The 121,896-nt window shown below is 37.8% G+C and overlaps 1 protein-coding gene across 1 annotated transcript; it reads right to left on the bottom strand.

Moving 5' to 3' along the window:
• Positions 1-1,318: 1,318 nt before the first annotated feature.
• LOC136875501 (chromosome partition protein Smc) lies at positions 1,319-98,633 on the bottom strand. The gene is made up of 9 exons (XM_067149050.2): positions 98,494-98,633; positions 79,027-79,136; positions 74,819-74,934; positions 74,439-74,691; positions 59,471-59,593; positions 56,034-56,153; positions 39,856-39,963; positions 23,330-23,503; positions 1,319-1,477 (listed from the first exon to the last, which is right to left on the bottom strand). The coding sequence occupies exons 2-9, from the start codon at positions 79,084-79,086 to the stop codon at positions 1,430-1,432; spliced, it is 1,002 nt and encodes a 333-aa protein (XP_067005151.1). The 5' UTR covers positions 79,087-79,136; positions 98,494-98,633; the 3' UTR covers positions 1,319-1,429.
• Positions 98,634-121,896: the final 23,263 nt, after the last annotated feature.

Raw genomic sequence — 121,896 nt, 5'->3', positions numbered from 1 at the left:
AGAGGAACAGTTAAAGTGACAGAAGTATCTAAGAAAGTACAGGAGAGAAGACTGCTATGGTATGGACACATTATGCGAAGAGATGAAAGCTATGTAGGGAGGAGAGTGATGGATATGGCTGTGGATGGAACTAGAAATACCGGGCGAGTTGGCCGTGCGGTTAGGGGCGCGCGGCTGTGAGCTTGCATCCGGGAGATAGTGGGTTCGAATCCCACTGTTGGCAGCCCTGAAGATGGTTTTCTGTGGTTTTCCATTTTCACACCAGGCAAATGCTGGGGCTGTACCTTAATTAAGGCCACGGCCGCTTCCTTCCAACTCCTAGGCTTTTCCTATCCCATCGTCGCTGTAAGACCTATCTGTGTCAGTGTGACGTAAAGCCACTAGCAAAAAAAGGAACTAGAAATAGGGGGAGAAGAAGGAGGTGGACAGACAATGTAGAAGATGATCTGAAGGAGAAGAAATTAGGGAAAGATGATGTGTGGGATAGGATAAAGTGAAAAAGACTTGCCAGAAACATCGACCCCACTTGAAGCAGGATAAGACGATGAAGAAGAAGAATTTTACATTGTATTAACCCTATGTAGCACATTCTTTAGTACTCTCTCCATAGTCACAATACAGGCATCTGACCTTCTGTTGCATGCTGTTTGCATGACTGAACAGTACAAGGTCTCTGCTGTGCCAATACTTTTTTGACGATTCTAATACAGCATTTTCATTTCTTAACAGCTAGTTTATTGTATCTGTTGGACAATTTTGAACATAACATTGTGTACCTACTGCATCTCTCCCCACATATAATTATAACCTTGCGTGTTAAGTTGACTTACACTAAGAGAGTTGGCCATGCAGTTAGGGGGCACGCAGCTGTGAGCTTGCATTTGGGAGATAGTGGGTTTAAACCCCACTATCAGCAGCCCTGAAGATAGTTTCCATGGTTTCCCGTTTTCAAACAAGGAAAATGCTGGGTTGTACCTTAATTAAGACCTTGGCTGCTTTCTTATCACTCCTGGCCCTTCCCTATCCCATCATCGCCATAAGATGTATCTGTGTCAGTCCGACGCAAAGCAAATTGTACAATGTTGACTTCCAGTACATTGAACCCAGCACTAGTACAGAATAGGGTTTACTAATCATTTTTGGAGCTTGTGATACAGTATTTCCATTGGTTCAGGTAAGAAATGTTTTATCTTTTTCTCTCATTAAATAGCTTGTTATCAGTTCTAAATCACATGAACTTACGGGATGTGATTGTTTATACACATTTTATTTTTAAAAAACAGAAAGAAATGTTTTATTCTACATTAAGGAGACCATTTATTATGTACAACTTAACCTTTGTCATAACATGACTCATACATTTCATTCACAAAGGACTCAATGGCAATAAACATACACAACACACAAATGTCGTCAACTTCCAATTGCTTCATTTTTTCTTGAGTACACGAAGTTCATTCTCTAACTCAGTTATCCTCTGCAGAAAAGAAACAACATATTACTGATTTGGAAAATTAAGAACATATATGCAGTAGCAAGCAAATTAATCCAAACACAGTCATTTCCAAGAGTTTTTATAACTAATGTTGACAGATAAGTAATGAACTTCATAACTGCCGGGCTGAGTGGCTCAGACAGTTGAGGTACTGGTCTTCTGACACCAACGTGGTAGGCTAAATTCTGGCTCAGTCCAGTGGTCAGCCTCATGTCAGGAGATTTACTGGCATGTAAAAGAACTCCTGCTGGACTAAATTCTGGTACCTCTGCATCTCCAAAAACTGTAAAAGTAGTTAGTGGAACGTAAAGCCAATAATATTATTATTATTAACTCCATAACTGTTCTGTCTTGACTAACAAAATTGTTGTACAGAATTTTCTTTGTAGAAAATATGTTCATCACAGATGCTCAATTCTTCATGGTATTTGACGTTTGAACAAATCCATTCTTCAACCACAACATCTAATACATTCTAGTCAATTCTGCAGCATCCTTTCAACTGATCATCAAGAAAATGTTAATTTATGAACTTTTAATGGCAATAACAGACCATTTATATTGAAATTAAGAATACTTGCTATTATCAGCCATTTAAAGTTAATTAAAATGTTTTTATAAGGCCACTTGTTTAAGGAATTGTGATTATGTATTATTATGCATTATGTAACTTTTTACAGCTGAAGAAGTCTCAATAACAGCCAGAACAAGTTCCATTCTTTACTTCCAATCATGACAACATTTTTTTTTAGGGTACAAAATTGTAATATTATAGTGTGGAAAATTCTGTCTATTACCTTAAAAAAAAAAAAAAAAAAAAAATGTACAACAGTGTTGGCAGAATCGTGCATTCCTGCTTTCAAAGGAATTCCATTGTAGGTGTATGATGGCATTATGATGATGGTGGTAGTGGTGGTGGTTACTGTTTTAACCCCTCAGCGCCGACCTCTATACATGGTATAGACCCTGTTTTCTTCCGTAGCCGCCGACCTCTATACGTGGTATAGACCCATACATGGTTTCACATTTACGGCTATAGCGCGAAGAGTTTTGGAGTTACTGATATGCAAATTGTTTTGTTTCCAAGAAGACATTTTCGGGTTTATCAGTGTTGTAAATAAGAATTGAAAAATCGTTAAAATGTAGTTGTTTTTGCAAGGATAATTATTTGTCAAATAAGTCTGAGCACTAATCTCTTGCTTTTTGTAAAGTCTGTTAGCTTCATTCTTTCCCACAGAATAAAATAAAGAAATGATGATCTGAGAAGTTTGTCTTTTCGTGTGATGTTCTTTGCTCCATTTGTACATTGGAAGTACGGTTTATTTATTATATTTGTCTTTATTTCTCAGCTTGTAATATTTTCGTAACTCTCCACGAGCGCTCTGTGTAGGCATCAGTTAGTGCTGCTTTCTGTCATATGATATGAGAACCAATTGTTCATGGTATATATCTCGTTTGAAGGACGTTATCTCGACCTTTTATTTGAAATATGTATCGAGTTGGTTTGTTTCGTCATAAATGTTATTCCCCTCATTCAGTTTCGTCCTGTTGCTTTCGGTCTCGCTGCAGCTTCACCAGTCCGTGTGACGCGCCACGCTCAGCCGTGGTATGACTGACAGTAACGTGCTTGAAATATTGTATAATTCAGATGAAAGTTTAGTCGGAAGTAGTAGTGACAGTATAAGCAGCAGTGATAATGAAATAGATGATGTAGCAGTGGAAAATGATGAGAGTGACGATGAGGAGGAAACAGTACTTGGAAATTTCGTGTAAGAGACTATAGATAATTATACAAGTCAAAGAGAAGTTTTCAGCGGTGAATTCTGATTGCTAAATTCCCTAATAATACTCACACAGGTCACAGAGACAAATATTGAGCAGTTACCTTATCGGGTTCAGCTGGTGAAAGGTTTGTTTACAAAATACGCTCGGGAGGGAGGGGAACGAAATATTCAAGGCCGGCGCGCATCAGATAATACAGTTCCAAGGTTGGAGGAAAGACATTTTATCAGGAAATTAGCACCCAAGAGTTGAAAATCCAAACCTCAGAGACATTGTATCCTGTGTTCAAAACACGGCGAAAAGAAGACGTCAGTGTACTGCTGCCAGGAGTGTGACTTGAGCCCCTGTCTCAGAGAGTGCTTCGAACTCTATCACACGGAACTAAATTACTAAGGAAATGTGAAACAATTATGTAATTATCTGCATGTACATAGTTCTGTCATAAGGAATTCCAAATTTCGTGAAAATCGGGCTACTCTTATACTTGTAGTATCGCTTTAAGTGAATCGATGTATTTCAGTCGCACGTAGTTGAAATCTCATCCGGCCGCGGGGTAGGAAGCTATTTAAATGGCTGCGACGCTGAGGGGTTAAGAGGAAGTACAACTGGGCGACCATCCTCAGTTAACACTAATCACAGGGAAAAAATGGAAGGAAGGAAGACAAGGATCGTGAAGGGCATGAAAAAGAAAAACTCCCCAGGCCTTGTTAAACTAATACTGTCATTATCAGAAAAGAACAACAGTTGATCACGGGAGGTGGATAGGATAGATGAAAGTGAGGAGCCTGGTACAAATAAGTGTAAGAAATGCCAGGACTCAGCTAGGGCCCTGTGGCTGCCAACCCACGCTCTGAAGTTAGAGAGACTCTGGGCCCCTTTCACTTGCCTGAACATAATTGGATGTTTTCTTAACACAGTCATTAGTTGAATGTCTCCGAGTAAGGCTGTATACATTTTTAGTATTATGTTGTGTTACTATGCTGAAAATTGATCATGGATACCATCTTATGGAAGCATTTGAGAAGTGTGACATCTGAGAATACCTCTATAGCAAAAAAACAAATTTCTTCACAATATGGTCTTGGTATGGGTGTGGTGCATTCAATTTTAAAGCAATACCGAGACATGATCTTTTATCAGTGAAGGAAGAAAACTATCATCAGAAGCACAAAATTATAGCAGAATAAGACTTTAGTCATTCATCATCATCAGTTGTATTACTCATTAGTGAGTGTCATGATCCGTAGTTTTGTCTCTGGAGAGTTACATGCTTCACAAAGTGTCGCCATCGACCTCGATCTTCAGCTTTTCTTAGGACATTCTGAAGAGGAAGGCCAGTTATCTTCCTAGCCTTATCTAGCCACCTGCTTGCTGTCCTTCCACATGATCTTCTGCCTTCTATTTCAGTCATTAGGAGGAGTAAAATAAGCCCCTAGTTCTCAGCTGTTGACCTAAACAAAGATATACTGTAAGTCAGACTAAGTGAAATGTTCACGTTACAACAGTTCACTGCAGACTGTTGGAAGTAGGAAAAAGTGTGTGCAGAACAACAAAGCAGCAGCTTCTGACAGTTGTAATGCGCAAAAAGGCAATTGATATGGGCTAAACTCCATACAGACTTGACTGTGGACGATTGGAAGAAATTCATATTTTCAGATGAAAGCCATTTCGAAGTTTGTGGTCAGCACGTTCTTTATGTGCATAAAGAAACATCAGAGAAAATGTCACTGGCCCATATTCAATAAGTATCTAAACAACTCTAAGAGTTATGTTCTAGTCGATGGCAAGAGTATGATGAACAGTGACCAGTACATAGAAATCCATCAAAGGAGGGTAGTGTCAGAGTCACAAAAATTATCTCCAGATGGTGGTAGTGTTTTTCAATAAGATCTTGCACTGTGTCACACATCCAAAAAGATGAACAAATTCTTTGAAAACAAATACATTCAAGATCTCCCTTGACCCAGCAACTCACCTGATATCAACCCATCAAAAGTGTATAAACCAAGTGTAAAAAGAGAATGGTGAAACTGGATAGATCATTGAAAGTGAGGATATGTTCACTTATCAGGATGTGGTTTCATGATGAAGAAATTGCACAAAATTGGTGAAATCCATGCTAAAATGTGTTGCTGTTGTTCTGTATTCAGGTATGATTTTCAGTAATTGCTGAACTGATTTTCAGTAGTTTTTGCGACTATATTATGATAACATTTTTCTGTATCTTGTTTGGATTAGTTTGCAATGCTACTGTAGGTACAGTATAAAACAGTACAACCAGTCTAACCTAGTCGACGGTCGGACGCAGACGTGCTGAGTTGAGTGTGCCGGTAGAGTGGGAGTGGAGTGTGAGCGGCGAGTGGAAAAAGAAAGACGGGAGGGAAGAGGAAGATGATTGGTGTGGATCAATATTGGGTAGTTATTGGAAGATGGCAGGAGAGATGGAAGAAGGAAACAGCCAGGAGTGAAGGAGGTAAAGTGGAAACAAGAATGATGGGTGAGATGATACTGGTGGCAGCGGTGATTATGGTACTGCTAGTTATAGGGGGTGTGGAAGTAAACCTCGGCCCGACTTCCAGTGGCAACATGAGCTGGGAAGACGTGGAGGTCATAAGAAGAGTGGTTAAAGAAGTTGTGGAAGAAGTATGCCCATTTGAGCAGATTAAAAATATGATGAAGGAACAAGTGAAAGAATTTGAAAATATGAGGCGTTGGATACAGGGTAAAACAGATGAAACAATGACCAAAGTGGAAACCAATGAGAGAGAAATTATACCACTCAAGGTGAAAATAAGGGAGTTGGAGGAAGAGATGGTGAAGCTGAAGGCAGAAATAGAAGACAGTAGCCTAGAATGCAGGAAGAAATGCTTATTTATATATGGAGTACCGGAAGAAAAAGGAGAGGACAAAGTGCTGACTATCTACAAAGTTGTGGAAGTCATCCAAAAAATGATGAAAATTAACTTTAGTGAAGCTGATATTGACGATGTGGAAAGGATAGGTAAAGCACGGGGTAATAGGTCGATAAAAGTGAAGTTGTTTTCCACCCTGATGGCGGAAATAGTGATAAGAGGTGTGGAGAATATACAGAGGGCAAAATTTTGGATTAAAAGAGACATGGGAAGAGAAGGGATTAAGAATATAAACACGCTGAAAAAACATTTGGTCAGGGCTAGATTGCAAGGGTTAAGAGCCTACATTAAGGGTCAATTATTAGTGGTGGACAATGGACCAGATTTTGGACAGTAACGAAATTATCTGAAATGGAGGAGAATATGAAGAACGATGTGGTAATGGGGAAGAAAGTGGAAGAAAGACTAATTAGAGACAGTAAAGTTGGTGAAGACGGGCATGGGGATAAAGAAAAAACCAAGGAAAATAGGGCATTGGAACAGAGCTTGCAGCAAGAAGAAAGTAACAGGACAGCAGGAGGTTGCGCATGCTGTCTTCGAATCGATCATAGAAGGAGCCAGGGAAGCAGCAACTGAGATGAGGAGGGAGACCAGGGCAATATTTAAGGAGATCAGTGCGAGAGGAGAAAAGAAGATACATGGAGTGAATGGGCGGGGGAGGAGCACAAGATGGGTGATAAGGGCACATAAATGAAGTGAAAGTATGGCTTGGAGGGAGAAAGCAGAAACACGAGGTGCCTTGATGAAAGGGAGAAGCTTGAGCTTAAAAGAAATGTGGGATAAGATGAGTAAATTGGACGTAGGCGTAATGACAAGTAAAAAAAAAAAAATAAAGCAACAGCAGTAAATAAATTGGTTAAGCATATGAGAATAGTGGAGGGTGTGTGTTACTTGTAACTGAGACGAGCGATTAAGTAGTTAAATTAGTAGGTGGTGAAATGTGTATTTAATATAGTGAGATGGTAAAATGTAGTGGTATAAGTTAATATGGTGAGAGGCTTGTGTGGATATAGTTGAGATACTTTGGTTGGTGAATACAAGTAGGTGGCAGGATGAGTGCGATTCAAAGTTGTGGTGGCTTAGTAAATAATCATGAGGTTTCGTGATTAAGTTAATGTGTGGAGTTGGATGGTGTAAAGTAGTTGAGTGGATGTAAAATATATGTGATGAGTCAAGGCTGGCAGATGAATAGGGAGATAGTGATTTTTGGCTGGTAAAGTATGGAATGGCAAGTGAGATGGGCTCATTTAATGTCGAGAGTTGCCTGAAATTGTAAAAGAAAATAAGTGTAGCGAGATAATGGAGTTTAACAGCGGATAATAGTAATGAAACGTAAGGAGAATAATTGCACACCAGCATGTCAGTGGATGTAACACGAAAGCTGGGTTTGCAACTTAAGTAGAACAACAGAGAGGTCAGTGTTCAGAAAGTATTGCGCTGAGTTGCGAACCAGGCCGGAAGTGATATGCTGTTTGTTTAAGTTACAGATGCCGTCTGCTGACACTATTGTACTCTACACAGCAATATGTTATTGTTTTAGTTTCTTATTATTATACTGCCATACTGCCTTTTGCCATGGCCACCAGACCACCAATAAGGGTTGATCTCGGGCAGGCGACAGTGATTATCCTGCCTCATTGCCATTATTATTATTATTATTATTATTATTATTATTATTATTATTATTATTATTATTATTATTATTATTATTATTATTATTAATATTATTATTATTATTATTATTATTATTATTATTTATGGTTTTGTTCATGTGTCTGTCTATCTGGTGGCATTCTTTTCCTTTTCTTTTTGTGAGCTGGTTTAGGTAAGACTTGTTATTTTTTCTCCACATTAATGGATCATATACATATTATGTAGATCTGGAGAAAGAATAAAGAATCAATATTTGAAAACAGTACAATATAATTGTCAAAGTAGAACATTAGACATGTTAATTGTAACAATGATATAGCTATCTTAAGGTGGTAATTAGTACCTAAAAGTTGATTCAATATTCTTAAAAATGATTTTATAAATACCACGAGAATGAGAACAGTGTTTGACAATCTCAGCCTAAGAATTACTGTTATCATAATATGTTTCCCATACAAAACTCAGCTACAAATACTGGTTGCCTTTAGGATCAGTCTTTCTAGTTTCTATAAGGATGCTAAAGTAGATCAGTTGGGCATAGCTTACAGGTTCCTCCAGTCTCTGAGTCTTATCCTCATAAACAATTCCTGAGTTGAGCAAACATTTAAAAATTGAAGTTGGGGAAAGTTGGGCACTGTGGCACTGGAATGAAATATATGATGAATGCTCAGCCATATCTAGGAAAAAGAACAGAATAAAAATAACTTTATTGTTCTTTCCAGTGCAAGGAAACAATCTTAGTAAATCAATACTGCTAATATCTACCTTGATATGAACTGATTGAATGTGTTATTGTATATTGATCTTCCTTCAACTACCCTCTATCTAAATAAGATTGTCTCCTTCCACGATGTCTAAAGAGAGAACCACTGTACTCTCTCCCTCTTCTCCAATCACTTTACTGCTAGAGTTAACTACTTGGAGATATGTGTGGTAATCACAGGACCCCAAATATGCTAATTTTCTCTTCTTTATCATTCCTATCCAATCTCCTATGATAAATTTCTTTCTTCTTTTTTTTTTTAACCTGGTTGCTTGTAAAGCATGGGGAGTTTTTAAATTTTTCAACCTTTATAGCCCTAAGTTTCCTTTCACCAATATCTTCATTTCTTGAAGAACCAGAACTCTTTTTCTTTAATAAGGAACTGGAAATCTTGTCACTTTGTCCATTAAATCAGTGATCTTCCCAACCTCCTTGACCACTTTAAGTTTGCTAGGCACTTTGTCAGGAAGCCACAACGATTCCCAAAATGCCAATATCATACAGACAAATGATTGTCACGAGTATAACTCCTTTGGCAGTCACAGAAATATGTACAACCAGTAAATAGACTATACAGAAAATGTAGCTAGAGATTTTGTGAGAAATACAAATCCAGAGATTGCAATAAATCAAAGATTTGATATAGTCAAGGAAATGGCATTAAACATTCTATCCCTAAGAAGAAAACTATAGACAACTATTTCAAATTGCAGCTTATGACTTGCAATGTGTTTGGAAGATTAAGATGAAAGGTAACTGATGAACTCAGTTTGACCACATGAATAATCCAAATCCAACTGAATGTTCCTCAAAAATATTTATGGTTTTGCTTTGAAATGGAAAATGTTCTGCAACCATAACATTCAGAAAGTGAGTCAATATTTTGTTGTTCTACCTTAAATTTAAATTCAAATATTTTGATTCAGCTGTAGAAGTTGATGTTTCAAAATCTGGAACTCATGAAAAATAAACTTAGGGCAGGTTAAACAATGATTACATGAGTTATGGCTCCTGTGCTCTTTAACATCTATACCAATGACCAATCTTGCACCCTGAGTTCAAGGTAACTCTCTTGAACAGACTGAATAAAACTCAGGCACCTTGGGACCTTGAACTATAGTATCAAGAGAGCCATCTCAAACCAAATACCAGTAAAACTTAGGTTTGCTACTTCTACCTCAGGGACAAACAGGCACAGAGGAAGCTTCAGGTCTCGTGGAGATGAGTTCAGCAGACACATTGCAGACCCAAAATACCTAGGTGTCACTCTGGAAGGACGCTATCTTTCAAGCAACACTGCTTCAATACAAAACATTTTTTTGTTGTTGTTGCTAGTTGCTTTACGTCGCACCGACACAGATAGGTCTTATGGCGACGATGGGATAGGGAAGGGCTAGGAGTGGGAAGGAAGCGGCCGTGGCCTTATTTAAGGTACAGCCCCAGCATTTGCTTAGTGTGAAAATGGGAAACCATGGAAACCCATCTTCAGTGGGGTTCGAACCTACTGTCTCTCGAATACTGGATACTGGCCAACCGACTGCAGCTACTGAGCTTGGTCAATACAAAACAGAAAGTGTTTGCCAGGAATAATATCTTATGCAAAATAACTGGAACAATTTAAGGGACCATACAGAAAACCGTTATGACTATGGTCTTATTGGTTTGCTTTTCAGCTGGAAAATACGCAAGCCCTGTGTGATACAATTTGCCGCATTTCAAACATGTTGATGTTGGACTAAATGAGGCATATAGTATGAAAATTGGGTGTTTGAAACCAACTTCTCGTGACAGACTTTACCATCTAGCCGACATTACTCCACCCAATATTTGGCAAGAAGCAGTGGTTTTGAAGGAGCGACTTAAGATGGTGACGTCTGAAGTCCAGGCAGAGTTTCATGGCTCCTCACTTTCATCCTTCCTATCCAACCTCCCTTGGTGAACTCTTGCTTTCTTCTGGCCCCGATGGTGTTAGGTTTGCAAGGCATAGAAGTCTTTCATTGTCACATCTTCATGGCCCTTTCCTTTCTATTAATGATACCTTCACTTTTTGAAGTGATGGACCTCTTCCATTTTTCCCCCTCTGATTAATTTGTTGAAGTGGAAGCCATTTTCTTTTCAGTTTCTACTTAGTTAACATATAATCTTTAAGTTTTCCAGTTTGTTGAAGATAATGCAAGATTAGGAAAATATTAGCAACTACCTGGAAAAGAAAACATTTAATTAATAACACAATGGCTTGTTTTGTTCCTGAAAGAACACCATCTGGTTCTATCAAATTACTTTTATTAAGTGTATAAAAATTGTTTTTGGTAAATTTTATTGATTAAGAATGGGTGATTATTCACTATTCACTCTGCTAAATTAAGTCCATATATCGATAAAGCACAATGTTTCATATTTCGTTAAAACTTAAGCTTTCATTAATTCACTGATGCATCATCGCCATAAGACCTATCAGTGTCAGTGCGACATAAAGCCAATAGCAAAAAAAAAAAAATTATTAATTCACTGATGCACAATAAGACATTCCAAAATTGTTTTTCCATAAACAATTTCCCAGTACTAACAAAAAACAAACAGTCAAACTATAAGTACATTCCATTGAAAACCAGTGATGTTACTGGCGAGAACGCAGTTCTTTCTTTGCTCTCATTCATTAATCAGTTAATGGGGCTCTTTTCCAGATATTGTTTCTGGTTTCAAATACAAGATCTATTGACAACCTGCCTCAGCAGCTTTATTGGTCTGTAAGGAACTATTTTACAGATGTCCTCCCCCCTCATTCATGGTCACACACCTCAGTTTTAATGAATATCACAAGTTACAAGCTTCATTCAAGGACTGGTGTTATATGCACCGATGTTAAATCAGGACTGTTACAGTTGGCAAATGTCAATCTGATCATCACTGTCAAGATCACTACACAGACATTTTTGGAGTGTTCTTAAAGTGTTTTTATGTGTATTTATATTTTTAGACGGATTTAGGTATTTAATGTTTTTGTGTACCAAAGATTTTGACGGCTGATGACCAAAAGAGGTCGAAACTAGTACCAAGATGTAATGTAATGTAATGTAATGTAATGTTTTATTTTACCTGGCAAGATTAAGGCCTTCAGGCCTTCTCTTCCATCTAACCAGGCGCTGAAATATACATATATTACATTGTATCACTTTACAGTAATATATTTAATACTAATTAAATTAATAGTAATATGAGAATGATAAGTGATAAGGTTAAATGAAGATGAAATAAATTAGGTATAATAAAAGGATAAATTCTTAAAACTAATATCCTACGTGTAAAAAGAGGTAGTGCATAAAATTTAGTAAAAATTGAAAAACAGATCGGGTAAGAATTTTAGACTAATCTTCTACCAGAACATCCGTGACAATAGAATGGTAATAAGTAGCAGCATCAAGTTTAAAGATGAACCTTACTGATGCATAAAATGTCTCCAAAGAGCTTCCTTGAAAGTGCGAATAGCGCTTAACCCTCTGATACTTTCGGGAAGGAGGTTCCACTCCCGGCAGGCAATTGCCGTGAATGATTTATCGTAGATGGCAGATCTATGGGTAGGTAAAGCAAGGATGGAATTATTAATAGATCTGGTGTTAAGATTGTGATAAGAAGATAGGTATTTGAAATATGAAGTAAGGTAAAATGGCTGTGAAGAATGAAGGATATTATGAAAAAGGCATAGGGTATGAACATTGCGACGGATTTCTAGTCGGGGCCAAGATAGGTGGTTATATGAAGGAGTTACATGGTCATAGTACCGTAGGTTATAGACGTATCTTACACATGCATTTTGACCACGTTGTAATCTGCTCAATAACTTGCACCCAGCATCTCTATAAATCACGTCACAATAGTCGAAATGAGGGAAAACCAGAGCTTCTACCAACATTTTTTTTAGTTTTTCAGGAAATAAGTATTTGCAGCATGTGCAATGCAGAGACTGTTTTCTGAGTGATGTTCGTAATATGCATTTTCCATGACATGTCATCATCGAAAGTAACGCGTAGGACTTTTACCGGTAACGTGAATGGTATATTAGTATTACACAACCTTATAGATGCAATCTCTGGTCGATTGACCTTCGCAAGTAGTTTTGGGTATCCAAGGATGATGGCTTGCGTTTTTGCTGGGCTTAACATAAGACCACATCTCAAAGACCAAGAAGAGAATGATGTCAGATCCTGATTGATTTTGTCTATGACCAAAAATATTCGATCTGGAGATGTATGGAGGTACATTTGTACATCTTCAGCGTAAATATGGTATTTGCAATGCGTTAGGGTTTGGGAGACATCATTAATGTAAATAGAAAAGAGAAGGGGTCCTAACACTGACCCTTGGGGCACACCACACTGCACGGACCGCCAAGTTGATTTGTTTAACCTATCTGTAACACACTGCCGACGGCCATGCAGGTAGGAATGCACGCAAAGGAGGGCACTGTCCGAGAAATGGAGGGAATACAATTTTGAGAGCAAAATGTCAATGTCAACAGAGTCAAGAGCTTTGCTCAAGTCTAGTAGTATTAAAACTGTCACTTCTTTGTTGTCCATTGCATCTCAAATGTCTTCTGTGACTTTCAGTAGTGCCGTTGTAGTACTGTGTGCCTGACGAAAACCAGATTGTAGTGGGTCAAGTAAGTTGTAAGCCGTCATGTAGTCTGTTATTTGCCTATGAGTGATGAACTCTAGCGCTTTGGATAAAGCAGGAAGTATGCAGATGGCTCTATACTCAGATGGTTCAGAAGGTGAAGCTACTCTTTTTAGAGGACGTATAATGCCCACTTTCCATGCTTCAGGAAATGTGCTGTCTACAAGGGAAGAGTTAATTATGTTAACTAGTGCAGGTAATATCACATCCAGAATAATTTTTATCATCTCTATTCCTATATTGTCATTTCCTTTCACCGTTGATGTTATCCGATTTATAGCAAACCTGACTTGTGAGTGGGTTGCTGGACGGAAGTAGAAGTTTTCTCTATCTGTTTGTGACTTTGCATAATTCCCGTCAAGAGCTTCCTGTTTCAAGGCTACATTTAATGTGCAGTTGGATGAAAAATGATCGTTCAATTTTTCCAAGGGTATATTTATTTCGTCATTGTCTCGTCCTTTGGTAATGCCAAAGCTCTTTATGGATTTCCACAACACAGCTGTTGAAACATTTAGTTGAATTAAGCTATGAGCGTGTTGTAATTTTGCGTTTCTAATCTGTTGGGTTGTCGCATTTCTCAGTCTAGAATAGATTGTCGGGAGTGCAATGTTTTCTGACTCGTCTGTAAGCAGCATCACGGTCAGCCATTAGTGCTCTAATCTCATCTGAGAGCCAGGGAGCTGGCTTCCGCGAAACTCGAGCCGTCTTCTCAGGGGCATGTCTATCATACTGCTCAGTCATATGCTGATTGAAACATGCCACTTTGTCATTATTTTATGTTTTAAAGATTAAATATGTCATGCCATGGCACTGCAACTGCGTCTTGTAAAAGTTTATTCTTATCAATTCGTCGTAGATCTCGATATGAAATTATTTTCGGCTTGAACTTGGGACTTTTAATAGAATAAGCCAGAAATATAGCATCATGTCGCGATATACCTGGGACACTAATTTGACCGTGGTGAAGAACGAATTCAGGTTGGTTTGTGGCAATGAGATCAATTAAGGTGTGTGATGTGTCTGTGTGATGTGTGGCAATGAGAGGGAGAAACGTTAAGTTGCAAGCTTTAAAAGAAGTTAAAAGTTGGGTAGTCTGAGGAGAGTTAGGCTCAAGAAGGTTTATGTTGAAATCGCCCATAATAATTATATTTGAATAATCAGTGACTAAATCTTGTATTTGAGTTTCTAGATTGCATAAAAAGCCCGCATTTGGTGGCTTATATACTACACCCAGGAGACATTTTACTTCACTCACAATTATTTCCAGGAACATGAACTCAGGTTTTCGCTCGTACGGACCTGGAGACCTACAGATTATTTTAGGACGTAGACTGGTCATAACATATGCAGCGGTACCCCCGGAGGGCTTATTTAATCTGTCGGATCTAAGCAATGTATAACCCGCCAGCTGCAGTCTTTCTATTGCGTGGTGTGGTTTTAACCAAGATTCGGATATTAATATTGCGTGGAAACTGGGAGGCATAAATAGAGCTTTAATTTCGTCCATTCGCGTCTCAGCAAGGAGGCTTTGAGCGTTTATATGGCATACCTTTAAAGCATTTCTGTAAGGAGAAAGCTCGTGGTTAATAATGTCCCTTGTCGACTGGGAATGGCAAGAGAGCTCAGACGACAATAGGTGTGTGTTGCCTGCACAACTGTTTCTCGGGACATTGAGGGAGGGTGGTGTAAGTGAAAGTTTGCGAGGAATGTTTGTAAGGAAGAGGGGAGCCTGTTCGCTTGTCTCAAGGTCGTTATCAGAGGGGCTAAGCGCAGTCGACTCTAGTTTTTCCACTTTCAATCTATATTTTATGTAACTGACGATGTTCTCAGTTGTCGTATATTGGAGATGATTTTGACAATAATGGGAATGTAACTAACAATTTACAGCAATCAGTACGATAATGGCAAAATAGCAATAATGTACATGGAAATAAATACGATAAAAATAAGGCACTGTACCCAGTCTACTGCTACTAACACCAATCTATCACTACGGCAAGCAGAAGTAAACTATATTACTAATTACGTTCTAATAGAGAGTTAACGTAAAATTATTATATACTACAAGGATAACTCTAAACTTAAACTACAATAGAAAGTTACAAAAATGTTGTGACCCTTTCTCCCGCATATCACTTTAGTTCATTTAACTGTTCCATAGTGCACACTTTATACTTATTTGATCCAATTTTTATGTTAATCACTCCATCAATGCTCCATACCTGGCGTACTCCAAACCTCGAAATTGCCTCCTTAAGGACTGCGAGCCTTGTTGCAGTCAGATCTTCTCTTATTGTGTCCGCCGTTCCCTTGAGTCCTCTTTTCTTGTGGAAGATTTCACTCCAGTTCTGGTAGAAAACTAATTTCACTATTAGAGGTCGTGGCTTCGCGCCCAGTCATCTTCCAACACAATGGCTCCTGTCAATGTCCCGAAGGTCAAGGTCGACACCAAGATCCCTTGCGATGCGATGACATCAGAATCTTCCCCTTCCTTTTCCGGAATGCCGAAAATACGGATACATTGACGCCGCTGATATTGCTCTAGTTCATCTTGCTTGTTTTAAAATTCACTTTTGATTTTCACAAGTTCCCTGTCCTTTGCCTGAAGCTGGTCTTGTAATAGTTTGACAGTTTCCTTGTACTCCGCTCTTAGTTCCTGGAGCTGTGACATTAGGGGCTGTAACTGTTCGGCTACGGCCTGCCTGACGAGCTCTTGTATGCTGGCGCCATGAGGCGGACTGGCTTGGGGAAGCTTCTTGGGAGCCATTATGAAAACTTACTGGTAGAACACTGACTGTTTACTTTAGTTAACTGCACACGCTTAACTTCAGCATGAATCTAATAACGTCTTTATCACTTCAAGCATGTTTAACTTCAGCACGAATCTTATAACGTATTTCTCACTTCCAGCACTATGTCACCTGCGATTTACAATTTTTGCAAGAGAAAGTTTGCGTGCGACTAGCAGCTAGCAGCCATGAATTTTAAAATGAAGATATAACTGATACTATCATATAGTTTTATTCACATGTGTTTGTAATGAATAGGTGGATCATTTAAACCAAATCATATGTAATTGGTGTCAATATGAATCAAAAATGAAACTTACAGCTTATGCTGTCCAGGGTATATGCAAAATTCTTCTCTAAAACCATAGCTCAGATGCATCAATATGCTTTCCAGCATGCTTTTTCATGGTCTGGCTTTTATATCCTTATGTTTCTATAGAAAATAGTAATGCCTTAACCATTCTGACCTTAGTATGCATAGATGGGCCTACATCTGATGACCTGAAATCTTATGTAGGTCTTGGAATGCTGCTCTGCCAAGTGCAAATCGTCAGCGGATCTCTGAACTGCTAGAGCTATTATTATTTATGGTTGAACCCAGGAAACAAAAATTATCTACCACTTTGATGACTTCATCATGTATCTTGATAGCTGAAGGTGAACTTGTACGAATCTTTGTATGACCAATATTTAGATGAAATCCCATCTTCTCACTTTGCTCTTTCAGTATAAGAGCCTCCAGGTCATCCTTACTTTCAGCTATCAAAGTGGTGTCGTCTGCGTAACGTAGGTTGTTTATATTCAGACCACCAATCCTAAAGCCACAAAAGGTTTCATATATTCCAGCTTCTCTCATGAGGATGTACCATACTCAGTATATACTGTAAGTTGAACAGATAAGGGCACAATATGCACCCCTGCCTTCCCCCCTTACCAACTGAAAACCAGTCTGTATCACCATGCTCAGTTCTGTAGCTTCTTGGTGCAGATAGAGATTAGGAATCAGGACAATGAGATGTACAGAGTATCTCATATACTGTAAGTTCAGACCAAGCACACTGTGTTTGTACTCTGCACTACGGCAGTTGCCTCAGCCAAACTTGTGTCGTGCGCCTTAAGCATGTATACAATCTTAGATGAAATCTTACCATATAAAAATTGCTGGAAGTGTCATCCTTCCTGGGTTATGTAGGCTTTGTATCTGGTAACCACATTTTGGCTGATATGAGTTCTGCCACTTTATTGTTTCTGATTTCATTCGTAATGTTTTCTTTCAGTTCCTCCAATGTGTGAAGATTTGTTCGATACACTTTTTCTTTCAGTTTACCCCACAAGTAAAAATCACACACTGCATTTACTGTCATCTTGAAAAAAGTAGACCCAATTACTCCTCTTGCACTAACAGCACACCAAACACTGATCGTCCTTTCATAATGAGGGACTTCATAAACACCATTAGGATTTTCTGCACACCATAAGCAAGAGTTATGACTGTTCACACAACCATTAAGATGAAACCAGGCCTCATCCGATAAGAACACAAGCCGTGGGTCAAATAAACGATCATTCAATGATACAAGATACCACTCGCAATATGTCACTCTTGTGGCTGGATTAGCAGGTTTTAAACAATGTTAAAACTGTTCGTGTGTGCGCACTTAGCCAATAGTTTCAAATTCATTTACAATTTATTTATTTATAATTATGTGAATCTATGCTCATGAAGGTGGCACTTCACCAGGAAATTGCTGAACAAATGCATTGCATACCCACTGAGCCGACTCATACTTAAAATAACTTTTACATATGAAAATAACTGTCACTCCATGTTAACAGCTGAGATTTAGACTGACGACTGCTAGGTTGAACTCGAGCACACACTTTGCAAGTTCAAGAACTATGCACGCGCCTAGGGGAGTAAAAACGCCACTGGACAGTCTGAGTTTATATGAGAGACCCTGTACAGGCATACCCATCCATCTAAGGATTATCCCACATCTTCCTTTGATTTATACTCAAAGAGTTTCTTATAATCGGTAATAAAGCACACATAGAGCACTTCCTGATATTTCTTTGCTCTGTCTTCCATCCAACACCTATCACTAAAGATATATCTGGTTCCTCTGCCTCTCCTGAAACCAGCTTGAGTTTTGGACAGTTCATGCTCCATGTAAGGTTCTAATCTTTATTGTATGATATTTAACACCACCTTACTAGCATGTGATATTAACATGATTGTGTGGTTGTTTGTGCAGTTTAACAGATTTTTTTTTTATTTTTTTATTTTTTTTTAAAGGAATGTATATGGGCTGCTTCCAGTCATTGGGCCATGTGTTGCAATTTTTTCAAATCTGCTGGCATAATGCTGTTAAAACTTTGACAAAACCTTCTTCTGTAGCTTGCCATATTTCAGCTGGAATTCCATCAATCCCAGAGGTCCTTCGGTTTGCTAATGACTTAGGAACAGATCTTACTTCATCTTCCAACATAAGAGGTTCCAAATCAAATTTAACTTCTTCCACTGTGCTATTATCATGTACATCTTGTTTATACAAGTCCTTATTATACTCTTTTCATTTCTGTTTTATCCCTGATTCATCATTTATTAACTGACAATTGACATTCTTTGACCATTCCTACCTTTGGTTGAAACTTTTTTTTTTTTTTCAAACTGAATGTATACTGAAATACCTTTCTCATATTGCCTTTTTTTTCTCCGATTCTAAATCAGTAGATATTGTTATAGTACTCTTCTTTACCTAGTTGAACATTTCTCTGTTCAACATTGACTTGAGTTCTCTGTTCTTCTGAATTTTAGCTATCTGTATTGTTCCATATGACATTCATTTTGATTTCTTCTTCACTGTAACCCTTGGTAAATTATGGTCGCACTCTTCTTTGATGAAGTCCTTAATTTCACACCACAATTCATCTGGTTCCCAGTGGAGAAGGTTTAAGGCTTCAAAATGATTTGTAAGTGATATTGTAAAACTTGTTGGAATGTTTTCTAGGTCGTATCTTGGAGTTCTTTTACATGCCAGTAAATCTGCTGACCCAAGGCTGATGTATTTGAGCATATTCAAATATCACTTGACTAAGCCAGGATCGAATTCGCGCTCAGATGGCCAGTGCTCTACTGCCTGAGCTACTAAGCCTGGCAGATTTTATCTTATCTTAATTTGAATATTTTCAATCTTGCATTGCATTTGACAGACTGAGAAACTTAAAAGATTTATATCCCATGATTAGTGTTAATAGAGGATGCTTGCCCAGTTGTACCTCCTCTTAACATAATAATCACCTCAACCACAAATGAAACTTTATCTTAATTAACAATGGTATTGAAATGGCATATGGCTTTTAGTGCCGGGAGTGTCCAAGGACATGTTCGGCTTGCCAGATGCAGGTCTTTTGATTTGACGCCCATAGGCGACCTGCACAACGCGATGAGGATGAAAATATGATGAAGACGTCACATACACCCAGCTCCCATGCCAGCGGAATTAACCAGTTATATTGGGTCGATGCATAAGTTCGAGCAGTATTATTTTTGGGTTGGCAACAATGCGGTGTAAAGGGATTGCTTATTGTTATTCCAATGTTTTAAGTGAGTTTGGAGTTTGTGTGTTGTGAAACACAGGTTTTCTTGATTGTGAACGTAATATTTGTGTATATTTCAGACAAACAGATATGGAATGTCAAGTTGAGAAAAGTGAGCATTTCAGACACATTTTACTCCTTGAGTTTAACCGTGGATCCAGTGTAGCAGAAACTGCAGGAACAATTTGTGAAGTGTATGAGAATAAAGCAATTGCTGAAAGAACAGCACAAAAACGGTTTTCCCGCTTTTGAGCAGGACGGTTTGACTTGTCTGATGATCCACGTTCTGGAAGACCTTCAGAATTTGACAAAAATCGCTTGAATGAGTTGCTTCATGAGAATTCTTGCCAAAGAACACGGGAAATGGCGCAAGTTTTTGAATGTGATCAGTCAACTATTGTATGCCATTTGCATTCGATGGGTATGGTACAGAAGTTGGGTATATGGGTACCACATGTGCTAAGTGACAATAACAAAAATCAACGAGTAAACGTCTGTTCGTCATTGCTTTCCCGGCACCAGTTGGCTTGTGATAGGCACGAAGCATTCCTTTCGAACATTGTCACCGGTGACGAGAAATGGTGCCTGTATGTCAACATGAAGAAGAGGAAAGAGTGGCTCAGCCCATCAAAAAAAGCAACTCCCCGTGCCAAGGATACTGCCCATCCACAGAAAATCATGTTGTGTGTTTGGTGGAAAACAGATGACATTCTTCACCATAAACTTCTTCCAAAAAGCGTAATGATTACCTCTACTGTTGATAGTGACCAGCCAAGACGGCTTGCCATTGCTATTGACAACAAAAGACAAAGACAACCAGCCTTATTGCTCCATGATAACGCTCATCTGCATACAATGCAATTGACCAAAGGTGAGACTGCTGAACTTGGCTGAGAACCTCTTCCTCATCCTCCATATTACCCTGACCTTGCCCCTTCAGATTTCCATCTTTTCTGCTCTCTTTTTTACCACATTCAGGGGCAAGTGTTTCCTGACAAAGCTTCTCTTGACCAATGGCTAACAGATTTCTTCCAGTCAAAACCAAAACAGTTCTACAGACGAGGCATTCAACTGCTGCCTGAACGTTGGTAGAAGGTCATAGAGAGTGGAGGTGAATACATCATTGAGTGATTGTGATTGAGAGTTACATTGCATGATAATGACAGTAAAATAAAATAATACAAGAACTGCACAAACTTATGCATCGACCCAACAGTTAAAGTTCCCGACCCTGCTGGGAATAGAACCTGGGACCCCAGTAACGAAAGGCCAGCATGGTAACCATTTAGCCATGGTACTGGACAGCACTGGTATCGAAAAATGTTCAGTTATCCCAACCATATGTTTCCAACAGTTTGAAAATTCCCTTCATATCTGACTCATCACTGGTATTCACTCAATAGTTCGTATAACAGTCATCTTCCAAGTGCGTCAGTGTTGCCAATTATGGTCTCTTAGATGGCTGAAGAAGCCAATTCACGCTCAGCTGCAATGCTGGAACATCAAATCTATCAAAACCTTTTGCTGTTGCTGAGTCTGGTGGTTATTTCCTTTATTATATTTTCATTCTTCTCAACAGTCTCTTTTTTGGATCTGTGCATTTTCCTGTGTAGTTCAAAAGGTTGTCGGCCCTTGTGGACAGTATGTCTCCACATTGCTCGATCAAACACTGTGCTCTCCCAGTAGCCAATGTCAATTTGACAATTTTTTCATATTAAACTTTAGAAGGAATGAGGTGGTGTTGGAGATGGTTGGTGAAAACTGTAATATGCCATCACAATGAGGAAAAGAAACTGGCTTGGGCACTGGCAGCAATGCAATGAGAAGGTTTGTTGGTGGATGCAAGAACAGTGAATGGAAGGAGAGGAGGAGGACAGAGAAAATACCAGGTGGTTGACAATGTCAAGGTAACAGGAAGCCACCAGAAAATGGAACAAGGATGGCAGAAGGAAGGACTGTATGGAAAGCTGTTGTATGAAGATCTGCCTTGAAGAACTTAACCCATCCCTTACCTCTAAAAGCCCTCCATCAATTACATATCAAGCACCTTTATTAAACCTTTGATGATGCATTTTCCACTCCCATCCCAAAAGTAATGTCAATTGAATTTGTTCTACAAATTGATATATTTTAATTATTATTCTTGGATATTTAATTACTTCCGGAAAAAAAGAAGACACTATAGCATGGATTAAGGAAATGCAGAAAGGTATGGAAAGGTTATAAACATCTCGGAGATCCAAATATCAGAAAAAATAAATTCAGGAACACAGTGAAAAGTTTGGAAGGGTTTCAGGCTGAAAGAAGAACTAAGCAGACTGGAAGAGCCTGGACAGAAGAATAATGGAAGTAGGCCAGCGAATGCATAAAGGAGTATTAGACACTGAGGAAACTGCATACAAAGAGAAAGGAGGTTGATCATAAGTGGTCAGTTTGGTACAAAAAAAAAAATAATAATATTCTAAAGATTCAGTTTATAGTAGAGCTAAGTAAGAGATAAGAATGTGTGTTGGTATTGTTCAGCAAGTTTTATTGGAACTAAACATTTTTTCAGATCATGCTTCCTGATACTAGAAACATCACTATTATGTTGCTTTCTGTGATTGGTTTGGCAGTTTCATGTAAGTTACTTAATGAACCATGTGTGTGGACAGGAACAGTGGTGGTGATAATTGTTTCAAGAAGAAGTCATTTTGGTAACCATCCTCTCTTAACAAACTAAATGTAAACAAAATAAGCATAAAATATATATTTATGAATTAATTCTGAAAATTAAGGAAACAACAATACCTACATACACAGTGTTTTCAAACTGAATTGGATGCTATCAAAATGGAATGCAAGTTCCCTGAGTAACAGAACACTTCAAATTTGTGTCCACTGTCACACATAAAGTGAATGATGAGACGAGAAGTACTGGCTGTCCGCCTCCATAGCGTAATGGTTAGTGTTATTAGCTGCCATCCTCGGGGGCCCGGGTTCGATTCCCGGTACTACCAGAAATTTAAGAATGACAGGAGGGCTGGTATGTGCTTGAAATGGTACATGCAGCTCACCTCCAATGGGGGTGTGCCTGAAAAGAGCTGCACCACCTCGGGATGAGGACACGAGATTACTTTACTTACTATCACCGACTAGTATGAGTTTGAGTATTTCTGGCAGGCCGAGGTTCTGTCTTAGGCCAGAGAGTTTCCAGGTTCCCGACGGGAATCAAGATCTACATCATTTGGCCAGAGAGATTGATGCACTTAGCGAGGAAGTGGGCTACCAGGAAGGTGTCCAACCCAGACTGAGTGAAGGAAAATACGAATAAAACCCATTCACACTGATGCTGAACTCTTTCATAGCTGTGGTTTTAGCCTATTAGCTCAGCATATGCTCGTTCAGTTGCAACACTGCTGGTTAGATGTTTGTATCCTGTATTAAACGTTATGGAAGTGAATCCCAGCATGGTCAAAAGGAATTTAAATGCACGAGACGCATGAGTTTTACTGCCAAGTTAAAGAACCTCCTTCTGACTTCTCATAAACCCAACAGTAGTCAAAAAGAGGTTTGCCATTTGAATGATAATACATCTTCTTTCTGGAGGGAACTGTTCTGAATGACAACATTTATGAAGGACTGCATGCATTTATTAAAAAATGATCAATAATTTAATGTTCACCTTTTGATCTTCTTCCTGCTTCTGTAAATATTTCTTTTCTGACTCATCTAATAGCAGCCTGTATCGCTCCTCAAGATTTTGCACTAGTCCTTCAAATTGTTTCTGTTTGTCCTGAGCAAAACATGCTGTGATCTCTGCCTTCTGTGTCTGCAGCTGTAACTGAAGGCCCTTCACCTGTGCTGCGAATAAACAATAGAATTCAGAAATAAATCTCTATATAGAAGAAATTCTCTCATGGCACAATAATGTACTGTATTTCTCAAACAGTATCACAAGGATGAAGAAAGCAACAAATTATGAAGGGAAGAACATCTCAAAATTTTTAAGTAATTTACATAAACAGAAAGGCAGGAAAGAGAAGAAACGGAGTTACTAAGCAAGTTAGAGACCGGGCGAGTTGGCCGTGCACGTAGAGGCACGCGGCTGTGAGCTTGCATCCGGGAGATAGTAGGTTCGAATCCCACTATCGGCAGCCCTGAAGATGGTTTTCCGTGGTTTCCCATTTTCACACCAGGCAAATGCTGGGGCTGTACCTTAATTAAGGCCATGGCCACTTCCTTCCAACTCCTAGGCCTTTCCTATCCCATTGTCGCTATAAGACCTATCTGTGTCGGTGCGACGTAAAGCCCCTAGCAAAAAAAAAAAAAAAAAAGCAAGTTAGATGAAATTCAGAGTATAATTTGTAATTAATTTTAGTCTGTAACCTGTTCGTATTGCCATATGTCTCTTACCTACAGAGCCCTGTGTAATAATTTACTAATGTCCCCATGATCCCTCAGTATGACCCAATATATTTTCTCTTTGTGCTCTGCTGTATGCCTTCTCTGCAGCAACAACAACAGTAACAATATTAAATTATTATAATACATGTTTTATATATATATATTTATTTATTTATTTATTTATTTATTGGAGCCTCTGTGGCTCAGGCGGCAGTGTGCTGGCCTCACACTGCAGGGTTCTGAGGTTCAAATCCTGGTCACTCCATGTGAGATTTATGCTGGACAAAGCAGAGGTGGGACGTTTTTCTTTTCGGATGCTCTGGTTTTCCCTGTCTTCTTTCATTCCAGTGACACACTCCAATATAATTTCATTTCATCTGTCAGTCGTTTATTCATTCCATTCCTGATCCGGTCAAATGCCTGAAAACAAGCCGAGGATTTTTCATATTATATTATTATTAGGCTGCCTGTTGGCCATGATCGTTAAGGCATCAAGTCTATATGGTATGACACCTTTGTTAGCCAGTTCGAGTTCCGTTGGTTGAAAAACTTTTCATCATCAGAATGTTGGCCAGCAAGGTAGGAGAGGGGGTGGTATACAATTATTTCTAATTGCTAGATTGCGTGCCGGAAACCTGGATTCAATTCCAAACATCTCCACAGTAACCATATGAAGTGAGGGCATATGGCGCTGTTGATGGTGATTCATCCGTTGGATGGAGACATTAAGCCTTGAGCAGACCCGTTGGTGCTATTCGACAAGGATAGGCTATGTGCTGCTACTGGGTTTCACCTTCTCCCTTCCTACTATCATATATCACGGCGTTCATTTCGTCTCATTGATGTGAGGAAGGGCATCCAGTAATTATTATTATTATTATTATTATTATTATTATTATTATTATTATTATTATTATTATTATTATTATTATTATTATCCTTGAGATTTGCTTGGTATCATAGAAGGATAGCTGCCGTACAACGGAGAGCGGCTTTACGTATTGCATGTGCATACCGCACGGTTTCCGAACCTGCAATCCTCATGGTGGCAGCAATAGCCCCAATAGACCTACTCGCATTGGAGCGGCATGAAATCTGGCGTACCAAAGGAGAGCTGGGAAAGAAATGTGCAAAGAAGCGTGCCTTCAATCAACTGATGAGGTGATGGCAACTCAGATGGGAAAGTGACCCTCAAGGCAAATAGACCAAGCAACTGATACCACGCTTGGATATCTGGGTTGAAAGGGCCCATGGTGAAGTAAATTACTACCTCACGCAACTTCTAACAGGACACGGATATTTCCAGAAATTCCTGCATAAATTGGGCAGAGCGAGTGACGCAGCATGCATATACTGTGATGAGATTGACGATGTATTTCACACCTTTTTTGTATGCGGCCATTGGATGATTCAGAAAAGATTTGTGGAAACTGAACTAGGAGAATTGACAACAGATAATATTATTTCGGTGATGTTGCGAAATCAGGAATCCTGGGATCGCATGGCAGTGCATGTGGAGGACATCCTTCGTCAGAAGAAGAAGGATTTGGAAGCATACGAACGTTCGTAAAGGAGAAATGAAGAAAGAAGATGTCTGAAAGACAAAGCACGATATCACCCTGAAGTAATGCGAGAGCGGTTCCGGGGTGATGACACACATCGTGGGAAAAGGGTGTGTGGTTTTTAGTGGGTAAGAATCCCACACACTTGTGGAGTGCGGACCCTTCACAAGTGTCTTTTGAAGATTTTCCATAATCCCTCGTAAAAATAAATTATTATTATTATTATTATTATTATTATTATTATTATTATTATTATTATTATTATTATTATTATTATTATTATTATTCCATCTGAAACTCTTCCAGCCGGTTATGAAGAGTTGTGGTCTGCATGGAAGAGTCTGAACAAGCTGCAGTCTGGGGTCGGTCGATCTAAGATAATAAGAAGAAGTGGGGTCTGTCTGAAGAGTCAACCTTCTGTGCCTGCAAAGAAGAACAATCCATGGCTCACCTCCTTCACTGCATCTTCTGCCCTCTCATTTGCACCATGCAAGATTTAGTGAAGGCCACATCAAATGGTCGAGATCTCGCCAAATTCTGGTCCAAAATGATATAATTGTTACTTTGAATGTGCCTCTAGTGTGTTGTTACCAGTTATCTAATTATTGTTCCTCATTCTTAACCAATAATTTATATGATATATTGCTTCTGATATGAATAAATAAATAAAATTATTAATAATAAGAATAATCTCCATAGCAACACTCTTTACAGTCAGCGTATTTAGTTACCAGCTATTGGACTTAAAATTTCACTCAACTGCCACTGATATTTCCCCTACAGTAGACTCCCTCTAGTTCGGCCACCTCAGGACCAGACCCTAGGCTGGACTAACTGACAATATGTGTAATATGTGGTGAGACGGAGAACAACAACTATGGGAAATGTAATTTTAAAGTTTTTTATTTAACATGTCTGAAGGATTTCATTTTTGGTTGGAACTCTGGACTCTACTGGAATTATTTTATGTAACGGCAAGCAATATTAATTTAAATATGTCTGTAATAATTTTTCTTTTAGGTAAAGGGAAGATGTATTGAACAGTATGAACATTGCAAGATGCAAACAGTGATTTTTTTGTATGTAAATTTTATGTAATTGATCATTTGAGTTAATGTCAACAAGCATGAGGAAAAGACACTTGGGACATTTTAACTTGAAGAATTTCTTGAAGAATTATTTGAAAATTAATTTTTGTAATTCTGTCTGTCAAAATTGTAATCTGATGAAAATGTAAAGGTGCTTTAGTTGTGAAACATCCTATATTGCATGTGCAGTTATTGCTGTTGAAATAGGTGTCACAATAGGAAATCTCGAGAAGTTGCTACCTATCTTAATATGACCATATATGGTCATGCAATTTCATTCGCTAGAATAACAAGATTTCCTATTGGCGAAAAGATAGGGAATCTAGTGGAATTTGTATCCCATTGGTGGATTGTGATGTGTCAATTTCCGGCCTTAGGCCACTTTGCGTGCGGGATGCGATTTGGCCGCGTCTATTCCATCTTCCTCAAGTGCGGTTGTGCTCGAGGGTTTCCCCTCCGGGGATCCTACCTTCTTATTGGTAAGTGTTATTTCAATGTTATTCTCAATGTTTTCTGGTTTTGTTTAATTTAATTTAATTACTTTGGTATTTCCTTGCTTAATGCCGTTTTTAAAGTTTTAAATTTAACGTGTCTGTGTTTGCCCTAGATTTCCGTTGCCGTAATTTCAGTTCTATCACTTTCTTTCGTTTAATACTATACATTGTAATGTAGCATCACCTTTCTATTGTTAAATCAAATTTTCTCTAAGTTACTTAAGTATGTCTTGATTCTGTGTCGTGGAATTGTATTTTGTTAAAATCAAATTTTCTCTAAGTTACTTAAGTATGTCTTGATTCTGTGTCGTGGAATTGTATTTTGTTAAAGTCTTTTAAACGACCTTCATTTGTGTATAAGTATCAGTTGCTAATGTCATGATCTTGTTTCTTTTTTGCTAGTTGCTTTACGTCGCACCGACACAGGTAGGTCTTATGGTGACGATGGGACGGGAAAGGGCTAGGAGTGGGAAGGAAGCGGCCGTGGCCTTAATTAAGGTACAGCCTCAGCACTTGCCTGGTGTGTAAATGGGAAACCACGGAAAACCATTTTCAAGGCTGCCGACAGTGGGCTTCAAACCTACTATCTCCCGAATACTGGATACTGGCCGCGACTGCAGCTATCGAGTTCGGTGATCTTGTTTCTTGTAATGTTGGTTTTGATTATGTTAATATGATGAGTTTTGAGGTGATGGTTGTAAGTCTTTTCTCCCCCATAACGCCATACCTTCTCATGGACCTCATAGGGTCCAGCACCTTCCACTCTCCTTTCTTAGTTGTCATTTTTAGGCCTGTAAGTGTTCGCTTGTATTTGATTTAATTTTTGAGTATTGATAGTTATCCGTCATGTTTTCATGCTCTGATGTGAATTCACCGCCACTGCGTTATTTTACTATTTCCTTATTCATATTATTAAGCGTCAATATTATTTACAACTATTTCTTTATTCACATTTTATGTCAATATTTATTATTTTATTATTATCATTATTATTTTTGCATTATTATTATTATTATTATTACTATTATTATTGTTGTTGTTGTTGTTGTTTTTGTTGTTGTTGTGTATGCATAGGCTCAAAACCAATGCTACAATATGCTATAAATACCAATATTTAGCTTAAGTGGAATACAGTAGTCAAATAAAGAACCAATTATAAGACAAGTAGTATTAATGTATCTTTACCAAGAGTACTCACTCGAAATGAGTTGTTGTCTTTATGATGTCTCCATACACAAGTTCCACTTCTGATGAGAGACGAATAATCATAGTGGAAAATGAAATGCAGAAAACATATTACAAAAACTCAGAATTTAATTTGTAAAGTACACTAACACTTCGTATAAACATCAAAGACTGTTGTAAACAAAAGGAACTCGCATTGCAGTATAGTACTGTGTCATAAACTCTGCAAAATTCAAAAATGAAAATAAATCAGTTATCCTTTTCTGGTTTTTTTTTGTCGATTACTTTTTTTCTTTAGAAGCAAAATCACGCCACTTCTTTGCAAACATTACTTCAACTGCTCTTGCTTCTGTCTGCTGTTCGATATAAGTCGCTGCCGATTGTAAAGCTGTACTTCCCTCAGTGTGACTCATTTTTCACTCTTCATTCAGGACAGGTGCCAGCCATACTTTCCGGCGGCTAAACTGACTGAAGCCAAAGTAGAGGGAGTCTACTGTACTTGTGACTATATCAGAAAAAAAAGTTGCCGTGAGTTATTTTTGTTTAAAACCAACTGTAAGAGAGATACGTAGAGTTTTATTTTATGCTTTATCCCCCTTCTAATGCACCCCCTCCTACTGAAATTTTTTGAACATTCTAAACTGAAATACCAAGTTTCATTAAAATCCACTCATCCATCTTCCCGTAACAGACACAAACATTAAATTGAAATGAACATAGGTCATCACAATTACGTCAGTATTCTTGTCAGACTTTTCACGAACAGTGATGTGCTGACTGTGAAGTTCCAGAGCTGGAATAACCCGACCACAGACAGCAGTGAACATTGCTCTGCCGTTTTCCGTTAAGTGTGCACACTTCTCATTCCTGTTTCTTCCAATTCTGTGATGTTGGGGCATCCCATGTGAATAAAGTCCTCCTTTCTCCTTTCATAACATTCCTTCATAAATTTTTTTCTCATTTTGTTAGTCATCTTTACCATTTTCCTTACTGATACAGGCTGATTGACCATGCTGTTTAGCACCTTAGGCAATCAATACTGATCTGCATTTAGGGCAGTCGCCCAGGTAGCAGATTCCCTATCTGTTGTTTCCCTAGATGTTTCTTAAGTGATTTCAATGACATTGGAAATTTATTGAACATCTCTCTTGGTAAGTTATTCCAATCCCTAACTCCCCTTCCTATAAATGAATATTTGCCCCAATTTGTCCTCTTGTATTCCAACTTTATCTTCATATTGTGTTCTTTCCTACTTTTAAAGACGCCACTCAAACTTATTCGTCTACTAATTTCATTCCACGCCATTTCTCCGCTGACAGCTCGGAACATACCACTCATCTCACTTAGTTTACAAAAGGGGTACACTTATTGTTCCACCTATTCAATACAATCAGTACCACGTTATGTGGTCAATTAGACATAGAAAATCTAAATATTATGGGGACATGTTTCGCCCTTCTTATTGGGCATCATCAGCTATATTAATTTAATCTTAAAACAAACATTGTTTAGAGGACAATGACACTTTATAATTTGTAAAAATTGAACTATGATTTCCTATGATATTATCTTTACAGAATAGTGGTTATAAAATCTGCTGTTGGGACATGACATGTACAACACATGCTAAAATCATTGTAAACTAATTTAAAATCTTGTCTAAAAGAAAGTTTGAGTCAATATAAAGTTCTAAAAACAGCACATGTCTGGTACTGAAGTGGATCCTCTTTGTTACAAAAGTCAGCATATATTTTCTGGGGCAGTTGTCAGCATAAGTTTTCAAAAGAGTAAAATGGTTGAAAACTTGAGGGTGAATCTTGTTTATATTCCGACATTAAAAGATTGGCTAAGAGAAAGGGCGAATGTTATCCTCATTAAGTTGATTAGTCTAAAATATTATCTGATATAACCGTTGCAAACAGACGTTAGTGTGCTGATTGAAGCTGCTTTGAGACAAGTTTTTTCCAAGTATTAGACAGGTTATGTTCGATTTTCACATGATAATGTAGTCCTTCTTGAAGATGTGGAACATCGATGAATAGAATGTGGTTATACTGCAAAAGAACAAAAAAGATGTGTTTGACATGTGTTTTTAAATCGTATGCTAGTGTCCAAGAATTGTGTATTATGTAAAGTGGGTACTTACTCATATGCCATATGTATATCTGTCTTACTGTATTAACAGCGTTGGTCTGTCTGGAGTTCCTGCTTTGCGTGTTGTAATGATGTGATAGCATATGTTATACATGTCATGTCCCAACAGCATATTTTATAACCATTATACTGTAAAGTTAATATCATAGGAAATCATAGTTCAATTTTTACAAATTATAAAGTGTCATTGTCCTCTAAACAATGTTTGTTTTAAGATTAAATTAAAATGGGTGATAATGCCCAATAGAAGGGCGAAACATGTCCCCATAATATTTAGATTTTCTATAATCTAATTGACCACATAACGTGGTACTGATTGTATTGAATAGGTGGAACAATAAATGTACCCCTTTTATAAACTAAGTGAGATCGCTGTTTTCAATACGGATCAAACATGAGAGTGATGGTTTGTAACATACCACTCAGTTGAGCAGCTCGTCTCCTTTCTCCCAGTTCTTCCCAGCCCAAACTTTGCAACATTTTTGTAATGCTACTCTTTTGTCGGAAATCACCCAGAGCAAATTGAGCTGCTTTTCTTTGGATTTTTTCCAGTTCTTGAATCAAGTAATCCTGGTGAGCGTCCCATACACTGGAACCATACTCTAGTTGGGGTCTTACCAGAAACTTATAAGCCCTCTCCTTTACATCCTTACTACAACCTCTAAACACCCTCATAACCATGTGCAGAGATCTGTATCCTTTATTTACAATCCCATTTATGTGATTACCCCAATAAAGGTCTTTCCTTATATTAACACCCAGATACTTACAATGATCCCCAAAAGAACTTTCACCCCATCAATGCAGTAATTAAAACTCAGAGGACTTTTCCTATTTGTGAAACTCACAACTTGACTTTTAACCCCGTTTATCAACATATCATTGTCCGACTCGTTGGATGAATGGTCAGCGTACTGGCCTTCGGTTCAGAGGGTCCCGGGTTCGATTCCCGGCCGGGTCGGGGATTTTAACCTTAATTGGTTAATTCCAATGGCACGGGGGCTGGGTGTATGTGTTGTCTTCATCATAATTTCATCCTCATCACGACGCGCAGGTCGCCTACAGGTGTCAAATAGAAAGACCTGCACCTGGCGAGCCGAACCCGTCCTGGGATATCCCGGCACTAAAAGCCATACAACATTTCATTTCAACATATCATTGCTTGCTGTCCATTTAACAACATTATTGAAGTCATTTTGCAGTTGCTCACAATCTTGTAACTTATTTATTACTCTATACAGAATAACATAATCCGCAAAAAGCCTTACCTCTGATTCCACTCCTTTACTCATATCATTTATATATATAAGAAAACATAAAGATCCAATAATACTGCCTTGAGGAATTCCCCTCTAAATTATTACAGGGTCAGATAAATCTTTGCCTACTCTAATTGTCTGAGATCTATTTTCTAGAAATAAAGCCACCCATTCAGTCACTCTTTCGTCTGGTCCAATTGCACTCATTTTTGCCAGTAGTCTCCCATGATCCACCCTATGAAATGCTTTAGACAGGTCAATCGTGATACAGTCCATTTGAGCTTCAGTGGAATAACCTTTCCTAAAAACGAATTGCCTTCTATTGAACCAATTATTAATTTTGCAAACATGTCTAATATAATCAAAAAGAATGCCTTCCCAAAGCTTACATGCAACGCTTGTCAAACTTACTGGCCTGTAATTTTCAGCTTTATGTCTATCACCCTTTCCTTTATACACAGGGGCTATTATAACAACTCTCCATTCATTTGGTATAGCTCCTTCAACCAAACAATAATCAAATAAGTACTTCAGATATGGTACTATATAACAACCCTCTATCTTTAGTATATCCACCATCATCGCCAGTTAGCATGATTGAACAATACTTCCATATCAGCGATGCTCGGCGTTGACAAGGACTAAGCAACAACTAAATTATTAATTTCTCTGTTATCATAGTCAGTACGATAAAACTGTATTAAACATAAATGATCCAAAATGTATCCTTTATAACTTTTGTAGTGTTGTATTTATCAACAGGATCACTAATAAGATAGATATTTGAGAATCAAATGTTAGGCCTTCCCCTAAACAACCATTCACCCAATGCGAATAACATTATTTATAGCCTAGACTGTAAGGCCATATTTGCCTACATCATATAACAATTTTCATTAAATTGTGTTCAGCTATTTTCTCATGATGTGTGTATGTACGAAATATACATACAGATAGACAGAGATGATGGAAAATTAAAAATCACATTTCCTTCTTACTGTGGACAAAACTGATGCAGAAATACCATTCTTTTTTAATTCTGAGCAATGTACAGACAAAACTCTTTCTTTTTTTACAGGAAAATAAGAGAAATAAGTTTCATAATGATAGATCCGTATTGAACTGTGATTACAATAGAGTAAAATAATATATTATTATTGGTCCACCTTTTCAATACAAAATGAAAATTACATAGGGACTAGTTTCGACCTAGTAATAGGTCATCATCAGCCTGAAGAAAGTCAAAGATCGAAGAAAACATAAACAATGTAAACACAAGTACAGTCTCTTTAAAGGTACATACCAAGTGGGAAGTTGAGTAGAGATATATTAAAAATAATAACTCATCCAAATTGACGAAGCACTGAGCGGAATTTATGTAAAGTTCGGTGCGCCGTATATTATAAAAGACCACTGTGCACTAAATGATGCAATAAAGAAGAATAGTAGGTTGAATGCTGGCTTCTTTACGTTTCACGGAGAACTTTGCTCCGCGTCTTCAGAAGAAAATCTCGACTGTTCATGAGGAAGACTTCTCCAGTAATAAGTATTGTTGTATCTCTTGTGAATAGGGGTTTAAGTTGGAAGCATGGATGTCCCCTCAAATCCTGGTGGGCTTGTTTCCAGTGGCTTTGCTGTGCAATAGATACAGCATTGACAATCTCCAATTCACTATTCTACAAGTCACAAACAACCATTATAATGACTTAGGATGTTTCCCCTTAATCAAGCCTTATAAAACTACAATAACACCTAGCAAGTGGGTTATCAAATACAACATTATTCTATGTATTATCCAACACAGCATACTTTATTTTTTACATGCAGATATAGTTGAACTTGAGTTATACGTATATCAAGGGGAATGGAAAAAACTACTTGGAACTCAGAATTACTTAGAAATCTGACTTACACAATACAGCACATATTTACTGAAAAACCAATGGAATAGACCTACATGTGTAAATCCTTGCAAATAATAAATACATTAAGACAGAAAATATTGTTTTGAACTTGGTCCAGCCTTAAAGAAATCAGATAGTTTGGCTTGTTTCACTTTTTTTGCATTAAGAGTATAAACCTTCTTTTGCAAACTTAGTAATGAATTCAAAGCATTTTCACTACAATTTTTCGCACTGATGTAACGCCTACACACATCGATTGCACTTAACACTCACTCAGTTCAGGTGTTTCAAGATTCAAGTCGTTATCTCCATCTCCATCACTGTCACTATCGCTTGTAGCTGGTCCATTACCAACGCGTTGTTGGCATACATCAGCAATAATCTCTTCAATCTGGTAGTTCTCCACATACAGCCATATCATCGAAATGCAGAAAAGTATCGAATTATATACCCTCCAGTAGCGTTAGCTCATTGCCAGACAAAACTTCATCCCCATAATCATTATTAGAGGCAGCCTCTTCTAGTAAGACACCAGCTTTGCGAAAACAGTTGCTGACTGTGGAGGATGACACCTGCTTCCAGGCAGCCGAAATAAAGTTCATGGCTTGTAGCAAATTAATGGAGAGAGGTTCATTTCCTGCATCACTCAGTGTTATTAAATGTTGAACCAGCATTTTTCAATAATGCACTTTGAAATTTGCAATGATGCCTAAATCAAGCAGTTGTAGAACACTGGTACAGTTTGGAGGGGAAAATTCTACTCGGACATTCTCCAGAATGATTTTTTTTTTTTTTTTTTGCTAGGGGCTTTACGTCGCACCGACGCAGATAGGTCTTATGGCGACGATGGGATGGGAAAGGCCTAGGAGTTGGAAGGAAGCGGCCGTGGCCTTAATTAAGGTACAGCCCCAGCATTTGCCTGGTGTGAAAATGGGAAACCACGGAAAACCATCTTCAGGGCTGCCGATAGTGGGATTCGAACCTACTACCTCCCGGATGCAAGCTCACAGCCGCGCGCCTCTACGCGCACGGCCAACTCGCCCGGTCCAGAATGATTTGAGGTGGATGTGTTGCACATCGATCCATAAGAAGGATCTTTTCTGTTTCATTTTCATTTTAATGTCCAGTTTTTTCAACCACTATTCCATTACAAGCATAGTCACCCAAGAATTTCTGTGGGATTCATATTCCGTAGGTTTTGTTTATGCACCTTTAAAACACCTCGGATTCTTCGATTTTCCTATCACAAGTGGATGGAGTTTGTCAGATCCATCTGCATTGGTGGCGAGAAGTACTGTTACACGAATTTTACTTTTCTTCCCTCCATGGCATGAATCACCTTTTTCAGCTAATGTTTTATTAGGAAGGAAATTGTAGAATAGGCCAGTCACATCACAACTGTAGATGTTTGGAGGCTGATAATCGCTTATGATACTTGGCAGAACCTCTTCTTTCCAGTGTTGCAACGTGACGTCTTCCACAGCTTTTGAGTCATCACAAATTCTTTTTCCTGTGATTCCATGATGATCTTTAAATCCTTGCAACCATCCTCATGAAACCTTAAAATCAGCAGTGATACTCATCATTTTAACTAAATCTATTGCTTTTGCCTTCAGCATGTCACCACTAATTGGTAGAACTGCAGCCCGCTTTTGCTGGAACCATGTGAAAAGTGCTTTCTCCAAATCTATGTACCTTCCTTCTTGCTGACAGCTGCGCTCTGCTGATTTTGAACCCAGTTTTAAGAACTAATCCAAAATAGTGTTTCTTTTACTAATGTCTGTACATAGCATGGTATAAGCAATCCCTAAGTCTGAAGCAATTTCAGTTTTTGTTTTGTATGGATTAGCGTCCACTTCTCATATAAATTTTACTTTTTATATCTAGGGTATAACTTTTCCTTTTTCTGTTTTCCATGGCTAATCAAAAGCAACTGAATGACAAAACTACTGTTCAACAGTAAACACCAGATACCGGCACTGTGGACATTTTACTTCTTTGTTGTTCTCACGAAAGAAATTCTCATATTCAAACAAATTTACTGTATTTTCTTTTGCTTCCACACCGAAACTGCCCACTTTGCTTGTAATGTATCTTAATCTTTGGCGGTATTGTGAAGGTGAAAAACTATGAAGATAGAGGAGGAGCGAGATAGAGAGTGAAGGCGACTCTCTCGGTTGGCCTTTGTTAAGCTGCCAGTAAGTAAGGGTCAACAATGTCACTCAGCAAAACTCTTTGTGTTCTGTTTTAGCACCAAAACCCGACCGCTCTACTTCTGCCTATGCCGACAAAGAGGAAAAGTTCATAAATACAGTAGTTTCTTTTAAGAAAGCACGTGCTCATTACAATTACGCAAAACTCAGTTATATTTCAGTGACACTTAATACGTATAGCAGCGAATCACATATAAATGGATTACGTATAAATAAGGTATAATTAACAAGCTTTTAAATTACATTTTGCCGGGACCTAAAGGAAATTACGTACAAATACGTATTACACAGAACAGAGTTACGTATAAAGCAGGTTCAACTGTAACTGGTGCACAGCAAGTCTTTTAAACAACCTCACTTTACTTTGAAGAAAATATTTTAAGACACTGTTAATGAAATTAATCAACAAGTGAACTGTGCTATTTTAGAATTTAGGATTATAATTATATCCAGCTGAAGATGACCTATAAAAGGCCGAAACTAGTACTGTGACTTGAAATATGAATGCTTTTTTATATGTGTAATGTGTTGATTAGATGGTGACATCCCACATTACATTTTGTGAAGTGGCTTAATTTCTTTTTTCTTTTGTAATATTTGAAGCCAACTCTTTTCACTTTTGATTCAGTTAATTTATAACTGTCAGGTGCTTCAGTCTGCCAAAACTAACTTTTTGTACATAAATGTATAAAATCATTGACAGTGTTTCCATTAACATGTTTGTATAATGTATCATTTTTAACATTTTTATGTACTGAATTTTAGTAACTGGCTAAATTTTTAGCTTCCATATTAATATAAGGTGTACTCTTGAAGATTGTTTTTAGGCTGAAGATGCCCTAAATTGAGGGCAAAACATGTCCCATATAACTGATAGTCTGTTTATGTAACCACTATAAGTGGAAATTAAAGTATTGAATAAGTGGATTAAAGAACACATTTATTATTTTGAACTGTAAATTTTCAATATGGACCAAAAATGAGATTTATAACATGTAATAAGTGGTATATTCCGAGCTGTCAGCGTAGAGATGGCGTGGAATGACATTAGTAGACGAATAAGTTTGAGTGGTGTCTTTAAAAGTAGGAAAGATCACAATATGAAGGTAAGGTTGGAATTCAAGAGGACAAACTGGGGCAAATATCCATTTATAGGAAGTGGAGTTAAGGGTTGAAATAACTTACCAAGGGAGATGTTCATTAAATATCCAATCTCATTGAAATCATTTAAGAAAAGGCTAGGAAAACAACAGATAGTGAATCTGCCACCTGGGCAATTGCCCTAAATGCAGATCAGTATTGACTGATTGAAAAAAAAAAAAAAGAAGTTATGAGAAAACATGTTGTGTCATACTTTTCTAGAAGCCTGTCGAGGCAATATATATAAAGAGGCAGTCTTGGGAGTTGGAGTTGAATTGCTAGCGAGAATTACTAGTGAAAGTCTTCAGTCAAGTATATGAACTTATGTTGTGATTTTGTTGTGTTGGTAGTTGGTGGACATGCGAATGTTGCAGTCTTCTTCTTCGTAGCAGTGTTTTGTTCAAGATGGCAGTTTATTAGTGCAAGTATCATGTGTGTATAATGTGTATATAATTTGTAAATAAAACAGTGTACATAATTGACAGCATCGCGTGCGTGCATGTGTGTATTGACCCTTGTTAGTGAACATCACAGAAGATGCTGGAGATGGCTTCATCAGAAGAAACGAAAAATTCAGGATCCAAAAGTCCTGACTCCACTTCACTCAGAAACAGATGCAGGTCCTTACTGATAACATTTCGACACGGCGATCTCTTATTTGCAGTTGCACAGATAAACCGCATTGAGATTGCATTGGACTTCATTCCAGGCTTTCCTTCACTTGAGCAATGTTTTCTGATGTTCAAACTCTTTTCTGATCGTATGGTTTTTATTCGCTACTGAGCCCATTTCATGCCATTTTGCTACTAAGGTTTTGCTAAAACACTTCTGATCTTAAACTCTTGCGCAAACAGTTCCGCACAGGTTTTGCCATGAATCGTGCTTCGTATAACACTTGACAATGAACACGCTGTTTTATCGTGAGCACAATTTTGTGTTGCATTCAACTAGTCACTAAACATGTCTGCTCCTCTCACTCACTCACTCACTCACTCACTCACTCACACGTAATAACATAGCAATGTAGTCGGAAGGTGCCCATGTGCAGAAATGTGACAGCAACCAATTGGTGCATCAAAATCATGGTTTCCAGTAATTCCTGTGATGGGCAGTTCTCTTGTTCATTAACATGGGTCAATTCCATGCCAGTCTTATAAATATTTGCTGATCCAGTTTTATTTTGCCCATCCTGTATAAAGATATCGAGATTGTCCTTGAACTTTTCTGCTTTCTTTCCATCTCTCCCTCTTCCCAAATTGACCTGTCACTCTATTTTTCCTGTTAGATTCCTTTCTATATGTGATTTGATTTCCACTTGTTTGTTCCTTTCCGTTACTCAAATTACTTCTGAAAATGTAAACTTGTGTCCTCATCTTGAGGTAGGCAGACCCTCAATGAAGGTCAGCTGTATGTACCATTTTAACCGCATACCAGGCCTCCTGCCATTCTTAAATCTCTGGCAGTACCGGGAACTGAACCCAGCCCTCTGAGAATGGCAGCTATTAGTGCTAACCATTACACTACAGAGGCGGACAATAATTTATTGTGAAAATAAAAGATCACTGCATGCTGTGGGAGATTTTGAGGAAATGCATCTGTAATCTACTACATTTGTGGGCAGATAGTTTGAACATTAAATTATTTTATTCCTCAGCTTAATCCTTCCATGTGCTCATTATCCTTTCTTTCCACCTCATTGGTGTGGTGGTGGTTATAATTGTTGTAATGCTGTGAAATATTTATGGTCATCTTCATAAGTAATTGGTCCTATGACTGGTCAGCTGCCATGATGTTCCTCCATGATTGGTTGTCCTTTGCAGTCATCTTCATTACATTAAATCAATAAATTGCAAATTTGTCTTCATTCTCTCTCCTATGGCATTCACTATTTGTTTCCCTGTCATCCATGTGGTGTTTTCCCTTCACCGAAACCTTCTGTTTTTGTCTATATAAATTCTGAATAGTGTGTCTCATGTTCCCACCATGACAAATGTTGCTTGTGTATGAGGTGAACTACAGGTATTTATGGTAGCAGTGATTTATGCTTATGACGATAAGAAAATAAGTCCCCTGTAGGAAGAAGGAAGTGATTTTTAATTCCATGGTGTTGGTAATAATTGTTTTAAGAGGAAGTACTGTACAACTGGCAACTATCCTCTATTAACACTAATCAGAGGAGAGAAAAGAAGGAATTCTGCTCCTCTGAAGAATGAAGGTATCAGCAAAAGAAAGGCAAGGACCACAAAGAGCGTGAAAATGAAAGACTCCCCAGGCCTTGAAAACTTAATACATTCGTGGTCAGAAGGGAACTAGAGCTAACCAGATAGGTAAGATTAAAGTGAGGAGACTGGCACAAGTGGAAGCAAAACCAAACTCAGCTAGGCGTCCCGTGGTCACTAATCCACGCGCCAAAGTTAAGAGCCCTTACAGTCACCTCTCACGACAGGTAGGAAATACAGTGGATATATTTCACTAACTCCATCCACAGGGCTTCTTGAAGAATGACCATATTCATTTAAAAGAAGGGAAAGATTTCTTCTACCTTGAGAAACTAATCCCATCAGAATCAGAAAGGAGCAAAAGTTGGCCAAGGAAGGTCAGATAGGAAAGATAAGGACAGGAGCCTCACACACACATAAAGAAAAATAATGCCAAGTTCAGCCAGATCCACTTGAGTGTCATACATCAGCAAAGATCTTTTCTGGTGTTAGTTATTCATGTTCTTACCTGGTAAATTGCTGCTTTCTATCTCCTTATTTCTTAACTATCATCTAAGTTTTCCTCTGACTTGACCTTGATACTTGCCTCAATATTCTTCTCTTTCTGCAGCTGGAAAAGTTTGTGGTCATAATCTTTAATAATCTTAGCTTTGGTACGATCATGTTTATTTATAGCTCTTTGTAATGCCCATACCTGAAATCCACAGAACACAATACATTTCTATATAAAAAATTATACAAAGAATATTTTAATTAATGAGATACATTCAACTTAAAGTGACAACACATAGAGTCATAAATAAAGCAAAGACTGTTGATTAACCATTGTGGGCGGGGGAATTCATGGCCGTAGGTGGTAAAATATTGAAAAATTTAAAAATGCATCCAAAATTTTTGAAAATTTACTAAGACGATGAAAATATACCCAAATTAACCACATACCTTGTTTAAGAGTGGAAACCCAACTATGAAGTGGTCTGAAGACAAAATAAATATCATCTTGTCACTTTTTCACTGGAAGAATGGCACAAGGGACAGTCCATGATAATTATGATCTGACAATGATTAACATTAAGTACACATTATTCCTCTATATGTCTACCTCTTAGTCCCATTTCCTGAAACAGCATGAGGGATGAGCTGAAATGAATTTATATTGGATGTTTATACAGCCGGATGTCCTTCCCAATGTCAACCTCAGTTGAGGAGCTAATGAAGATGAAATAGGTAGATATTTTTATTGGCATAGTTAAGGCTGTTAGGCCTTCTCTTACACTAAAATGAAATGAATGATGGTGAATGAAATTGGGTAAATAGCTGGAAAGAAACAGCTCTGGCCTATGAATAGGAGTCGTCCAGGCCTGGAAGTGAAAATAGGAAATCACGGAAAATCATTCTCAGGAAAGCCGACGGTGGGGATCGAACTTGCATGTCTCCCAAATGCAGAGCCGTAGCACACCTACTCTGCTCGGCACACATTAGTTCACTTCTTTGCCTTAAGTTGTTCATGAGGGGTCGATGTTTCTGACAAGTCGTTTCCATTTCCTTTGGTCCCAAACGGCATTTTTGCTTAACTTCTTTTCCCTGAGATACTTCTGCACACAATCCATTCATCTTCTTCTGGGTCTATCTCTCTCCATCCTACCTTCCACCTTCATGTCAAGCATTCTCCTTCCCACATAATTTTCATCCCTGTGCTTAATATGGGTATACCAGAGCAATCGTCTTTCTTGGACCTTTCTAGATATTTCAGGGGCCGATGACCTTCGATGTTAGGCCCCTTAAAACAACAAGCATCATCATCATCATCATCATCATCTAGATATTTCAGTCACTTTAACATTGCCTTGTTCTTGATGTCGTCTTTCCTCATAACCCCCACATATTCATCTCAGTATCTTCATTTCAGATACTTCCAGCTGCTTACACTATGACTGCACTGTTGTCCAAGTTTCTGCATCATATAGCATTGCAGGTCTACTGCACATTTATAGGCTTTCCCCTTTGTTCGGATATTTTGTCTACTGTCACAGAGGACACCAGACAGCCTTTTCCAGTTAGACCAGGCAGCCTGAATTTGGAGGGTAATTTCTATATCTAGATTACCATCAGCAGACATAGTGGAACCTAAGTATTTGAAACTGTTCCTTGCCTGGAACTGGTTTCCATCCATCCACTTTCATTCCCAGTTCCTCCCAGGTACATGTATTCAGTCTAATTCTGGCTGATTTTAAGCCCTCTTTCCTTTGGAGCTCTTCTCCAGCATTCTAGTTTATGTTCAAGCTGTTCTCTGTTTGTGCTACATAGTACAATATTATCTGCAAATGGCATACACCAAGGAGCTGATTCTCTTAGATTTTCAGAGAGAACATCCATTATCAGATCAAAAATATAGGGACTCGGTGCAGAACCTTGATGAAGACCAACTTGGACGGCTATGGCCTCCGTCAATCCTACACTGCTTATAACTTGCGTCTTTGCTCCTTGGTACATGTCCTGAACAAGGTGCACATACTTCTCTGGTACTCCTTTGCATCTCTTGCACCTCCATACTTCCTGATGGGGCACCGTGTGTAGTTCTTCCTGCTCTTCTCTGTGCTTTTCCATAACATACCTACTATGAAATATACGTACAGAAAGATACTTTCAATAGCATTTTGGTTCCATTTTGTGTCTTTGTCAAAAAGTGGAAAAATTAGTCAAAGAATAGTCACAGAAGTTGAACCCACACAAATAACATAAATAAATATTCTATAGTGTGTGTTTCAGTATCAAAGTTTGATAGCAACATTGGCACTTTATCAGTATTACAAACGGGAATAATGGTCATACTTCCTCGACTGTTAGTACTTATGTCGGATACATTCTGTCGCTGCCAGTGTCACTTGTGTGGTTGTTGCTCTCAGATGAGCTGGAGAAAGAATGTTCGACTTCACCGTCACAAAATCTGACACTTTTTTCCTGTATCATCCAATATCGACACTATTTTGGTATCGCTAATCTGTTTTTGCGACACCATTTCACCAGAAAACTGTGAAAAAACTGCGTCATGCAACATGTGTATTATGCAACTCTCACTAACAGAAAAAAAAAATTGCAAGATACTGAGGGGATTCCCCTCTTCAGTAGAGTTGAAGGAGCAACTTCTGCCATCTATGAGCATATTTGTGCACCTCCTCGGCAAGTAAAGCCACGTAATTTGAAGTTTCTGCCCAGAGAAAAAGAAATGTAGAGTATATATTTATATATATTTTTTTTTTTTTTTCTGCTGGAGAAGAGTTAAAAAGGCTGGGGTATTTATTTTACTGCTTAGTATAGCATTCATGTACAGGCTGTTCTGAAAAGAAGTTCCAGTATTTAGAGAGGAGGTAGTGTGTATCAAAACAAAAAATTAAATTGCTACAAGCAAATATGGATCCCAAAATTAATATCTTCTAAGAAAGGAGGAAATATTTAATGTAAAAGTCTGCTCACACCAACAAAGCAGGAGTGAACCTGTCATGAATTATTACGAGTATAGTGAGATATGCATCCACTCATGCTGCAGCATCACAGTCTCATCTACACGGTGACATTTTCAGTTCGTTGCATGCAGCATTTTCCCTTGCGATAATGCCAAATGAACTACTGATAGAGCGTGAAAGGATCTATTTAATGTTACAGTTTCTGTAATGATTGCTAGTGTGGTGTGCCATGTGTGTATGAAGTTCCTGAGTCAAACTAATTTACCAGATGTGATTAAAATCCTCGAATTGGCTGATAATCCAATTCAGGACCCTATGAAATGTAGGCCTCACCACTGACCATTCAGCCAAGGATCTGGAAATGTTTCTAATGCAAATTCTGCAGCAACAGCTGGATTGTAGGTTTTTCTATTGCTCCCGCATCCTGCATTGGTGTGAGCAGACCTTAAGAATAGCACATCCTCTACTGTGAGATCTTTGGCAAGAAATACATATAGAATGCAGACATTTGTCACTGTGTATTACGCAGCATATTGTACCTTTGTTTGTGTTTGTATCAAGTGGATGCTTGAACATATGGTAATATGTAGAGTTCAAAGTGTATAAACTTATTCCATACTGTGGTATTAGCATACCAGTTGGGTAAATAATGCTTGTATCTGTTAAATCAGAGTGTGGTTTGTTATAACAGAATATTGAATTTTTTTCCTTTCTGCATACCAGTTTCACAATAGAAGATATGATGCTCTCACAGTGATGGTAAACATTTGCTCATTTTACAGAAGACATTAAATTTAGAAACTTGTTTGTAGGACTTTTATTTCTCTTTTTTTTGGGGGGGTGGGGGGTGGGGGTGGGGTGGGGTGGGGGGGTATATACTACCTCCTTATTAAACATTGGAACCTTCTTTTCAGAACATGTTGTACGAGTTGTATGTTGGGTATTAATCCCGAAGGCTGGTTTGATCTTCTACAACTCCACCAACAGCTGTCATAGACAGCTTAGGTGTCACTAAAGAGGCATACTAGGGAAACGAGGAGTAAGGTAGTTTCCCGTTGCTTTCCTCACTGAGCCAGAAGTTGCTATTACATATCAGTCTGCCAAGCCCACTGAAATGCATCCCCAAACTGACCCTATGAGTGATATTTTCTCACCATTCATAACAGGGACTGGCTGCATAAGGAACAATATTACTAGAATCGCTCATACCTCAGTCACTTTCATATTGTCAAAGCCAAGGATGAGACTGAGACAGGTCAAAAAAAGTAACAAATTTATTCTAGCCCATACCAGAACACATAGTGCACTGTAAACACTACATCCCAGATCATCCAAAAGTGTGCAACTGTTACATTGTACATTTTAATACAGTGAGTTGCCAAAAGTCACGGGAAGGGGTGTCCCATTAGAAAATGTGCCGTGTATGACCCCTGAGCGTTGCGGCCAGCTACAGTGTAGCTGAGCAGTCTGTCACAGACACCAGTGTCATGAAGATGATAACACGCCGCAAGTTAACCGACTGTGAACGTGGGATGATCATTGGTGCACGGCGCATTGGCGATAGCATTGCGAAGAAAACATATGAATTTGGGTTTCTGAGGTCAACAGTGTCGAGGGTGGATCTTCAATATCGCAGAGAGGATGTTACCACCCGCATAAACTGCCGCATGAGAAGACCACAGGTGGAAACATCACGTCTCCTCCGCAGAAACATATTGAGCACTTGACGGGCTACTGTGAGTCAGATCACCGCCCTGTTGAATGTTGGCAGTTAGGAACCCATTTCTACCAGGACTGTAAGGAGGCAACTGCACTGCATAGGCTTAATCATCTATTAAAGAAACTATTTAAAATAGTTTCTTTAATAGATTTAGACAAGTCAATACAGGATCAAATAAAATACCTATTATGGTTAAGTTTATCAACAGTAGGCTTCACCAGCTGACGATCAACTCATGTCCCTTTGCTAACACCTCAACACAGAGCTCAACGACGTGCACGGGCCCGCGAACATCGGCAATGGACCATGGAACAGTGGTGGCATGTGGTATGGTCCGGTGAATGCCGGTTCCAGTTGTATCAAGCTGATAGGCGCATGAGAGTGTGGCATATGCCCCATGAAGCTATGGATCCTGCATGTCAACAAGGTTGTGTCCAGGCGGGATGTAGCTCAGTTCTGGTATGGGTGGCATTCTCGTGGTCACAAGTAGGCCCCATTGTCCAGCAGCAGGGAGTGCTGACAGGTGCACATTATGTGGACATTCTTTCAGATCATGTGCATTCCTTTCTGACCCTAGAGTACCCTGATGAAGATGCCATGTTTCAACGCAGGTGGTTGGAGGAGAACTCCTGCGAAGTTATGACCATGGATTGGCCCTCCAGATCCCCCAATCTTAATGCAATCGAACATTTATGGAATGCTGTCGATGCTGGTGTATGCTCCATGAACACCACACACACTATACAAGACCAACTGTGGGTAGCAGTGCAAGATGCATGGGTCCAGATCCCTTCAGAATGATTCCAACACTTTGTAGAGTCGATGTCTTGCCCTATTGCTGCTGTTTTGAGGGCTCACAGAGGAGCAAGTCATTAATTATTAACACCATGTTCAGTGTCATTCCATGACTTTTTGGCTACTCATTGTATGTTCTTTACACATGAACTCTCATAAAATATTGCATTCTTGATTACTGCAACTTTGTTTTTAAATGTTTATTAGGATACAAAAAAGTTTATATTTCTCCTTCTTCTGCAAGGCATGGTCTAAAATTTTGGAACCTTGGTGAATAGTTTCTTGTTGTAAATACTTGAAAATAACCTTCTGGAAGGTTTACTGGCAGCCATGTTTTGTAACTTTGAAAAATGCCTCCTGTGATACTACTTTTATCTGATTCCTGAGGCAAAATGATATCCTTTCAGATATTTTTTTATCCTTCAAAGGAGGTAAAAGTCAGAGGAAGGTAAGTTGGATAAAAAGACAGAATGTTCCATGTTCGGTGACAAACTCTTAGACCAGTATAGACATGAGTTCATGTATGCACTGCATGCAGATCCTTAGTCAAAATATGCTGGTAGGTGTCCACCAATACCCAAGTACTGTCAAAGGTATCTTCAATGGTTTAACGACAATTCCTGCTATCACACTGTGTGACACAATTAATGATTTCATCATATGTGCAGTCAAAAGTTGGCCAGGGTACTCACTGTCGCCACTGGATCCTTGACCCTCTTTAACCCATTTACTTCCGATGATGAGGCAGGCCCACCATATCTCCAAGTATAATCCGATAGATTTCTGCTTTTCTGCTTGTAGACTGACTACCTCTGCAAGTACCTCTCATGTTTTACATTCTATGAATAGCTAAGGAATGTTGCTGCCCCACCCTTATAATTTTACTACCTGTATCATTATCTCTTGTTTTCTTTAATTCTTAGAATTAGCAGCAATATTCCTTTAGTTCCCATGCCTTTCAGTTCACTATGACTTGTAATAAAGAATATTGCAGCATTAAGGGTGTGCTTGCAAGTGTTTAAGATAGTGGATCAGAAGTTAGCAAAAGTGATAAGGAAGAGAGTGCACATTAAAATAATTTAAGTTAGGTTGTCGGCTAATCTTCCGAAAGTAATAGTTAAATTACAGTTGATTTAGTGCAGCCACAACAGAGATGTGTAAGAAAGGGCGAGGGTGACTTGATTTAGGTCACAGGGAAAATACAGTCCAATTGTCTATTCATTCACTGCTGGGCTGAGTGTCTCAGATGGTCGAGGCTCTGGCCTTCTGACCCCAACATGGCAGGTTTGATTCCGGCTCAGTTCAGTGGTATTTGAAGGTGCTCAAATATGTCAGCCTCGTGTCGGTACATTTACTGGAATATAAAAGACCTCCTGCGGGACGAAATTCCAGCACCTTGGCATCTCCGAAAACTGAAAATGTAGTTAGTGGGACATAAAGCCAATAGCATTATTATTATCATTCATTCGTTAGATACTGTAAAGTGTCTGAAATGCTTCCGGATAAGTACCAGGATCATTCTCCATCAGAGCTTTTGGTATTTTTATCATGTCTTTGTAGTTATTGTGTGCAAAACAAATGATTATGCTAGGAAACAGTTGTCCAACCCCAACTGAAAAACAACCTGTTTTGATGAAGATAAAAGGTTTGACACTAATTAGAATGATCTCTGCATTACCAAGCAAGTGGCTGCGCACTTTGGGTCCTGTAGCTTTCACCTTGTATTCGGGAGATAGTGGCTTCGAGCCCCACTGTTGTTGGCACTGATGATTTTCTGTCGTTTCCCATTTTCATACCAAGCAAATGCTGGGGCTGTACCTTAATTAAGGCCACGGTCACTTCCTTCACACTCCTAGCCCTTTTCTATCCTATCATCGCCATAAGACCTATCCGTGCCAGTGTGACATAAAGCAAATTTTTTAAAAAATAAAAAGAGATCTCTGCATTCTAATGCCATAAGTTAAAAAGCCCCATATTCAATCGTGCTGGAGCATAGATAAGTGTCTCTTCATATCTTGGAGTGTTTCAAAGTCTATAACACCTAATTCTCAATAATAATATCAATAAATCAACACTGATCTACATTTAGGGCAGTCGCCCAGGTGGCAGATTCCCTATCTGTTGTTTTCCTAGACTTTTCCTAAATGATTTCAAAGAAATTGGAAATTTATTGAACATATCCCTTGGTAAGTTATTCCAATCCCTAACTCACCTTCCTATAAATGAATATTTGCCCCAGTTTGTCCTCTTGAATTCCAACTTTATCTTCATATTGTGATCTTTCCTACTTTTATAAATGCCACTCAAACTTATTCGTCTACTAATGTCATTCCACGCCATCTCTCCGCTGACAGCTAGGAACATACCACTTAAAGTCAAATAAATATGAAAGTTTATGTGTTCCACCTTTTCAATACATAAAAAGAATTTTAAAAAAGAACTAAAACTGTAGGGACATAATTGTAGTCCTCCAAAAGTCCGAGAGAAGAAGGGTGCTTGATGGTAAGTGGCTTGTCAAATGGTAGTTGGAAGGAGTAATTTGTGTAGAATTGAAAGAGAAATTAGGATTGAAGTCTGAAACAAAAGGAGAATTGTGTGTTAAAGAAAGGATTTTAAAGAAAGGAGAGTTTAAAGAGAAAATGAAGTGTGTAAATCACTTACCTTTTTAGTAATGTTGAAATAGGTTGGCTTAATGAAGATTTGAAGAGAAAATGTTGTTTGTAATTTCATTTATTTTCACTTGTAATAGTATTAAATGGTTGCCACTTACCATCAAGCACCCTTGCTCTCTCGGACTTCTGGAGGACTACAATTATGTCCCTACAGTTTTAATTCTTCTTTAAATTCTTTTTATGTATTGAAAAGGTGGAACAAATAAACTTTCATATTTATTTGACTTTATTGTACATTTCAATACGGCCCAAAATATGAGAATCATAACATGTAACATACCACTTAGTCGGGCAGCTCTTCTTCTTTCTCTCAATTCTTCCCAGCCCAAACTTTGCAACATTTTTGTAACGCTACTCTTTTGTCGGAAATCACCCAGAACAAATCGGGTTGCTTTTCTTTGGATTTTTTCCAGTTCTTGAATCAGGTAATCCTGGTGAGGGTCCCATACACTGGAACCATACTCTAGTTGGGGTCTTTCCAGAGACTTATATGCCCTCTCCTTTACATCCTTACTACAACCCCTAAACACCCTCATAACCATGTGCAGAGATCTGTACCCTTTATCTACAATCCCATTTATGTCATTACTCCAATGAAGATCTTTCCTTATATTAACACCTAGATACTTACAATGATCCCCAAAAGGAACTTTCACCCCAACAACGCAGTAATTAAAACTGAGAGGACTTTTCCTATTTGTGAAACTCACAACCTGACTTTTAATCCCGTTTATCAACATACCGTTGCCTGCTGTCCATCTCACAACATTTTCGAGGTCATGTTGCAGTTGCTCACAATCTTGTAACTTATTTATTACATTACAAATCCTCAGCATGCTAAATTAAAAAAACAGAATGAAAATATTCCTACTGTGTGATCTGTGAAAGGTTTTGTTTTATTGAGTGCTGTGCTGCAGTGCAGAGCTTTAAAGTCATGGGTCATGATGAATGAGCCTAAGTAAATAAACCCCTTCACCCATTGGAATTCCACCAGCCTGCCATCGAACTGAGGTTGCTTTCCACAATTGACCACCATCAGCTCTGACTTTGCAGGTTAATCTACAATCCAAGAGTATGACTTCTGTCATGACTAGATCTAGCACGATCACCAGTTCTTCCTCATACTGGCGAATAATGTAGTAACGTGAGCAAATCAAAGATTACTTATCCTACCTACTGCAATAAATTCACCAAGTTCCCATTCATTCAGAGCATTTCTCTATTCTCCACATATGTTGAAAGATTGGAGGGATAGAATGTACCCTTGTCTGTCACCTTTGGAGGCTTGAAATATTTGGGACATCTTGCTGTCACTTTTAACATTCACAGTATTGTTGTCATCCAGCTCCTTGATCAGTTGCATGAGATAAGGTGTAATGCCCATAGCTGATAGAACCTTCCACAGGTATCCCCAAATTTCTCACTCAAGAGCCTTGGAATAGACTAGGAACCATAGCAACATTAGAATGTTAAAATTGTCACGCCTTTTCAGTGAGCTGCTGTCTGATATTGAGAATCTGTTCATGAGTTCCTGTCACTGAATGAATGGTTTTAGATGTTGGTAAATGATGTGGAGAAAAACCTTACTGGCATATGTGTACTACTGTACATTTCAATAATTCTGTCTTCTACCACCATTAAAAAGTTTTTTCTGTTTTTTCTTCTTCTTCTTAATACATGTTTGTTCAGCCTTTTTTCCTTATCCTTCACTTCCCACAATAAGTCTCTCAAGAATGAATGGTCCTCTCATTGATAGTATCACCAGAGATGTTTGACATACTTACATCATATGATCGAGTACAAATGGACCTTTTTCTGCCCTTCAAAATTCCTACCAACTCTAGTGAGTTTGAACCTATGATTTCAATTTCAATATCCAGAGGCTGAAATTCTACCACTGTTCCTCAGAAAAAGCTATCCTGACTGACTGATTAATCATCGCCGAGCCAAAACTACTAGACATAAAGAAATTAAATTTTGAGGACACATTTATATTACAATGTAGGTGCTCACTAAGGGAGGACTTTTGAATATTCCGTCACTAAAGGGTTGAAAAGGGGGGTGAATTTTAAAAATGGGTGTATCTATATCTTAAAAAAACTAACAGTTTAAAGACATAAAAATTGGTATTTGGAATCTCCTTTAAATTTAAGGAAACATTTTTTGTTTGTTTTCAGAAGATCCTCTTAGGGGGGTGAAAAAAGAAGGTGAAAAATTGGTCGAATACCTTTTATGAGGATACTTAAACCTCAAAAACTGAAGATGTTACAGTCATGAAAACTGGTATTTGGAATCTCCTTTAAAATTAAAGAAATGCATATTTTTTTGTTTTTGGAATATCTACTCAAGAGGGGGAAAACAGGAGTGACAAAGGGGGTGAATTTTTTTTTTTTTGCTATTTGTTTTACATCGCACCAACACAGATAGGTCTTATGGCGATGATGGAATAGGAAAGGTCTATGAATGGGAAGGAAGCGGCCATGGCCTTAATTGCCTGGTGTGAAAATGGGAAACCATGGAAAACCATCTTCAGGGCTGCCGACAGTGGGGTTTGAACCCACTATCTCCCGGATGCAAGCTCACAGCTGCGTGCTCCTTACTGCATGGCCAACTCGCCCAGTGGGGTGAATTTTTAAAATGAGTTTATCTGCAATATATCTCAAAAACATAACATATTACAGACGTGAAAATTGGTATTTTTAATCTCTTTTAAAAAGACTTAACGCATATCTCTTCAATTTCAGGAAAAACAATTAAGGGTGGTAAAAATTACTGAAAAAAGGGGTTGAACTTTTTAAATTGGGATACTGGTATCTCCAAAACTGAATATATTACAGATGTGAAAATTGGTATTTGGAATCTCCTTTATAAATAAAGAAGCACATTTTTTCATCTTCAGAAAATTCACTTGAGGGGGTAAAATAAAGTAAAATGACTGAAAAAGGGGTTGAATTCATTTTGTGAGGATACTTATCTCAGTATTTGGAATCTTCTTTAAAAATAAAGAAATATGTACTTTTTCTTTTCGGAAAATCCACTTAAGATGGTGGAGTAGGTGAAAAGAAGTGAATAAAGTGTTGAATTATTTTTAAAGGATGCTTATATATCAAATACTGAAGATGGTACAGGCATGAAAATTGGTATTTGGAATCTCCTGTAAAAGTAAAGGAACATCCATAAATTGCTTTTTGAAAATCCACTTAAGGGGTAATGTTAAAGGGCGGGGGGGGTGAATTTTTAAAATGAGCATATTTACAGTATATCTAAAAACTTAACATATTATAGATGTGAAAAATGGTATTTTTAATATCTTTTAAATATACTAACACTTCTTTTTTGTTTTGGAAAAAACACTTAAGTGGTGGGGTTTGTAAAAACAGAGGTGCCAACCTTTGAAGTGGATTATCAGTAATCGCCCCCCACCCCCAAAATTTTTTTGAGTCAAGTCCAAGCATGCTCCTTCCTTCTTGATAATGGCACCCCTTTTGCCCTTCCCTCTAGCAATCTATTCGGAATTACTGTATATCATATTACACAATAACATTTGCACAACCTGTTAGTTTGATAAAACATTCCTTGTAGCTTATTTCTCACGCAGCAGCAGCTGCTTTTCACTGTAGTTTTTCTTGAAGCATCCTTCCCACTGTGATGACATTTTCGTCTTCTGAACCATACATGATTCCAGTGCACATGTGCTTAATTTAGGCCTCACTTCTTTCTCTATCTTTCTGCCAACTGTCAGGTACACTTAACACAGCAAATACAACATTACTGAAGGATTTATAGTGGAGAAGAGCAGTACCTGAGCTCCTTCATTCACAATGAATTTTACAACGCGTATGGGTAGCAAAAGGAAGTCACGATCGAATAAGTATCATTGCCAACTCACAAGCATTGAAACGAAGACGATTTAGGAGAAAGGCTCGGAAGGATTGAACATTTTTCCTTCTTTTCTTTTTTTCCATAGAAAATTATCTTTTAGTGATAATGTCAGCTTTTCTGTGATAATTTCCCCTCTCTCCATAATTCCGTAATTGTAAGGTGAAATCCGTAATAATTATGGACAATCCGTAATAGATGGCACCGCTGTATAAAGGACAGAAAAAGAGGTTGAATTCTTTTTATGAGGATACTTATATGTCAAAAACTAAAGATGTTACAGACATGAAAATTTGTATTTGGAATCTGCTTTAAAAATAAACACGTTTTCTTTTGTTTTCAGAAAATCCAATTAAGGGGAGGGGGGATAAATGAACTGAAAAAGAGGTGAATTAATTGTTTGAGGATACTTATATCTCAAAAACGAAGGATGTTACAGACACGAATATTAGTATTTAGGATCTCCTTTAAAAAAAAAGACGTGTATTTTGTGGCAGGGGCAGGAGGGAGTGGGGGGGGGGGGATAAACTTAAAGGGGTGTGAAAGGAGTTGAGGATACAAATAAGAAGTGGACTTAACCCTCTTGGAGCCAGGAGCCGATCTGGTCGGCCGCTCACCATCAGCAGGAAGAGGCCAGAGCTCCGCCTCCACTCTACTACTGTAAAGTGCCAGGCCGGTTTTAGTGGAAATACATGTATTTTAAAATTCGCGTATATCTAGCAGTGTATAGCAAATACCAGCATGAAAGTTTCTACATATCGACTACATAGAAAAAGCAACTGGTTTAGAGTGATATAAAGATACAAAAACGTTTTATTGTTGATTTATAGTTGTTGATATTGTTTATTTTTAGGAAGAGAAAAACATTTTCGCACTTTCTCTCTCAATATCTACTTTGGAAAAACCATTTACAATACAAAAGCATGTACGTCATTATGTATAATGTATTTCTAAATACAATTCTATAGAATAACAATTTGAACGAGAAAAATAAAAACATAAAAAATAAAAATTCAGACGTGTCACTAGTAAAAAGAAGAAAATTTTACTCACCGATAATATTCGCGTATATGCATCGATGTATGGCAAATACTGACAAGAGATTTTCTACGTGCGGACAACATAGTATGAAAATAATTCTGAATTGATAAAAAATAATAGTTGATATTATAGTTTATGTTTTCAGCATAATATATTTCTCGTTTTCGATTCTAGTATCTATTTGAAAAAGAATTTTACAATACAACAGAATATACGTAATCAAGAAATCTATGGCGCTAAAGCCCTGATTTACTTTGGGCTACCAAGTGACTGCTGCTCAGTTCGGAGACCTGCAGTTTACGAGGTGAGACATGGTCAGTGAGACGAATCCTCTCGGTCATTATTCTTGGTTTTCTAGACTGGGATCGCCCTTTCACCCTCAGATATCTCCTCAATTGCAATCACATAGGGTCACTTAGATTGAGTAAACCTCGAACCAACCCTCATGACCAGGCAAAAATTCTTGACCTGGGCGGGAATAGAACCCATGACATCCGGGTGAGAGGCAGGCCCGCTAAACTTGACCCGCGGGGACTAGTATTTACGTAATGATAGAGGATTATATGTGACTATAATGTTTAGCAGAGAGAAAGTGAAAATAAATTTAAGTATGATATGGGTGGAGAATCGGACGAAGGGGCATGTTTAGGTCCAAGAAGTTCCTTGAAGGAGACAGGAGGTTGAGGAATGTTTTCGGGTTCATTGGGACAAATTTCCACAAAATGTACTCCAGAGACATCATCATCTTCATTATCACTAGTTTCATCTACCACCATATTCAGAGGAGCTTTAGTGCCGTTAGAAACATTTAAACATATCTTCTTTAGCTGCAGTGATTCCGCGGGCGTGTCCGGTAAAATTTTGTCGCTACTCTCTGAACTAAATTCACTATTGCTATCCGATAAATAATCCGCGTTAACTTCGCATTGTTCCAAATATTGCATTAATTTATAGTCATCAATACCTGCTGAAAAAATATCACGTGAACTACTTGCAATTTTCCTGTCACAAATCCACTCATTGCAAGGAGCAATCTCCTACTGACCAGTTAGCAGTATTTGTAAAAACAGGAAACGACTTGTGAAAGCTATAACACCCTCTTAGAACTGCTAAAGCAAGGTCAGGCACACAATGACATTAGCCCCTTTACTACAGGTTGTAACAAAAGTATGCACGTCACTATAGGCTGCCTCAAAATTATGTGTATAACAGAATTTTAGGCCGGCCGATGTTATCGGCTCTGGCAACTTCCGACTGGATTTTAAAAGGCCGACCTGATCGGCTTTGGCAATTTAAAGGGCACATGCTCGCACTACTGCCTGGTACCAAGAGAGTTAAAACGATGGGCCCCTATGGGGGTTTTGACTGAGGGGTGAGGAATGATGACAAAAATATGCATTTATATGAAACCATTTGAATTATGAAGTTAAAATTTCAAAAAATATCCTAGGTGTTGAATAACAGAAGGTTTGAAACAAATTTGACTGCTCAGAGAGTAAAATGGGGAGGTTAAGATCCAAAAACAAATATATTCACTACTTCCTCCAAAACGGTTTAACGTATGAAAACAAAATTCCAAATAGTGATATATATTTTAAATCCTATGTGTGAAAGGTGGTGGTGGTGATTATTGTTTTAAGAGGAAGTACAACTAGGCAACCATCCTCTACATAACACTAATCAGAGAGCAAAATGGAAGGGATCCGACACTTCGAAAAATGAAGGTATCAGCCAAAGAAAGACAAGGGCCACGAAAGGCGTGAAAACGAAAGACTCCCTAGCCCTCGCAAACCTAATAGCGTTGGGGTCGGAAAAGAACAAGAGTTGACCAAGAGAGGTCGGATAGGATAGGTGAAAGTGAGGAGCCTGGCACATGTAAGTGGAAGCAATGCCAGGACTCAGCTAAGGGCCCCGTGGTCGCCAACCCACGCTCCAAAGTTCAGAGCCCTTGGGGCCCCTTTTAGTCGCCTCTTACGACAGGCAGGGGATACCGTGGGTGTTATTCTACCGCCCCCACCCACAGGGGGACTATGTGTGAAATATAAAATATTTTTTAATGTTCCACCCCCTAAAGTGTTAAATGAGGTTAGCTCTGTAAATGAAATTATTCATCCCTCCAAAACCGTTTGACATACAAAGTTGCAATTTTACGAGTAGGGTCTTCTTTTATGTCCTAGGTGTAAAATATAGTATACTTCAAAATATTTCTCCCCTAAGGGGTTTAAGTGGTGGCTGACTCTCAGAAACACAATATCTACTCTTTCAAAACCGTTTCAGGTATGAACTAATTCTTTTTAGATGTTAATATACAGTATAAAAACATTCACCCCTTAAAAAAGTATTCATTCCTCCATTACTCTTCGACGTACTGAATCAAAATTTCACCGGTTGGTTGCTTTTACATCCTAGAAGTTAAATAAGATAGGGTTTAAAACATTCAAATTCTTCCGTATGGGGTTCAAATGAGTGTTAGATCAGAAAATAAATATAATCATTCCCCCAAAACCATTTGACATATGAACTGAGGGCGTATTTTACAGATTCAGCTGACAGTGGACTCTCCAAAATGTAGAACTTTGAATAATAACTTTCAGTTTAAAACTGTAGCAAAGCACAGGTATCTTGCTAGTTTTCTATAAAAGTGCTACATCCAACATAATATACAGTATGGTAAAAATAAGAGAATGAAAGGAAGAAAACTGACTTTTATGCAGTCATACCCTAATGCAGGGGTGGCAAACCTTTTCCAGCTAGCATGTCAGTTAAGGTCTTTAGTGTCTAGTGTACCATAAGTTATTTTCCTTTAAAATCATCATGAAACCCCCTCATTTGACTTTGTTTAGGTATTAGATTCCATCAAATATAAATACATTGGACTGTTTCATGGTTTTATTTTGCAAAATTCACTGAAAATTACATTTTTAAAAGTAAGTTTTAGGAATAAGGTATATTTTTTCTCAAACCTAATTTTTAAAAAAATGCCCAAAGAATTGTGTCATACTTCTTCATTTAAGTGTAATGTTGAAATATGCTATGTTGCAAGATTTTGACCTATTTATTATATGCTAAAAACGTTTAAATTCCTTAGTATGTTGTGCAGTGTGTCACAGAAGTCATGTTCATGTGTCATCTAGTGGCACACGTGTCATAGGTTCGTCATCCCTGCCCTAATGTCTCAAAATTATATACAAACCTTAGCTTTAAGTTTTTGCTCATTTTTCTCTGAAGAATGTTGTAATTCTTTTTTTATATTCTTCACGTACTCCTGCATATTTGAACTTTCTTCCTTTAACACTTCTTCTATGCTAGTCACCTAAAAGATATTAAAAAATATATCACTTGCTTTTGCTTTACCACTGAGGGAATTATCCCATGTTCATGTATATGTAAATAATCAATGGTTACATGTTTGACTGGTGGAACATTATAATTCAAAACAAAATGCAGTAAATGCTGAATACAGCCATTCTTTAACTATACAGCAATGCTTCACCATGTTTAGTTGCTATATTAAAGCCTAACTATCTGCTTAGGAAGGAAACAACAGGATCACTAAAATACAGCCCATTTATGTTGTTAAGCAGCTTTAAAATCTTCCTCCACCTGAATAAATTTATAATAAGTTTCAAATGTATCAACTGAAAAGTGGCCAATACCACAAATACCTACATTCTGTAAAAGAGGATGTACAAAAATTTGAGAACAGCTACAATGAAAAATGCAATAACGTTTGAGGAACCCATCTTACTTCAAGTTGAAAAAGCACAGTGTTATTCAGTAGCAGCGACTGGGAAGTAAAAGTGGAGGGGGCACAAAAATGTAAAAAAAATGTACCCGAGTCCAAGGGATGTAGCTGGGGAGGGGGACACCAAAATTTAAAAAAATTGTATAAGAACTTTTTGATGCTCTCTGAGCAAATTTTGATAGAGACATAAAGGTTGACTTTCTACCAACTTAAGTCAGTAATAATAATACGATACAATAAAACTTTAACCAAAGGAACAATAATTATGCATGTGAAAAAATGAATGAAAACCTACAACCTGTTTTCCAGTCATTGACCAGGTCAGGGATGAAATGAATGAAGCATATATAGGCTGTTAGTACGAGGGGGTCGCCACTCCCAAAGTGATATATTAATGACTGATAGATGCTATGAAATGAGAATGGAGAGTGTTGCTGGAATGAAAGATGACAGGGAAAACCGGAGTACCCGGAGAAAAACGTGTCCCGCCTCCGCTTTGTCCAGCACAAATCTCACATGGAGTGACCGGGATTTGAACCACGGTATCCAGCGGTGAGAGGCCGACGCGCTGCCGTCTGAGCCACGGAGGCCTAATTATGCATGTATTACAATTAAATAGAAGTATGGTGTGAGTATACAATTAAGAAGTAATTTAGTATTTGGCTACACACTAGATTTATATAGAACTACACAGACACATTGAGCGAGTGAGACTACTAAACCTATGAATGCGGGTAACCTTGGTAAAAATATACTCCTGCTACCCTTCATCGTAGAACATGCTACACATTACTGCACGGGTCTCCACTACTTGCTGCAGTGCTGTGCAGTTCGGTTAGCCGTGACGAACGACATTTTGTGTCTGTTTCTGCTAAATATTTTTCTTAATAATAACAGAAAATAAAGGAAAGAATTAGCTGAAAAGACAACAGGGTTTGCATATTTTAAAAAAAATCCCTGTTTTAGGCAGCTAAAATTGAATAATAATTTAATTTTTGCTCCACAAAGTGGTGGTGATGGTGGGGGGCAATTATCCCCACTCCCCCCCCCCCAAATTGCCGCTACTGGTGTTGTTGGTATTGTTGAAATCATCACATAATGTCTAGTTCACATGCATGATATTATGTGCCAATTGAAAACCCTGTCTGCAGGATAATTATGGAAAGTTTACCTTTGGTGGTGTGAAAGGAGACTGGTGGTACAGTTCACAAAGTGGTCATTGTCAGAGTTTTTTGTTGCGTGTTATCAGAAGCCATCTGTTTTCAGTTTCAATTCAGTTAATTTATAACTGTTCAGCTCTTCAGTCTGCCAAGACTAATTTCGATAAATAAATCAATTTACAAAGTACCTGAAAAAAAAAACACATGGTAATAGAATAATACCTGAAAAAGAAATAACTTAAATAAAATAGAATGACATATTTTTTTCTTGAAAGAACATCATCATATTCTATCAAATCACACTCAGAAAAGCAAAGTTACCTCCGTACAGGCCATGAAGGCCCTTGGTGTGGTGGAAGGTAAAGGCTTCCACTATCCTTAACCTCTGCACTTGGTGGGGTAGAGTGGTTAGCTCTACGTCCAGCCTCCTTTGCCCCCAGGAATTAACCTGGTACTCATTTTTGGTGTAGGCTGAGTGAACCTCAAGGCCATATGAACCTCCGGAAGTGGAAATCTTGTTTCTTAAATTTTTTGACTTCCTGACGGGGAATCAAATCCACGTCCTTTTGGGTGAAAAATCACACACAATATTTAAAAATGTATTACAATTTATGTTTATTTCTGTTTAAATCTTCCAATAGGTACCAAACTTGGAATTTTTAAGTTTTAAATCTTCATTAAGATAAGTTCCTTTTTTTTTTTTTTTTTAAGGATTTAAACAGAAATGAACATAAATGTTTATACATTTCTAAATATTTTGAGTGTGATTTGATAGAATTTGATGATGTTCTTTCAAGGACAAAATATGTCATTCTATTTTAAGTTGTTTCTGTTTTCAGGTATAATGTGGTTACCAAATGTTTTCTTTTTCAGACAGCCAGGCTGAGTGGCTCAGATGGTTGAGGCGCTGGTCTTCTGACCCCAATTTGGCAGGTTCAATCCTGACTCAGTCCGGTGGTATTTAAAGGTGCTCAAATACGTCAGCCTTGTGTTTGTATATTTACTGGCATGTAAAAGAACTCCTGCTGGACTAAATTCCGGCACCTTGGCATCCCCGGAAACCGTAAAAGTAGTTAGTGGGACGTAAAGCAAATAACACTACTTTCTCAGGTGGTTGATAAATTTAATTTTTCAAGATTAGTTCCTTATTTATTTAAGATTAGTTCCTGCAGACTGAAGAACTTAACAGTTATAAATCATTGTCAGAGTTCACATAGTGATCAAAGCAGACGTTTTACTTGCACCATGCACGGCAAATAAAAACTGATGCACTGCACTGACTACCAAAGTTCTCTTTATCTAAACTCCATCATTTAGGATGCTTTGTTTGTATAGAATGATTACACATCTAATCACCCTGAATAGTTTACCATGTCAAAAGATTGCATAGTTTGGTGATTCAGTATACATTCTGCTTTTGTAAATGTACATTCAGATTAAATTATTACAAAAATGTAATTGTGGAAAAGTTGTTAAAAGCCAGATGATACTAACCTTATACTATCTGCCTTGAGTAAAATGTTTGATTTGTAAATTATCTTATTAAATATCATTTTATCAAAATTTGTATGAGAAACAGAGAGAAGAGAAATAGGAAAACAAATGACTATAGTCTGCCAGTAGTTCCAAGCTGCTTCTGGAACTTTCTACCTACTGTAATTGTTCAATACAACTTATATTACCTATTAGAATGTTAAGAAACTGGTTGGAAATAAATACCAGTACCTCCTTTTCTTTGATTGCCAGTTTTGCTTTCAGTTCATCAATAGTAGCTCGAACTTCACTAATTTCTTGTATATGCTTGTGTTGAAGTTCTGCAACCTTTTTCTGATGAACACAGACTTGATTCTGAGAAAAGAAGGAAAATAACAGTATGAAGGACATTGACACTGAAATTAAAAATAAATAAAAGGAAAAGGTACCACATAAATTATTTTTGATGATAAACAGCTAAATTCATATCTTTATACAGTACAATGTTGTTTTACCCATTCCCATTATTAGTATAAAATAAATCACATTATGATGATGGAACCTATTCCTGTCATAGATATTAAAGAGTTGATCTTCACACAGTCGGTGACTTTAATTATGGGTTGTAGAATTTGAATCAGTAAGGCAATGATCAAATAAGGAATAAAGCATACCTTAATTGGAACAGGAATATTAATAGGTAACTGATATGAATGTATGAAAAAGTAGTTGAACAGAAAGATGAGAAGATTTTGTTCAAGTGAACAGTCCCCTGAGCATTTTAGAATTTTTTAATAATAGGTTTATCCTGCATTACAAGTCTTTAAGCACCTATAATGTTCCCCTCATAGCATAATTGTTAACACTATTAACTGTTGTTTTCAGGAACTCAGATTTGATTCCCATTACTGCCAAAAATTAAGAATGGCAGGAGGGCTGGTATGTAGTTAAAATGATACAAGCAGCTCAATTCCAGTGGGGGCACGCCTGTTAAGGGCTGCACCACCTCAGGATGAGGACAAGAGTTTACTTCACCTCCTATATTCATCTGCATCTTCTTTTGTGTCTTTCCTTTCTCCTGTGTTTTTTTGGCTTTCTTCCAATTGTACATTTCTACATTTCCCACTTCAGGAGCGAAATCTGTCAAGATGACCCCTCAATGAGTGGTATGCCCTCTTTCCTGATGATGCTGAGAATCAGCTATGAAGAATTGGATGTAGAACTGATGAGGAAAGGACATCTCTAGGTGAAGACAGCAGTGTATGAAGATGGTCCTTGTTGTTCTGTATTTTCATGTTTGACCTTGTCTCCAATTTTTTTGTATATTTTGGCAGAATCTACTTACAACTCTTCAGTATAGTCTCCCTGCTTCTCACTATATCATCCAGAGCATCTCTAAAGTTCATGTGTTGAATGGGTTGATTAACAGCAGCAAAGAGCTCTTTCAGAAAAGAAACATGACATCCACACAAGGGATTTTTCAACATCAAAGTTTGGTGGACCCACGTCCAGGCTCTAGCGCTTGAAGTAATACTTTCCATCTGTATTCATGCAGCTTAGTGGTTACAACATTCCTAATGTGCAGATGAGTGTTCTCACGAAGGATGAGTGGCCCAGCCTTGAGCAACAGAGGTCAGTTTTTGTGCATTTTTCTGTGCAGATGTTGTATGAAGCCACAATAATACACTGCTGTGACACCTCTTCCACATGGAACTTGATGGTTCCTTGATGATCATCAGCAAAGACAATAATTTGCTTAACCTTTAATTGTGCTCATCAAAATTTCTTGGTTGTAGGGAAGAAGAAGCTCTACACTCCTTAAACTATGCTTTCAACTCCTGTTCTAAGTCTCTCATCCATGTTTCATTAATAGCAGCAATTTGACAAAAGAATGCTTGACCTTCAATGTCTCATATTTTTTTTCAGCAACTTTGCAATGTCCATACATTTCTGCTTCTGTTCAATAGTCAAGCAGCGAGGGACCCATCACAAACAAATTTTTCTGTTCTTTAAATAATTTGTCAAAATACAGAATACTGACACTTATGAAATCTCCATGACTTCTGAAAGTTCCTCACATGTCATATGGTGATCTCTGTAAAAAACATCCACCACAAGTTTCCACACTTCATTCATCTGTTGATGTTTTTGGCCTTCCAGGTCTTATGAAATTGTCTAACCTGGTATGGCCAACTCAAAAATAAGTAGTCCTGTGTATCACTGTAAACTCACTACAAACTTCACCTAATGCACAGTGGATATCTGTGAGGAGTTTTATGATGTAAAGTTTTGATCTTAATGTACAACCTTTGATCATCGATAATCACAGTACCCGACACATCTGTAGGCTACATTTCTAGTTCTAGTTATTTATACACAAGTAATACTATGGACAAAATGAACACATGTGCTTCTTGCTCAACCCTTGAACTGCAAATGGTGTGACTTTCACTAGTGCTGGGTCATCCAGTCCCCAGTACTACCAACCTGTACAGTATTTATGGAATCAACTCTATAATTAAGATTTTTTTTAAAAAAATAAGAATTTAGCCAATTGTAAACTGCTTGGAATCTAACACTATGGTTCAGTATTTTTCTTTTCTACCCAGAACTTTTTCATATGTTGGCTGATTGCCTGCCTGTGTTCCTCTGATAATACTCTCCGAGGTTGGCGTCAAAATTGCAAAAATGAAAATTCCACAGAAGTGATCTGGTGCCGGAATTTCACCCTGTTGGTTATGATGTCATCTGTGATCTTCAGTCTTTGTAGATCCCATTGTACGTTTCTCTTCCAGCCATTTTACTTATGGAGCTTTGCCTGACAGCGACCAAGCATCACATCTGGTTACGGGTGACACAAGTAGCTTCCAATTAAAGATATGAAGTTCAGAATTTTCTTTGTGTCTGAAAAATTCACAAGTGAATAGTTTCATTATTTATGACTCTTCTGCTTTCTCCAACTCACTTCTGCATCCTAAACAGAGTTCCCACATACACTTAACATCTCCTAGTTAATTCATTATCTTCATATGTTAACACTTTCTCCTCTATGCTCAAACATCGCTTGGGTCAGCTAACACTCCCATGCGAAAGAAGCCCGAGCGCCGTTCATATTCACATTCAACCATTTGTATTACAGGTTTTTAGTTTAAACAACCGCCACTCATTCATTGTTTGGGTTTCAAGTATTTATGAAAAAAACACTAGGTCACAGCACATATTGGAAACTACTTGTATCAGGTAGTGGTGGTGGTATTATTGTTTTAAGGGGAAATACAACTGGATAACCATCTTCTATTAACACTGATCAAAGGGAAAAAAGGAAGGGGGCTGACATTTTGAAAAATGAAGGTATCGGCCAAAGAAAGACGAGGGCCACAAAGGGCGTTAAAATGAAAGACTTCCTAGACTTTGAATGTTCTAATACCGTCAGCATTGGTAAAGAACAAGAGCTGACCAAAAGAGGTCGGATAGGATAGATGAAAGTGAGGAGCCTGGCAAAAGTAAGCGTAAGCAATGCCAGGACTCAGCTAAGGGCCTCATAGTCACCAACCCACACTCTCAAGCTAGGAGCCTTTGGGGCCCCTTTTAGTCGCCTCTTACAACAGCCAGGGGTTACGGTGGTTGTTATTTTACCCCTACCCACCCCCGGGGGGCCTGCTTGAGTCACCCGTAATCATACGATACTTGGTCGCCATCAGGCAGAGCTCCGTGAGTAAAATGGCTGGCAGAAAGTTTTCCATGGCTGAGATTTTGATCAATTCTGGATCAGACATAGAAGATAGTGATTCCAGAAGCAGAAAATTATAATTTAAAATGGAATTCAGGTATGTGCAGACTTCACAAAGGAGATGTCAATTTCTCTTGCAAACAGTGCAGCTGTGGAACGAGAGAATACTTCGCGGCAACAATCTTTTGTCACAAGGGTGACAACGAAGCACTTCTCATCCAAGATACCAAGCACAGAGAAGAATAAAAGGTGAACTAGAGTGCATAGGGTCTGTTCAGATGCAGGAGAAAAGAACACCAGTCTTAGGGTATGAAAAGAAAGCAGGTGGAAGTGTGAGGTGTGTGATGTTGGTCTGCATCTTCCTGGGTACTCCCAAAAATTCCATTCTAGACAGAATTACTCAAAAGCTAGGAATGGCACTGTACTTGAATTTTTCTGACCCTGTTAAGGGCTATAATATATTGTAACTGTGTTATATAATACAGTATATACTTTCCTATTTCTCATCTGTGTTATCAGTTTTCCTATGCAAGTAATAAAAGAAGTTTTTTTTTTTTTTTTTTTTTTACTTTTTCAAAAAGTTCACTCTCTTCAAAAATTATTTTTATAAGGTTCTTAATGTTATATTTTAAAATAAAATACCTCATTGGAAAGAGGAAATATAGTTTATTAACATAAACAGGAGCACATGGTAGTGATTAATTCCAAAATATTTCAGTAAAAACCTGAATATAACCAAAAACACTCCATTATCCTCATATGAAGCACAACTAAATAAGCTGTGTGGAGAGTGTTAACTGAGGATGCTGTACAATCTAATATTGATAAGAACTGTTCTAACTCATAATCCTCTTTATTAACTAGTAGTTTCTAGTTAAAAACTACAAGAGCTCATTAAAATAAATACTTGAACCATGCCTATTCAGAAAAAGCTGTTCTTTAGTCTTGACTGGAAAAAAGCAGGGAAAACATAAGGAAAGAAAACATAAATGTGGTACAAGAGAAGGAATACAGAGAGTTTAACATATATGATGAGTTCTTTGAACACCTCGTTGTCGGACTCATTGGCTGAATGGTCAGCGTACTGGCCTTCGATTCAGAGGGTCCCGGGTTCGATTCCCGGCTGGGTCGGGGATTTTAACCTTCATTGGTTAATTCCAATGGCACGGGGGCTGGGTGTATGTGTTGTCTTCATCATCATTTCATCCCCATCACGACACGCAGGTCGCCTATGGGCGTCAAATAGAAAGACCTGCACCTGGCGAGCCGAATCCGTCCTGGGATATCCCGGCACTAAAAGCCATACGACATTTCATTTGAACACCTCGTTGACACAACCTTACCTGCAGTGGAATAGGAAACTTAAGACTTTTTCCTCAGCCAAGGCATATATTTTCTTTTCTTCCCATTATAGTTTAGACTATTAGCATGATTGATGAGAAGAATTTGTTGGTTCTATTTTTAGATAAGGTAGTAAAAGAAACAGATGTATTTGGGGTCAAAAAATATCACAGAGAGATATCTGTGCTACCTACCAGAAGAAAACCCTGACAACCTCAAGTTCTTCCTTGAAGATTAAAGAACATATCTATGTGAAGACAGCAGTGCAACTTCATAAGTCTAGCATCCACTGACAGATGAGCAACCTGTGAGTTATTTTGCTCTCCTTCTGTCTCAACCTTCTTGGAAGATATATACTTTTGCTATCTTAAATTCACTTCTTCCTTCTCTGAAAACATTGACTCCCAAGATTGGATCAGGGTCCAATTTTTTATCAAGATGCTTTGGCAACAGTGTTGACAGATCGAGAAAAAGAACAGATCATTGAACTTTTATGCGATACTTCCCAAACAAATATATTTTCTAATTATCCTCTTTCTGAATTTTGGATGAAAGTATGATGTGACTATCCCATGCTCACCAAGAGGGTAATCAATTTCTTGGAGCCCTACAAATTTATGAGTGCAAGGATTTTCAAGACTTTCATCAAATACAATAAGATACAATATCATAACAGAGTGAAGGCCAACTTAAGGCTAATACTGAGTTAAATTCAGCCTGATACAAAATGAACTGCAAGCTTCAATATCTCATTAGTATTACTCTCTGTTATATCTATTTTACTCACTTTTTGATACAGTATTACAAAAAGCAAGGTTGGCTGATTTAAACCATGGTTTAACAACAGAGTTTAAAAAAACTACTTTGTTTCATTAATTTTTTCATTCCTACTATTTTGAATGACTTTCAAATTCTATTGCAGGAATAACTAAGACTGTTTATATTTTAACAGTTTATTGAGAGGCTTTTGTCCATTGTTAGATCAGTATCCATCTAGTGTCAGATGTACTAGTTCATATCCTTGTTGCTTGTGCTGTGATCTGGTTTTGAACCAACATAGTAAGATGAGTGGTAAGAAAAGAAAAAATGTTTGGCTTTCATTTGATGATATACAAAATGAACAAGTGAGACAAAATTATAAATGTCACCTTAGTAACTTCGAGACAGTTTTCTGCACTTAATTTAAGCTGCTAACTGCCCATTACATCTAGCGACTACGTTTGGACTGAGGCCAGTGAACTTGTTCCAGTTAAGATTTGCTATGCAGGGGGTTGAGGGGAAGTCAGTAGGTAATAACTTTGTTCTGCAGAGAGGGGAGGGTAAGTGGTACTTGGTTATAGTATGTATTATGTGTATGAATGAGTAAATGGATGATAGTATTGAAAAACATAAATAAATGCAATATCTTGTAAGACATTATATTTAGTGATAAACAAAAACCTACTAAAACATCTTGAGTGGCAGAAACACTGCCTACATTCAAGGAATTTAGTATAGATAAAAATAACCCAACCCACATGTAAAATGCAAAGAAGCCAACAGTGATGATGAAAGCAAAGCCATCGCCGTACAAGCCACGAAGGTTCAACTTTCTGTAACCGCAGCACTAAATGGGATAGAGTGGTCAGCTCTATGTCTGGCTGCATTTGCCCCTAGGAAGCCTCCAAGAAGCTCATTTCTGCTATCCAACCTTATCATGGGCATTCTCACTGTATTAGGGGGGCCATTGTTAAGAATTCTTCTTTCTACCCTTGGAAGTGCACGTTGAGAGAAACTTGGATAAACACAAGGAAAGACAGGAAGGAAGCAAAGAGAAATTCATAAGAATGGTCCCTTCAGTGAATGTGCATGTCCAACCCACTGATTAAATTAAATGGCATGTTGCCTCTGGAAAGGACTGTTAAAAGTTAAAATCCCCAACCCCACCAGGGTTCGAATCTGGGACCCCTTGCACCAAAGGCCATAATGCTAACCATTTAGCCATAGAGTGGACAAAAGTAAACTCGTGTCCTCATCCTGAGGTGGTGCAGTTCTTTTCAGGCATACTCCCAATAGAGATGAGCTGCATGTACCATTTCATCCACATATCAGCCCTCCTGCCAGTCTTAAATTTCTGGCAGTACTGGGAATCAAACCTGGGCCCCTGAGGACAGCAGCTAATAACACTAATTATTATGCTACAGAGGCGGACAACCTGCTGATGAAGCTGGATAGCAGAAATGAGCTGAGAAGAACTGGGACTGAATGGAGAGCCAATCTATGAACACATCAATAAGTGAAAATGTAGAGTTTATCTTTGTCCTTTTATATTTTAATGTTTTTCTTCATCTCTCCTTCCTATTGTTCCCTAAGTTCCCTAAGTTCTTCTTTACTGCACAAGTGGCTTTGTGGCTTGGGTGATGTAGCTATCAGCTTGCATTTGGGAGATAGTGGATTCAAACTCCACTGTTGTCAGCACTGAATAGGTTTTCCACGGTTTCTCATTTTGAATGTTGGGCTGAGTGGCTCAGATGGTTGAGGCGCTGGCCTTCTGACCCCAACTTGGCTGGTTTGATCCTGGCTCAGTCCGGTGGTATTTGGAGGTGCTCGAATACGTCAGCCTCATGTCGGTACATTTATTGGCACGTGAAAGAACTTCTGTGGGACTAAATTCCGGCGGCACCCTCATGTCTCCGAAAACTGTATAAGTAGTTAGTAGGACGTAAAACCAATAACATCATTATTATTTTCACACAAGGCAAATGCTGGGGCTGTACCTTAATTAAGGCCACAGTCTATTCATTCCTACTCCTAGCCCTTTCCTATCCCATCGTCACCATAATACCTATCTGTGTTGATGCAATATTAAATAAGTTAAATGTGTTCTTCCTTCTCCTTCTCCTTCCTAGCTTTTGGTCTTTGATGCTTAATTCTAGGAATGCTTGGAGAGATGACCAGGTCGAATCAAATGATGATGATGATGATGACGATGATGATGATGATGATGATGATGATGATGATGATGTTGATGATGATACAGTTTAATTTACATAAGCTGAACTTCTATATGTTGAATTTTCGAAACCTTGATGTAATTTTAATTTCCTGGTGGCAACGTATCTATTTCGTACATTATATTTGTTCAGTAATTCAAAGTTCTATTTCTTGAATATTTCAATAACTCTAGGAATATTTCATTTCTCAGACATAAAATATTTATCTTTATCTCAAAGCTGGGAAATAAAGACAAGATTTCTAGCGCTATGCATGGGACTTGAGACTAGGAGACTGAAATATGAGTTTTGTGTTCACCTTGGGTACGGTACCTGGAGAAATTATTTCTGCCAGTATTGTGTGGTCTGATACATTCCAGAGCAACCTGGGGGAAAGGAGTTGGGTTGGGGTCAATGTGTTCCTCAGACAATAACAGTAAGAGGAAAACTCCAGCTAATTATGTTATTACATGTTACAAACTTCATAATTATTCTGAAGTGTGGACGTTTCAAATTTACCTTTACCATTGATTCCCGTTGGTGTCCCAATAAAGGGATCAAAAATTGCTGATGTAAAAAGGCTGCTGGAACTTCGTTTTGGTGATCGGTGGGAGGAAAATCCTGATTTGCAGTTCTACAGTGCGCTAATTAATCGAGATACAAGTGATAAAATGTCAGAGGATGAGTTGGAGGGTTGTATGATGGAGGATGCTGATGAGTTGTAAGGATTGAAAACTCGCTTTCTAAGTGTGAAACAAGTGTTATTTAATTTAGCCTGAACTTTATTCTGAGAGTACCACACAAACATAAATATTTGACTTTTGTATGCTTATTCGTTAATAAAAGCTGTTTTCAGTACTATATCCTTCAAATTAATTTTCAACTCAATTATTACTTTTATTGCAATCGTATTACTTACTAACCATGCTTAATATTGTGCAATTCTGTTTCTATCCTCATTTTAGAATCAAAGAGTCTCTTGTCCAATGTATTTGTTTTCAAATTGTCTCTTGTCCATACTTTAGTTTCAAAATGACCTTTGTCCAAATTAATTTCTCACATTATAGCAGAACTGATGAGTCTGTACAGACAATATTGAGAAAAAATATAACTGATGATACAAAGAATATCAAGAAAATATTTCCAAGGAGTCTGGTAGAGATTTTAGGTCTGGAAACATTTTTTGTTATTTACTACAAATTTAGGAAAGTGGACAATAGTCATTTTGAAAATAAGCTACTCTTTATCTCAAAGCTGGGAAATAAAGACAAGATTTCTAGCGCTATGCATGGGACTTGACACTAGGAGACTGGAATATGAGTTTTGTGTTCACCTTGGGTACGGTACCTGGAGAAATTATTTCTTCCAGTATTGTGTGGTCTGATACATTCCAGAGCAACCTGGGGGAAAGGAGTTAGGTTGGGGCCAATGTGTTCCTCAGACAATAACAGTAAGAGGAAAACTCCAGCTAATTATGTTATTACATGTTACAAACTTCATAATTATTCCGTATTGAAAGTTGTTATAACTTAAAATCCAATAAAGGTATTTTATTAGTCCATCTATTCAATACTGTCCACTTGTAAGTGATTACAAATATATACGATTACAGACACCTTCGGGACGTGTTTTGCCCTTTCTATAGGGCATCTTCAGCCTTGAATCAATCTTAAAATATTAACCTTAAATATTAAAATAAGAAGCTAGATAATTAGCCTTGTGACCTTATATGCTTAAAATTCTGGTATATTAAGTGTGACATATGGACTACACTAAATAAAAACTGTGATAAAATGTCAATGGAAAACTATTACTTAGTCATACCAATATAATGGTCCGTTATTGGACATTATAAATTTTCCAGCTAACTCATTCTTGGTTGCCTGCGTTTCGCCCTCGTGTGCCAAGTTAGGCTCATCAGTTGGGACTTAGCACACCACCCCTATGGGAATCAACATCTACATCATATTACTTAGTCATTCTAAAACCATGTGTTCCGAGACTAAACCTTGATCTTCAATTTATATGAACTTGTGAAGTCCTTATATAACGTCTCTTTGAATTGTCTCCTATTTCTCCAAATTCAATGATAAAAACATTTGTTCTAACAAAGGAAAAGTGACACCATAAGCACAGGAACTATGTCTTGCATAAGACGTGGTAATGCAGCTACTGTTGTCATTAGATGTGAAAATACCTTAAACCCTCTTAGGGTAGTTGGAAAATGAAGTGCGAACTGGAACCACTGTACTGTACAAGATCGTGAAGCTAAAATGCACAATACCATGTAGCTCACATAGCATGTAGGGCTTCTTGTAGAGAACATTTGATAGTCTACTGGATCATTTGTTCTCTGTAAGAAGAAGGAAAGTAAAATCAAAAAGAGAGAGGTCTTCTATTTGACTAAATTAGAGCGGGTACTTACATGTTTGCCGTGAAATGTTACACACGACCTTCCACTACAGCAGTATTCAGTTGTGTGTTAGCACTGTTCCTGGTGTTGTATCTATGCGGCAGAGGCGGTGGGGAACGTGGGTGGGAAAGGGTTAAGGAGAGTGGAAGGGAGTAGGGCATAGGCGGGACTATCTGCATCAAGGCTGTTGAAAGAGGGGAGTTACTATGATTGGCAGGAGCAGGCCTGATACTTGGAGAGATGGAAGGAGCCTTTGAGCATAAATAATTAATATATGAGGGGTCTTTACTCTACCTGAACTCACCATATTTAATAATCCAGGTGTTAATTCATGTAAAGAGCTTTTAATGTCAGTGACATCATTAAGATTCTGATCTTTATTATATGTCTGATCTAAATAGATATTCTAGCTCATTTAACATTCTCCCTTTTTCCATATTCCTAATTATTGTCAGATCTTTCTCTATAGATTCGAACGGGTGTTCAGTCTCCCTCATATGTAAATTAATGATCCAGCAGGCTATCAAATGTTCTCTACGCAGAGCCCTACATGCTATGTGACTACATGGTATTCTGCATTTTAGCTTCTCGATCTTGTACAACAGTTCCAGGTTTCACTTCATTTTACAACTACCTCAAGAGGGTTTAAGATGCTTTCTCATCTAATGACAACAGTAGCTGCATTAGCACATCTTATGCAAGACATAGTTCCTTTGCTTATGATGTTACGTTTCCTTTGTTAGAACATATGTTTTTACCATTGCATTTGGAGAAATAGGAGACAATTCAAAGAGACGTTATATAAGGACTTCACAAGTTCATATAAATTGAAGATCAAGTTTTAGTCTCGGAACACATGGTTTTAGAATGACTAAGTAATAGTGTTCCAATTACATTTTATCACAGTTTTTATTTAGTGTAGTCCATATGTCACACTTAATGTACCAGAATTTTAAGCATATAAGGTCACAAGGCTAATTATCTAGCTAGCTTCTTATTTGAATATTTAAGGTTAATATTTTAAGATTGATTTAAGGCTGAAGATGCCCTACAGAAAGGGCGCAACATGTCCCAAAGGTGTCTGTAATCGTAAGTATTTGTAACCACTTACAAGTGGACAGTATTGAATAGGTGGACTAATAAAATACTGTTATTGGATTTTAAGTTATAATTATGTTATGCCCGCACCAAGTAACAGTACTTCGTGACCTTGGCTGAAAACCTTGTAAAAGGTGTACTGTAGTTTCTGACTGACTGTGTAAGTCAGTAATGGAAACACCATGAAGAAGAAACATGTACTGAAATGTTTAAGTTCAAGTGAAAAATTAAAATTGATTCAGTAAGTGGAAAGAGGTGTGAGACAGAAAAAGGATATTGTGGTGGAATTTGGTGTTCCAGCTAATATGTTGTCAATGATTATGGAAAATAATGACAAGATTTCTAGTGCTATGCAAGGAGTCATGCTTTTCATTGGAAAGGAAACATATTAAGAGCTCAAATTACCCTCAGTTGGAGGAAACTACTTTTTTAGTGGTGAAGTGTACGAGGGACAAAAACATTACACTTCAAGGCATCAAACTTCGTGGAAAATCACATAAATCTGCTGAGGAGTTAGGCAGTGAATCATTCCAGGCTAGTACAGGATGGCTAAACAGATTTAAACATCACAACAGAATCGTGGAGAAAGTTATTTCAGGTTAAAGTGGTAGTGTGTCTGAGGCTGATTATGAAGACTATCGACAAGATGTTCTACCAGCTCTCCTGGTTGATTATGATCCTTGTGATGTTTTTGATGCTGATGAAGCTGGTCTGTTTTTGAGATGTTTGCCAGAAAAGACCCTGGCATTTAAAGATTAAAAAAATATCTTGGCAGAAAAGGAAGCAAGGAAAGAAAGACAGTAATAGTTGTGACAAACATGACTGGTACTGAAAAGCTAAAGCTCTTGGTAATTGGTAAATTTGCAAAACCAAGGTGTTTTTCAAGAGTAAAAATCATTACCTGCGGACTATGAAAACAATAAGAAAGCATGGATGACAAGGGAAATAATTTATGAAGCCTGGTTAAGCAAACTTGATAAGAAGTGTTTATGCAAAGCAAGGAAAATGCTTCTGTTTACTATCAAAGAGTAGAGAAAGGTCCACCTGTTCAATACCATTAGCTTAATATAGTGTCCTATATGATTGATATTAGTTTCGACCCTACATACATTGGGTCATGTTTAGCCATGATCTAATTGGAAACATATGTTTGCATACAACCAACAATAAAGAATACAATTCTGTATGTCTTAATTTCTCTACCATTTGCTAGTGATCAATTGTCAATATGGACCATAATGAACTTCATAACTTATGAGATGCTTCTGTTTATATTACTAAGTTTACACAAGGAGTAATTTATAATACCATCTATTCAATACAATATTCCACTATTGTGTGGTCAAATGCACATAGAAATTACCAGAATTTTAAAAGTACATGTTTTGCCCACTTTTTATTGGGCATCATCAGTCTCGTTCAATCTTAAAACAAACATTGGTCTGAGGAATCTTATCAAATTACATAAATCGTACTGATGAACTATTAATGGTATTGATATTGTGGTTGCATAATAATTACAGCATAAAAATATTTAATAAAATATGTACACATACTAAAATAACTTTGAAAAATTAAAACGTTCATCTAAAAGTAATTGTGTCACATTGTATTTTAAAAATAATCCATGTCTGACACTGAAAATGATCTTCTTGATAAAAAGCTTGAACAATATATATCACGCCTGGAGAACAGATTATCAAACCCAAGGCTTCACTGGATAGGAATAGTACGAATAAAAGATACGGTATATGATGAGGTTGAAGTCTATTATTTAAAATTGGGATGAAAATACGTAGTTGAATTGGAGGCGATATGGATGAAGACATCTTGGAATGTTGGATAAAAATCGTAGTAAATTGAGAAGCACTAGTAAACATTGGTGCATTGGTAGAAATCACTGCTAAAGTTACTCATAAGAGAGGGTGGTAGGTCTAAATGACAATCTCGTGTAACCAGAAATGCCCCTTGTAGATGTGGTTGTCCGTAGTAACGCTGCAGACACATTAGGATATACGTTACATCTGGAGAATGAAATGACTACATTTTTTACTATGGATAACCACATACCCAGGACCCCTGTGACCAAAGGCCAGCACGCTAACTATTTAGCCATGGAATCGGGACAGTCGTGGGAAGATATAAAGGAAGAAAACATTTGCTAACTACTTCTGCAAGGCGATTTTTTTTCTTTTGTCAAAAACAAATTGAAGAACAAGGAGATCTGGATGAACCTCTTTCTGAAGAATGGTTGAATTATCAAAACGTTCTTTCTTGTGAAGAAGATTACAACTCTTTCATCAATGTATATGTTTTAATAACTGAGCACCCCACAGACAGGGAAATCTTAGAAGCAGTGACAGTGCAACAGATGAGGAGATATTCTGGCCAGTTTTTGTTGCTGCGTACAGACAATTTTCAGCTGCTAACTTGTTAGAAAACTTCATGGAGAACCAGGCACTGCAGAAAAGGAGGTCAAAGAAACTGACAGACTTCTTTTCAAAGATTTTAATTTATAACTACAGTACTGTAAAATGTACTAGCAATATAACAGCATAGTAGTTTAATAAAATAGACAATATGCAGTAAAATCGATTGAAACTTGTACAGTATAAGTACAGTAGCATTAAAACCCCAAATGGTAGGCCCACAGTAGTTCTAGTAACAATAATAGTAGGAAGCAGCAACAGTTGACTATTTTATAATACTGCACTGTAATGGTAACCCTCCTCTTTTTCATTTTTGTGTATCTCAAATTTTCAGTATCTTGAAGGCCTTTCAAGAATTCAAAGTTCGACTGTAATAATACCACTGAATTTCTCAATAACAAACATGGAAAAATCAGACATTGCATTCATATTAAGCATCTTGGAGAGATCATTGTCTTTAATGCATCAGAGAAAGAAGTTCTGAAATATCGAGGTAAATGCATGGAAATAGATTTTCACCTTTGCAAACCCACTTATCAGCCCAGATGGATCTCATGGCAGACCAAATATCGCCACTACACCACAATAGTATATCTTGAAACTTTATATGCTGCTGAATGCTTGGCTCTCACTCATCACCGTGAGACAAAGATGATCAAAATGAAAGAGAGGTAATTCCTAAGAAAGATTCTCAGTCCACATCAAAATTCAAGGGCGAATATTACCTGAGGACAAATGCAGAGCTGTACTCAAAATTTCAGAAGCTCTCAGTTGTTATGAGGAAGCACTGCTGTTTTATGATCATCTGTCTTGAATCTCAAACACCAGAATATCTCAAAGCATTCTTGATCTTCTCATGATGTGGAAATGTACCACTCAATGGGTAACTGCAATGAAGGAGGATCTGGCCAGTGTCTCTGAGAAACTGGTTCTAGAAAGAAGTGACTTAAGGACTGGGTACATGGGTTGAAGGCTCTTCCAGTAAGAGTGAGAAGACAGCCTGGTGCAAAGTGGTCCAAAGAGTGAAGAACTATATTTTCCATCAAGATGAAAGAGTACTGGAAATCCAGAAAGACTGACAACAAGTGTTGACTGTGTTCCTAAGAGGCCACAATGATATGTAAAAAAAAAAAAAGAAATATTGAGTTAAAAGGGAGAATATTTTCACAGTACATCTGTAGAAATGTAGATAAATTTTAATGATGAGGATATCTTATCATATACATTAAGTTATTACCTGCAATTGTTGTTTCAACTGCTGAGTAAGTAACTGTTCACTAGCTATATGTTGCTGGTGATGCTGCTCCAGCAGTTCTAATCGTTTTGTTACTGACTCTAAAGCAAGTTCAAGGTTATCATTTTTTAATTGTGCATGATGCAGTCTTCGGGACAGCTGGCCAATAGTTGCTCCCATCTCATGCTGATACTGTGTTATTACTTCTTTGTGGCTGACTTCCAAGGCTGATTTTATTCTTTGAAGATCAGTAAGTCTACATAACATTTGAATTGTCATAAGTCAGTACAGTAGCATACACTTATAAAAAAGCACTTATATAATATCACATAATCATTAATAACACTATATTAAATCCTCTAAAGCCATTGTATATATCGTACTTTGTTTTAAGTGACGTCACCTCATCAGCAAGAGATGCAATGCTGGGACTCCCATTGTTCACAGTAAGAGATGCCTGATAACGATCCAGTTCTTGATTCAGCTTATTGTTTTGACTCTGAAATGGGAGTAAAGGTTTATTTCTAAGAGAATTATTTAACAAATTCTTTTTTTTTTTTCCCCCCTCTCTCATTGAACATGTTTGTCCATGAGGCCATCACTTTAATACCCATACATAGACAAAGATGAGCAAATACCCATGAAAACAAAAATGACATTGTACAAGTCCTATTATACACCAATTCTTACATAGTCTCGAAACCACAACACTGACCAATAGAGATAATTCCAAACTTCAGGCAGCTGAAATGAAATTCCTACGCACTATGATCCAGAAAACCAGGAAAGACAAGATTAGGAATGAGAAAATTAGAGAAGAAGTAGGAATAGACAATTCTCTCCTAAATAAGATTCAGATATCAAGACTGAAGTGGTTTGGTCACATGAAGAGGATGCCAGTAAACAGAACTGCAAGGAAGGAATTTGACAGAAAGGTAGAAGGAAGACGACCCGTGGGAAGGCCACGAAGGAAATGGATAGATTTAGTTAAGAGCGATGTAACGCTGAGAGGTCATGATTGGGACAAGTTGGTGGAGGAAGAATGGTACAAGGACAGGATGAGATGGAGGAGGCTCATATACCACACCCGGGAAACTGGAGATGGTTTAGGATGATGATGATGATGATGACATAGACAAAGAATCACAGAATACTTGAAGACGATTCTGTATCAGAAATCAGAGCATGAAAGATGATTTCTGTGAAACTGAACAATTGTCTTATTACTACACTCATTAACAAGCTGCCCTCTCTCTGGTAAACTAACGAAAGTGCAAATTGTCAATTTGTCAGGAGAACTGAAAAAATTGTGAATGTTCCTGTAAAATCCATTTTTATATTTTTTTGTGGTTGGTTTTACGTGTTAGCCATGCAGAATGAGCTAAATATATGAGACTTCACCAGAGAATAGATCTTAAATAAATAGTAATTCACTGTGAATTTTTGGAAGAAATTTAATTCAGACGTTCCAGAACTACAAACTATATCTTTGTTAGCTTTATGAGGTTCAATTTCATTACTGAAAAATCACCGTTACACTAGTGTCCAAAAGTTAAGCACAAGTTACGAGTAAGCAGGGCAACAGGAAATCGCACAACATATGCACCTACCAACCTTACATGTTCGCTCTGTATAGGAAAGGAGTGTTCCCTGCTTTGACTAGCGGCGTAACCGCAAGGTAAACACAGCCAGTGCTTGCGCCCCATATTCCCTCAGTCGTATTTGCCCTGTTATAATGTGTAGAGTGTAGCCTCGTGGTGAACGTGACAACATAATGGTACAACGATGCCATCTGGACCCCGTTTTGCAGGGTAGAATATTCGGCTGCCTGGAAGCAGGCCAGACACAGACCGAAGTCGCCGTATCCTTGAATGTGCCACAAAGTGTCATTTCCAGGTTTTGGTGACCATTTCAAGACAAAGGAGATGTTAGTCGTAGGCCACTACCAGGTCAACCAAGGGTAACCACTCCACAGCAAAACCGATATCTGGCCATAACTGCCCGACGAAATCGGAGTGCACCTGCAAGACAATTGTCAGCGGAGCTTGCAGCTGTCTCGGGGGTTGCCGTTTCCCAGCAAACTGTGTATTGGAGGCTCAGAACAACAGGGCTGTTTGCCCGACGTCCAGCGGTGTGCGTCCTGCTCACTCCAGCACAGAGACGAGACGGGCCCGTTTACTGTGGAGCCGTCAACATCGAAACTGGATCATGATTGAATGGAGGCATGTGCTCTTCATAGATGAATACTGCTTCAGTTTGCAGAATGATTCCCGTCGCACATTAATCTGGAGAGAACCAGGTAACTGATACAACCATAGGAACATCGTGGAACAGGACCAGTATGGTGGTGGTGGCGTCGTGGTGTGGGGCGGCATCATGATTAATGGCCTATGGACCTGCACATCTTCATGGGTGGTCCGAGGAACACTGTTAACGCTTGGAGATACAGGGATGAGATACTGAGACCACATGTTCGACTCTTCAGAGGTGCCGTTGGTTCAGACTTCCTCTTAATGGATGATAATGGATGATAATGCCCGACTGCACTGCACTGCTCTGGTGGATGAATTTTTGGCTGGGGAAGACATTCATTGCATGGACTGCCCAGTGAGGTCTGCAGGTCTGAATCCTATAAAACATGCCTAGGATGCATTGGGGTGGCGAATTACATCCCGTCAGCCTCCACCAAGGACCCTCCAAGACCTTTGCATTGCCCTTTCGGAGGATGGGATCGACTGCCACAAGAGCTCTTGGACCATCTGATAGAGAGCATGCGACGACGCTGCAAAGCATGTGTGGCCATTAGGGGTAACCATACACCCTGTTCACAGCATATTTGGTTGTGGAAGACATTGCCAAGTTTTGTTAGTTGTTGTCAAAGGTGTACCTTAGCTACCTTAGCTGTCACCTTTCTGACACTGGTTTTTTTTTTGGACAAGTTGTGTGATATATGGTGTGTGAGTCAGCTTCCGTTTGTTCAGCAATCCGTCTGACATTCCTATTAGGCGGTATGGCCTCGTTTAGTAATTATGCTTAACTTTTGGACACTAGTGTAGATGGTATAACTCTTATAGTTAAAAGACATTATGAAAATATTGCAATCAACAATATTATAAATCAAAATTATAATTAAATTTTTTTCACTATGCTGTGTCCATTGTGGCAACCTTCAACTGAGGGAAGTTTTGTAAATAAACTAGACCTTAAAATTGCCAATTTGATAGTTTGTTACATTTGCTAGTTTGCCAGGGGAAGGGGGTGACCAGTGTCAACATAGAATATGGTAGTACTAAGTATAACAGGATACTTATAATTAGAATGGTGCAAAGTGCAAAATTTATCAATAGTAAGTTAAAATTTATCTCTGACAAACAAGTTAATAGACTTATTTTTGTGAGTTAAATCAAAGAAAGAAATTTAAACATTTTATCATTTTATCATTTTGTTTGTGCGGTCTCCAAAGTTCTTACAACTCACACACAACATTATCCTCCACCACAATAACTTGCACTATTCCATACATAGCAGATGCTGTCCACCCTCATCTGAGGGTCTGCCTTACAAGGGCTGCACCAGCCACATAAAATTATTATTTTAACCCACGAGGGGTCACATCAAAAGAGTTACGTGATGGGTCGCATACAGTTGATTTGACCGGGGAGTGTAAAATACCAGTTCTTGTAGCAAAATGCATTGTATCTTTAAGGAAAAACATGTCCACAAAGTGAAGTTTTTCTTGCAAATCACATTGTATTGTGGAAGAAAATTACCGTATATCCATGAAACAAGATACTAGCTTTTATAGCAAAACATGCTGTATTATTAAAGGAAAGCATATCCAAGAAACAAAATACCAGTTTTTGTAGCAAATACATTGTATAATTAATGACAAATATATCCATGAAACAAAATACCTGTTTTTGTGGAAAACACATTGTATTATTAAAGAAAAATATATCATGAAACTAAATATCGGTTTTTGTGGCAAAACGCATCATATTATTAAAGAAAAATATATCTGTGAAACTACCATAAATACCTGTTTTTGTAGCCAAACATATTGTATTATTAAAAATATATATATCTGGGAAACTAAATACCAGTTTTTGTATCAAAACACATTGTATTATTGAAGAGAAACATATCAATGAAACTCACCAAACACTTCTATACCAACAACAAAGACCGCGGATGACAAACGTCGGGAGTCGCGTACAGTGTAAACGACCAGGCTTACAGAAAATGCTTTCCACTCACTAAGTGGTGATAAAAGTGGGGAACAGCAAATGTAAGCATGTGTAGTGGACAAGTCCATTGAAAGGTACAGGGAGGGGTGAAGCTTTATACTGTGAAACCATTTTAAAAGAATCAAAAATGTATGCACTCGGTCTAAAAGACTGTGACGCGACCTTTTGCAGATTAAAGACTTCTGTCATAGCAGAAAGAGATTGGTAGAAAGCTGTTCATCTGTAAAAATTGTCTTAAATCCTGAAACTCTAAATATAATATCACTCTACAAAACTACAAGATGAATTTGAAGAAAGATGTTAATTCTAAAATAACAAATACAAATAGTTCAATATGAACATACCTCTAAGTTCTGTATGACTTCTTTAAGTGTTGTCACTTTCCTTTCATACATTTCTTGCATATCACTGAGTTTACTAGCTGATAAGTCTTCCTGGAATCCAATTCCACAAACTAAAATTAACAGAAAATTCTTGATGTTCACAATCATTGTGGCATGCTAAATATGTCAGAAAGCAATAACAATGTACATTTAATAAATACCACCCTAGTGTTCTACAACATTATTTCACTATACAGGCAGAAAAAATAATTTTCTCAAACTAATAAAACTTTGTAAATTAGCTTATGAATCTTTCCTGCCTATTAGCATTACCAAATAATATCTTTGGTCTTGACCAACATTATTACAACACTCAGCATATTATAAAACTAATCTACAGTAATCTTCTTCTGCTTTTCACATGGTTAGTATAATGAAACAATCTTCTCAATGTCCAATAATTAAAAAAATCTACCCACATTAAGCCACTAGTTTCCTCAAGAATTTTTACATGATTGGTTTCCCTCATCACCTACTGTAACTGTTCACTACCACGTTAATAGGCATGTCATGAGGTCCAACAAGTAATATAGGCCATTTTCCACATCATTCTACGATATATTTGGTGGAAATGAGCATTTTACGCCCGGCCCGGGATGCGAGCGGTGTTGCACTAGCTCGAGGGTGAAGCTCTAATGATGCATACAGAGAGAGAAAGCTCCTAGTACAGCGGAACTTGAAACAGTGCTCTCTTTTTGCTGAGCGAGAAGGATATAGCAAGCCACGCACAGAAACCATCCAGGTCAGTAGGCGAGTCTGTTTTACAGGATTTTAATGTGAGAACTGGAGATTCTCAGTGATTTCCCTGTATATTCATGGAGGCCAACCCACTATTTTAGCGCGTCAAGAATGATAATAATAATAAAAAATTCAGTACAAGCTTTAGAAATTTACGAGTAAGGACTCCTTGAAATAAACGTAATTTATACTATTCAATGATGTCAGAAGAAGTACTACTTAATGAACATATTGGTAATGATGCACCTTAGGCAGATGTACTTAATTGGAGCCAGATGTCAGGAACACTTGGCCTGACAGAAGTGAGGGAGTCCCCGTTAGATAATGGCCTGTGTGCTAATTTTCAAGAGAAAGCTTATAAGATTACTATAGATTCAGCGATGCGATCTACATGAAATTAGATCAGTGGACAGAAGAATTCAAGGGCTACAAAATGACTATTCATACGACTATGAGAGATCATTGCTAATGGAGCAGTCTGTCACTTGTGGGCAGAGTCTACCCTCTCTCCAGCTGACAAGCCGGATTCTCTATAAAAGAAACGCCAACTAGCCCCTAGTATCCATTCTATTCGCAGTCTTTGCTCATTCATTGCTGAAACTTTGTCAGTCATTGTGAACCAGTGTTGCTCAGTCATTGTGATTCAGTGCTACTGAAGAATATTGTGTTATTAACAGGGCCCGGATTTAAAAAAAATACATATGTGCACATTGAAATACATATTTTGAACATTAGTGCATATACAGATATATTTTTCTCTTATGTGTGTTGGAATGTTGAAGTTTTCTCATAAAAAATAAAATGTCATGTATCATATCTTGTACATATTTTAGGAATACACATTGAGGTTATGTGTTGGTAATTCATATTAATTTAGTCAAGTGGTTTATCTTCATTTGTTATAGTCTTTGGACATTTTGAATTGCTATGTGCGTGTGTGTGTCAGTCAGTTGTAGTCAACAGCTCGTAATAAATGGATGTGTCATGAAGCTGGTGTTTCAATGGTATAAGTTTTGCCCTAAACGCGGTGTAAGCGAGCAGAAATGAAGATATTTTCAACAGGTTATGGGCCCAGAGCTCCAGAGCGCCAAAACGCCGCAGTAAATTTCGGTCAATATAAGTGGAAATTGAACAACGAGAATTAACGTCGGACGAAGCAAGTTGTGACATTATTGACGGTAAAAATGGCGACCTCGTGGACCGGTGAAGAAACACTGAATAGGAATGTGGCCAAGCTTACAGTGGAGAACTATTTTTCGTGGGCATTAAAGGTGAAACAAGAGCTGTTGTTGAAAGATGTATGGGAATCAGTAATAGGGTACGAGGATACGCCAGGTTGTCAACTGCCTCAGACGGAAACGAGACGACGAGCGCGAAACAATGTGATCGCGTTAGCGGTTATTTTCAAATATGTCGGAGAAGATTTTGAAAGTGACATTGCAGATATTGAATCAGCGAAAAGGGCATGGGAAAAACTGGACGAGTTGTGCAATGACGGAGGGCTAGTGAATGGTGCTATGACCTTGAAACAGTTAACTCATTTTGTGAAGCCGAAGGACATGAGTGTTCAAGAATACTTCGCAAAAATTAATCAACTTTGGAGGAGAACTAGTAAAGCCGGATACGAATTCACAGATCAACAAGTTGCAGGAATGATCATCGGAAATCTTACAGAGGAATATGCAGCTTGTATACCTTCCTTGGAAGCTGATTTGGCGAAACTGACCATCTCGAAGGTGAAGGCGAGATTACTCACGGAGGAAAGCAGAAGGAAACTTCAGCAAAATGGAGGAAAGGCTTATGACACTGGAAAACGTGAGGAGGATGAAGCTCAAGCCATGGTTGTTCAACAGAAGCGAGATATCAAGAAAGAAGATGTGGGACGAGGAAAATATAGTTGCTACAATTGCGGTAAACAGGGACATGTATCTAAATATTGTCGCAGTACCCAAAAGTGCTTCAATTGTGGTAAGTCAGGACATTATTCAAAAGTATGTCCAACAATGAAGAGTGACGAACCATCGCAGGAGAGTAAATCAGTGAATGCGAGTGGAAAACTGATAAGCTCAGAAATTATACATGTAGTAGATAAGGCGATGAGCATGGTCGTTTCTGTGGGAGCTGAGAAAATTAAAGATTGGTTGTTCGATTCAGGTGCGTCCCATCATATGTGTCCAACAAATGAGATGTTTACAGACATGTTAACAAATGTAACCGGGAATGTAGAAATAGGAGATAACAGTAAGCTGGATATTAAAGGTATAGGTAAGGTAAAAGTAAAAATGTCCACAGGATGGACAATTACATTTACAGACGTGTTGTATGTACCAAACTTAGGTGCAAATTTAATATCAGTCGGTAAGTTAACCAGCAAAGGTTTCAAAGTAGGATTTGCAGGTGAGAAAGCAGTGGTTGTAGATAAGAATGGAGATGAAACATTGTTTGTTGCAAACAGGAGGAATGATGTGTATGTAGTACAAATAGAGAGGAGAAATGATATTGTAGCTGTGAGTGACTGTGATCAAATGATAGATCAAGAATGTAATAACAATGTAGTATTTAAAAGTGTTGGGCAGGTTAGGTTGTGGCATGAGAGATACGGACATGCACATTCTGAAGCCTTGTTTAAATTGCCTATGTTAGAATTGAAAAGGAGTAATGACATTAATACTTGTTCTGTATGCATTCAGGGGAAACTAACTAACAAGGGAGTACCTAAGTCTTGTGAGCGTAAGGTAGAAAAACCACTTGATGTTGTGCACACTGATGTAATTGGAAAAATTAGTCCACCATCACTTGGGAAAGCTCAATATGTTGTAACCATGATTGATGAATACTCCAGATTTAATGTGGCTGTATGTATGAAAAATAAGGATGAAGTATTAGAGGTGTTTAATAGGTATCAGGCAAATGCAGAAAAGTTACATGGTGTAGGAATTAAGGTGGTGCAATCTGACAATGGTACAGAGTATACATGTAGCGGGTTTGAAGCACAATTGCAAAAATGTGGTATTACTCATAGGAGGTCAGTACCGTACACTCCACAACAAAATGGGTTAGCAGAGAGGCAGAATAGAACGATGTTTGATACTGTTAGATGTCTATTGATCCAGTCAGGGTTACCAAAGGAATTCTGGGGAGAAGCGGTAATTACAGCAGTGTACTTGAGAAATAGGTGCCCATCCTCAGCAATAAATTTTCAGATACCGTATGAACTGTGGTTCAATAGGAAGTTGGATCAGGAAGAAATAGGTAGATTGAAAGTATTTGGATGTCAGGCATGGGCTGTGAGGGCAGACAGCAGGAAGTTAGATCCCAGAGCAGAGCCATGCGTTATGATAGGGTATGAGGCAGGTACTAAAGATGGATATAGGTTATGGAGTCTTGAAAGGGAAAGAGTAATAGTGAGGAGAAGTGTCGTATTTGAGGAGCAGATATTTCCCTTTAAGGTGAAAAGTCCTGGAATTGATATCAAGGAAAAGATAAATGTACCAAAGGCAGAGGGTAGTGAAACATACTTTGACATACTGTGCACTGAAGATCCAGAGATAAAATTAGGGACTGAGTTAGACACAGAGGACGGAGAGGAAACATTGGCTGTTGAGCCAACGACCGGAGAGGAACAACTAGAGGTTGAGTCTGTAGCAATACAAGAGCCAGGTAATAGTCTGAGAAGGTCAATAAGACAGAGGAAAGGTAAGACTTGTGCAGATTGTAAGGCAGTGATGGAAGTTAGGCATGCAAATATAGTAGAACCTAGAACAGTTGAGGAGGCTATGTCAAGCCAAGAGTCTGGTAACTGGATGGAGGCCATGAAAGTGGAGATCAATGAGATGAGAAAGAAGGATGTTTGGGAAATTGTAAAAAGACCAGAAAATGTCAAGATAATTAGTTCTAAGTGGGTGTTTTCATTGAAATATGACAGTGAGGGTAACATTCAGAAATATAAAGCCAGGTTGGTTGCCCAAGGTTTTAAGAGACAGATGAACCTTAGTTTTCATGAAACATTTAGTCCTGTTATAAAGAGGAAAACAATGAGACTGTTAATAGGTATTGCAGTACGTAGAGGCTGGACTGTAGAACATCTAGATGTAACTAGTGCTTACTTAAATAGTGAAATCAGTTGTACTGTATACATGGAGCAACCAGAATTGTTTGTAGAAAAGGATGTCCAAAACTATGTATGTAAATTGAAGAAAAGCATCTATGGACTACCTAATTCGAGTAAAGACTGGAATGCTTGTGTTGATGCTATAATTAGAAGACTAGATTTTAAGAGATGTATCAAAGAACCATGTGTGTATGTAAAGGAGTGTTGTATTATTGGCTTATATGTTGATGACATTATTGCAATAGGTGACAAAGAGGTTGTTAAGTTGGTTAAAATAAGGTTGGCAGATGAGTTAGAGATTAAAGATCTAGGGAAAGCAACAAACTTATTGTCAATAAAAATAGAACAGACAAAAGAGGGGGTTATGTTGAGTCAAAGTTTATACATTGACGAATTACTTGCTGATTTTTCCATGAGTGACTGTAAACCGAGTAAGACTGTTTTACCAAGTGGGTATTCAGCAGCTGAAAATGATGAGCAGGAATTTGATTGTACCATTTATCGCAGTGCAGTAGGAAGTTTGCTATATTTGTCAAATAATACTAGACCTGACATTGCATTTGCGGTAAGTAAAGTTAGTCAGAATTGTCAAAAACCTACGATTAAAGATTGGAAAGAAGTGAAGCATATCATGAGATATTTGTGTGGTACTAGAGATTTAAAGTTGTGTTTCAAAAATTGTGAGGAGTCAGTACAAGTGTTCTGTGATGCAGATTGGGCAGGAGATACTAAGTCTAGAAGATCAGTGAGTGGTTATGTAACCACTGTGGCAGGCGGAGCAGTATCATGGTATAGTAAGAAACAGAGTTGTATTGCTAGATCTACCATGGATGCTGAATACATGGCAATGGCAGAGGTATCTCGAGAAGTAACTTGGATGAAAGATTTGCTATCAGAGCTAGGGCTGGAAAGCTTTATGGATATACCTTGTAAAGTTTTTGCTGACAATGCAGCAGCAATTAAATTGAGTAAAAATGATTTTGTGAGTGAAAGGTCAAAACATATTGACATCATGTACCATGTATGTAGAGAACTGGTAGAAAAGGGGTTAATTGAGTTTGTATATGTAGCATCAGAGAGAAATGCTGCAGACTTGCTCACAAAGAATTTATCAAGCAACAAGCTTAAGAGTTTGTATAAGCTTATAGGTTTGCGATGAGAGGACAATTGATTGAGGTGTTGTATTTTTATTTTTTTTTGAGAAAAGGGGGGAGTGTTGGAATGTTGAAGTTTTCTCATAAAAAATAAAATGTCATGTATCATATCTTGTACATATTTTAGGAATACACATTGAGGTTATGTGTTGGTAATTCATATTAATTTAGTCAAGTGGTTTATCTTCATTTGTTATAGTCTTTGGACATTTTGAATTGCTATGTGCGTGTGTGTGTCAGTCAGTTGTAGTCAACAGCTCGTAATAAATGGATGTGTCATGAAGCTGGTGTTTCAATGGTATAAGTTTTGCCCTAAACGCGGTGTAAGCGAGCAGAAATGAAGATATTTTCAACAATGTGTGATAGATTATCTAGGATTTCTGAACGAAATGAAAAATCTAATGAAATCTATATGTTGTTCATCTCTTGGCAGCACAAGAAGCCTTCCCTGATCAAGGAAAGTGCTTTCGGTGTTGCAATTCAAGCAGGTAAACAGATAATGACCCTTTCACAACAGTTATTTCCTTTCTTCTGGCATTCCATTCTCCTTACAGTAGCCTCCCATAGTTTGCTTAAGCAAGTGCGTTCAACTGTTAACTTCCTCTTCATCTGTTGCAGTGTTTTACCAGGTTGAACTGTAAAAATGCTTAAAGATAAGAGCTCTAGGTCTTTTTAATTAAACAGTGGATATCAGGCAATAGTGACTATACAAGTGACGGTGATGTAGTGTACTGTCAAGTGTGTGACAAGAGTGGAAAATTGCAAGCCGTCCACTTCATGACCGTATCAATGAGTACAATCAACAAATTAATTTAAAAACCACCGAATCGATACTTTATTTTTTTGCCTTGAGCAAAGTTAAAAATACATTAGCACACACAGAACATGTTTTGACCACTTAGTGGTCATCTTCAGCTGTATAAAGATAGCTTATATGAAAACATTTGGACAGTAAGCACATTAAACCTTAAAACTATGTCCCATGGGATCCTAAAAACTATTACTCTAGGTGCTCTAAAAGAAAGGAGGGGGGGGGGGGGGGGGAGGTTGTGGGGGTAAGGTAATATGTGTGAATGATACTTAAATTACAATTCGCGTCTACAATTGTGTTTAAAAAACTTATTAACTAATATACATATTTAAAATATTTAAAAGCGTCTATGGTGATAGACTTTTCGTAATAACACTAGATGGCATGAATAAAAAAGTCAATGTTTGTAAACAGTCTTCAGGCATTTGTGAGAAGGATACCTAAATTAAAATTCACGTCTACATGATGTTAAAAAAACTTATTTACTAATAAACATATTTGAAAAATATCTTAAAGCATCTATAGTGAGGCACTTTTTAAAAACACTTGGTCTTGAATAAAAAGTCTATGTACAGTATATACCAGTCGGTAAATGAAATAACCGTTAGTTTGTGAACTTCATAGTGGGTAAATTATGTCCAGAACCACCCCGAAAATCTCATTTACTTTTGTGCAAAGTCCTAGAAAAAGCCAATCATGCTACAGTTGTAAGATTTGTCAACGTTTCCTTCCGACTTCTGTGGCCAAGTGAATCAGAGAGTGATTGTTACAAAGCGCGCTTTTTAGTCGTGGAAGCAGCTTCGATATGTTGAAAGCTGGTCAGTCTCTTTGAGTAGTTTTTTTTTCAAATCTCATCCATGTCACATGTTTGGCCTATGGATTGCATCGTATCGCAGAAGAGATGCGTACCCTCTTTGCATCTGTCAACAAAGTAATTTCAAGTGAAAGAAAACTGTTCCTTAAAACACCGGCTTGTGTATATTTGTACAAAACTCCTCTGTCTCAGGTTCTCTTCCGCCGGAACGTGTTCTCACAAGATGGGGAACTTGGTTATCCGCATTATCATTCTACCAGAAATTCAATCAAGTGTAAGATGTAGTTAAAAGTTTTTATGATAGTCATACTGCGTGTGTTCGTGAAGCAAAGTGTGCATTTTAATCTGCAACTGTACATAAAGTTATTAGTTTCATCCATGTGCATTATTTGTCACTTTCGAAGGCGCTGCACCCCTACACGAATCCCTTCAATCAATTCAAAACACCATTAGTTTTTAATGGTGTCCCTAGAAAAACTGGAGAAAAAGTTAAAAGGAAACTCAGTACGGTATTGGGTTCAAACCACGGACTGAAGATGATTTAATCCATAAGCAACTACATAAGTGGAATCAGGAAGTCTTTGCCAGAAGATGGTTCCGAGCAGTCAGTGTACATGTATTGCCCAGTTACGTCCGTCCACGCAGAACAATAATTTTCAACGTATAAATTAATTCTGACTGACAAGAGAAAGTCATTGACCCCTGGAAACAAAGAAAAACTGTCATCAATCAATCAGTCACTACTGATCTGCTTTTAGGGCAGTCACCCAGGTGGCAAGACTCCCTATCTGTTGTTTTCCTAGCATTTTCTTAAATGATTGCAAAGAAATTGGAAAATTATTGAACATTTCCCTAGGTAAGTTATTCCAATCCCTAACTCCCCTTCCTATAAATGAATATTTGCCCCAATTTGTCCTCTTGAATTCCAACTTTATCTTCATATTGTGATCTTTCCTACTTTTAAAGACACCACTCAAACGTATTCGTCTACTGATGTCCTCCCACGCCATCTCTCCACTGACAGCTCAAACATACCACTTAATCGAGCAGCTCATCTCCTTTCTCCCAAGTCTTCCCAGCCCAAACTTTGCAACATTTTTGTAATGCTACTCTTTTGTCGAAAATCACCCAGAACAAATTGAGCTGCTTTTCTTTGGATTTTTTCCAGTTCTTGAATCAAGTAATCTTGGTGAGGGTCCCATACACTGGAACCACACTCTAGTTGGGATCTTACCAGAGACTTATATGCCTTCTCCTTTACATCCTTACTACAACCCCTAAATACCCTCATAACCATGTGCAGAGATCAGTACCCTTTATTTACAATCTTATTTATGTGATTACCCCAGTGAAGGTCTTTTCTTATATTAACACCTAGGTACTTACAATGATCCCCAAAAGGAACTTTCACCCCATCAACGCAGTAATTAAAATTGAGAGGACTTTTCCTATTTGTGAAACTCACACCTAGCTTTTAACACCGTTTATCATCATACCATTGCCCACTGTCCATCTCACAACACTATTGAGGTCACCCTGCAGCCGCTCACAATCTTGTAACTTATTTATTACTCTGTACAAAATAACATCATCTGCAAACAACCTTATCTCTGATTCCACTTCTTTACACATATCATTGATAACCTACGGCCATGCATCGTTTTTCAAGGAATGAAGCATGTTTATCAATTTAACACTGATTTAAATTAAATGAGTTTGGTAAGTGTATTTTATTTTATTTTCAGTGCATAGTTTCGTGCATATTATCAACCTTTTTAGTGCATATGTGCATGCATATTTTTGGAGTTTTTAGTGCATATGAATCCGGGCCTTAGTTATTAAGTGTTGAATAACTGTGAGACATATGTCTGTTCCATTGTGAGACCGATGCACGTATAATGTAATCATATCTTCTGGTGTGAAATGATAATGGTAGTATGTGAATATAGGTGCTTCTAATTCCCATATACACATTAAGGTGAAACATACTTGTAAAAGCAGTATCGGCTCATATGAAGTATATTCAAAGAACGGGTAAAAACTTCCAAAATTGCTAAGATGTGGCGAGATGTTGACTATATTCTACTAATAATTATTTTGCCATAATTAAGGTATGCACAGTGATAGGAGATGTCATTCTAACCAGTAGAAAGTGCTAGATTCACCAGGGAGTGACGTAGGATTGAACAAGTGATGCTCACATAGGAATAACAACAGTCATTAATTGTGTCGTGGTACAGTGAAGGGAAATGAGTAGCAATCTCCAGGGACAGTAACCACTACTCGGGTAGTCCAGTCGAGTTCATGATTGGGTCTAGCCATAGTACGTTATTTGAAAGTATATAAACAGTACTTCATAAACCAGTTTCCCATTTGTCCACATGTATGTGAGTGCTCATCGAATCCCGGAGTCGACCAGAATATGCCATTGTGCCAGCATTTGTGGATTCGAATCGACTAGAACACACCTTTGTGCCTGCAAATCTTCTTCAGTGATGAAGGCTTAAACCCATAGGTGTACTCCTGGATGACATCGTGACTACACGCAGCAATGTTGAGTACACTCCATTTTTCTAAGCATGAGAATCACAAGGGTCGTAGTAAATGTAAATTTTTTCCAGCATGTCAGTTTATAATGTGTAGGTGAATGCAATGTGCATGTTTCAATGGGGGTAAAGTTTTTTTTTTTTTTTTTTTTAAGTTTGATTTTTATTTTGGGTGTCTTCAGTGATTAGGGATAATCACGAATTATTCCATGGGTTATTTATTTTTTGTGCATGAATTAGTATGGTTCACTCAGCCTACACCAAAAATGAGTACCAGGTTAATTCCTGGGGGCAAAGGCGGCCGGGCATACAGCTAACCACTCTACCCCATCACGCGCCAAGGTTAACAATGGTGGAAGCCTTTACCTTCCACTCCTCCAAGGGCCTTCATGGCCTGTACGGAGGTGACTTTGCTTTGCTTTGCTAGTGTTTTATGCTGGGGTGAAGCATTTTTAAGGGTGAAATTGATACTTCAACAGGATTCATAATTCATTCCAAGTTTAAGTAGCCGATATGGATCTTCACAATTTTTCCCAAATATATCCGATTTCAATGCTTCACGGCTTAATGCATGTCTCCAAAGTATTGATGTGTTTACAGGTATTTCCTTCACTCTTCATGTGTCTATATTCATGTATCATATTGTTGTATGGTGACTTACGGTGATTTACAGGATACCAACATTGTATGGGTCCGCTCTGTAAAATAGTAGAATAAGATAGTACGCCTGGATGGAGACAATGACTTGAGGTGCCAACCATGATTTATATAATTACTGCTGATGTAGTTGTGCTAATTAAATTACCTGCCAACCTAGAGTCTTCTTAATGCATAAATAATGTGGGTTTGAGATACACGTGTGTAAAGGAAAGGTAAGACGGTTTGTGTGATAATGCTTAAGATGACAGATTGAAAAATGAGAATAAGAATATTAATCATGAGATGAATAGGGCTGAATATATTCGAAACATTGATAAAATGATATTTGGTAGCCATGAATAATTATTTGCCTGGAAAAGTGCGAAAGATTTGAAAAGGAGAGTTATGTACATATGTCTGGGGGCAAAGTAAAAGTTCTCCCAGCTGGCAGAAATAGGCGCTTCTTAGAAAGAGATTTGTAGCCCTCTGTGGAAAGGAATGTCAGGCCCCAGCAGTTGGTCCGGCTATCTGTCAAATGCTCGTAACATTCACATAAGAAGTGTTCCTCACTTTGGCACTGTATTAATTATTCACGTGCCAACAATTTATTACCATCAGCGTTGTATGTTCCACGTTCCGAGAGATGAAGTAATCCTCCCAGTTTTATATTCAAATGAGGATGAAATAGGGTTTCCAGCTCGCACCTCAAGGTCGAAATAACCCAGGTTCGTGGATCGACATCAGGAGACCTGAATGGGTCACAATTTCAGGAGGCATTTAATGTGTGAATTATAGTGTATGCCAATGTGTTTACAGGTGGTTGCTTCACTCTTCGTGTGTCTATATTCATGTATAATATTGTTGTATGGTGACTTACAGTGATTTACAGGATACCAACATTGTATGGGTCCACTCTGTAAAATAGTAGGATAAGATAGTACCCCGGAGAAACACGTATATGTGATAATGTGATATTTAAGTGATGTAATCAAGTAGATCTTATTTTGCGACGAGCTACGATTTAATTTTCATTATTATGGAAGTGTGCACAATTGTATCGTATACGAACACCTCAAACCCATGACTGCTGTCAATAATATTGTTTTCCTTATGGGAAATGCCATCTCTGTGTATATATCATTTAAATGTTGTTACTTATATATTAATATAATGGGTACCAGCAGGTACTGATAGTAGATACTAGGGATAGACCCTTATTTATTATGAAGTGTGATATACGTATGTGTGTGTTAACAAGCTGATATGGGAATGCCAAAATAATAATTCAGAAGCAAAAGGGACTAATATGGACATAATGGCATCTCATATAATTGAAATGTTTTCTACGTTTAATAATATGCCTTGTATATAGTGATTTTCAGTTTATTAAATTTATGTTTTGAATTGGGAACAAACATTCTTCTTATTCCATTAGTCTACCGTATTCCTCTCATATTATAGAACACCCTACTTTCAAGATATTTAAATTAATTGCCCACTTTATTGCGAACAGTCCATTGACCCGTATGCTCTTGAGATTAGCCGTTGTGACATTGAAGGTAGGGAGAATGGGGGGCTTCGACGCCCTGGATTTACTTCCAAAGTTCCTCATCCAGTATATTTCCATTCAAATGTTTATTTGTGAACTTAATTTTTTAATAAGTGCCCTGCTGAGCCGGGGACAGGTGCACAACCTTACCCTAAATAGTGGTTTATCACTTCTGATATGTCTGCGTCCATGATTAAATGGTTAGCATGCTGGCCTTTGGTCCAAGGGGTCCTGGGTTCAATTTCCAGTCAGGTTGGGGTTTTTAACTTTCATTAGTTCATTGCTTTGGGTGGGGGGTGTTGTCTTAAACACTGTAATTCATATTATAACATTATAATTCATCTCAAGTAGGGCCTCCTCCTCACAAACATGCAGGTTACCAACAGGGCGTCAACTTGAACGAGCTGCACCTGCATCAGGCCTCTCTGGAGGTCACATGCCTTTTTTATTATTATTACTATTCCATGAACCTGCTATAGTGTCATAGCAGGCAGAGAGGTGATATTCCAATATGGCGTGTCCTCATCGGCTTGCCAGCGGACTTGAGTGAAATAAAATAGCTCTCGCGGACCAAACACACAACAATCTCTGTGGTTAACAACCATAGTTGTAAATCGGAGCTTGCTCCACTTAAGGTTCATTACTTTTGATAGTCAATATGGCAAAGTCTTTTCGGAAAATAATTCCACCGTCCTGTCCAATCAGGCTTCAGGTGAAGGCTAGGGTACTTCGGATTCGGTGGGTAGCCAACTGAGAGACAGCAATTAGTTGGAGCTTTTGCAACCAAATAAACTTAAGAGGATTAAACCTCAACAAATTAACTACATTGCAACACACAATATTAATTCTCTCTGTAAAATTGGAAGACTTAAGACTTTTACAGATGAATTAGATAAACAAAAAATTTGAATAGTGGGCCTTCATGAAATGAGAAACATGGAAGAACCTTTTGAATCACAAGGTTATAGAATTTATAATGGGATACCTGACCGAGGAGTTAAGAATCAATGTCCCCAATTTGGAACAGGATTTATAGTGAATTTAAAAATAATAGATTCTATAATTGATTTTCAAGCAATATCACCAAGAATTGTAACTCACACATTTAAAACAACAAAAAAATTATACAATAATAAATGCCCATGCCCCTACTAGTGAAAAAAAATTCTAACACGAACAAAGAAAGAAATGGATACATTTTGGGATCCCTTTGAACACATAATAAACAAAGTAAATAAAAGGTAATGTTAAAATTTTATTAGGGGACTTTAATGCTCAATTAGGAAGGGAAAAATAGTATAGATATATCATTGGAAAATGGGCTCCACATAAATTTACAAACAAGAATGGCCAACGACTTGTTGAACTTTGCAGAGAGCATAACCTCATATCTAAATCAACATATTTCAAAAGGAAACCAAACAAGCTTAAAACATGGAAGCATCCTGATTGGAGGAAAGAGGAATGGCAGCTAGACCATGTTTGTATGGATACATTTTTTCATAAGGAAATTTATAATGTAAAAGTATTAAGAGGAATAGATACTGGTTCTGATCACTACATTGTCAAAATTAAACTTAAATTCACACCACTAAAGAAGAAGAATATCAAAGCTAATAAAGTAAAGAGGAATTATGACCCACACCAGTTAATAAAAATGAAAAATATAAGGAAGTCACGCAAACAATAAAACTGACAGATGACCTTCAAGAACTGATCCCAGTTCTCATAAAACAAGCTGAAAATTTAGCTCCATTGAACCCTCATAAAAACATGCCTGGTGAATGATAGAACGTGATAAAATTCATAAAGAGGGACATCAGGCATGGTTAAAGTTCCAAGCCCATAAATAAGAAGAAAACGCTATCAATCTAAAATATATCTGGAAGAAATTCTTGCAAAATATTAGAAAAATTAAGAGAAAATTTCATAAGGATATAATAAACTCCACTTAAGTTAATTATCATAACACCAATTCTAGAGACTATTATAAAATTTTTGGAAGACAACTACAGAAATACGCTCCTCCTACATTAATGCTGAAAGATGAAAATGGAAAAATGGCACATAGCAGTAGTGAAAATGCTGAGATTATGGCAAAAGCATTCAGTAAACGTTGGAACTGTGAAGAACCTAAGGAACTATCACAAATTAATACAAATACTCCAATAAAAACTAAATTTAATAACACAGACCCTCCAATATTTCAAGAATTAGAAAAAGCACTAAAAGAACTTAGAAATGATAAGGCATGTGGAGAAGACCAGGTTTTTGTAGAGATGTGGAAATATTCAAGTAATACAGTTTGGATTTCACTTTAACGAAAATTTGGATCACTGAACAGTTTCCAGAACATTGGACAACAGCCTTAATACACCCTCTTAATAAAAACGGAGATAAGAGTAATCCGAATAATTATAGAGGATTGTCTATCTTGGACTACACATACAAGATTTTTTCGAAGATCTTATATGGAAGGATTAAAGATCAACTAGAAAAAGAATTAGGAAAATACCAAGGAGGCTTTAGACCCTGGAGAAGTTGTGTTGAACACATCACTCTAAAATTAATAATGGCATACTACAAAAAACAAAACAGGCCTATAGCAAAAACATTTGTTGACTTTAAGATGGCATGTGGTTGTATACCCAGACCTTCAATGTTAAAAATTTTACAGAATTTTGGACTCCATCCTAAATTAATTAAACTGATAGAATTTACTTTAAGTAATACCATATTGAAAGTAAAGTTTGCAGGAGATGTTTCTGAACCATTTTTATTAAAACAGGTTTAAGACAAGGAGCTGTTTATCACCATTACAATTTAATTGTGCATTTTTTAAAATTATTATTATTATTATTATTATTTTTTGCTAGTTGCTTTACGTCGCACCGACACAGATAGGTCTTATGGCGACGATGGGACAGGGAGGGGCTAGGAGTGGGAAGGAAGCGGCCGTGGCCTTAATTAAGGTACAGCCCCAGCATTTGCCTGGTGTGAAAAAAACCATTTTCAGGGCTGTCGACAGTGGGGTAATTGTGCATTAGAATTTATAATAAGGGAATGGTAAAGAACATAAAAGTTGGAAGTTGTTTAGGATTTGTTAATGACCTTGCTCTATTGTCCAACAATATTCAGGAAACTCAACACCAAATTCAATCTCTACAGAAAAAAGCACAAAAAATAGGTCTTCCAATATCCTTTGAAAAAATTGAGATCATGTTTACACATCCCCGACTGGTAAATAAAATAACAATTGATGGGCAAGAAATCAAAATTGTTGTTAAATTTAAGTATTTAGGAGGAATCATAATGTCAGAATATTATAATTTTCACATAAAAATAAAAATAAGATGTCATGTATTATATCTTGTATTAGTTATATGGAAAACAACATTAAGGATATGTTTTTGTAACTCAGATAATTGAATCAAGTGGTTTATCTTGGTTTTGCTTTATTCTTTGAACTGCTTGGTGTGTGTGCAGTTGTGGATAATAGCTCGTAATAAAAAGGATTTGAGTGATGAAGCTGGTGTTTCTATGGTATAATTTGCTTGCCTAAACTGGTGTAATGAGTAGAAATGAAGATATATCAACACATAACTTATAATCTTAATGAGAAACCAGCTTGGCATAACAGAATAAATAAATTAAACAAAGCAAATTATATTACCAAGACTACATACAATAAAAAAAAACTAATCGAATGCAGCAAAAGTAAGACAATATAAAACAGTCACACAGCCAGAAATAACTTATGCTAGTGAAACGATTTTAAAACTACTATTACAGCTGAAACAGACAAAATACTTAAGACAGAAAGAATAATAAGAAGAAGAACACACATTAATAAACAGTATTAAGTTAAAGGACAATGGAGAATAGCATAAAATAAAGTAGTTTATAAGGAAATTGAACCAGTATTGAACCAAATTAGGAAAAAACTTATGTAATTCTTTCGACATCTTATCAGAGCACCTGACACCAGAATTAGCAGAAGAATAATTGAAAAATTATGGAATAGCAAGACCAAGATTAAATGGATCACAGAAATTAAGGAGGATATTAAAGAACTACAAAAAGCCTCCGTGGCTCAGGCAGCAGTGCGCTGACCTCTCACTGCTGGATACCGTGGTTCAAATCCCAGTCACTCCATGTGAGATTTGTGCTGGACAAAGCGGAGGCAGGACAGGTTTTTCTCCGGGTACTCTGGTTTTCCCTGTCAACTTTCATTCCAGCAACTCTCTCCACTATCATTTCATTTCATCTGTCAGTCATTAATCATTGCCCCAGAGGAGTGTGAAAGGCCTCGGCAGCAGCACAGCTCCTATCCTCGCCGCAAGTTGGGCTTCATTCATTCCATCCCTGACCTGGTCATTGACTGGAGAACAAGTTGTAGGTTTTCATTACATTAAAGAACTACAAATAACAATAGATGATCTCAAAAACAAAACAGAGAAAAATAAGATACTTCAGGACACGCACATCACACCAAGATCAAGTAGATCAAGTAGATCCCAAAAAGTTTTGGTTTACTCGGTCTGCCATCTACTGTAGTGGGCCTAGAGTAAAACGGAACGTTGAAATTGATGAGCAGACAGCCAGATGGCGTCAAATTGAAATGTCTCCACACGGTAGCTGAGGCCATACGATTATTATTAAAGGCCGTATTTATCTCCCAACTTTCCTGAGTGTCCAAGTCTCACTTCCTTATAGCAGCACACCTCACACAAAGGTTTTTAACAGCTTCTTTTTTTTCTTCTTTTTTTTTTTAAAGTTTCTTGTCTATGCTGCTTGAAGTAAAGAGATTGCACACCCTATTAAAATTGGCCTTACCCTGGTTAATTCAGCTTAAAATCTCACATTTTGACCTCCTGTCTGATGTTATCTTGTTTCCAAGATATCTGAAAGCCTCAACACTCTCCAGATGCTCTGTGCTCAGTGTACAGTTCATGTGTGTGCCGTGTCTGCTTCCCACTAGGGTCTTTCTTTCATTGATCTTCATGTTAATGATGTTGAAGGAGGACTCTATCTCCTCCAGAATCATTATCAGTTCCTGCTCACTTTCAGCCAGTACACCAATGCTATCTGAAAACATCAGCCAAGTTAAGTAACTTTCTCTCCCTGGATCATTATTTCTCCTGTTTCCTCAGTTTCTCCTTCACATCACCCGTAACCCTTTGGATATAACCACTAAACAAATAAGGGGAGGGTGAGCAGAGTGAGAGCGGCACCAGCTTCCAAGATATCCCTGACCCATCAAATCGACCCAAGATGTTTATTAAATTAATTAAATAAATACATAAATAAATAAACTGTTGAGAGGAGTAAAACAATGTATGTGTAACAGGTTGTTAGCCCTATTACCCCACAAGTAAGTATAACCCCAGATGTCTCAGTAGAAGGGAAGGCCATAAATCTGAATATATCTCAGGTGACCACTCCCATTACATAGTACCAGACAACCCAAGTATGGACTACTTACTACAGTTCCGGCCACCAAATTAGGCAGATCAGAGAAATTATGCTGTTGCCAAGGTTATGTAGCAACTGGCAGAGAAATGTCTAATTGAACACATCATTTTGTAGCGCAAGGTAGTTTGTTCTCTCCTAAGCTCCTGATGTTACCTCCAACAATGTCGCAAAACAAATTATACTACAAGCTTCAGGAAAGACTGCTGATTTCAACAGTATAACTATTTTCCACATAAATGAATTAAAATAATTATTAAGAATAAAAAACTGAATAAGTAAATTTAAATCCACAAAATCATGCATTGAAATTTTCAGTACGGTAAGCAGCCAAGTTTTTCCTTTTTTCAGCTAATAAAATGTTGTGTGTGGAAAAAATGTAGAAAATTGTCCAACTCAAATTAATTACCTGAAACATGTTTCCATAGGTCCTTCATTTTCCTGGAAAATGGCCTGTAAAGTGGCCATATAAATGTCGCTAGATGAGTTCGTTCGAATTGCATCTGTATCAGTTTTATTTAAATATTTGTTTATGGTTTACAATATAACTTTATATACTTTAATATATATTGGACTGCAAAATATAGAAAAGAAAACTACTTTAAAAAATACAGGACTTTGAATGGACCGGCTTCGACTAAACACCACTGCACAATCAGCATTACCAGTCTGGGCTCAGAGGTAAGAGACTCTCGACCATCTGTCGCTTTGCCGTTCCAATATCTGACAACAGCGCAGTTTACCTCACCTGCCTAATTCAGTTGCTGCAGGTTTAGGTTACTTAGCTGGTGCTCATGGCTATAAACAACATTTTTGAGATTATGAGGAAATAAAAATAAAATGTTCTAGTTGTGTAACTGTATCAGCATTAAAAGAATAGAATGGACCTGTTAGTTACAGCACTCATTCCTTTATTTCTTTTGTTGCAAAGACAAGTGTGTGCTTGTACCGATAGCCAAGGAGTTGTTCTTATAATTGACGATATACCTCTCAGCATTCACCATGGCTATGATCTGTATTTATTCCCCTTCTTTAGGAACTTCTCACTCCTATGTCTAATCATAATTTCCTCTCAGCTTCTCCGTCAGAATTCTTCCGACAAATGTTTATTCTAATGTTACAGTAGCAATTAGAGTTTTTAATAACTTTTGAGTAATATCACTTCTATAAAATAGCAGTTCATGGTTCTTCAAATAGATTTTTCTCCAATTAACAAGGAGGTGGTGCCGCTGAACAGAAAGTCACACTTCATCTAGCAGATTACAACAGTCTTTGCTGAGTGTAGCAAAAAGAAAGATAAACTCCATTTTTTCCCCAAAACCTTTTCACTAACCAGGCCTTCAGACTTCCTACATAGTTTATATAATTTAAAGAAACAACTTCTTTGAAATTTTAGAAACATAGGAATACAAACTCAAATGGAATCATTGCATACTGACAGGTAAGAAAATGGAAAGGCACTGTTTTTATAAAGTTGAGCAGCAGGTTACAAAGTTTTATGATACAACAAATAAAATATACTTTATTTGAGAACCTAATTTATCCATCAATTCCTATGATAATTTTATATAACTTTTCCAAGAACAATACTCACTTTGGGTTGGTGTTTGTTGTACATAACAACCAGTGAACGCTTGTAGTGATCCAAAAGGACTTTATCCTTTGCCATTTGCTCTTCCATTTCACGACGAACCTGCAGGCATTTTTCATGTTCACGGTTATCCACAGGCCTGTCGCCTGAATCTGGCGGACAAGATTCTCCTTCATCAGTTCGGCAACGAGATCGATAAACGCTGCTCTCTGTGATATCACTCCAAGAAGAACTAGTGTTATCTTCGTCATTCTAAAATATTTTAAATATTACCAGTGAGACCAAATTATATGCACACTAAAGGATAGCAAGAATGTCAAGCAAAATTTGCTGTAATACTGTAGATTTAAATGAAAGAAACAGCAGGTGCTTGATTACTCAAAGACAGCCTATAATAATGTTAATAAATGTGTAATTCTTTTTATCCTGAAACAATGTGAATCAATAAAAGCATTCATCAAGTATCTGCAGATTTAGAGATATAGACATTTTATTTCCTTATTCTTAAATTATATTAAGGAGTTCATAAACCAATATGCTCCCCTTTTCCATGGAATACTAATAATATATTGATATTTTTTTTTTTTCTTTTTCTGGAACTAGACAGAGAAGTGTTAACTTTGTCAAATTCAGCATTGTATTTCTTTTCAACTTATAATAACTCCCTTGGGAGTAAATCCTAACCAAACCTCATGGTGTAACAGTGCTGAAGGGCCATGAAATGCCAAGCAACTGCCACTCAGCCCAAAGTCCTGCAGTTTACGAGGTGTCATGTGATCAACATGACAAATCCCCTTAGCCGTTATTCTTGTCTTTCTAGGCTGGGACCGCTATCTCACCGTCAGATAGTTCCTCAATTGTAGTCACATAGTCTGAGTGCACCTTGAACCAGCCCTCAGATATACTGTAGGCAAAACTCTCTGACCTGGCCAGGAATCGAACCCAGGGCTTCTGGGTAAGAGGCAAGCGTGCTACCCCTACACTGCAGGGCCGGCTGATTACATCAGTATACCTAATTATACTCTTTCAAACTTGGGAGCGATGGTGATTTTTGTTTTCAAAACTCATTCAGTATCATCAATCAATCAATCAATCAATCAATCAATCAATCAATCAATCAATGACCACTGATCTGTATTTAGGGCTGTCAGTCATCCAGGTGGCAGTTTTCCTATCAGTTTTCAAATTAAACTTTCATGTATTAGATTGTGTTCAGTACATATTGAAGTGAGGGTAAGTACAGAACCAGCTGTCACAACATCCTGATTTCATGTCGGTTGCTCAGTCCAATCTCTTCAATATATACTACATGTACTGATCATGACATCTACTATGATTAAAGTTTATTTCGAATATAATGTGGTCGTGAAAATTAAATATTCATTCCCTATCAGTTGTTTAGCTAATCTTTTCTTAAATGATTTCAAAGCGCTTGGAAATTTAGAAATTTATTAAACATATGCCATGGCAAATTAATTCCAATCCCTAATTTCTCTTCCTAGAAAGTAATATTTGCCACAGTTTGTTCTGTTTTAATTCTAACTTTATCTTCATACCTACCAAAAACTCCATTCAAGCTTATTCATCTACTAATGTCATTCCATACCATCTCTCCGCTGACAGCTCAGAACATACCAATTAGTTGTTGAATAGCTCTTCTCCTTACTTTCAAATCTTCCCAGCCCAATATTTACAACATTTTTGCAACACTGATTTTTTGTCACAAATCACCCAGAACAAATTGTGCTGTTCTCCTTTGGATCTTTTCCAGTTCTTGAATAAAGAAATCCTGATGAGGTTCCCATACACTAGAACCATACTCTTTTGATCCTGGCTCAGTCCAGTAGAATATGAAGGTGCTCACATACGTCAGCCTCGTGTCGATAGATTTACTGGCATGTAAAAGAACTCCTGTGGGACTAAATTCTGGCACCTTGGTATCTCTGACAACCATAATAGTAGTTATTGGGATGTAAAGCAAATAACATCTGACAGGAAGGAATGGCAAGCACTTGTACGCAACATCAGGGAAACTGGAGCTAGAAATTATGATGATGATGATGATGATGATGATGATGATGATGATGATGATGATGATAATGATCTATCTATCACAATAATAAAAATGAGATGGTGTCTGCTTGTCTGTTTGTTCTGGAACTACTGAATCGATTGACCTGAACTTGGAAAGAATATAGTTTGAAATTCCAGTGTCATGCAAGGGATATTTTTAACTTTGATATATTTCATCATTTTGAAATAGTGGGGGATTTTACAGGGGTATGTCCCAAAATCGGGCAATTTTTGGCCTACATCAATTAAAACAGCAGGTAAATGATTGAGCCAATTAAAAAATTAAGTGCACCAAGTGGCCTGGAAATTAAATTTTCCAGAAGAAACCTCATATGAATTTTCTTTATGAGAAAATTCGCTTTCTTCTGTTTTTGGCTGTGGTCAATGGCAAAATAACTAAAAATAACAAGTAAACACTTGGCTCTAACGTCAAATGAAGTACACAATGTGGCCTTGAAATTAAATTATGAAATGTCATATGCATATTCTTCATGTCTCTAACACTTTTTGAGAAAATTCAGCTTTCTAGTGTTTTTAACTGTGGTTGCCTTCACTAATGAATGGGCTAGCTGATGAATGAGTGTGCCATTCTACTGAAAGTTTTTGGAGGCTACAGTTGTATTGTTGACAGTGCTAAATGTGCATATACATTTTTGAGAACTACTATGGGCTGTGGTTTATTTATTCAGCCATCAGTAGCAGCCGGCCCTAAAGGATTCCTGGATGGTGTCCTCCATAGAGATTGAAAAGGTTCTTTTATTTTCTCTCGACATTTGAAGTCAAATATTGGACTCGAATAATGCCAAGAAAATTATCAAACTTAGGTGACTGACTTTCAGTGCACAGTTCACTGGTAAATGTTTTCAGGTTGAAGATAAGGCACAGACAAAGGGGGAAGCGTGCTGGTGGATGGTTTTGGAGGGGGTGGGGGGGAGGGTGCGGAAAGAGGCTTTCACCTAGGAGAGTCAGTAGCATTGTAGCAGTAAAGAAGTCCTCATAACCCGCTATACGAGCATGGGCCAGCCATGATTACATACAATAAGATTAAATGATCATTTATGACCTTGTTTGTCCTATTATTTATATTTTAAGAAGAAAAATAATAAATAATTACACTGAAATGTAATATTTGAGACCAGAATTTTTATTTGAATTGGGCCTCTGACTTGCATCCCACGTTTTGCGAGAGTTGACAGCAGTGAATTAGTTTGTTTTCACGCGGAAGACTTGAATGAGTGTGGTGGTACTGGTCAGTAGCAAAGAAAGATTTGTGGGAAAAAGTACTGTGGCCACCCCACCAACCTGAGCGTCCACCGGCCGCCACTGTCAGCCATTCTCATTATCATCGTCATTGTATTATATTCTGTGTTTCTACCTTTCTAATACTGCGTAGGTTTAGGATTCATATTTATAATTCACATTTCATTTTGTATCATTATCACCACTGAACTATATTTGTATTCCATGTTTCTAGGGTATGTTTACTATCATGTAGGTTTAGTATTCACATTTTATAGCTATAGATTTCACATTCATTTGGCATAGTCTTAGAATTCACATCACTTATTCAGTTATTTTTATTATTATCTTCTTTATAGTCTCCCATTTTTATTTTTAGTCAAATCTTTTCTAATATTTTATTGTGAGACTTGGTGTGAGAAATCATGGGCCCCGAGCTGAGTCCGGCATTGGTGCCATTTAGTTGCGCCAGGCTCCTCCTTTAATCCTTCCTGTGCGACCTCCCTTTGCCAAGTCTTGTTCTCTTCTGACCCTGACAGTATTAGAGCATTCGAGGCCTGAATAGGCTTTCATTTTCCTGGCTTTCATGGTTCTTCCTTTTCTTTGCCAATACCTTCATTTGATGAGATAGATGTTGATTCCCATAGGGAACCTGAAATATTTGTCCTGAATGAGTAAATTTTTAATACCAAAGATTTATAATGTCCAATAATGGACCATTTATATTGGTATTATAAATTTACCAAAGATTTATAATGTCCAATAATGGACCATTTATATTGGTATTATAAATTTACTCATTCGGGACAAATAAATTTATTATGTCCAATTATGAACCATTTATATTGGTATTATAAATTTACTCATTCGGAACAAATATTTCAGGTTTCCTATGGGAATCAACATCTATCTCATCTGATGGCCAAGCAGGCATCAATTTTTGGTAATGAGACAAAGTCTCTCATAGTGCATTGGCACTCCCAGTGGCTCCAAGTAGCCTATGCAGTGGCCTCCATGGTATGCACTTGCCATGCCTCTTGGTGGGTGTGCTAGGTGCCAACTGATGAGCCCAACTTAGCACACGGGAGCAAAACGCTGGCAACCAGGAATGAGTCAAATGGAAAATTTATAATGACCAATAACGGACCATTTATATTGGTATTATAATACCTTCATTTGTCGAAGGTTCGGACCTTCTTTCTTCCTCCTTAAAGTTGTTTAATTATTCGGGCATTGAATGGGTGTAACCTATTGTACCAGGAAGGCATAGGCCCTGGCACATACGAGTTATAAATTTTATTTTTGAGCATACAATTAAGTTCCGATGCATGAACAGCTGTATGAGAGAAGGTTCTCGTTCTCACTGCGTTGCATGAGGGAGAGCGCAAGTCGAGCAAGGTCAAGTGACGTCACTGCTGCCTATAGCTTACCTCCCCTCTGGAATTTTCTCGAAAATCATTTTATGAACTTTTTAACGCCTGGACTGATCAACACGAGACCAATGCTGAATTGTAGCTAATATTCTGGAAGTAAAACCCTGCAAATTTGAGGTCAATCCATCCAGTGGTTTTCGAAATATAATAAATTAAAATTTGGAAGGAATTCTCGCCCCTTCATCACCTGATTCCGAGCGCTGCTCACAAGATCTGTATAAATAGGTCAGTGGACCAAGGCCATAACCAGTGTGTGTGTGTGCAGTAAGTGTGCCGTAAGGACAGTATGCTCCATCGCGATTCGCGAGGACATAGTAGTGGCCACACTCGAACGCTGTGAAAATAGTACGACGACGTCATATGTAAAGTTTCTGCCGCGCCGCGCCAATGGAAATATTCTGAAAGTTTCTCAAACTAAATTGTTGTGATATGATACTTGTAATTTTGTTAACTGAGTGAAGCTATAATAGGAAGTGTAAACTGAGGTGTCCAATATTTTACTGACCAGTATATGACATCGTGAACTTTACCAATTTCATGTAATTCTGAACTGTGATAATATTCTAAGTCATTGCGTGTAGTGAACTGTATGAGACATTATTTCACTCAACATTCGTCCAATAACAGGGCTAGAATTGACTATTTTTGTGTGCACTTTCTCGATCTTTCGATCACCACTGTGAGAAACCCAGTGAACATTAAGGACTTTTTATGATAATATTAAGTAGTACAGACTAGTGTGTTGTAAATCCAGCCATAAAATCGCCTTAATCCATGAATAATGTTATTTCAGAAACTGTGGTAGAGACTGTTATAAATAACATTTTTCAAGTGCTTATGGACTGTGTTCATTACTTTACAGTCGAATCTCATACATAACTATTGACAATTATGAACTGTGTTAAATCTCAATTTCATGAACTGTGTATATAAAAACTGCGTTTTCCGTAGCATGGACTGTGAATTCTAATTCAACACCGTAAAATTAATATAAGAATAGAACTGTGCATTACAACTCATGTCGGTGTGTAGCATTAATATCCGTGATATTTGTGAGCTCTATAGTGCCAATTGAACTTCCCGTGTTCCGACATTGCTTCCAAGAACAACGGAAATCTTGGCAAAGTGCTGCGAGATTCTGCTACATCGAACGTCGCTTCCAATGAAGGATTTACGTGGTTTCTTCAGTTATGATACCCAACGAGGGAGATTGACATGGTATCTTCACTGAACATCGCCGGTGCTGAGTTCGAGCCTTGGTCGCACGCTGCGGAATGTTCCAGACACCAAGTCGCCGTACAGCACAACTCCAACACTTGTAAGCAGATCTTCTCGTATTCTGAGTGAGTAATCCAACTGACTGACTTTTTACAAAGCACTTAGTTCATTACAGTGCTCTAACAAGTGCTTCGTGTGAATATCAACTCATAATTTATCATCATTCAAGAGAAGTTCATATTTTGCTTTTAAACTATAAATCCCTTTTCAAAGTAATTCAATAATAGAATTCATTTCACCTAGATGAACTTTAGGATTTACAAGTGCACTATTAATTTCATTTTTTCAACTCAAATGAACTGTAGAGACATACAGCAAATGATCAAATATTTTATTTAATCTATCAAATTTTTCATGACAATGTGTGTTCATTTTATGCTCTAAATATTAGAAAGACTGTAGGTCAGCACCATAAGTGATGAACTTGATAATATTCAAGGTGCTAAGTGATATTTTTGTATTTGCATTTATATTAGATGAACTGTAGGTTGTACATGATCTATGAAAGAGTAATATTTATTCTGAACATCCTCAAGCAAATAGACGTCACAGAAGATAGTAACATCAATCTTTTATTTTGCACTTTTCGGAAAATATTAGCTGGAAATTTAAATCTGAAATTCCAATTGCAGGGTGATATTTCTGTGAATATTTTTAATAAATTCTATCAAAAAGATTTACCATCTATTATTCACCCTGCGATACTATCCGTCTCTGTACCTGCTCCGAAATAAACCAAACACTACCTGAGATCCTTCCCATGCTCTAGCCCCACAATCATTTCCCGGTACACTATATATTTATGTACACAATGAGAAGGTTGTAAATATTGTATATACGAGCATGTTGTAATACAATATACTTGCAGTCCACCTTAATTTTACTACTTTAATATTTCCTGATTCTGACGTGAATATGGGAACTAACATTTATTTGGCATAATGGAATTACTACTTGAAAACAGCTATGAATATTTATTTATGTCTCTGACATGTGTACTTGTGAAACGAGACGTTATCTATCGTTCATTGTTGGAAACTGTCATCTAGTTGTGGAATTCCCATGCACACTTAATTCAAAATACTTTTCCTATTATTACGTATTTGGTGAATTAATCTGATTCGTTCGAGTTTGATCAACTGCCGTGCAGGCAGGCGCAGTGTGCGACTTTTGAATGCTGGGTATTGTAAGCTTCCGGTTTCTCTGCGGAGAGCGAGGCAGTCGGCCTGTTGCGTTGAAGCTTTTAACATGGCTGTGTTGAGGAGAACCTTTAAAGAGACATCTTTGCATAACGGGAGCGGCTTTGTAATGGAGCCTGACTCCGGGGGATAATCTACTGAACATTAGGGCTATGCCCTTTACTTTTAAAATATTTCTCAGTGTGCTCCAGCCTTAATTCCTTTTTATTGGTGTAAGAAGAAAACTTTGTGTGAGTGTTTACCGTTAACTAGATGGGAAGTGCAAAATGTGTTGTAAGTTGGATATCTTAACTTTACTCAAGTAAGTACTGAAAAGCATACATTTTTCTAGTGATCTCGTACAGCCAAGGACTACATACTCCAAAACTTCGTCAATTCAAAACTGTAAACATCTGGAAGCAAAATTCATTGTACCGTAATGCACTAAAATGGTAACAGTATGTAACAAAGTTTTACGGGAACTTGGAATCACTAGGTATGCGTGTATGAGGCTGTAGTTCGTGGGTGTTGTTTAAACTTACTGTGTTGTGGTTCATATCTTGTTTGCCTACCCATTCTTAGTGATGTTTTTATTATTATTATCTCCGTCGTGATTATTATTATTATTATTATTATTATTATTATTATTATTATTATTATTATTATTATTATTATTATTACTATTCTATGTGTATTTTCCTCTCTAATTTTTCTTCATTGTTTAGATTTGCCTTCCTACTGTGTTGCTTTTGCGTTTGCTGGCTGACCACTTGTATGAGATCATTATTTGCATTGTCGGGATGTTAATTAAAATGACACCTCATGTATGCATCTTAGCGATATCCAAAGCCCCCTCCATTCTAAATTATCTAAGCTGTTGGCGTACTGTTTAAAAATAAGTAAATGTAATTTCGTACTATAACCCATGGGAGTAATAATTAAAATTATTATTATGATTTTTAGTAAGGTCGAGTCTGTGAAAAATTTAAATTTGCTGGTCGACATTTAATTTAATGTATGCCATTCTCTTAATGTTTACTTGTCACATACTACCCATTGTTTGAGTTCCTTGCCTTTGTGGATTATTACATAAGGTCATCCCTTTCTTATCTTATATGATGGACTCGATGATTAAATTTTGGTGGCTTTGGTGATTATTATGGGATGATGGCTTGGCGTCGGTAAATGTCACTCCTGTTGTGTGCTTCCATGTTCTATTATTAAGTGGGAACGTATATTGTATTTTTTCCCATTGATATTTTTATTCAGTTGGGATTGTTTTCCTCCTTTGTTTATTATAATTTATTCTGGTTTCGTTAATTTATGTAGATTTCATTCGCAGTTGGAGCCACTGATTTATTAGCCTATTGTACGTGTGTTATTGTGTACTCTTATTTGTTAGTAGTGTAGCAAATTTCAATTTTAAACAGTTTTATAGTCGCGGGCCTGCATACTGTAATACTCTATTTTATATTTTAAAAGAATTTCCATGAAATAATTAAGGTAATGTAATTGACTAATTTGATGTTATGTTTTCCAACTCAATTTGGGTGGAAGCCTATGTTAATGTCAGCTTCATTTCATTTTAATTTAAATTTCAGTTTAAAATACTGTTTCTCCCTTTTATTTTAATTGCGTTTAAAATTTTTTTTGAAAATGGACTGTGTATATATTTAGCTGTTCTTACATTATTCTAATTTTCAAATTTTATTTACTAAGTAAATATTATTTATTTTAAATTTTATCTCATGTGTTATTTAGTAGTTAGTAATATTGACCTGGCAACCTGTCAACCGTTAATGATAAGATCCTGCCCTTTTTTCCTTCATGTTTTTGCCCTTCACGCTTCGTATTTTTGTGCTACTGCCCTTACGGTAAGTATTGTGTTTTGTTTTCATTTGTTGTTTTGTGTACCTTTTGGTAAGGTTGCAGTGATAAATTCATATGAGGAACGGGTATATTAGCTTGTACATAATAATATATTAAGGCTGATAATGCTTCCTTGCAGTCCCCCACCTTATTCTTTACACAAGCAGATAATGCTGTACCTACTTTTATTCTCGAGTATTTTCTAGAAATATACCCACCCATTAAGTCACACTTTTGTCTAGTCCAATAGCCCTTATTTTCATCAGTAGTCTCCCATGACCTACCCAATCAGAAGCCTGGACAAACCAATACCATTGCAGTCATTTGACCAGTTACATCTTGCTGGAATATTGAAGTTGAGCCTCACTGGAATAACCTGTCCTAAAACCAAACTGCCCTCTAACAAATCAGTTGGTAATTTTGCAAATGAATCTAATATAATCAGAAAGAATGCTTTCCGAGAGCTTACAAGTAATGCACATCAAGCTGACATTACTGCAATTATCCACTTTATATTTATCATGAACGACCTGCATAAGCAGAAACGTATCAGGAAGAAGAAGAAGATGTTTATCACTTTTCTCTCTGTACACTGCGGGCACACTCCATTCATTTCATATAATTCCTTCATGCAAACATTAATCAAGTATTTTAGATATGGTATTATGTCCCAACCTACTGCCTATAGCAGGGCTGTCCAACGTTTGTTTCTACGCGAGCACATTCAATGATAACTAAGAGTATAATATATAAGTAATAATAATAACAACGTAAACGTTTCCACCTTTTCAATACTACAATATATTCACAAAATTACAAATTACACGGTACTAGTTTCGACCCATCTAGGGGTCATCATCAGCCGTATTGGAGCAAAGATCATTTGTGGCGAAATCCTAAGAAAATGTTATTTTAAAGAATAACAAGTGAAATGAGATGTTATGGTAATAGTTAATAATACAAGGAATATACATATTAAGAGGTTTTTAACAAAGAATAAAGTATAAATGGGGTGTTGTAAAAATTATAATCATGGAAATCAGTAAGTTCTTGTATTGAAATGAAATATGGCTTAGGAAGAGGGCTTAAGGTGGGGCTGAAGGGTGTGGGAGAAAGTGCAACTGTCTTTGATTAAATTTAGGATTGAGTTTAGGTTGGCTGCATTATTGTTTCTGAGGAAAGTGATAAATAACATTTAAAAGCAAGCACATTGGATCTTAAAACTATATCCCATGGGAATCCAAAAACTATTGTTCTAGATGCTTCAAATGAAATGAAAGATGGGGGGGGGGGGGTTGGGGGTAAGGAGATTTATGTGAATGATACTTAAATTACAGTATCGTTTACAATTGTGTTTAAAAACTTAAATGATGAAAAACATATTTAAAATATTTAAAATATTTAAAAGCGTCTATGGTAAAATTCTTTTTGATAACATCAGGTGGCGTGAATAAAAAGTTCGTGTTTGTAATAATCTTCAGGCATTTGTGAGAAAATAATAACTTAATTAAAATTCGCATCTGTGGTGCTGTTAAGCACTTTGTTTTTAATAAACATACTTTAAAATATTCTAAAGTGTCTATGGTAAGGCACTTATTCAAAAACACTTGTGCTTGAATGAAAGTTTATGTCATATGCACCAGTCTTCAGGTATTTATTGTTTATATTTAATAACTTCCTTGAGTGATATTCTTGTGGTTAAAAGGCCGTGTTGACTGTTTAACTTCCGAGAATTGCTCTTCGGAATGTGATAAAAGACCATGTCACACCGCTATCACACTAGGTCGTGCACGAAGGCAGTTCTCCAAGGCAACGCGGATTAAACATTTGCCGGATAAGATCGCGAGGCAAGCTGCCCGAATCAGATCGCCATTTTGTATAACAGAAGCCACCACAGGGTTTTAGCAAGTTAAACGACTAACACAATTTCTTTTATCACATTCCGAAGAGCAATTCTCGGAAGTTAAACAGTCAACACGGCCTTTTAACCACAAGAATATCACTCAAGGAAGTTATTAAATATAAACAATAAATACCTGAAGACTGGTGCATATGACATAAACTTTCATTCAAGCACAAGTGTTTTTGAATAAGTGCCTTACCATAGACACTTTAGAATATTTTAAAGTATGTTTATTAAAAACAAAGTGCTTAACAGCACCACAGACGCGAATTTTAATTAAGTTATTATTTTCTCACAAATGCCTGAAGATTATTACAAACACGAACTTTTTATTCACGCCACCTAATGTTATCAAAAAGAATTTTACCATAGACGCTTTTAAATATTTTAAATATTTTAAATATGTTTTTCATCATTTAAGTTTTTAAACACGATTGTAAACGATACTGTAATTTAAGTATCATTCACATAAATCTCCTTACCCCCAACCCCCCCCCCCCCCCCCATCTTCCATTTCATTTCAAGCATCTAGAACAATAGTTTTTGGATTCCCATGGGATATAGTTTTAAGATCCAATGTGCTTGCTTTTAAATGTTATCATCTAAGATTTTTTATATACAGCTGAAGATGACCACTAAGTGGTCGAAACATGTACTGTGTTTGTCAATGTATTTTTAAGTTTGCCAAAGGCAAAAGAAATAAAGTATTGATTAGGTGGCTTTTTAGATTAATTTGTTGAATACTTATCATACCGGAAATATTATGATCTTTTCCTTGCAATTCGAGATTTAACTCATTTAATTTTGAGGTGATGTCTGCCAAGAATGCTAATTCGATTAGCCAAGATATATCATCAAGTTCGTGATAATATTTCCCAGGAGATGATTTCATAAAGTCTCGTTTCTCATCCAACAGGCAGCAAAACTGTTCGAGTGTTTTTCCCCTACTAAGCCACCTTACGTCTGCATGAAGGATGACGTCACCATACTCCGAATCTGTCATACTTAACATATTTCTGAACAATCGATGACGAGTAGATGACGATCTTATATACTTCACGACATGAGTTACAATTTTCATGACATGATCGAACTTTAAAACCTTTGCGCATAAAGCTTCTTGGTGAATAATACAGTACAATGAGAAGAAAGAAATTTTGGAACTGATTCATCCTTAGCGCAAAGAGAAAGAAATCCATTATTTCTACCAGTCATAGACAGTGCCCCATCTGTTGTCATAGCGACAAGCTTTGACAGTGGTAAGTTACTCTCTTTGGTGAATTTAACGAAAGCATTAAATATGTCATCTCCCCTAGTACGTCCATTAAGTGGCAACAGCTTGACAAATTCTCCCTTTACTGTAAAATCATTAAAAACCATTCTAGCAAATACACACAACTCAGCAGTGTCAGACATATCAGCACTTTCATCAAACTGGAGTGAAAAATGTTCACACGATTTCAAATCCAGATGTAACTGAGATTCCATATTATTAGAAATCTGTTCAACCCACCTAGCAACAGTTTGGTGAGACAACTGAAGTCCTTTGATTGGAGATATCAATTCAGAATTATCTTTGTGAGATTCGAACAGAGATTCAGCGGCATTTAGCATAGCTTCCTTCACTACTTCCACATCACTGAAAGCTTTTTTCCTTTTAGCTAGGACGTAACAAACTTTGTAAGAAGCTATTGTCACGTTACGTGTTTGCTGAACTGGCTTCTTAAACGCACATTGTTGCAATGCTAATTTAGATTTTAGGTCTTTCACTTTGTGTTTTCTTAGTTCAGAATTAACAGGAAATTCACTGTCAAATTTTTTGTGATTAGTCAAAAAATGTCGCTGTACATTACTTCTTTTAGGAACAGACACACTAGCATTACATAATAAACACACAGTAGCAGAAATATGGAAGAATGCTAATGATCAGACTATTCAAAACCTACATAAATACATCATTGATATTTGGAACACGGAGAAGCTTCCTGAGGAATGGAATACAGCGATAATCCACCCGCTGCACAAGAAAGGTGATCGCTCCGATCCAAATAATTATCGGGGGATATCCTTACTTGATATTACATACAAGATTTTATCCAAGATTATATACACAAGAATCCAAGAACAACTCGACCAAGAACTTGGAGAATATCAGGGAGGATTTCGACCAGGTAGAAGCTGTCCAGATCAAATCATTAGTTTAAAATGGATAATGAAGCACCAAAGAGTTCGAAGTAAGGGTCTGGTCATCACGTTTGTAGATTTTAAAAAAGCATATGACAGTATTCATCGTGACTCATTATTAAAAAGCCTTAAAGAATTTGGCTTACATCAAAAACTTGTTAACCTCATTAATATGACTTTTAAAAATACGAAGGCAAAAGTTAAATTTAGAGGTGAATTATCAGAATCATTCACTATAAGAACTGGACTTCGACAAGGAGACGGACTTTCACCATTGTTATTTAATTGTGCATTGGAGAAGGTTATGCGTGAATGGAACAAGAAATGCCAACCAACTATCAAGATCGGTAGAAATATTAAACTCAACTGCCTTGCTTTTGCGGACGATTTAGCATTACTTGCAAATACAATAGAAGAGGCTAAATTTCAAATTGAACAACTAGAAATTATAGCTAAAAAAATGGGATTACAAATTTCATTTGAAAAAACAGAAATGATGCCAACTTTTAAAGTTGATTTACCAGTTATTCAGCTGAACAGTAATAAAGAGATTAAAATTGTTCAGAAATTCAAATATCTTGGGGAAATAATAACATGGAACACAAATGAAAAAGAAGCAATAGAACACAGAACAACTAAATTTAAACAAGCACAAAGACTTACCTGGCCAACCTATAAAAAAAAATCTCTTTCGATAAACGCTAAGCTGAAACACTATAATTCCATAGTTAAACCAGAGGCAACCTATGCTAGTGAAACTTTATTCAAATTAAATGTAAAATCTACAACAGACAAATTACAGAAAACTGAGAGAAGAATTCTTAGAACAATTATTAATAAAAAACACCAAGTTGATGGACAGTGGAGATTGTTGCCTAACAACATTGTCTATCGTGAATGTGAATCAATAATATCTACAATGCGTAAAAGAAGAATTTCCTTTTTCTGTCACATATCAAGATTAGCAGACACCAGGATATTGAAACAACTATTCGATTACTTTTTGAAGAATAAAATCAATAATAATTGGTTCAAAGAAGTTCAGGACGATTTGGAAGAATTGGGTATAACTCGGCAACAAATCAAAGACAGAAAAGAGAAGAGGATTTTGAAGAACAAAAGCATAAGTCTCAAACTAAAAGCAGTTGAACGGAAACAATATACTATATCGGACACACAAAGGGCTTCCAGGTCGGAGAGGATGAAAAAGTTCTGGGAGAAGAAGAAGAAGAAATTAACTCAAATGTATTGATTTCAGTGCTCCAATGTGGGCGTAAAATATGTAAATAAATAATAAACACACAGACTTTCCTTTGTTATCAATAAAGCAATACTGGTCCTCCCATTCACTGTTAAAGTTATAATTTCTTTGCCTTTTAGCCATGTTAAGAAGAGTTATGTTTAATGAAATATAACTGATTATAAACTGAATAATTTAAAGTTTAAATATTAATGGAAAAAAAAAAAAAACACATGAAACATCTTGAATGTACAACTTATCACAACACAAGGCACTCAAAACATATTCCATAAGCTCTGCATAAGCTCACAAGTAATACTGAATGTTCGCCTGAAAGCTAGCAACTGGGAACATTCCAATTGCAAGACTTTCATAAATCGTTTGTTCATTGTTTACGGCACAGCTTTGTTGGGATTAAAGTTACTTTGTGGGCAAATTGGGTGTCCCATTGTCGTCCTGGTGAAACTGTCATGGTAGGTAGTTTATGGCATTGCAATCAAGTGAATCATAAGGAAGCGGTTCTGTTTGGCAGAATAAATATGCGGCTATATTTGGCTCCGTGAGTAGAGAGGGCCTTATACCTGGCGCTAGCCCCCCCATAGTGAGAGGTTTGTGGAGGATTTCCCTTTGTCGCAACTACTTACATGTCGAATTGCTCTGTTTCTGAACCTTTCTTCTACCTCTTCACTAATTGCGGACACGAGTCAGTTAGGCCTAGATCACATTTATGGCTTACTCAAAGCTCTTTGTGTATTTGGAGGTACGGATATAACATATTTCCTGATATTGAGAACGGTATTTTTAAGAGAAAAGTAAGAATATTTATTGAAATGCAAAAGGATTGTTTTCAAATATTAAGTAAAATTTAATTTGGTAATTAATTGCGAAGGGCGCCATAAAAGGGCACCTCGGGCGCCGCGTTGGACAGGGCTGGCCTATAGTATATGCCCAGAAATATCAATTCCAGCTGCTTTTTTAGTTTTCAACGTTTGTATTTTTGACATAAATATGTCTTATGGCTGGGGGTCATCTGAAAATTGTAACACGTGACAAAATGTGTGACGGAAGTGATGTCACGTTAGTCATTACTGCAGGCCTTGGTCGCCAAAGATGCTGCGGCTACAATTTAAGTTCCTTTCATGTAGAGCTGCAGTTCTCCATGATATAACAATGAGTTTCATTCATTGAAAGACATTTACTGTATGATTATTAGCCTTTCACAAAGGGAAACATTTATTTTTCTTTTGTAATAATGTCTGCTTTCATAAGTAAATTTCAGTACCGGTACTTCGCTAGTATTAGTCACCTCATCTACCTGGGCATTATCCTCATATCCAAATATCTTTATACATCCTGCTGACTAAATACAGTACATCTGCCTTGTGTATATCCTCACATATACACTCCCCTTGTTCATGATCTCTGAAATGTCCTTCCTGGAACCTGTTTCTGCCTTGAAGTACCTGTATCTTCGATTTTTTCTAAAATTGATATGACAGCTAAAATTATGCTTCTCATCATGTTACCTTTAGCTGACTTCTAAATTTACATTCAAATTCCTCTTAAGTTATTTCAGTCTCTCCTTACTTCTACAACCATTCCTGACTATTTCTTTCTAACCTGCATATCCTTATTGATCTCTTTATTTCTCTGTTTAGTGGGTCTCTATCATTCCTTACCAGATCTAAAGGTGCATACCTATTTTCACACTTCTCCACAACTGCTTTAAACCCATCCCATAGGCTGTTCACCCTTCTAATTACTTTTTTTTCACCAATCATAATTACTTTTTAAGAATTCCCTCATGCCTGACCTATCAACCATGTGCTATTGGCTAATAGTCCTACTTATACAACCTTTCTTTCTATCACATTTATTTTTTAAGAATGCACACAAATGTGCAAATGGTTGATACAACAACTTTGTTATATTCACTTAGAGTTGTATCCTTCTTTGTACATATGGTAAAATGATACTATTCACAAATTTTGTAGCACAATTTACATATGCAGTCATCACTTGGTTCATATCACATTATTATTTTTAACTATGACTAAAACAGTTTTGTGATCACTTATAGGCCCTACCACCGATCGCTTCAGTTTCTCTGTAGAGCACATCTGGTTTTATCAGCATCACATCTAGAATATTCTTCCCTCTAGTTGGTTTTATCACTTTCTGATTCACCTGCCCTTCCTATATTAATTTATTTACCATTTGTTGGTCATGTTTTCTGTCATTTGCATAATCTTCCTAGTGAACATTTGGCAAATCGAGATCACCCGCTACAATCATGTTCCTTTCTGTGTTGTTCCCTACACAGGTGATTATCTTATCAAATAATTCATCACTTCTTTGAGGTCTGTACACCCCAAAATCATCAAGTTGTCTATTTTCTTTAAAGATTAGCTTTACACCTAGAATTTCATGTTTCTAATCCTTTTTTTCCTCTTCATAGTTTACAAATTCTTCTTTCACCAGTATGAATACCCCCCCCCCCCCCCTCCTATCAAACCTATCCTGTCTCTATGATAAACACTCCAGTTCTGGGAGAAATTTTCTGCATCCATAATGCCACTTCTTAGCCATGATTCAACTCCTATTACAAAATAATCAGCTAAATGCCAGTATATATCTATTAAATTACTTAATTCTATTCCTTTCCTTTACTTCTACAGTTTAACAGCAACAGTTTTATGTCATCTTTACTTGACTTCTAGTTCCTGTAACTCTCATCACCGTTTCCTATTCCACCTGATTTCCCTGACTGTACCAACCTATAACACATTCTAAACAAGCCTCCTAACTTACATGTAACCCTGCAGTTCAAGTGAAGGCCATTTGAGCGCAGATCCCAATCCCCTACCCACTTACTAGGATCTACAAATCTCACACCCAGTTTCCTACGTACTCACTCCACAGTCTCATTTAGATCCCAAATCACTGTCCAGTCTGTATCAAACTGATAACAATCTCTGCTCCATTGAACTTCTCCCACACAGTTATAACCAGATACCATACATGCCCAACTATGTTGGTACCAGTGGCATATGCTGGGATCAAGACGTGGGCTACCACTAGTCTTAGGTTACCACTTTTCAATAGTAGGTTTAGTGAATGTCAAGCCTTAAGCATTCTGAGCTGCAGCCAATAGCCAACGGAGTAGCCTGCTGTGTTGTCAAGGCTGCTTCACTAGCTGCTGCCCTGGCCTATGTCAAGTCTTAAGCATTCTGAGCTGCAGCCAATAGCCAACGGAGTAACCTGCTGTGTTGTCAAGGCTGCTTCACTAGCTGCTGCCCTGGCCTCTGCTACTGTCAATAATCAACACCTGATCAGTGGAGATGGTAGCCTAAAGCTCAGCAAATTAAAGTCTGGATTTGTGGCGAAATGGATAGAATGCTTGCCTTTGGTCCAATGGGCCCGGTTCAATTCTCAGAATCAGCCCTCTCATATCCTTATATTCTCCTGGCTTGGGGCTGGGTGTTTATCACATCTTCGCCATTCATTTTATCCTCATTAGGTCACCAACAAGCCTATACAGATGCTATGCACCATTCTTATTCTTATTATTATTAAACTAAAATTTTGAATTTTACAACATTAGCAGTAGTCATACCCATGGTGCCTGACCCATGATCCCCGGTTTCTATTCCAACCAACCAAAGAGAATACTAAACCTGAAAAGGTGCATTTCATTTTAGCTGATCTACCGATAAAAGAAAACTATATAACTCCTATAACAGTAGACTGCAGTGTCTTTCTTAGAAGGATGTAGAAGCAAAAGGGAGTGAAATACCAGCACTCTGTTATCTGTATTAAGTCAGAAGTATGAGGTGAGGAAGTACATATGATGAGGAATCTATGTGTCAATTCAGAAACTTCCGGAGAACTTAGTGTCTTTGAGCCATCTCTCCTTTGTTAGCAGCCTATCCCCCCGGTCCCCGCATCTTACGAGCTTTCAGCAGGAAGCCGTGCGAGGTGAGGTGAGGGGAGAGGGATGCAGTGCCTGGGCTGCAATATCTTTCTCCGATGCCTTGCACTCAGAAATGCGAGCAACGTTTTATCTCACTGCATTTAAGGTTTGTAAATGGAACAATGTGTCAGATGCTTGCAGTATAATGTGCTTTAGATTTCCATTGTTCTCGTTTGAAGTTAGGGCTTCACCGATAGCCTTGGTAGCCCTCAGCATGCACCACTGGTTGGTATATACTCTTGCTTATGTTATTGGTACCAATGTGAAAATCTATCACCTTTCCCTTCCCTTCTACTTTCCTCGCATCTGCCCTAACCTAATTCCTGGGTAACACATTACTCCGGTTCCCTTCCCTCCACATACTTTTCTATGTGGCTAACAGTGGAGTCCCCCATGATCAGAGCCTCAACTTCCCCCACCCCCACCCCCACCCCCACCCCCACCCCCACCCCATCAGATCCCCTCCCATCCGAGTCTCCCTTATTTTCTCTAATGGATGCAGAACCTACTTCCTGTTCCTTTTCTCCCTCTTATGACCCTCTTCCATCTCCCTCTTTCTATACTCTAATCTATGTTTCCATTTACTCTTACATCACCCCTCCTCTGCAACACTTTCCTGTTTCTCATCTTCCCATCTGTAGTGACTCATACCAATTCCTCACTGATACCTCTCCTGAAGTCTCTCTTCCTGACTAGACACCTTGGCCTTCAAATCCTTCCCCTTAAAAACATTAGCCCACCTGTCTTCCACAAAATCTCCCCTTCCCTTCCTGCCCTCTTATTCACCAACCGTACTTTGTTACAGGGAGACCCACTTTCAATCCTGTCCTCCGTTAAAATCCTAATAGGGCCGATGATCTAGCTGTTAGGCCCCTTTAAACAACAAGCATCATCATCATCATCATCATCAAAATCCTAATTATCTCCATCAAAACCTTTCCTTTCTTCTTCCATGCTCCTTCATTCCTGCTCATACCCACAGTCCCAACACCTGCATTCCTCCACTGTTTAATCTTATTTTCAGAAATAAATACACTGACTGACAGAGCAAATGCAACACCAAGAAGGAGTGGTCAGAACTTTATGCCAATTGCAGGGTAGACTGACGTCACTGAGGTATGCTCATGATGTGAAATGCGCCGCTGTGCTGCGCACGTAGCGAACGATAAATGGGACACAGCGTTGGCGAATGGCCCACTTCGTACCGTGATTTCTCAGCCGACAGTCATTGTAGAACGTGTTGTCGTGTGCCACAGGACACGTGTATAGCTAAGAATGCCAGGCCGCCGTCAACGGAGGCATTTCCAGCAGGCAGACGACTTTACGAGGGGTATGGTGATCGGGCCGAGAAGGGCAGGTTGGTCGCTTCGTCAAATCGCAGCCGATACCCATAGGGATGTGTCCACGGTGCAGCGCCTGTGGCGAAGATGGTTGGCGTAGGGACATGTAGCACGTGCGAGGGGTCCAGGCGCAGCCCGAGTGACGTCAGCACGCGAGGATCGGCGCATCCGCCGCCAAGCGGTGGCAGCCCCGCACGCCACGTCAACCGCCATTCTTCAGCATGTGCAAGACACCCTGGCTGTTCCAATATCGACCAGAACAATTTCCCGTCGATTGGTTGAAGGAGGCCTGCACTCCCGGCATCCGCTCAGAAGACTACCATTGACTCCACAGCATAGACGTGCACGCCTGGCATGGTGCCGGGCTAGAGCGACTTGGATGAGGGAATGGCGGAACGTCGTGTTCTCTGATGAGCCACGCTTCTGTTCTGTCAGTGATAGTCACCGCAGACGAGTGTGGCGTCGGCGTGGAGAAAGGTCAAATCCGGCAGTAACTGTGGAGCGCCCTACCGCTAGACAACGCGGCATCATGGTTTGGGGCGCTATTGCGTATGATTCCACGTCACCTCTAGTGCGTATTCAAGGCACGTTAAATGCCCACCGCTACGTGCAGCATGTGCTGCGGCCGGTGGCACTCCCGTACCTTCAGGGGCTGCCCAATGCTCTGTTTCAGCAGGATAATGCCCGCCCACACACTGCTCGCATCTCCCAACAGGCTCTACGAGATGTACAGATGCTTCCGTGGCCAGCGTACTCTCCGGATCTCTCACCAATCGAACACGTGTGGGATCTCATTGGACGCCGTTTGCAAACTCTGCCCCAGCCTCGTACGGACGGCCAACTGTGGCAAATGGTTGACAGAGAATGGAGAACCATCCCTCAGGACACCATCCGCACTCTTATTGACTCTGTACCTCGACGTGTTTCTGCGTGCATCGCCGCTCGCGGTGGTCCTATATCCTACTGAGTCGATGCCGTGCGCATTGTGTAACCTGCATATCGGTTTGAAATAAACATCAATTATTCGTCCGTGCCGTCTCTGTTTTTTTCCCAACTTTCATCCCTTTCGAACCACTCCTCCTTGGTGTTGCATTTGCTCTGTCAGTCAGTGTAATATGAAAATAGACAAAATAGAATAACATATTCTGTGAATAAACAGAAAGCACAGGAAAGAAATACTGCATACTACACAATGATTACACAACAGTAAAAAAAGCTAGATAATAACTAATAAAGTAACTACATTACTGTTTAGGCATATACTACTCGTAATTAGGGGAGACTGGGGCACCATAAGTCATTAGTTTTTTAGTGAATTTTTGAATGTTTGGGTTGGTATCCCTATTATCTATCAAGGGTACCATATGTTACTGTCACTCACAGTTGAATCTAGGTGGCAGTGATAAGTTTGAATTGTATTAAGATATGTTTAATATTAATGTAGTTTGAGATGTGAATGTAAATTTTTGACCCATTCAAAATGTTTTGTTGTTGCTTTTGTAGTTGGAGAAGCATTTGGTTGTGTCAAGTTTCTGCTTTTTTTTTTTTTTTTTTTTTTTTTTTTTTAATCATTTTATTACATTACAGGTAATCATCTATAATTTGTTTTTAGCTTAAGTTTCATCAGTTCCTTTTTTGGTCAATACTTTAGCCCTGGAGACAAGATGTTCACACGCACGGAACGACTGTCATTTGTTTACACGTTCGCGGCCTTCTCGGGAAGGATGTTGTCAAGCGGTGCTCAATGCTGCCAACCTCTCTACTTAGGAACTAATGAGAGAGGCGAGTGGTGCTTCGATAGGTGGTGGTGTTGATTATTGTTACTGGTCTGGACTGGTTCTTGCCGTGCGGACGGTTAGGATCGGACCTGGACAAGACCTGTGATATAGGGAGAAGCAAAGGGGTGCTTTTATTGTGCTGGGGTTGGTAATGGATTATGATTATCATAATTGACGGGAATGAGACCACGTGCCACTTTATGTTGGCCAATAGGAATGCAAGTAGCTACTTCAGCAATGTAAATGGCGTGTAATACTCTTCATTAGGTTATAAAAGTAAATGTATTTCGTGGGGTGGGATGACGGGTTCCTGGACATCGCTATGAACACATCTCTCCTTAGAAACGTATTCCAAGTAAGATTTCATTAATTTCCACTTACTTATAATGTTAGAAAAATCTTGTCTCCAGGGCTGGAGTTTTACCTCTATTTTGTATGCCATACATGGTATTATGATCCACCCAATAACAGGGCACCTTGGGCCTTGCAGTAAATATTTGTGGTGAAATGGTCAATCCAATATAAGTTGTTTACACTCTTGTTTCAGATGCAGCTGATGAAAAAGGCATCAAAAGAAACAAGATAAACATAATGAACTCAAAACCTGATGTGGAATTTGAACTCAAACTCAACTACTGCCACCAAAAAATTTTTCACAATCATCAAAAGTGTTTAATTGTTGATTATTTGAAATTGTGTTGCAAAGTGTTTTATGGCTTAATGACAAAATACTGACACAAGCTGGCCTATAAAACTGCCATTGTTAATTGATATTAAATGCCCCAGCCTGAAAAACAAAATGGCTGGAGAAGACTGGTTGGCGGGATTTCGTAAAAGGTACAAGGATTTGTTACTTTGGTCTCCAGAAGATGTAGTCTTGCTCATGCTACTGCATTCAGTCGCCATAATGTGGAAACACTATTGAGGAAGGAGCCACAACTTGTGGATCATTATGAATATTTAAGTTGGATGAAATGAAAACTATGATAATACAAAACAATGGGGGAAAAAATTGCTGATAAAGGTTTCAAAGCTGTGTGCAAAGTCAAAAGCATGGGAAAGGGCACTCATATTATAACTTCTTGCATTATTCATCGCAACTGACGCAAAATCATGAGGCTGCGGGTTCGGATCCCACTGGTGTCTGGTTGGCCATTTTTGTTCTGTAATGAACATATCTTCAACAAGTACTAAATGTACGTAACACGACCTGATAGGTTGAAAGTCGGTTTCGATTACAATGCGGTCGTGAAAATTCAATATTCATTGACTTGGCCCACACCGGGCAACTTAAACGCACACTACAGTGTGATGGAAATAGTGCCAGATCTGTAGCTTAGATCTTTTCCAACAGAACAAAGATGGCCTAGGCCACCATAGCTCAATTGGTAGAGGAACCGATGCGAAATCGGGAGGTTGTGGTTTCGGATCCCACTGGTGTCCGGTTGGCCATTTTTGTCCTGTACTTAACATCTCTTCAACATGTACTAAATGTAAGTAACACGACCTAATAGGTTGAAAGTCGGTTTTGATTACAATGCGGTTATGAAAATTCAATATTCATTGACTTGGCCCTCAATGGGCAACTTAAACGCACACTACAGTGTGATGGAAATAGTGCCAGATCTGTAGCTTAGATCTTTTCCAACAGAACAAAGATGGCCTAGGCCACCATAGCTCAACTGGTAGAACAACCGACGCAAAATCGGGAGGTTGTGGGTTCGGATCCCACTGGTGTCCGGTTGGCCATTTTTGTTCTGTACTTAACATCTCTTCAACACGTACTAAATGTACATAACATGACCTAATAGGTTGAAAGTCAGTTTCGATTACTATGCGGTTATGAAAATTCAATAGTCATTTTAATGTTTAATACGTTGTGCAGTCCTATAGGCTATCCTTACCTAACATCAATTAA

The sequence above is a fragment of the Anabrus simplex genome, chromosome 6 (assembly GCF_040414725.1).
Source record: "Anabrus simplex isolate iqAnaSimp1 chromosome 6, ASM4041472v1, whole genome shotgun sequence".
NCBI classification, from domain to species: Eukaryota; Metazoa; Arthropoda; class Insecta; order Orthoptera; family Tettigoniidae; genus Anabrus; species Anabrus simplex.
Note: the sequence above shows the minus strand (reverse complement) of the source record. Positions and strands in the feature narration are given on the sequence as shown.

Coding starts and splice junctions, on each gene's coding strand:
- LOC136875501 (XM_067149050.2), bottom strand. CDS start 79,086: ATGCAAGAAATGTATGAAAGGAAAGTGACAACACTTAAAGAAGTCATA. Junction 39,964..56,033: donor AGCAAAAACTTAAAGCTAAG/GTTTGTATATAA, acceptor TGTGGATTTCAG/GTATGGGCATTACAAAGAGC. Junction 1,478..23,329: donor AGCAGGAAGAAGATCAAAAG/GTGAACATTAAA, acceptor TCTTTTCTGCAG/AGGATAACTGAGTTAGAGAA.